Here is a 134816-nt window from a genome sequence, read left to right as displayed (position 1 = left end):
GTGCCTTGTCCTCCACCCCTCCTCGGGCTTCTTGTCCTCCTCATCCTCTTAGCAGAAACCTGCTCCGAGAAATCCCCGATGCCCTTGATTTCCAAGGCCCGGGCTTCCCTTGGACAAGCCACATTACCTCATTTGAGCCTCGGTTTTCTCATCTGCAAAGTGAGCATGACAGTACCTCCCTCAGGTTCTTGTAGTCCCATATTGCACCTCTCCCCCGTCCAGAAAGCCCTCTGAGGACTCGCCTCTATGTGTCTCGTGTATTCTTGTCTCTCAGGCGCCTGAAACAGGACACGTAGCGGTGGATGCAAAGTGGCAAGTGATGAGGAATAAATGAAATGTTTTTGAAAAGCTCCAAGCACAGTGACTGGCTTTGGCAGGCAATTAGAAAATCGGGGCTAGATTTGAATTTAAATCTGACTCTCCCCCACAGAGGCAGAACCCAAGACCCTGGCCCAGATTGCAAGATGGGGCCCCAGAGTTTCAACACTCTCCTCCCGGACCCGCTTTGGACTACCAGGACCAGCGGCAGAGGGCTTTTGTCTGTCTCCCTCGCAGGAGCCCCTCCCCCCACACGGACCTCCCGGCGTCTCTGCATCCAGGCAGCAGCTTCCATGGCCCCTCTGGGGAGGTGGGTGTCCCTGTGTCGGCACAGCCAGGCTGGGCCCCTCTCCAGGGAAGGGGGGCTGAGGAGTGTGAAGGACTGGTGTGTGTGACTTTGTTTATTTTCTCTGAAGGCTCCTGCCTGAGCCCTGCTATAAAAATAACCTGCCTGGAAACCTCATCTCTGAAGGGGAGAAAGAAGCTTTTGTACCCAGAGAAGTGGCTCTGATGGCCCCCGTGTACCTTCGTCTCAGCCCCACACATCAAGGAGGAGCTGGCTAAGGTGAGGAGGGTCCAGGGCCCAAGTGAGAGGGGTGCAGGGCAGCTGCCGATGGAGGGCATGGGTGGGGGGAGGGGGAGAGGAGGGGGAGGGGAAGGCAGCTCAGCAGCCTCTCTCCCCCAGCACTGCTGAAGCATCTACCTGCCTGCTTAACCCAGGAAGTTCTGAAAAAGGAGGGAGAGAAAAGGCAGAAAGAAGAAATCAACAAGAGATATGGGCTTCCCTGGTGGCGCAGTGGTTGAGAGTCCGCCTGCCGATGCAGGGGACACGGGTTCGTGCCCCGGTCCGGGAAGATCCCACATGCCGCAGAGGGGCTGGGCCCGTGAGCCATGGCCACTGAGCCTGCGCGTCCGGAGCCTGTGCTCCGCAACGGGAGAGGCCACAGCAATGAGAGGCCCGCATACCACAAAAAAAAAAAAAAAAAAAAAAGAGATAAAGGCACGCTGGATATCAAGAGAGAAACTAAGAGAAAAATCAAGTTCAATGGAGAGGAGGCCTGGGGAGGAGACTGAAGTTAAAGGAGAAAGAAAACAGTGAGCAATGTTCACCCACACAGCTCTGGAGCTCGAGGGATCGGAAGAGACTGCCGCCATGTTTACAGATGTAACTAAGGATTTGGTCCAATTCCTGGGATCCCCACTCTGTGTGCCCCCAACCCCAAGGGAAGGCCACACAGGGGCAGAGCTGGGCCTTAGGGCCCATTCCTGCTTAGCTGCACCAGCTCCTGCTCTGGCTCAGGCTGGGTGAGGCAGGAAGACAAGCCTGACTGAGGTTTCTCAGGGTATTCCTTCCCCAGAGACAGGTCCAAAGGCAAGAAACGAATCTGCAGGAGTAAAAAGAACACTGGCATTGGGTTCAAGAGGCCCTAGATTCAAGTCCCAGCTCTCCCACTTTTGAGCTAAGTGGTCTTGTACAAACCATTTAAAGTCTTCCAGCCTCGTTCTCTTCTCTGTAAACTAGAAAAATAACAACTAACCCCCGCCATCCCCAACTGCCACTGGGCACATCCCTAGAAGGGTGTCCAATGGACTCTCTAAGCTGTACGGTACCAGCAAGATGACAAGAGGGGATGACCCATTCGGACACATTTCTCCAGGCACTGGCAACGGGCTGATGCTGGCCTAGACGTCATTAGAGTCTTAGTAACCAGACCACTCGCGCCACCTGAAAGCTGCAGGGGAGGCTCTCTGTTCCGCAGCCGGAAGGTCAAAGAAAGGCCTCCAGCATCAGCCATTTGGAGAAGAGTAGGTTCTAATATTAACCACGTAAGTGAAGTCCTTTGCTGTAAGAAACCTCCCAAAGTTTTTTATCACCCAAACTTGGGATCGATCCACTTAAAATCAGAGGTTGGTAGGACACGTGCCATTGAAGACACCCTTGAAACTTTTGTCTAGGAGGGAAGGTTGATCTCTCCTGAGATAATTTATGGGGCCAGCAGAGGGGACATATTATCTCCCTGGGACTTGGAGCTGGTGTACTTTGAGTGACACAGATCAAAGGGGAGAATAAAGCTGGGGTCCTGGATGCCTTAAAGCAACTTTTGGAGGGAGAAGTTAAAATGTGGAAAGACTATAAAGGAAGCTCTACTTTGGGAACAAAGAGCCATGCAGCACAGCTGTCCAGCAAAGCTAGGAGAGGGCTAGGGAGCTACAGAAGCCCTAATCACAAGCAGGCTGTTGGCACTGCAGGGCCTAATGTGTTCCCAGTGGCCTGGGGCTGAACAGAGTCCTAAGAGAGAAAGAAACAAGGAGTAGGGCGGCAGCGACATGGTTGCTGTGAAATAGAAAGGAATAGGCTTGGTGATGCTGCTGGGACTGAACCCCAAACTGGCCATCAGAAATGCATTTGAAAACTGATTCACGGCATGAGCTCAGGATGCTAATAACAATGATAGTTCATAAAAAATGGTTAGCACTAGGGCTTCCCTGGTGGCGCAGTGGTTGAGAGTCCGCCTGCCAATGCAGGGGACATGGGTTCGTGCCCTGGTCCAGGAAGATCCCACATGCCGCGGAGCGACGGGGCCCGTGAGCCATGGCCGCTGAGCCTGCGTGTCCGGAGCCTGTGCTCTGCAATGGGAGAGGCCACAACGGTGAGGGGCCTGCGTACCAGAAAAAAAAAAAAAAAGGTTAGCACTGGGACTTCCCTGGTTGTCCAGTGGTTAAGACCCAGTGCTTCCACTGCAGGGGGCGCAGGTTCAATCCCTGGTTGGTGAACTAAGATCCCACACGCCGCATGGTGCTACTGACAAAGACAAACAAACACACAAACAAAAAAACCTGTGGGTCGGGTGCTACTCTGAACACTTTTCATACCTTATCTAATCCAGCCCCGACAAATGTCCTCTGCAGAGGACATGGTGGTTACTTCCTCAGCATCCGTCACACCCCACCCCCACTATGGAGCAAACTTGCAGTTTGGTAGGGTTGACACCATGCCCAAGTCCAAGGGTAGAACCTGGTAGATCTGAGCCAATCAGGGTAATCCTATCACTCATGCCCGAGCAACTCTTTCAGGTTGATCCAAACGAAGTGTAGAGCAGACGTTGATTTAATGATGAGGAAAGAAAATACTGCTCTTCTCTTTCCTTTTTATGTTAGACTGTGGTATGTGCAGGGGTGAGGCCTGGGACTGCTGGTGGCGATCTTAGGATCATAGGTGAGCCGTCATCATGGTTGAGGATGAACCAACACATCAGCAAAGCAAAGCCAAACCGAGAGGATCACAGAGTACAAGCTGCAGCCCTGATTAGACTATTCCTGAAACTCTTAGGACCTTAGGATTTTCTGTTATGTGAATTAATAAAGTCCATTATTATTTAAGATAGTTGAGTTGGAATTTTTTTTTTGTAACTTGCAAGTATCCAAACTGATGCAGAATATGAGGCCCAGGAAAGTTAAGTAACTTGTTCGAAGTCAAGTAGGATACATAAATGAAGGAGTGAAGGGGCTGGGATTTAAATGAAAGCGATATGAACCCAGAGCCTATGCTCTTCCAACAGCATCAACAAACCACATTGCTCGCCTTCTGACCATAGACCAGCTCTGTGCCTAATCACTTTTCATGTTATTTCGTCGCATCTTCACAACAGCCTTTAGAGGTGGAAACTACCATTATCCCTATTTTTGCAGATGAGGGAACTGAGGTTAAGTAACATGCTCAGCATCACATAGCTCTTAAGCGATCGAGTGTGATTTGAATCCAAGCATCTGTGATGAGGATGCTGGGCCTTCTCTCCAATCTGGTGGCAGAGGCTGCCCGGGAAAGACCCGGGCTGGTCTGCTCCACTCCCTTCGAGGATGAACTGGTTTCTAAATTGTTCGTTATAGGTCGGTCCTGTCTCTCCAAGGAGACTGCACAAAAAGATGAACAACAAAGGGAGTCAGGGGGTCAGTTTTAGCCCAATGTTAGGAAGAACGTTCCTAGAGTTCCAGCAATGGAGTGGGCTGCCTGGGAGGGTCCCAGCTCTCCCCTCCCTAGGCTTCAGTTTCCCCATCTGTACAGAGGTTGGGGCAAGACTAGGTGAGGGCTGAGGTGTCTTCCAGCTCTAACATTCTCAAATTCTGGAATTCCCGGAGGCAGAACTCCAGGCCCCAGGGTCTGGCGGAGAGAACAGAGCCATGGCTGTTTGGCCACCTCCATAGAACAGTGGCACTCATTGAGCTAGCAGTTCCTGAAACAGAAACAGCCGAATGGAGCACGCAGGGGAGATAAATTCATCTGTGGGTCTGGTGAGACTTGCTGGAAAAAAATGCAGTGCTTGAGGGCCATCCAAGGAGAGCCAATTTTCAACTAGTAGGCTGTGGCAGTGCGCTCACACGATAGAAACAGCACCCGGGGCTGCACTCAGCCCTGGCCAGAAGGAAGAGGGTGAACTCAGAGATCACAGTCCCCGCTGACACCACAGGGACCAAGAAGCCCTACTTGGACAGGGCTCCTTACGGTGGGGTCCACTGTCCCTGCAGGCCCGGTGGCGTTGTGTTTGTAATTAGCAAAGGGAGTCCTTTTGGAAATTCACCTTGAATTAAATTGTTGTTGTTTACTAACCCAAAGGTGTTTATTTCAGCAGTAGAGAGAGAGAGACCACCCTCACAGTGTGGTGAGGCCAGAATTAGACTGAGAAGGCCTGGGGTCTCCTTCCCTGTGTGTATTTGGGTTGGACTAGGAGCCGAGAGGTGGACAAGAGGCCATCATAAAGCGTCTGATGGTCTTTCTGGGACATTCCCTCCACCCTTTGCTCTAATGATGACTGATTTTGATGCCGTGACTATTTTCAACGTGCCCGGGCATCTGCAGTCCTACTGACCTTCTTTTCAATGCACTGAAGTAGAGTCAGATAATACTGCACCGTCTAGAGGGGAGAGAACACAGGGTGAGCTGAGGGTCTCTCAGGTAGCACATCATGGCTCTGGGGCCTGAACCTAAGCCCCTCGGCCCCAAAGCCTATACCCCTTATTTCTGGCACACTGCCCTCACTCCACCCCCATTTTGGGGGCCACATAGGACTGACTTTTCCAGGCTGATTTTCCTTTTGCTTAGGGACAATGCAGAGCCCTTGGAGCTGGATTAGAACTTTTACAAATGCCAGGTTTGAAAAGATTGATATTCAAATAAAAGCAATTCAAATGGTATAGTAAGTATAAAGAAGTCCAACAAAGTTTTGGCTTTTACCATGATGACCACCTGTATGCTTAAAAAAAAATTCAAATAGCAGAGATGACATGATGAAATTTTTATTTAGCGACCCTGCCCTACTGGTGTCCAGAGTAGTTTCTAGCCCACCTTTGGACCACCCAGCTCCGAGGACATCCCACCATCACAGGTCCCTGGGCCCCCAGGCTACACGCTGCTCTGAACTGAGAGGAAGTCTCTAGAATTGTCTGTGAACAGGGCAGGAAGATGCCTGTGCCGGAGCAGGATGCCTGACTGCTAAGTAGAGAACAGGGAGACCTGAAGGAGGCGCTCCCTGAGGGGGACCCAGGTAAACAGGAGGAACAAGCCCTGTCTGGGAACACCCTCACGTCCTCCCTGGCAAAGAAGGCAAGGAAACGAGGCCACAGACATGAAGGCTCCTGCAAAGCTGTCAGTCATATTCTTCCCGGCCTTGGGAAATGCAGCCATGACTACCATCGCTACCCTCAGGAAGGAGATGGAGCTCAAATCCGGAAGGGCCAAGGTAACAGTGTGAGAAGAATGGAGTATTAGGAGTGTCCAGCAAGGGGACCAGGAAAGGAGCTGGAGATTTCCCAACTCCCCGCTCCCTAGTGGAGTGGACCCCATCGTCCAGAACTTCCTAGAGCTAGGGCTCCTTCCTGTATTCTCTGGTTCCTTCTAGACGCCGGTCTGGGGAGGAGGAAGCTGAAATGAAGTTCTGGGCTCTCTATCAAGAATCCAGCTGGCACATTTTCCCATCTTCCCTTCTCTTTTTGTTACTTCAGCAGAGGCTGAAGGGGGCTGAAGGGTTATAGGGAGAAGAAGATAGGGGAGCTGTATTAACAAGCGTTTGGAGGAATCCTGAGCCCTTTAGTAGCAAATTAATAAGAATTTGTAAAACTCTTTTAAGTAATATAAAAATAAACAGCTAATAAGTCTTTGATTCTCTGCCTCAAAAGAAGTAAAGCCTGTTTGTTTGGGGAGCAGCGGGCATGCAGTCCCTCTGCTCTGATTCTCCCGGACAGAGTCCCTCCTGCCCACCCCATCTCCTGAGCAGCCCTGCCCCTGGCCACCCACCCTCTTAGGGACCCCTCGGCATGATGGGGGCTGGACGTTCTCTGGCGGAGGGTGGGAGGGACGGGAGACCCCCGGATGTTGGTGAAGCAGCCCAAGGTCCCTGAGGATGGAGATGGAGGAGCCTGTAGAAGTCAGAGCAGTGAACAAAGAGGGCTTTGAACCAGGCCTTGGCAAAAGCTCTGAAGAGCCAGTGCCTTTGGCCCAGCCTTCCTGCTGCCCTCACACTCCCAAGGTCTGACTCAGACAGACTTCTGGCTCTGGCCCTTCTCTCCAAAGGGGATTCCTTAGGTAGCTTTGCACCCCAAATGCTGAAGAGTGCTGTGCCCAATTCATCTGAAATGTCACCAGGGATGGGTTCATCCCCTTGATGTCCTTCTCTTTCAAGAGTAAAGACTTTGGAGTCAGACAGTCCTGATTTCAGTGTTAGTTTCTGCCACTTATTGGGCAAGTGACCCTGAGCAATATACAATGTCCCTGAGCCTCAGTTTCCTCGCCTGCAAAATGAGAATAATGATATCACTCACTTCGCTGTTTGGTTTCACAATGCCTGGCACATAGAAAGCACTCAATAGACATTAGTATCATGGTTGTTATTCCGAATACCCACCCCATCCTCCATTCTCTCTTGCTCCATGACCACTACCAGGCTTGACCCTCCAAACTGACGACCCCAGCCCAGCAAATGGGTCCGTCAGATGAGAGCACCTCAGTCTGAGCCTGAGCTAGACTCTCCACGGAGGTGATGGGTATGGGAATGGGGGTCGTGTGGGAGAACTTCAGACAGTAGATGTCGGGTGAGGCTGACACTGACCTTAGATGATTGAGGGGACTTACAATGGCCATCCTGCGTCGCTTGCAAAGCACATGACTCATACAAGTAGAGCCCTGAATGGTCAAGAAATTCACTGATTCTTTGGTTTTGAGGGAGTTCAACGGACCTATGAGAAGCTGGCTAAACTCATGAAACCTCTTTCCAGCAAAATATAGACTTCTACATGTTGTGCGTATGACTTTAGTAGGTTTCTCTATGGACTTCAGGGTGGCCTATATTCATCTCACAGTCAGAGACTGGAGCCCAGAGGGGCTGACTGACTTGCCCGAGGACGGCAGCTTGCAGGCGTCATAGCTGTGACTTGAACCCCGACGTTCAGAGTCCTCTCTCTCCCTTCGTGGGGAGGAATGCCTTCATCCAGTTCTTTGGCTGCGAGTGTGTTCACTTCCCCTGCCGGGTACTCGGGGGATTTGCAGGCCCGCGGTGGGCTCCCCGGGGATCCTGAGGAGGTCGTTCAAGGGTTAACTCAGGTGTGGCCAGGCTTGGGTAAAAGGGATTGAGAGAGGCAAGGCCAGAGCCCAGGCTGGGAGCCAAGAGCCCCCCGCACGTGGTGGTGAAGGGTTAACAGAGCCCAAACGTGGCTCTGTGTGTGTGTGCTCGAGGGCAAGGTGGCGTGTGCAAAGGCGCACGTCTCTCACTAGCGCATGTGGGAGCTACGGACCGCAGGCCAGCCTGGGAGAGAGGTGCCGCAGTGTCCTGGGATGAATGGGTCTCTGTCTTCAAGGCTGTGTGAGTCTCTGTGTGTGCAGGCCCATTAACTCGCCCTCGGCCACATGTGGAAAGGGGAGGAGAGACCTGGAGAAGCCCAAACCACTCAGAGTCCTTCTGATTTTAGAATGAAGTAGAAGCCACAGAAGAAAGACAATTATACTGACCCAAACTCATATATTAATAGAGCATACACGCGTGTACGCGTGCACACACACACACGCACACACATGCACACACACACACTCTCTGGTGCCCTGGCATAACCTCCTCTTCTCAACCCTACTGTCAACCTCCTTTCACACATTTGGGTACTTTGGGGGAAGGCTCTTTAGCTAATACCCTAAAACAGATTCTAGAGACCTGACCCTATTTGCTTTTGGGGTGGTTTCAGTTTCGTACTGTGTGTGTCTGTCTTCTCCTTGTCTGTGAGTCTAGGTGTGGCTTCTCTCTCCCCTGCCTCACCTGCAGCTCCCGCGATGTGCGCTCGGAACTCCAACTCGGCCAGCGGGCCTCACTTGCACCGTTGTGCCTGTGACGGATGGGCTTGGCCCAAGTCCTGTCCTGAGCCCCATGTTCCTCTTCCCTCTTCGAGTCCTCTCTGGGCCCCTGTGGCCCTTGGCTGTGGTTTGTTTAATGGAGTGACTCCTGTCGGGAGCAACCCAGAGCTCAGGACACAGGGAGACACTTGTCCAAACTTGCTATTTTTTTTCACCAAAACGAGCCAAGCCACAGTGATTGGGCTCAGTGGCCTGGCTGGGAGCCTTCCTCATCCCTCCCACCACTAGCCTGGCCTCCATTCCCCTCACTGGCCCTTGTTACCAGTGGCTTCTGGTTCAGGACTTCTAGTTATCCGTTGGGAGTCCTCCTCAGTAGGAGTCTGGCTTCTTATGTGAGGACAGAAGGGAGATCTGGGTTCTGTGGAAGTAGCTGAGGCTGAGAGAGATGCCCTGGGGACCAAAGAATAGGCCCACAGAGACCAATGACCATACCATATTTGTCCCTCTCTCCCCAGTGCCTGGCACAGAGTAGGTCCTAAAAGAGTGAGTGAGTGAATGTTGGATGGTTGGATGGATAAGTAGATGTGTAGATGGGTGAATGGGTAGAAAGATAGATAAATAAACGAAGATGCTTAGATCCAAGTAGACATTCTGATAAACCTAATCTGATTTCTTGGTTCAAACGTGAGACACAAGGAAGGAGAAACCTAGGTCTAGAAGGTGCAGCCAACTTATTCCTGAATCTAAAGGAAATCTCTTTTCCCAGACTCTTTACAGTGTGTCCTTGAGACCCCCCTGGAGGTCTGGGGTTGGGTGAAACTGGCCTTTTCTCCGTCCTCATGTTTTGCTTCAGGCCTCTTCTTGCAGAGGCTTCTCTGCCCACTAGAAAAGGTGCTCTGCCGCTGGGCAAAGCAGCACTGAGTTAGGGAGGAGATAGATGGGCAGAGATGAGGCTCAGGCTGATGGGGGTACCACGGAACAGGACCCTGGGCACAAAACGTTTCAGGCTGGGGCTAGAGCAGACTGTTATGTGCTTGGACCAGGAGGTGGAGAACATTTCCAGCACCTAACACAGGGGCCTGACATAGTAAGCACTTGTATTTTTTTGAATGAATGAATAAAACATTCCTATGTCTTTTTCTCTCTAGATAACACCCTCAAATCCTTTTCCAAAAGGTATAGAGAATTCTCAAGAGCGCTAGGCCACTAAGGACCTTCCTTTGAGGGTAGAACGAATCAGGGTCAGCAGCCCTGCTGAGGGAAAAAGGGACAGTGGCATCTCTGCCCCCGTCCAAACTCTTCTCACCCCCAGCCCTGCTGCCCACGGTCCCCCCTCCTTCATCCGCCTCCTCCAGCCCCATCACTAGCTATCACGGTGCTGATCCAGAAGCTGGGGGTGCCAGGAGGGAGCAACAAAAGCTGCCGTGTTTACATGAGTGCATGTGTGCTTGCATGAGTGGCCGTGATGAGGGGGCTTGACTGAGGAGACGGGCGGCTCCATACCACCAAGGCCAGCGCCGTGGGGCTTGGAGACCCCATTCAGGGGTCCTGTCCCCAGGCCAGATCCAGTAGCTCTTCTCTGGTGCTGAGATCTTCATGGAAGGAAGTTCTCAGAGCTCCTCAGGGGCCCTTGTTGCTGGGATGTGCTCCTGGAGTTTAATCACTCTTCCCTGCTGTGATTTGTTTTGGGAGAGTCCAAGTAGAGCCTTCCCTTAAAGTAGATGCATGGTCAAAGCCACCCTCTGAATCAGATCTAGAAAGCCTGGGTTTTAAGGCCGGAGGGGGCTTGCCTCTGCTCTGTGCTGAGCACATTTTCTGAGCAGACACAGAACTGTTGGCTCAGGGCAGGCAAGAAAAGGCCTCGTGCGCCAAGGGGAAACAATTAGGAGTAATTACCATCAAGAGAGGCCCCCAGTGAGGGGTGATGGTGGGAAAGGCCGTCTGTTTAAGAGGAAGCTGAAAGTGGCAGACTGATTTTGGGGAAAAAATCAGACAGAGGGTGGGAGGAAGGGTTGAGTATGTGCTGTCTTTCTTTTCCAGGAAGACAGCAGGACTCCTCCCCCTCGGCCTCTACAGGGGCTCTCTGTCCGGAGGTGGGAGGGGAGAGCAGGAGGGCACTGGGCTCTGCATTCCTGAGATTCTCAAACCAGTCGGAACGGAATGGCAGAGGAAACTTCATACTGAGGGGACAGAGCCCTAGACACAGACAAAAGTGAAAAGATAAAATGGAGCACTGTGGAGCACCCAAAATGTCTCCAAGTGTCCCCCCACGCAACGCCCTTGATCCCTGAGAATCGGTGGGGATGCGCTGGGTCTGCTTGGTGTCTCCCTACTCACCACCCTCCAATCCTCAGCCCTGCCCCTTTAGGGATCAGAACCAGAGGCCTCAAAGGAAAAGTGTTGCTAGTATGGGCTACCTGGAGTTGGGGACAAGAGTGGGGGGCAAAAAGAAGGGCAGTCGGAGAAAGAGCTGTCGAAGGAGGGGTGAGGGAATTCCTTGGTACCCCGCGCTAGAGAAGTCAAGAGGAAATGAACCCCAAAGGAGAGGTCCCCTGACATTCCACTTGACCTTCCAAATTAAGGTGAAGAGACAAGTAAGGGCCTCAATCCTGCTCATGAGGGAACAGAGGGAGGCTTGGCCTTTGCGGACCTCATCAGAGGCTCTCACTGGCTTCATGCTGGTGGAGCCCCATGACCCCTGCGGAGTGAGACGGAGCAGGGCTGGCTGTGTGAGGCCACAGGCTTCAGGGACACAGGCTCTTGGCTTGGAGTCTCTATCACTGACAATCTGTGGGAATTTGGGCCACTTATGCAATCCCTATGCTCCTCATTTTCTCATCTATTTCATACACTTGTAAGGATTAAATGAGGTAACGTATATAAAGATTTGGCACATAAGGCTGGGGCCAGGGCCTCAATAAATGCTTAGTCTTATTATTATTATTGGAAGAAGACAGCTGTAAGTGCTAAGTGGATGATGAATTTGAAGCCAGAGGCCCTGGGGGAGGCTGCCCTCTCAACCACAGACGAGGAAGTGAGTGAGGACTTGATAGGGTGGAGGCTCTCAGTACGGAAGGGAGGCACTGCTCAGAGATGCTGAATAACTGTAATTCGTTCACTCCTTCGACAATTCTCTCCTTCCGTTGTTCTAGGCACCTGGGATGCAGCAGAAACGGAACATTTTAGCGAGAGACTGACAAAGCAAATGAGTAAATAATATAGTCAGATACGAAATGCTACAGAGAAAACATGAAGGGAGCTAGGGAGTGTGAGAACTGGGGTGTGGGAATGACAGAGGAGGTGAGGTGAGTGAGTGGGGGGGAGAGTGTCTGGGGGAAAGCCCTCCAGCCACAGGAAGCTGCAAGTAGAATGACCCTGAGGCAGGAGCAAGGTGGGTTTGTTAGACAAACACCAAGCAGGCCTGTGCGGCCGAGACCAAGGAGCCGGGGCAGAGTGATGGCGGAAGCTGTTGGAAAGGTGGGGAGCCACCGTGCAGGGCCTCGTGGGCCCGTGTAGGCACAGGTAATTGGCCGGTGGTGGGCTGACCGGAAACGGAGCTCAGGTGTACAAGGAAGCAAACTTTCTTTCCTGGGTTTCAGAAGAGCATCTGATACAAACAATATATATAAAATAGATAAACAACAAGGTCCTACTATCTAGCACAGGGAACTATATATTCAGTATCTTGTAATAAACTATAATGGAAAAGAATCTGAAAAAGAATAAAAAGCGCATCTGGAACACGAATTCCTTAAGGAACGTGAATTCCACCCCCCTTCCCTTTGTAACTTTCTGCGGGGCCCAAGACCAACCCAGCCACCTGGGGGTAGAGGCTGTCTCTGACTCACGATTGGGTGCAGGTTCCCACTGTGATGGAGTCTTCTCCCCATCTGTAGACCCAGGCAATTGTCAGCTATCTTTAACCACATTGGGGAATCAGAAAACAAGAGTGGCTTGAAGGTTTCTCTCCTCACTCCAACCATTTTCAAACGGCTGAAAGACCTTAACTGTGTCAGAAAAATGTTAGAACTCAAGAAATGTCCTGGAGGGACTTCCCTGGTGGCGCAGTGGTTAAGAATCCGCCTGCCAATGCAGGGGACACGGGTTCGAGCCCTGGTCCGGGAAGATCCCACATGCCGCGGAGCCACTGAGCCCGTGCGCCACAACTACTGAGCCTGTGCTCTAGAGCCCACGAGCCACAACTACTGAGCCCGCGTGCCACAACTACTGAAGCCCACGCGCCTAGAGCCCGTGCTCCGCAACAACAGAAGCCACCGCAATGAGAAGCCCGCGCACCGCAACGAAGAGTAGCAGCCAAAAATAAATAAATAAATAAATTTATTGGGAAAAAAAAAAAGAATGTCCTGGAGATGACGAGCAGCTCTTCCACCTCAACACAGATAAAACTGTTTCACCAGGATAGTGGAAGATTTATCAGAAGTTGGTGCTTTCTTGTTTTATTCTTTGGAGTGCATGTTTTACAGGTAGACCAGCGGAAGCACTTCCTGGAGGTTAGGTGGTGAGGAGAAAGGGGTGTGGGAGGGGGCAAGGAGACAAGGGATGCTGTTAGGTATCCAGGGTGGGTTGGAAGTCCCGACTGGTGTGTTTGGCTCAGGAGGGCTCTCTGGCTGGCTCCACAGACAGGTCTGGTTTTAAAAAGTGCCAAGGAGCCACAGATTTGCATGTTATTTGCGTTTCAGACTTCAATTCCAGGTATGTGGAATGAAATGAATGAATGAACAGTATTCAGACTCCTGGTTAAGGCGTGGACTCCGGAATCCAGACCACACTGAGGATCCAATCACTGGTCCAGCTTGGATCAGGAGACACAGACACAGACAGAGACAGAACAAGCAGTCAGAGAGACAGAGAGACAGTCAGAGAGACAAACACCATCGAGTCCTTTTTCACCAGGGAGTTTCCAAGTCAAGGCAAGAAAGCAAAATCCACAGAATTTATTTTAAAATAAATCAACTTTTAAAAACTAGGGAGAGAGTCACACATAGATAGTCAGATAAAGGCAACATCATCCATGACTTATCTCCACCTCTGCCCCTCCATCATCTACACCCAGCTTCAAACTGGACCATATGCCTATGGGTCTGCCTTCTTGATAAGGTCCATTGCTTGGTATCTGCCTGGCCTCCTACATGAGTTAGACTCTAAGGTCTTTGAGGATGGGTGGCTTTTATTTCCACCAAATGGTCAAAACCATTTCCACCAGATGGTCAAACCATCTCTTCACTCCACCCTCCAGGGCCCCCAAGCCCAGTGCTTAAACACAGGCTTATTAAACACCTAGTATAAGAGGCTCCCCAGAAGTATTAGATGGGGAAAATGCCCTCTAGGAACTTAGCTCTGGCTAATAGACAAGACACAGCCAGCATGTAAAACAGTCCATTTAAAGGACAAGGCAGACAGAAGGGGACCCACGATCCATACTGGATGTACAACATCACTGGAAATAAAAAAAAATAAAGAAAACTGTACATAATAGAAAGGTGTGTGGTTAGGGAAAAAATACTTTGATTAGGCCCCTTGCATAGAGACTGAAACCCCTGAAGGACATGCCAAACTGCTGAGGAAGGGGCTTGTGTTAAGGGCAGAGTGAGGCATTAGGTTTAGGGTCACAAAGGAGGTGCAGCCCCACTGCAGGCTGATGTGAGTGGACCTTCTACCCCGGACTCCTGCAATGCTGGTTAAGTAAATGTTTAGTCAGTCACCCCTACTCCTCCCTAGCAGGCCAGAGAGAAGCAGCTTGCACTCCTGGCCTGGAAAAAAAGCACCAAATCATTCACCTGCCTTCACTGGCAACACAGGTCTCAGTCCATTCTTGATGTAAAGGACAGATTACAATACATATGCCATGTGGAGTTGTATTATTTTCTAAGCGCTGCAGATGTCCAGATAAGAGATTTTAATGTAATCAGGGAAGGCTTCAAGGAGGTGAGATTTGGGTGTGTGTGCGCTGTGTATTCTTGAAAGCAGTAAGAGTAAATTGGATGAGGGGTGCCCAGCAGGTTGAAGACTCTGGGCTCCTTGTGTGCCTCTCCGCGACAACTTTCCTTTCCCAGCACTAAAGTTCTGCGAAGGAAGGAAGGACAATCTCCAGAAGTCAAGCAGTTGATGGTTACTCCTCAGTTCAGAATGGAGAAATGTCAGCAGCTATGATCTGTTCCATTAGGAAAGACTGACCTGCGCCTTAACTCTAAGATCAAGCCAGTGTTAACACTGGCCTTAAACTTGACTTTGAATCTCTACCTTGCCCAATTTCTATTCCAAGCAGCATTATGACCCTCAATAACATTTCAGAATCTCAGACTTTGACCAGACCCTGGACATCTGGTTCAACCACTCCCAACTGGAATTCTCCCCACCCTCTCCCTGACAGGCCAGAGAGGCAGCCTGCACTAAGGTTTCCTCGAGGTTTATCTTGTAGCTAAAAGTCTCCTAGTTTCCCATTTCTCTCCCACAGGGGATGCATGTCTAAGTACTCTTCTCTTAGTGGTGACCAGCATAACCCCATTTACCCTTACGTTACGTCACTCCCCACCCCCAAAGCTGGGAATAGGAATTATGGGCTCTTAAAAGACAGATACTAGGATTCAGCACAGGTGAAATAAGGCCTGCGCTATTAGGAAAGCTGTTGGGTTGAGCCTTACTTGTCCCTTCCCAAATTTTAGGATGAATTTGAAGCTGTGGACAGATTGCTCCTGGGTAGGGAAATATGGCCACTTTGCCAGGAGCTCAGCATGTAGTCTGAGTCAACAACAGGGCCTGATAGCATTTCACGTCCTTTTCTGACTCTCTTGAGTATGTGAGCTCCCAGGATGAAAGCATCATATTCCACCCTACCTCAACCCCCCTGGCCCATCCAGGTGGAGCAAAGGAGAAGACAAGTGCCGAGTGTCAGTTGTCTCTCTTACTCTGGGTTAAGACATATTTGAGAGCTGGAGGGATGGCACAGGAGAAGGACCAGAAGCTGAAACGTTAAAAACATTGGGGCTCTGAAGTGAACCCTCTCTCTCTACCCACTAGAGCCTTTTATGGGCCACGTAGAACCAGGTGGCGATGGACAGACTATGGAATATGGCTGCTGGCAGTGCTTTCCCAGGCAACCTGTTTCTATCCCAGAACACTAAAACTTTGGGGCTAATCTTGCTAGGGGCAGTGGGTAGAAGAGGCTAGCACAATTACAAGGGCAAAATAAGAGAGAAGTTGATACCACAGAGAAATATGTAGCACCTCATATACAGAGGAGTCAGTTTACACAGTCTCCAGGCCAGATGAGGGAAAAGCGCTTACATTCAACCCTAAACAGGGCTGCCGGGAGCAACGGTGGGTCCCAGGTGACAAATGGGATGGAACTAGCCTCTGTGCCTCGCACCATGTATCCTCAAATGGGCAGGAATGGTCTGATTTTCTCTGTACAGGGTCCAGGAGTGATTGTTCAGACTGGTTTCTGCTGAAGGCTTCATATCTGGCATCTAGAGCTTATCACCCATCAAGTGTTCCTTTTTTTAGGGGAGGCAGGTAATTATGAGCACTGGACACAGAGGAGAGGGGAAGATCAGAGAAAAGGAAAGCAATAGGCTTTAGTTTAAAGCAGGTTAAACAAGACATTGGTAACATGCCCTTGGCCATGGAATACAGGAACGTCCTAGTTTTCCCCCGTCATCAAGGTCTGCCCTTAAATGAAGAAGAAAGTTTCCAGATGCTAGTCCTGCTCTTCTTGGGCAGCTCTCTGGAAAGAATGGCCCCCACTGTGTTAAGTCTACTTGGTTCCCACCCTGGACCACAACCTGTGTCTCAGCCTGGCCCACTCATGCAGGGCATCTCAGGATCACTAACTTCACCTGGTACAAAACTGCACTGGTCAGAAAGTGGGGCCAAATTCAGACAGGCTTAACAATTCCTTGTATATTTTTCAAAGTGCTTTTGTTGCATGTTTCATTTTCTGCTGTACATGGCAATAAATATTTGTTGCTTTGGTCTGTACAAAAAGTCTGTGAGGAAGGTAAGACAGATGTTATCTAAATGGACAAACAATAAATACACAGAAGTATCTTGTTTTGAGTCCCCCAGACAATAGCAAGAGTGCCTGAAAAACTCAGGTCTTTTTGATTCATGGTCCAAAATCTATACCATATTGTCACCTTTCAAGTTGTCACTTAAATACATTAAGTACCAAGAATCAATGTTCAGGAGTCCCACAATGAGCCTGCATGCCATAGCTCTCTAAACGAGAATGTGAAAGTCCCAGGAACTCATATATAGAAAGCTATTTATTTCCTATAGAAAACACCAAAAAAACCCAAAACAAAACAAAACAAAACAAAACAAAACAGGCAAGAAAGAAAGAAGAAAAAAAAAGAAAACAAACAAACAAAAGGTGGTCTTCCCCCTAAAGGCAGGCAGTATGAAAAACGTACGTAGGACATCTAGTTGCTGGAGTGGAAAACAGTAACATTCAGTTAACAATGGAATATTTAAAAAAAATAGTTTTCTTTTCAAATTGTAACCTGTGGTAACACATAGAAAAATGTACTAAACAAGCTTGATATAAAACAGAGTAAAATTTTCAAATAAGCCCAGGGAGAAAGCACAATGTTGGAAAGGATGAGGTACATGGGAAGAGAAGAAAAGATTTCGTACAAAACTACCTATTACAATACAGAAAAAAGTATAAAATGTTCCTATTTTGGAACTTAAGTACAAAATGACACTGGCATTGGATCATTTCACTATCTAGCCTGAGGAGCGCTCAGAGGGTGGGGAGATGCCACATAGAACAAAAGGAATAGCAGTTTTTCATTCTCAGGTTGATCAGTACAAATTCCACCCGTTTTCCAGTTGAAAATCTCGCCTCCCTCTGTAACCTCTACCCCTAAGCCAAATCCATCCAGGAATCAAAATATTCTGTTAGGAAGTCCACAAACACCCTACACATAGGGGCTGGGATCTGTGCGTGCTGGAGCTAAATTTGGAAAATGGTAATAAACCTACAGGCTAAAATGGTGAACACATTCAGCCTTCAAAAAAAAAAAACAAAAACATATCCCTGTGAAATATATATATATATTAAATTCTCTGTGGTTAGAAACATATTTAAACTAGCTAGCCACAGACCAAACTAGACCTGCATTCATCCAATGCTGGAATTTTATGCTAAAGACTGAGGTCCTTCTTCTTGGTCAGAAGTAGGTAGCAGTAAAAGTGGTGCCTTGTCGCTCCACTAAACCGCTCCCTGGGTGGGTCTTCCCCATATCATGTGTTGTGAGCACATGCAAGCCTCTGCTTTTAAGGAAAGGACTGCCTGGGACTTCGGGGTCCATCCAGGGCTCACGTGTTGTGCCTCAGGAGAGGAAGAAGCTACAGATGATAAAACAGCCTTGTACAGAAGCAGACGGATTTTACAAAGGGGCATATAAATAGGAAAAGTCCTGGAGGAGGGAATTACGCAGGTGCCCCAAAGTCCAGTTTACAGTCACTTTCCCAGTGACATATCTTGAAAATCCTGTGTTTATGTATGTGTGCGTGTATATGCTGGTGGTTTTCATCCCTACCTTTTTGCCCACGTCCTTTCCTACCTCTTAGTAAGGCCTAACAACAAGAGTTTACATGAAATCAAGAGTCTTTCCAAGCTTCTCTCAGGCCCCTAATTAGAGACTGAGTGAGGCTGGAGCCCTTTGAAAATAAGATGGCAGAACTGAAGAAGTGAAAAGCAGTCTCTCTCTTCAGCTTAGGGATGTCCCTCACCCCTTTCACAGCACCAAAGTTTCTTTGCAAAAATAGTATCTGAGATACAAAAGGAAAGGCAGATGTGCTTGTGAGTGCATCTCTCCAGGGCCTGGTCCAGGATCAAGGACTTTACAAGAACAGAGGGTTGGGAGCAGCTGTTTCCAAGGTCTCTGGCCGTAGACAACAAAGAGCTGGTCTCCCACAAGTCCACGTCTGCTAATTGAGACAGTCTTCACAAGAGCTTTCGATGGAGGATTTCCCAGACCATCCGCTTCCGGAAGTAGGGCATGTGTTGCTGTAGGGACACAGAGACACCCTTATTTTCATTTCTTGTATGCAGACCTAACACTCCTTTCCGTCTTGAGGTTTTCAACTAAAATAATCTCAGCTGAATTTCTGATCTTTCAAATGGCTCCTTCTTTATCACATGTGATTTTTTTCTTTCTATTGCTTTTTTCTATTACTATCTTTATTGCTATTTTCCATTGTTGTAACTTTAGAAGTTTTGTTGGGCATTGCCAGGAGTCCCCAGGGTACACCCAAATGTCTCCAAGAATTTTGAGAACGGTGTCTATCGAGTCCTCTATGTTAAACTTTTAAGAGGATATGAGATCCGAGCTTGAAAACCAAAAACTCACTTTTTACAGGAGATGTTATAGGAACTGCAAGAGTGAGCTCCACCCAAGGGCTATGGTGGAAAAATCTTGTAAAGTCATTGATTTAAACAGAAGTAAAGAGTTAAGTGAAGGACACAGAATAACCCCTAATCTCTAGTCTCAATCCACCTTGGTCTCCGAAGGACCACATGGACAGAAATAAACAATCACAAACTATAAGAAGACTGACCAGCTGCATCAAGTGAGGGGCAGCGGAAGAGGGCAGCATAACAAATTATACTAGATCAAGGTGTGGCCTGTTCCAAAACTTAACTGCTACCCAAATAAAGGGAAACTATAGGAAACTTGCTCTGGTCCCAGTTCTCTGCTTCTCACAGGATTTGAGGTAGGTGGGAGAGATGGGCGGAGAAGAAGGCTCTGCCCATACATCACAATATGTGATATATGGTAACCCAGGATGTGGCCTATCACTACCCTTTTTCTTGTGAGGCGGCACAGGCAGTAACCACCCATGTTATGAGCCACAAGCTGAAGCAGAGCCCCTAAGTGGAGCAAGTGGAGGGAAAAACATCTATCTGGCAGCCTGGAGATGGGGTGGTCATAGAGCTCCCTCCTGAAGGCTTGGCTCACCTGTGTGAAGTTGATTGGTCTGTCTTTGGTAATGCAGTCAGCATATTTGCAGGCAAACATGCCACAGTCGCTTCCATTCATCTGCTGTGGAATTTCCTGAAAGGCCAAAAACAATAAAAAAAGTGACATCTTTCCAAGCTTCCTTCTTTCTTAGATTATAAATAAGAGCCAAAGGATATAAATTTTACAGGTTTCCCTGAATTTTGAAGAGATGACCCTGGTCCCCCACTCAGAACAACAGAGGCTCAGAGAAAAAAATTCAGCATCTCAGTCCAGCCTGTGTATTTCATATTAATCACACAGGAGACTATCTTAGATTTCCATGACACCCAAGGGTGTAAAAGCTGGCCCCTCCCACAAGGGCCAAACAATCTGCAAACATTTCCCACAGATGAAAGTTTAGCAAAATAGCTGGGCATTTATAAAACCTAGTTCTTCATAAGAAACACAATACTAGTTTCCCACAGATAGCTTACTCTACCTTCCCCAAGGAACCAAACGACCAAGCTGAGGTGAGGCTAGACACTAACACAGAAGGTCTCTGGGGACCAAGCAGTAAAATCCTTTTCTTTCTAATACCCTAGTCTCAGGATTTCCATCTCATCAAGGAGAAATGTACCTGGCTTTTCTTGCTGAAGAGTTGCCAGCCATTGGTGTCAAACTCTTTCCTTTTCTTGTCAATGCTTTCTTGCTTCAGGTATTGCCTAAAGGTATTGGGAGAGAATGAGATGAGCTTGGGGAGCAGTGATGACAGCTGCCACTGCAAGAATGGGGTTGACAATCCTTAGGAAGTTTTCTTCTGCGCGTCTAAGGAAACAGTATGTACTACTGGGCAGGGAATCTTTGGACTGCTAAGCTTCCTTTGGAGGTCCCACAATTCAGGCCTGCCCTGTCAACCCAAGAGAAGCATGACATCTGCCTTTGATACCCAGGCTCTTTCTACCTACTGTCCGTCCTGAGGAACAAGTTCTGATTCTTCTCCTTGGTTTATATGGGCCTACAGAACTCAATCTAATGGAAGAAAAATGTTTCTCCAGCAATACTGAGGTACTTATTTATTTATAGTCTTGATTCTCCTGTGTGAAAATTCAATCCAAATCAACAATTTGTTGAGTGCATACCTCATATACAGCACTCTTCTTAAGTGTGAACTGCTCACCATTCTGGAACCCAGCCCCCTCCTGGCTGCCAAAATGGTACAGTGAGGAATAGACATTTTGGAAAGAGAAACAGATGGGATATAAAGAGATTTGCATTCTGGTTCCCAGTTGAGCCACTAACTAGTAGGACCTGAGCAAATGTAAGTCACCTCTGTGGGTCTTGGTTTCTTCATCTGAAAATTTAGGAGGTTGGAGTAGATGATTTCTAAGTAGTTTCTATATCTATATGTATATATCCACTCTATATTTAGAGCACTGGGACAGTAATTATCCCCATTAGGGTGTATTTTTGGTATTATATTATTATTAAACTTTACTTACTTAGATGGAAAATACCCATTCTTATTCAAGATAAAGATTTCCTTTATTAATCACTACATTGAAGGGATCAGAGAACTGAGTTCAATAGCTGGAAAAACATAACATATACCCAACATCAAACTCTTTGTCCTCAACTCCCTACTTACAAGAGGATCCTGCAGGCTTCATTGTTTATCCCACCCATGGAGTCGTAATAGGTAATATTCTTCTTTCTAAAGTCTACAACCTGGGAATTAAAAAAAAAAAAAATCTGTGTTTATGAAGTGAAGAAAACTGGTTTCTCAGCTTTTTCCTTCCCTGGAGTTTGGAACCTCCTGCCAGATTTCCTATGATATCATGACAAGTCTGATGGATGCTTAGCGTTATACCATGCTTAATCTGCAGAGGAGAGAAGAACAGGGGGATTATTTACTCAGAACTGCGATGGGGGCTAATTGACTGGCGGCTCCAGTAATTGCCCTGAAACCTTTTTCTAGTATTCAGGTTCTCCATCTGCACTGTGGGTAACAGTGAAGACAAAACATGCTCTTCAGAGAACGAAAGTTGAGTGAGATAATGTCCATACATTTTCTGAAAGATGGTAAAAGAGTCTAGGTTTTGTTTCTTTACTTGGAGAATTTCCTTTTGGCTTATGCTTTTCAAAGGTAACTCAAAACAGACTGTGAAATACTTTTTATACTTTTATTAATATATTAAGCTCATGTATCCATGTTCTCAGAGTCATAAAAAATATTAAATTACCAAGTATGCAAGACAAGTCATGATTAGGCAGAAAATAACAGTCATAGAATCTGAGTTGGCAGCATCAGTAAGAAGTCACTTTTACTCCCCATGCCTTGCCTTTAGCCTGCTTTGACTTATAACTCCCTTTTTAAATATTTCCAGAAAAGGAAAACTCCACAGCTTTCTTCCAAGACTAAGTATCTCCCACTCTTGACAGGGAGTTCACTGATCTATCCAATTTTTAGACAACTAAATGCTACTTTTTCTGTCAGTCATCTAGTGAAAATGTAGAACTAATATTCACTACTCTCTGTGTATTCTATAATTACATAGATTTCTTTTAAATTTTATCAGCAATAAAAGAGGCACTCACAGCAAGACACCAGTGCACTCCCAGGTGAATGGGCACCAAAAGAATGTCAACAGAAAAGACATCCACTTTCTTGGTCCAACGTTTCACTGCTTGATAACCAGCCGTTTTTAACTTAGTGAAAAAAAAGGTATTAAATGCATGCACGCTTGGCAATCCCTTCTCTTTACTTCGCTCCATTAGCATATTCATGTAGAAATTGATGATCTGTGGGAAGAAAGTATATGTATTAAACTAGATACTCCAGCCTTTCAAAATAGTTGTGTTGTAAGAAGGAAACACAGTTGCTATATTGCACAGCATAGGTTAGTTTCCTAATCAATTCAATTATGACTTCAACACCCAACAGCCTCATGTCCCTGTATCAAATTCTGACTAGAAGGGAGGAAGGTGTTGAGGTGGTTAGAAACAGTGAAAACAGAAAAAGCTGATGTGTGTGTGTGAGTGTATACACACACACACACACACACACACACACACGTGTATATATATGGGTCCGGATACATATGGGAAGATGTTGGTCGGACTTGTAGAAGACTGAAGATCAGGTTAAAAAAACTGGAAAATGAGGAGGAAGGGGTGGTACAAAGTGAGACTCAGAGAAAACGAAAGGAAGGAGTACAAGCAGTTAAATGAGGTACACACTAGCAGTTCCTTTAATCTATCGGGACTGTGCGAGTAATTTAAATAAATCCTGAGCTCAGAGTCTAGTGTTAATAAAGCTAAGATCAGTAGTTCAATCCTTCTATGTAGGTCTCCTGATTCTGCACAAAGATAGAAAATTCTGCTCCATGACTAAGGATTGCATTTTCAGCCTAACAAGCCACCTAGCAGAAGCAAACTGTTTTGGTCTCAAGTAGAATTGAGTGACAGAATAAACCATCAACTATACTGGAAAAACATCTCTAAACTGGTAGTAGCTCAGCAATGTCACCTTTATAGAGGCAGACATGGATACAGTATAACCTACATTACATGAGACCTGAAAGTAGAATGACAAACATGAAGAGTAAAGTTCTCCCCCAGAACCTACATGGTTAGCTGCCTCATTTTTGTTGATTTCATTTATGCCTTCAATATCAAGTACAAGTGAAAGAAATTAAAATGCTTGATAAAGGAGATATGTTAATGAAACTATGTGTTCTCTAACAATGACTATGTCGTCCATGGTTCCTTTAAGTCCAGGACTCCTTGGTACCAAAGCTTGAAAGTTACTGTGCCGGAAGTTACTGCACACTTACTTTATGTGGCCAGCTGAGGTCAGGCCAGTGTCTGTCAACTGCAAGGAATGAATGGGCTAACTGATCCAAAGCTTGGAAATATGACTAAGAAAACAGGCACATTTTTCAGAATGCTTTTTGGGGAAAGGGAAAACACCACCGTCCTTTGACAAATATTTACACACTAGAATGCCAGAGCAGTGAGCTACTGCCCAATAGTAGGCAACTACATGCTGGGGAGGCAGCAGGGAACACTGCCAGGAACACACCGGAGCATGGTCTAGACCAGAGAAAGGGCCTATAGATGAGGATGCCTAAGCAGTTGCAGGGAAACCACATTCACCATGAAGCAGAGCTCTGAGGGTGGTGGGAGGGAGAGCCAGGACTGAAGAAAGACACTGTTCTTCCTGCATCTCTGAAGACAGAACAACAGGCCCAGAGGACTCAGGTTGTGGTTAATTCTCTGCTGAGTGATGCCCAACAGGTAACTGGAGCTCAGTTATTTACAATAATGACAATGAATTACACAATTAGGATCACAGATTTCTCCAATCCACGTTTTTAATCTAACCCTGCCCCCGAAGATAATGGTGCTAAAGGATGCTTCTCGGCTTGTGAAGGCAGCCAGGAATGCAGGAGGATCTGCTCAGCAAGCACAGATTTCACAGCTATAATCTACGTCCTCTGGTGAGAGAAAATCAGCAGGAAGGGACTGATTCCTCTGGCATTCTATCCCACAATATTAGCCATGCTATGAGGCTAAATAAACCCTTCAATCCAGGGGGTGAAGTGAACAGGCAGACAACCTGTCAGTCACTGTAAGCCAAACCCTCCAAGGGGGCAGACAAGTTATGTATTACAACAGGCAACAAGGACTTAGGACGGAAGCAGAAGAAATCAGAGAGAGATAAGGATAGCCAAGCACATGAAAGCCACGGAGATATATCTCCCCCAGGTGCCCATCAGAGGGGTATACCACCTTTGGGATCGTTACCCTGAAGTGAAAAGGATGACATAAATGAGTGTCACGCTACACATGACTATCCTATTTTTCAGGAGGAAAGAGTGCCAGAAACCAATTAAGTTTAGCTGGACCTACACAGACTGAGCTCTTTGGCTTCTTATTTCATTTTGTTATTTTGAGAGAGTGGACTTATAAAGCTAAAGACCAAGCCAGCTGAACAGGAACAGAGACCTAGTGATCAGGACACCACACTAAGAATCCCTCTTCCACTGCTTCAGTTCTGCCTCCAACCAAGGTTTCTCCACTGAGAGGGAAATGGCTTCCTCCAAAGTCAGCTCATTAATTAGCTCTATGGAGTGGTCTGGGTTCTTTTTCATTTCTACTGTATCTCAGTAGGAGGGAGTTTAGTGGCTTCAATGTTCCCTCCCATTAACTGAGGACATGTAATCTGACATCTGAGGCAGAATTTAGATCCGAGTTTTTCTCCTCAGTTTTTCAGCTCTTACTCTATACAAATGAGGAAAATTGCCATAGTTCAGCCAAGACACAATCATACCAAAAAAACAAGCTAGGAGTTAGGAGAACAAAAAGAATCCTACACGTCATCTCACAGAGGGCTGAAGATAAAGGAAAAAGAAATGAGAGAAGGGATCACAGTGCTTCAGATGAAAGAGGAGCAGTGATGGTCAGAGCGTTTGCTTGTATTTTGTGAAGACAAGGGTCCCTCCCCTTCCATGGTGAGAGCCTTTCTGCACTCAGGACTCTCTTAGCTTCAGAAGATCTTCAATTCCCTTTGGAATAGGGGGCTAGGAGTAATAAGTCAGCCCTGTGCCTACTGTTTGTCTTGCACTTGTCCCTCTTTTGGGGGCCCACACTTGCCTCTGCTTGCTGCAGCTCCTGGTGCCTGAAGAGTTGCCCTTCCTGCTGCCTTCGCAGCTTTGGCCATGAGTGCCTACTTGTCTATGCAGCCCTGTCTGGGGGTGGAATGGTTGTTTATAGTGTCTTATTCCTTTGTGATTTTATTTGAAGAGCTGCCAGGTTGAAGCTGAAAAAAGCTTCTCTTTAAAAGAAAAGCCTACCATGTTTTCAAACTAGGGACTCAATCCTTTTCCTGTATGCTACCACAATGACATAAATGACTGTTATTTGTATCCTCCTTCTCATGCAGTAAACCAGCCAAACTATTGTTTTTTCATGCATATAGAAGTAAAACATTTCACAATACAATCCTGACTTTAACCCTTTCCAATTTCACTCTTTGAACCCTTATAATTGACTTAGGAAATAAGTGTTCTAAAAGTCCTGAGCATGACAGTGTTCCTAAGCAGAGACCCAGATAACTTTCAGGGGGGAAAAAAGCTGTTTTCCTATTTTACCCCTCCAGATTTTCCCCTCTACATACTCATTCTGAATTTTTTTTTTTTAAAGATTTAATTGTATTTATTTTTGGCTGTGTTGGGTTTTCGTTGCTGTGCACAGGCTTTCTCTAGTTGTGGCGAGTGGGGGCTACTCTTCCTTGTGGTGCGTGGGCTACTTGCGGTGGCTTCTCTTGTTGTGGAGCACAGGCTCTAGGCGCGCGGGCTTCAGTTGTTGCAGCACGCGGGCTCAGTAGTTGTGGCACGCAGGCCCTAGAGCTCAGGCTCAGTAGTTGTGGCACACGGGCTTAGTTGCTCTGGGGCATGTGGGATCTTCCTGGACCAGGGCTCGAACCCGTGTCCCCTGCATTGGCAGGCAGATTCTTAGCCACTGCGCCACTGGGGAAGTCTCCCTCATTCTGATTTTTAAATTAGGCTTATCCTTGTCAACCAGAAAACCCGAAAGACTAACCAAGCAACAACCCCTGAATATAATGAGTCAGAAGGTCACTCACTCCTAAAAAGATCTAATCTAATAATATTATAGAAACCAAGAAGGCAGACTTCAGGTAAGCTCTATGTTACTGCATCCCTCACTGTGTCCAGGATTTTTCTCACATGCAAATTCAAGTAATAAATTATTAGAATTACTGCCAAGGTTTTAGAGAAAGAGAGGCAGGCAACATCTATTTTTATGGAGTCATGACAACTGTAATTATTCTCCCTGTGACCTCACATAAATCCCTGGTTTATCAATAGGACTAGTTCTACTAAGAAACACTTTAAAGAGGTAAACTATAATGACGTGGAATCTTCCCATGAGTCATGTTAGAAACACTATAACTTCCATTCTGGTCATTTTATTCCACATGTTAGAGTGCATACCATATCGTAGACCCCATCATATTCACTTAACTAATTTATCTCATTTTGTCTGATTTTTTTCCCTTCTTATGCAGTTTTTATTTCCTAAGGAAAACCTACTCCCTGTGCTAGGTTTGTCTAGTTGGGCTTAATGTTTGGCAAGATGTTTCCTCTCTTACCAAGCATCACTTAGATTTAACTTCTCCTTGGAAACAGTTAATTATTGAGAGAGAGGTATTGAAATCTTCAACAGTAATTATAAATTTGTCTATTTCCCCTTCCAATTTTCTCAGTTTTTACTTCATCTATTTTGAAGTTCTGTTAGGTGTGTACGTATCTAGGTTGTTAATCCTCTTGATGAACTTACCCGTTTACCATTATGAAAAGTCTATCACTGGTAATATGACTTGCTCTGAAATCTACTTGGTGTGATATTAATATAGTTACTTCATCTTTCCTTTGTTTAGTGTTGGCACGGTATATTTTTTCCATCCTTTTACTTTTAACCTATATGTGTCTTCATATTTAAAACAGGTTTCCTGTAGACAGATTTTTTAACCTAATCTGACAATCTCTGCCTTTTAACAGGATGTTTATACTGTCCAATACGGTAGCTACTAGCCAAATGTGACTCTTGAGCACTTGAAATATGACTAATGCAAGTTGTGTTGTAAGTGTAAAATACACACATTTTAAATAGAAGGTAAAATACTCATTAACAATATTTTCAGATTTCTTACATGCCAAAATAACATATTTTGGATATATTGGGTTAAATAAAATGTATTATAAAATTAGTTTTACCTGTTTCTTTTTACTTTTTTTTTAATGTGACTACTAGAAAACTTAAAATTACATAGATGGCTCACATTATATTTCTACTGGGTGTGCTGGGTTAGGTCATTTACATTTAATGTGATTACTGAGATGGCTGGTTTTAAATCCACCATCATGTTCTTCTTTTACTATTTGTCCCATCTGTTCTTTGTATCCTTCCTCTTTCCCTGCCTTCCTTTGGATTGTATCTTTTAATTCCATTTTATCTCCATTACTGGCTTATAACGATATCTCTTTTTGTTTTTGTTTTTAACTGGTTGCTCTAGGATTTATATGTCTTTAACTTATTGTAGTCTACCTTCGTATAACATTATACCACTTCATGTATTGTATAGGAACCTTAAACAAGTATGTACTTCCATTTTTTCCCCTCCTTTGTGTTATGATTGTCATATACTTTACTTCAACATGTTATAAACCCCACAGTATGTTGTTCTACTTTTGACTTGTCAATTGTCTTTCAGAGATATTAAAAACTGAGAGCATTTCCACTGCTCTTCACTCCTTGTGTAGATTGAAACTTTTACCTCATATTTTTCTTCTGCCTGACAAATATCTTTTAACATTTCTTATGGTAGAAGTCTGCTGGTGATGAATTCTTTCAGCATTTGTCTGCCTAAAAAAGAATAGCCTTATTTTTTGAAAGATATATTTGCTGGTATAGAATTTAGGTTGCCAAGCTTTTTTTTTTTCCTCCTTCAGAACTTTAAAGATGTAGCTATATTGTCCTCTGGCCTACACGGTTTCTGACAGATCTTTGTTCCTCTGTACATGATATGTCTCTTTTCCTCTGGTTGCTTTCATTAGTTTTCTCTTTATCAGTGGTCTTTAGCAATTTGATTATTATACATTTCACTATGGTGTTTCTTCTACTTGAGGTATGCTGAATTTCTTGGATCTGTCAGTATATTTCCAGATTTGGAAAATCTTCCACCGTTATTCCTTTAAACATTTTTTTCTGATACCACTTATACCCCACCTTCCCTTCTGGGACTTCAATTACATGCTTAGGCTTGACACTGCCCCAGAGCTCACTAAGCTCTAGTCATCTTTTCTCAGCCTTTTTTCTATTTCATTTGAAATGGTTCCTATTGCTCTATTTTCAAGTTCACTAACTGTTCCTTCCACAGTGTCTAATATGTTAATCTCATCTCATGTATTTTTCATTTCAGATACTGTATTTTTCATCTCTAAAAGTTCAATTTGGGTCTTTTATATTTTCCATTTTTCTCCTCATAATGTCCATTTTCCTCTACTTTCCTGAACATGTGAATATGTTCATGGTATCTGTTTTAATATCTTTCTTGGCTAATCCTATCATTTTTGTCTTTTCTGGGTATTTCTATAGTGACTGTTTTTTCCCTTTGTTATATTTTTCTTCTATTTGCATGCCTGAGAAATTTTAATTGGATGCTAGACATTGTGAATTTCATGTTGTTGGGTTTTGTTGTTACCAGAATTTGCTGTGTTCCTTTAAATATTGTTGGGCTTTGTTCTGTGATATAGTTAAGTTAGTTGGATCAGTTTCAAGCTTTCAAGACTTGTATTTAAGCTTGTTACCTTGGGTTCAGGCGGCCTTTATTCTAGGGTCACTTTGGCCCCACTCTTGAAGCAATACCCTTTTGAGGACTCTATTCAATGCCCCACAACTTTTCTACTCTAGATGGTTGGGACATGAACTATTCTTGGCACCTGTGTTAGCTCTCAGGCTTGTTCTCATTCCTTCTTCCTGGTGGTTCTTTCTCCAGGCTCTGGTAGTTTCTCCCCATATATGTACAGATCAGTACTCAGCCAAAGATTTGAGAGGGGCCCACTGCACATCTCTGGAGCTTTTTTCTCTTTGTTCAGCAACTTCCCCTCCAGTATTTATCTCACAAACCTTAGCCACTTTGGCCTCCCTGAACTCTGTCTCCTCCACTCACAAGACTGCCAGGCACTGCCAGGCTTTACCAGCTCTCTCCCCTCAACACACCACCCCAGTAAGCTGTGGAAATCATAGGCTCATCCTTTCCATTTCCCTTCTCTCAGGAATCACTGTTATCCAATGTCTGAAAATTCTTGCTTGATGTTTTATCTAGTTTTCTAGTTAAGTTGAAAGAGTAAATCTGATCCATTTTATTCTATCAAGACCAGAAGAAGTCCGATTCATTTACTTGTATGCCTAAATAATTTCCATGTATTTCTAAATTTATCTGATGCTTTATAAAACAACTTTTAGGCCCTCTAAGAAGCAGAATTAGCAGGCCATAAAGAGAAACACAAAGCCTAAAGTAGTCCTCTCCTCAGGATCATTAACCTAAAATCTTAGACTTGGATTCCAGAAGTTATTCAACTCAATCTCCAGGAAATAATAATTTCTAGTACTGACATACACTTAAAAATATTTCCTTTTGTTTAACTGTGACTTTCAATCTACTTTTGCAATTAATTCCTCCTCTCTTTAACCCTGTCTTCCTTCCCTTAATTAGGAATTTCTTTTAATAACTAATCACAGACCTGGTAAAGAAATCCCCGTCTATATGTCATTAGCTTTCCAGCCTCATTTTCTATTCTTTACAAGGCAGCCACTTCCCACATTCCAATGTTGAGAAGTTTCATTTTCTTATAGGAAGGTAAAATGTTAATCCTGTCAATCATTAGTCCTTTGAAGCTGTATAGAATTTAAGTATTCAGCTATACAAAAATCCATTCTTGGGCTTCCCTGGTGGCGCAGTGGTTGAGAGTCCACCTGCCAATGCAGGGGACGCGGATTCGTGCCCGGTCCAGGAGGATCCCACGTGCTGCGGAGCAGCTGGGCCCGTGAGCCATGGCCGCTGAGCCTGCGCGTCCGGAGCCTGTGCTCCGCAGCGGGAGAGGACGCAACAGTGAGAGGCCCACGTACGGCAAAAAAAAAAAAAAAAAAAAAAAATCCATTCTTAAAAACATGTTGGGGGCGGCGGAGTCGAGATGGCATACTAGGGGGACGTGGAATTCATGCCTCCTCACAACTAGGGCACCTACCAGGCACCAGTGGGGGACCACGGACACCTAAGGGGGCGGGAGGAACCCCCAGCAACTGGGTAGGACGTGGGTCATTGGGGGAAGGAAGGGGGAGGAGAGGTGGAGGCGGGATGGGACTGGTGCCCCGAGGGGTGGCTGAGGGAGGAGAAGGGGTAAATCGGGGAACCACTGGGGGGGTAGAGGATCAAAATGGAGTGTGGCCAGGTTTCCGCTGCCCACTTGAACCCCCAGGAACCTGCTGAGATCCCGGGCCTGGTCCTCTGCCCACTGAGGCCCCCTCCAGCCACATGGGTCCTGAGGGAGTGGGAGGGAGGGAAGGGAGAGCAAAAGTTAAGGCCGGACCTCCAGGACCAGCACCCCTGAGGGGTGACTGGGGGAGGGGAAGAGTTCCTACAGCCAGCGGGACCCACCCACGGTTAGTGGTCCAGGAGCAACAGGAGACCCTGGGCGAGATAGTGGGGGAGGGGCACGAAGGAACGGAGCCATTGCTCACCCTGTCCACTTAGGCACCAGGAAGCCTGTTGGGCTCCTGGGCCTAATCCTCTGCCGTCGGAGCCTCCCTCCTGCAGTGCAGAGCCCAAGCCCCGCCCCTACACCCCCACCCAGGGCCTCGACTCTACACTCGGAGACCCCCTCCAACGAGCTGGGCCTAAACCCCACCCACACACCCTCACTCAGCGCCCTACCTCCAAACTACGGAACTCCACACTCCTGAGGCCCTACTTTGGACATGCTGCCTCTCCTCTTCCCCACAGGTCCTAAGCAGAGGCCACACCCCACACTTAAATGTCACCCACCTAGGCCCCACTCCATGCTCAAATGTCACCCCCCACCCGCCTAGGTCCTGCCCCACTCTAAACACCGTCCCTGCCTAAGTGCCACCCCAGCCTAAACTCCGCCCCATGGCCAAGGCTTTTTTTTTTTTTTCCTTTTTTTCTTTTAGATTGGGGTTCTGTTTTACCTTGTTGATTCATTGTTGTTGATTCTTTTATATTTTTATTTTTACTAATAAATCTTTTATTTTTCTAATTTTATTTTATTCTTTATACTTTGTTAGTGATCTCTCCTTTTGGCTTGTCCTCCACCCCTGCCTTTTCTTCCTTTTTTCTGTTGTGGTTTTATTTTGCCTTGTTGCAGTTGTTTCAATTATACTTTAACTTTTCCTAATATATTTTTTATCTTTCTACTTTTATTTTGTCTTTTATTCTTTGATATTGTACTGCTCCTTTTTTTCTTTCTTCTTTTTTTTTACCATGCCACAAACCTTGCGGGATCTTGGTTCCCAGGGTGGAGGTTGGGCCCAAGCTCCCGTAGTGGGAGCTCTGAGTCCAAACCACTGGACTAACAGGAACCTCAGACCCCAGGTAATATTAATCAGAGTGAGACCTCCTGGAGGTCCTCATCTCAACACAAAGACCCAGCTCTATCCAACTGCCTGCAAACTCCAGTGCTGGACGTCTCAGGCCAAACAACCAGTAAGACAGGAATACAGCACCAACCATCAAAAAAAAAACAAAAAATGAAACAACAAAACAATATGTTAAAAATGAAGGAGCAAGGTAAAACCTACAAGACCAAATAATGAAGACGAAATAGGCAAACTACCCGAAAAAGAATTCAGAGGAATGATAGTAAAGATAATCCAAAATCTTGGAAACAGAATAGAGAAAATGCAAGAAACATTTAACAAGGATCTAGAAAAACTAAAGAGAAAACAAACAGTGATGAACAACACAATTACTGAAATTAAAAATACTCTAGAAGGAATCAATAACAGAAGAACGGATAAGTGAGCTGGAAGTCAAAATGGTGGAAATAACTGCCAGGGAGCAGAATAAAGAAAAAAGAATGAAAAGAATTGAGGACAGTCTCAGAGACCTCTGGAACAACACTAAACACACCAACATTCGAATTATATGGGTCTCAGAAGAAGAAGAGAAAAAGAAAGGGTCTGAGAAAATATTTGAAGAGAGTACAGTCAAAAACTTCCCTAACATGGGAAAGGAAATAGTGAATCAAGTCCAGGAAACACAGAGAGAACCATATAGGATAAACTGAAAGAGAAACACTCTGAGACACATATTAATCAAACTATCAAAAATTAAATACAAAGAAAAAATATTAAAAGCAGCAAGGAAAAAGCAACAAATAACATACAAGGGAATCCCCATAAGGTTAACAGCTGATTTTTCAGCAGAAATTCTGCAAGCCAGAACGGAGTGGCAGGACATATTTAAAGTGATGAAAGGGAAAAACCTACAACCAAGATTACACTACTCAGCAAGGATCTCATTCAGATTCGAGGGAGAAATTAAAACCTTTACAGATAAACAAAAGTTACGAGAATGTTACGAGAATTCAGCACCACCACACCAGCTTTACAACAAATGTGAAAGGAACTTCTCGAGGCAGGAAACACAAGAGAAGGAAAAGACTTATAAAAACAAATGCAAAAAAAAAAAAACAAAAAAAAACAAATGCAAAACAACTAAGAAAACGGTAATAGGAACATACATATCCATAATTACCTTAAATGTAAATGGATTAAATGCTCCAACCAAAAGACATAGACTGGCTGAATGGATACAAAAACAAGACCTGCACATATGCTGTCTACAAGAGACCCACTTCAGACCTAGGGACACATACAGACTGAAAGTGAGGGGGTGGAAAAAGATATTCCATGCAAATGGAAATCAAAAGAAAGCTGGGGCTTCCCTGGTGGCACAGTGGTTGGGAGTCCGCCTGCCAATGAAGGGGACACAGGTTCGTGCCCCGGTCCAGGAAGATCCCACATGCCGCGGAGCGGCTGGGCCCGTGAGCCATGGCCACTGAGCCTGCGCGTCCGGAGCCTGTGCTCCGCAACGGGAGAGGCCACAACAGTGAGAGGCCTGCATACTGAACCAAAAAAACAAAAGAAAGCTGGAGTAGCAATTCTCACGTCAGACAAAATAGACTTTAAAATAAAGGCTATTACAAGAGACAAAGAAGGACACTACATAATGATCAAGGGATCAATCCAAGAAGATATAAAAATTGTAAATATTTCTGCACCAAATATAGGAGCACCTCAATACATAAGGCAAATGCTAACAGCCATAAAATGGGAAATCAACAGTAACACAATAATAGCAGGGGACTTTAACACCCCACTTTCACCAATGGACAGATCATCCAAAATGAAAATAAATAAGAAAACACATCTTTAAATGACACATTAAACAAGATGGACTTAATTGATATTTACAGGACATTCCATCCAAGAACAACAGAATACACTTTCTTCTCAAGTGCTCATGGAACATTCTCCAGGATAGACCATATCTTGGGACAACAAATGTGTTGGGACAACAAAAGCCTTGGTAAATTTAAGAAAATTGAATCGTATCAAGTATCTTTTCTGATCACAATGCTATGAGACTAGATATTAATTACATGAAAAAATTTGTAAAAAATAAAAACACATGGAGGCTAAACAATACACTACTTAATAACCAAGAGATCACTGAAGAAATCAAAGAGGAAATCAAAAAATACCTAGAAACAAATGACAATGAAAACACGATGACCCAAAACCTATGGGATGCAGCAAAAGCAGTTCTAAGAGGGAAGTTTAGAGCGATATAATCCAACCTCAAGAAACAAGAAACATCTCAAATAAACAACCTAACCTCATACCTAAAGCAATTAGAGAACGAAGAACAAAAAAACCCCCAAGGTTAGCAGAAGGAAAGAAATCATAAAGATCAGATCAGAAATAAATGAAAAAGAAATGAAGAAAACAATAGCAAAGATCAATAAAACTAAAAGCTGGATCTTTGAGGAGATAAACAAAATTGATAAACCATTAGCCAGACTCATCAAGAAAAAAGGGAGAAGACTCAACTCAACAGAATTAGAAATGAAAAAGGAGAAGTAACAACTGATACTGCAGAAATACAAAGGATCATAAGAGATTACTACAAGCAACTCTATTCCAGTAAAATGGACAACCTGGAAGAAATGGACAAATTCTTAGAAAAGCACAACCTTCCGAGACTGAACCAGAAAGAAACAGAAAACATAAACAGACCAATCACAAGCACTGAAATGGAAATTGTGATTAAAAATCTTCCAGCAAACAAAAGCCCAGGACCAGATGGCTTCACAAGCAAATTCTATCAAACATTTAGAGAAGAGGTAACACCTATCCTTCTAAAACTCTTCCAAAATATAGCAGAGGGAGGAACACTCCCAAACTCATTCTAAAAGGCCACCATCACCCTGATACGAAAACCAGACAAAGATGTCACAAAAAAAGAAAACTACAGGCCAGTATCTCTGATGAACATAGATGCAAAAATCCTCAACAAAATACTAGCAAACAGAATCCAACAGCACATTAAAAGGATCATACACCCTGATCCAGTAGGGTTTATCCCAGGAATGCAAGGATTCTTCAATATATGCAAATCAATCAATGTGATACACCATATTAACAAACTGAAGGAGAAAAACCATATGATCATCTCAGTAGATGCAGAAAAAGCTTTTGAGAAAATTCAACACCCATTTATGATAAAAAGCCTCCAGAAAGAAGCACAGAGGGAACCTACCTCACATAATAAAGGCTATCTATGACAAACCCACAGTCAGCATCATTCTCAATGGTGAAAAATTGAAACCATTTCAACTAAGATCAGGAACAAGACAAGGTTGCCCACTCTCACCACTATTATTCAACATAGTTTTGGAAGTTTTAGCCACAGCAATCAGAGAAGAAAAAGAAATAAAAGGAATCCAAATCAGAAAAGAAGAAATAAAACTGTCACTGTTTGCAGATGACATGATACTATACATAGAGAATCCTAAAGATGCTACCAGAAAACTACTAAAGCTAATCAATGAATTTGGTAAAGTAGCAGGATACAAAATTAATGTACAGAAATCTTTTGCATTCTAATACACTAATGATGAAAAACCTGAAAGAGAAATTAAGGAAACACTCCCATTTACCACTGCAACAAAAAGAATAAAATACCTAGGAATAAACCTACCTAAGGAGATAAAAGACCTGTTTGCAGAAAACTATAAGACACTGATGAAAGAAATTAAAGATGATACAAACAGATGGAGAGATATACTATGTTCTTGGATTGGAAGAATCAACATTGTGAAACTGACTATACCACCCAAAACAATCTACAGATTCAATGCAATACCTATCAAACTACCAATGGCATTTTTCACAGAATTGGAACAAAAAATTGCACCATTTGTATGGAAACGAAAGACCCTGAATAGTCAAAGCAATCTTGAGAAAGAAGAACTGAGCTGGAGGAATCAGTCTCCTGGACTTCAGACTATACTACAAAGCTACAGAAATCAAGGCAGTATGGCACTGGCACAAAAACATAAATATAGATCAATGGAACAGGATAGAAGCCCAGAGATAAACCCACACACATATGGTTACCTTATCTTTGATAAAGGAGGCAAGAGTATACAATGGAGAAAAGACAGCCTCTTCAATAAGTGGTGCTGGGAAAACTGGACAGATACATGTAAACGAATGAAATTAGAACACTTTCTAACACCATACACAAAAATAAACTCAAAATGAATTAAAGACCTAAATGTAAGGCCAGACACTATAAAACTCTTAGAGGAAAACATAGGCAGAACACTCTATGACATAAATCACAGCAAGATCCTTTTTGACCCACCTCCTAGAGAAATAGAAACAAAAACAAACAAATGGAACCTAATGAAACTTAAAAGCTTTTGCACAGCAAAGGAAACCATAAACAAGACGAAAAGATAACCCTCAGAATGGGAGAAAATATTTGCAAACGAAGCAACTGACAAAGAATTAATCTCCAAAATATACAAGCAGCTCATGCAGCTCAATATCAAAAAAACAAACAACCCAACCCAAAAATGGGCAGAAGAACTAAACAGACATTTCTCCAAAGAAGATATACAGATTGCCAACAAACACATGAAAGGATGCTCAACATCACTAATCATTAGAGAAATGCAAATCAAAACTACAATGAGGTATCACCTCACACTGGTCAGAATGGCCATCATCAGAAACCCTACAAACAATAAATGTTGGAGAGGGTGTGGAGAAAAGGGAACCCTCTTGCCCTGTTGGTGGGAATGTAAATTGATACAGCCACTATGGAGAACAGTATGGAGGTTCCCTAAAAAACTAAAAATAGAATTACCATATGACCCAGCAATCCCACTACTGTGCATATACCCTGAGAAAAGCATAATTCAAAAAGAGTCATGGGGGCTTCCCTAGTGGTGCAGTGGTTAAGAATCCGCCTGCCAATGCAGGGGACATGGGTTCGAGCCCTGGTCTGGGAAGATCCCACATGCCACGGAGCAACTAAGCCCATGCGCCACAACTACTGAGCCTGCGCTCTAGAGACCGCGAGCCACAACTACTGAAGCTCTTGTGCCTAGAGCCCATGCTCTGCAACAAGAGAAGCCATGACAATGAGAAGCCTGTGCACCGCAACAAACAGTAGCCTGCACTCACCACAACTAGAGAAAGCCCGAGCACAGCAACAAAGACCCAATACAGCCAAAAATAAAAACAAATAAATAAAAATATTTTAAAGTAAAAAATAAAAAACAGAGTCATGTACCACAATGTTCATTGCAGCTCTATCTACAATAGCCAGGACATGGAAGCAACCTAAGTGTCCAGGGACAGATGAATGGATAAAGAAGAAGTGGCGCATGTATACAATGGAATATTACTCAGCCATAAAAAGAAACGAAATTGAGTTATTTGTAGTGAAGTGGATGGACTGAGAGTCTGTCATACAGAGTGAAGTAAGTCAGAAAGGGAAAAACAAATACCGTATGCTAACACAGACACATGGAATCTAAAAAACAATGGTTGTGATGAACCTAGGGGCAGGACAGGAATAAAGACACAGACATAGAGAATGGACTGGAGGACATTCACTTTGTTATACAGCAGAAACTAACACAACACTGTAAAGCAATTATACTCCAATAAAGATGTTAAGAAAAAAAAAAACATGTTAGAAAGCCTATTGTATGAACAGGCACTGTGGCCTACTCTTCTTTTAGGAAAGAGAGCAGAGAAAGGGTAGCCTAATGGCTTTCTGTACATATCCCAAAGACAGGACTTCTGGATTTTACTTTCCTTATAAACTAAACCTGATCCCTTTCATTTCTAGGACCTTATACTCCTTGTCTATAAAACAGTAGAAATAACGTGTCAACCACCTTCTTTTGGAGAAAATTTTAATGCAGCCTATAAAACTGACATGAGAAATGAAAAGAAAAGAAATGGTTATTAATGAAAATATCTGTCTGCGGGAAGGAGAATAGCATTGAAGAGAGAGCAAATTACTTGCAAAAGATTGAGAGTTCACAATTGAGAAATGGAATTAAGTATTTTAAAATGATTATGAATAATTAAGGATATCTACTAATTCCCCTTCAGAATGGTATTAGCTTCTCAAGGGCAGTAATTCTAAAAGCCTGAGAAATGTGGTACTTTGAAAATGGTGCTTTTTAAAATAGTTAAAATAGTTATTAAAGTACTTATTATAACAGTTCTCATCATCATCATGGACATGTGAATTTGCACCTGCTTTCAAGGTTAACATTATTCTGAACTCAGAAGACAAGTACTCCTTACAAAAGTTATGGGTAGGTGTGGTAGAGATAAAGTAGGCAAGGAATCTTTCCTTTCCCTTGTCTCTTCTAAGTAATGTAATTTCCATGAACTTTGTTTGGTAAAAATCCAGCCTCTGGTGGGCCCAGGGAATGGAAAATATGTCCTGATGAATGCTGCCTCTGTAAGGGAGCTCACTGAGGTAATACCAGAATATATAGCAAGAACTCAGCTCATATCCTACTCATTGCTGCCCCCTAGAAGGTTCTGTATAATTTACAACAAACACGAGCTACAATCCCAATAGAATAACTGACTCTTTCCCATTTAGCAGTGGCAGTCAAGAAATGGTAAAAGACCACAGATTAGTATCTCCAAATCAAAAACACTTAATTGGTGGATACTTATGACTGTTCTTGATTTTCATTTTGCCCTTTGATTTCGTGAGCTCTTTTTTTCCCCTGTTATTTGACCCAATGTTCTAATATCACTATTCTGAGCCACAAGAAGCAAGGGATGTTTCCCCTAAAGCAAGACATCAAACCATAATTTCTTTACTATTCTTTGTCAAAGATATTATTCAGGGAGTGATGAACTTCTGAAATTTATATCTTATAAACTCACCAATGGCAAAGACAGTAGGGTTAGTTCAGCTGGCCCCATAGAAAATCAACCTACTGGACAAGACATGGTTCTCAAATCCTATACATCTAATCCTAAAACGGGATCCAATTTAAGATTCTGAGGCAGTATGACATAATAGATAAGACCCAATGCTTGAGTCTGAATCCTGGCTCTGCTACTTACTAGTCATGTAACTTTGCAAGTTTCTTAATCTTTCTATGCCTTGTTTCTTTATTAAATGGAGATGATAAAATTACAGTATCTACCTTCAAGGGTTGTGGTGACTATGACATGAGTAGAACACATAAAACACTTAGAATAAACCATAAACAAGACGAAAGACAACCCTCAGAATGGGAGAAAATATTTGCAAATGAAACAACTGACAAAAGATTAATCTCCAAAATATACAAGCAGCTCATGCAGCTCAATATCAAAAAAACAAACAACCCAATCCAAAAATGGGCAGAAGAACTAAATAGACATTTCTCCAAAGAAGATATACAGATTGCCAACAAACACATGAAAGGATGCTCAACATCATTAATCATTAGAGAAATGCAAATCAAAAGCATAATGAGGTTATCACCTCACACCGGTCAGAATGGCCATCGTCAAAAAAATCTACAAACAATACATGCTGGAGAGAGTGTGGAAAAAAGGGAACCCTCTTGCACTGTTGATGGGAATGTAAAATGATACAGTCACTATGGAGAACAGTATGGAGGTTTCTTAAAAAACTAAAAATAGAACTACCAGATGACCCAGCAATCCCACTACTGGGCATATACCCTGAGAAAACCATAATTCAAAAAGAGACGTACCACAACGTTCACTGCAGCACTATTTACAATAGCCAGGACATAGAAGCAACCTAAGTGTCCAATGCATAGAGAAGATGTGGCACATATACACAATGGAATATTACTCAGCCATAAAAAGAAACAAAATTGAGTTATTTGTAGTGATATGGGTGGACCTAGAGTCTGTCATACAGAGTGAAGTAAGTCAGAAAGAGAAAAACAAATACCGTATGCTAACATATATACATGGAATCTAAAAAAATGGTTCTGATGAACCTAGGGACAGGACAGGAATAAAGATGCAGACGTAGAGAATGAACTTGAGGACACGGGGAGGGGGAAGGGTAAGCTGGAACAAAGTGAGAAAGTAGCACTGACATATACACACTACCAAATGCAAAACAGATAGCTAGTGGGAAGTAGCCGCATAGCACAGGGAGATCAGCTCGATGCTTTGTGACCACCTAGAGGGGTGGGATAGGGAGGGTGGGAGGGAGACGCAAGAGGGAGGGGATATGGGGATATATGTTTACATATAGCTGATTCACTTTGTTATACAGCAGAAACTAACACAACACTGTAAAGCAATTATATTCCAATAAAGATGTTTTTTAAAAAAAAGGTATTTGGGGGCTTCCCTGGTGGCGCAGTGGTTGAGAGTCCGCCTGCCGATGCAGGGGACACAGGTTCATGCCCGGGTCCGGGAAGATCCCACATGCCGCGGAGCGGCTGGGCCCGTAAGCCACGGCCACTGAGCCTGTGCGTCCGGAGCCTGTGCTCCGCAACAGGGGGGGCTACAACAGTGAGAGGCCCACGTACCGGAAAAAAAAAAAAAAAGGTATTTGAGTTCAAAAAAAATACTGCATAACATGAGGTAAATGCCCAGCAGACGTTGGCCAATATTAGTATTTGGAAGGTTTTAAACATACAAGGCCAGGATACAGGTACCTAGAATATCTAGTGCTTACTATATTGAGCATCTAAAACGTATCCATAGCTATGAAGCTTGAGTACACCCAAGATATCAGGCAGGAATGCTCCTAGTGGGCCTAAGAAAGGAGGCAGGTACTTAGGGAAAAAATCCCAACCCAGCTCTCTTTTGCTGTGAAAGTATCCTTCCTAAGCCTGTAGGCTCCTACAGGTTTAGGAATAGGACAGATCAGTTTAAAGATTCTAATGTTACTAACCTACATAAAATAATTAGAACTCTCAGGAGCTGAGAGCCATACCCTTTTTTCTTTTTTAACTCAATACATCAAATATTTAATAATGTAACTTCTATTCAGTTTAAAAAATAACACGTATAAATGTAGACTATTTTAGAAAGCTTCCCACTCATAACGTAAATGACCTAAGTAGAGACAGAAAGGGTAGTAGAAATGGATTCCTATATGGAAATCCCAAAGTATTCCTTCATGCTGCAACATGGTCAGCTATTAAATATTTGCTCAAAAGATGTGAACTGCAGGGCAGGTGGTGCCTTAAACAGAGCGAGAATACCAATAAGCGAATGTCCTCTCCCTCAGCATCCAAATCTTCAACACATAAAAAGACACAGACCTACTGGAGAACGGACTTGAGGATATGGGGAGGGCGAAGGGTGAGCTGTGACAAAGCGAGAGAGAGGCATGGACATATATACACTAACAAACGTAAGGTAGATAGCTAGTGGGAAGCAGCCGCATAGCACAGGGATATCAGCTCGGTGCTTTGTGACGGCCTGGAGGGGCGGGATGGGGAGGGTGGGAGGGAGGGAGACGCAAGAGGGAAGAGATATGGGAACATATGTATATGTATAACTGATTCACTTTGTTATAAAGCAGAAACTAACACACCATTGTAAAGCAATTATACCCCAATAAAGATGTCAAAAAAAAAGAGATAAATCAGCAGTTCTCAGACATTAAGGTACATTAAAAAAACACCTGAGATGTTTGTTTAAAATACATCACTCTACCACACTGCCTCAAACTTATTCAGGAGAATGGAGAGGCCTGTGAGAGCTGATTCTGAAGCAGGTCATCCAAGGACCACACTTTGAGAAACAGTGAAATAATACCTTTCGTTTCCACTTGATGTTCACTTACTCTTTGAATATAAAAACGAGTGTGAGATTACCTCATCATTGAGCCAGTTCAGATGGTTTAGAGTTTGAATATCTTTGCGTGTAATGGTCAAGCGGAATGCTTCACTCAGAACTTCATCCTGGTTCCCATTACGAAATACATTCTTTATTTCTTTCTCCATTTCCTAGGGAACCAAGAAGTGTCAGAGATCAAGCATACATGGCCTTAGACATAGCAATCTCTCACCAAGCTCCATGAAATCCCTAGACTTAAATCAACTATTTACTTCTAACATTTTGGTTTCTATTCCTTCCAGTAATCTCCCTGATTACTTCCTTCCATCCTAGCTTGTCCTCCCTTCTCTGTTTCAGTACATTTCAGACCCTTGTTTCATATTATTCCTGAAGTCTGAAATAACCTTTTGCTGTCAAATTTCCTAAGTTCATGAGAAGACCTAATTATATTTTATACCTTCGGTCCAAACAATTTCCTGAGAAATAGAATCTTTCTTAAAGGCAATAAGGAAATAAAGGTAGTGAAGTCTTTTAGAAACATTTTCCTAGAAAAATTTGTTTTACTTTTTTAATGTAAAACTGTGGAATTCAGCACAACTATAATAAATGTGTTACATTCACCAGCTATATGATAGTTTTTCAAACAGAAGAATGAATTAAGGAACAGATTTTTAAATGTATGCAGACTTTTATGTATTTTCCAAATTTTTAGTCTGTGTTTTATTGCTTAAAAAAAAAGGTAAGGCTCAACTTACTATTTGATATCAAAGTACCAGACACATGCATTAAGTAAAAGTGCACATGAAATGAAACACAAATTTATTAAATGCTTTTTTACTGAAGTCACTATAAGTCACCCATAATTCTTTCCTGAATTTTCAATAATCCTTTAAAAATAAAGCCAAGATTGGTATGCAATACAAATGAAAGCAGGAGTATGCAATACAATTTAAATACCAGATTACTTTTATGTTTGAAAGTTGTCCAAAGAATTCTCTCTAAACACAACACTTGCTAGTGTAGGAATTTAGAGTATATAGTTTACCTCTGTGATTTCAGGAAATTCATCTTCGCTCTCCGTTAATTTATGACCTTTTTTTCCTGTTTCTTGGGCGATCGTGACAGGAATCTCCTTTTCAAGAGGCACACGAAGATGCAATTCTACTGAATCATGTACTGAATGTTCTTGTTCCTGCAGTCTCTGAAAAACAGAGCTTCAAAATAAGTGGAATAAAGAAATCTACTATTTGTCTATGTACACTAAGTAGTACTAGCTGAAGAGACCAAGAACATAGACCACTTATCATACAATGCTATGCTACCACACTATCTTGCAGTTACAACTTTGATCCCAAATCCAGGTAACCTTCTAAAATTAGTTTCAACCTGGATGTGCTATTCATTTATTATCTCAAAAATATTGTTTTACCTGGTTTTGAAGCTGTAATGCCAGTGCTTTCTGCTCTTCAATCTGGCGCAATCTTTCCCGTGCTCGAGAATCATAAACACTAGTCCTTGGAAATGAAAAGGAATGTGACACAAATGCAGACCACTCTCTCAGCATCAAGAACATTGCTGACGCACAATGAGCATTAAATATAAAACCCTCAGAGAGAAAGTCTAAAATCCTTATACTAACTTATCACTACATTTACTTTAAGACAAAGTGAAACCACATGGTGTTACTGAAATTATCCTATTATTTTTTGTTGAAATAATGAAAATTACTAGTTTGTTGCTAAACATGAACAAGTGACTGTTGTGTTCATAAATGTGGAGTCCTTTTTTAAAAACATGCTTCTAAGATTATGGAAAAAGTGAAGCTTCATTCTAGAAATCCAAAAATGAAACTGAATCCCAAAGAAGAGAATAATACAAGATATCATCGAGGTTTTAGTTCAAATATTGTATTTATGATCCAGAAGAAGAAATATGGGTTTCTTTTTTTCTTAAAAAAAAATCAGCTAGACCGGGGGTTTGGATAACTCAAAGTGAGTCCTTGAAACTAGAGACTAAACTTTCAGTGATTTCGCAAGCTCCAGAACTAAAGATTATTCAATAAATTAATTTTATCAATGTGAAAATAAAGGCACTTACTTTCCTTTCTATATAATAGCTAACTCTGAAATATTTTTCCAATTCAGTTGAGCTTCAACAATTGTTACAGATTTAATAAACCTGAGCATAGATATGTCCCAACTCCAACAGAACCTTTAAAACCCAATAATTTAAAAGTTATTTTCTATATAGACAAACACAGGAAATTTTTACTGACTAAAAATAGGTAGGGTGATTGGCTAATTGATTTCTTCTAACTGAAAAGAAAGTGACAGAGAGGGAAAAATGATACCAAAAATAATAACTTACAATTCTTTGATCCACAGCTCTGCCTGGAAAAAAGTAGGACTATGGGTGGGAAAAGAAAAATGTGACAAATAAGCAGGAGACGTAAAGGAAAATCAAATATTTTCATCAAGAAAACCAATTATTTAAACAGTTTATAAAAATGCTTTACAACTATGCAATAAATAAAAGGACCTAAATTACATAAAACAATTCTAACTGGGAAGTAAAGGAATACAAATATTGAGTCATCTGCACATGTACAGTTAAAAAGATGACCCAACATTCAGCTGAGAAACTAAGTTTAGCATGCTTCTTACTTGGAAGAGAGACCAACACGATGTGAAAGAGTACATCACTTGTCAAGGCAATATATTAAGCTAGAACGTTCCTCTTTCCAAATGGCTCAGATTGACAGATTTATTAATGGTTTAAAAAAATCTTATGGGTTCTTGGACTTCTCGTAGGTCTACTTGAGTAAAAATACATTCAACCACATCACGTTAGATACTGAAAATCCCCCCGCCACAGAACAGCCCATATCAAATGGATAATGAGCCAATGAACCGAAGCGGATAATCAGCAATACAACTCCATTCCAAAGATGAAAGGTTAGTTCTACTCCATGCAGCTCTTGCTGACAACCCAAGTCAATAGTGCTTAGCAGAGTCACAGGTATGCTCTCTGTTCTAGAGCCTTTTGCTCTTCTCAAACTTTGTCTCCTTTCTTATCTCCTTGCCCCTAACTGAAGGAGTTCTCATAGAACCAAATTAAAGAAGAGTGAACAGTTTTCCAAAGAAAACTTTCAGATATATAGAACAAGTAAACAGAGCATCAAATTGGCATTTAAGAGACCAGTATCTCCTGGAGCTGCTCTGTGACCTTGAGCAAGTCACTTCCTTTCCATGGGCCTCAATTTCTGGGTTTGTAAACATGGAGATTAGAGTCCCTTTCAGTTCTTAAATTTCTACAGTCTGCCCTGTAAAGGCAAGAATAAGGGCTCAGACATTATCCTCTTGCTCCTTAGCCTAACTTCTGAGAATTAGTATTCCCAATCATCCTTAGTTCTGGGTTTTGGTGATAAACTTGCTGTTCTATTACCTCCCCACTGTCGGTAGCCTACCTCCTTAACACAGTGAAAAACTGATGTAACAGCCAAGAAAGAAAGTCACAGAGATCAGTGGAAGCACTGTGAGGAACTACTTAGTGTGGGATACTAAAAACAAATGAACGTGAGAATACATTTATTGAACAATATAATGAAGTGACAAGAATCACACAGAATTTCATGGTACCAGATCATGCTATTCAAATTTGTCTGCTCCCCTTATTAGAATATAAACTTGATGAGGATAGGAATTTTTCTCTTTTGTATTTACTACTGTATCCTCTGCACCAAGAATAGTGCCTGACACATAGCAGGCAGTCAGTATTTACTGAATAAATAAATAATGTAAGGGCCGAGCACTTCTCTTTAACGGATCAAGGTATCTGCTGGCGCAGGAAAGCAAAATGCAGAGTAAAAAGCAAAATCTGTTTGCTTTTCAGAGATTATACATTACTTCTCATATAATTGAAGCAATAATAATTACAGCTACTTACTGAGCACCTACTTAGTGCTTTATGTATAAAACCCTCTTTGGGGGGTTTTACATATTAGTTAAGCCTCACAATAATCCTCAAATTAATTAAGACTCAATGAAAAATCTGAAAGTGAAATCAAGAAAACACTCCCATTTACCATTGCAACAAAAAGAATGAAATATCTAGGAATAAACCTACCTAAGGAGACAAAAGACCTGTATGCAGAAAATTATAAGACACTGATGAAAGAAATTAAAGATGATACAAATAGATGGAGAGATATACCATGTTCTTGGATTGGAAGAATCAACATTGTGAAAATGACTCTACTACCCAAAGCAATCTACAGATTCAATGCAATACCTATCAAACTACCAATGGCATTTTTCACAGAACTAGAACAAAAAATTTCACAATTTGTATGGAAACACAAAAGACCCCGAATAGCCAAAGCAATCTTGAGAACTAAAAACGGAGCTGGAGGAATCAGGCTCCCTGACTTCAGACTATACTACAAAGCTACAGTAATCAAGACAGTATGGTTCTGGCACAAAAACAGAAAGATAGATCAATGGAACAGGATAGAAAGTCCAGAGATAAACCCACGCACATATGGTCACCTTATCTTTGATAAAGGAGGCAGGAATGTACAGTGGAGAAAGGCCAGCCTCTTCAATAAGTGGTGCTGGGAAAACTGGACAGAGACATGTAAAAGTATGAGATTAGATCACTCCCTAACACCATATACAAAAATAAGCTCAAAATGGATTAAAGACCTAAATGCAAGGGCAGAAACTATCAAACTCTTAGAGGAAAACATAGGCAGAACACTCTATGACATAAATCACAGCAAGATCCTTTCTGACCCACCTCCCAGAGAAATGGAAATAAAAACAAAAATAAACAAATGGGACCTAATGAAACTTCAAAGCTTTTGCACAGCAAAGGAAACCATAAACAAAACCAAAAGACAAACCTCAGAATGGGAGAAAATATTTGCAAATGAAGCAACTGACAAAGGATTAATCTCCAAAATTTACAAGCAGCTCATGCAGCTCAATATCAAAAAAACAAACAACCCAATCCAAAAATGGGCAGAAGACCTAAATAGACATTTCTCCAAAGAAGATATACAGACTGCCAACAAACACATGAAAGAATGCTCAACATCACTAATCATTAGAGAAATGCAAATCAAAACTACAATGAGATATCATCTCACACCAGTCAGAATGGCCATCATCAAAAAATCTAGAAACAATAAATGCTGGAGAGGGTGTGGAGAAAAGGGAACACTCTTGCACTGCTGGTGGGAATGTGAATTGGTTCAGCCACTATGGAGAACAGTATGGAGGTTCCTTAAAAAACTACAAATAGAACTACCATATGACCCAGCAATCCCACTACTGGGCATATACCCTGAGAAAACCAAAATTCAAAAAGAGTCATGTACCAAAATGTTCATTGCAGCTCTATTTACAATAGCCCAGAGATGGAAACAACCTAAGTGCCCGTCATCGGATGAATGGATAAAGAAGATGTGGCACATATATACAATGGAATATTACTCAGCCTTAAAAAGAAACGAAATTGAGCTATTTGTAATGAGGTGGATAGACCTAGAGTCTGTCATACAGAGCGAAGTAAGTCAGAAAGAAAAAGACAAATACCGTATGCTAACACATATATATGGAATTTAAGAAAAAAATGTCATGAAGAACCTAGGGGTAAAGCAGGAATAAAGACGCAGACCTCTTAGAGAACGGACTTGAGGTTATGGGGAGGGGGAAGGGTGAGCTGTGACAGGGCGAGAGAGAGTCATGGGCATATACACACTAACAAACGCAGTAAGGTAGATAGCTAGTGGGAAGCAGCTGCATGGCACACGGATATTGGCTCGGTGCTTTGTGACAGCCTGGAGGGGTGGGATGGGGAGGGTGGGAGGGAGGGAGACGCAACAGGGAAGACATATGGGAACATATGTTTATGTATGACTGATTCACTTTGTTATAAAGCAGAAACTAACACACCATTGTAAAGCAATTATACCCCAATAAAGATGTTAAAAAAAAACAAAAAAACAAAAACACAAACAACCCAATCCAAAAATGGGCAGAAGACCTAAATAGACATTTCTCCAAAGAAGATATACAGACTGCCAACAAACACATGAAAGAATGCTCAACATCACTAATCATTAGAGAAATGCAAATCAAAACTACAATGAGATATCATCTCACACCAGTCAGAATGGCCATCATCAAAAAATCTAGAAACAATAAATGCTGGAGAGGGTGTGGAGAAAAGGGAACACTCTTGCACTGCTGGTGGGAATGTGAATTGGTACAGCCACTATGGAGAACAGTATGGAGGTTCCTTAAAAAACTACAAATAGAACTACCATATGACCCAGCAATCCCACTACTGGGCATATACCCTGAGAAAACCATAATTCAAAAAGAGTCATGTACCAAAATGTTCATTGCAGCTCTGTTTACAATAGCCAGGAGATGGAAACAACCTAATTGTCCATCATCGGATGAATGGATAAAGAAGATGTGGCACATATATTCAATGCAATATTACTCAGCCATAAAAAGAAACGAAATTGAGCTATTTGTAATGAGGTGGATGGACCTAGAGTCTGTCATACAGAGTGAAGTAAGTCAGAAAGAGAAAGACAAATACCATATGCTGACACATATATATGGAATTTAAGAAAAAAAAAATGTCATGAAGAACCTAGGGGTAAGACAGGAATAAAGACACAGACCTACCAGAGAATGGACTTGAGGATATGGGGAGGAGGAAGGGTAAGCTGTGACAAAGCGAGAGAGTGGCATGGACATATATACACTACCAAACATAAAACAGATAGCTAGTGGGAATCAGCCGCATAGCACAGGGAGATCAGCTCAGTGCTTTGTGACCACCTAGAGGGGTGGGACAGAGAGGGTGGGAGGGAGGGAGACGTAAGAGGGAAGAGATATGGGAACATATGTATATGTATAACTGATTCACTTTGTTATAAAGCAGAAACTAGCACACCATTGTAAAGCAATTATATTCCAAAAAAAGATGTAAAAAAAAATAATAAAGACAAAGGAACTTGAGGCAGTGGAAAAAAAATTAAGACTCAATATAATGTGTAATAAGGAAATATTACTTATACTGTACAGAAAAGGAAATTGAGTTCAAAAGAATAATTTGTTTTGGAAGAGCCAGGATCAGAAACTATGTATGTCCAATTCCAAAGACTATGTTCTTTCTATTATTATAAAGTATCTTCTAATAAATCAAAGTATTAAGCCAAAATGGAGATGATGAGTATTTGGGCTACTCAAGAGAGTATTTCAGGCTTTCTAGGAAATTCATTTATTTAATACAGATTTATTTACTAAGTACCCATGATGTGCCATGTACTATTATGGGCACCAGGTGGTAGTACAAAGGTACTAGTACCGAACAAAGTACAGAGATAGAAGTACTGGAAGGAAAGACTAATGCTATCAGGAGAAGCCAGAGAAATGTCCTGAGAAAAAATTAACACCTGAGTCAGATTCTGAAAAGCAAAATAAGAGTGTAACAAGTGGACAAGGAGAGAAAAGGAATTCCAGGCAGAAGGGGAAGGGTTGGAATGTACAATGGCACAAAGGCATAAAATACATGGCACATTCTGGGAAATAAGGGCAGATCTGCATTGCTGGAACTTAACCGAGCTGGAATGCTGGAAGATTAAGAATAAAGAGCCAATCAATCAACCAAGCCTTGGGAGAGCAGGCTCCAACTTTGATAAACAGCATCATCCAATAAGCCTTACCCAAGACTACTTCTTGTCCATCTCACTCTTCAGTCATCACTAGGAGAAATTCTCCATAAAGGAAAGGCAGACTCAGTAAAGAACTGAAGAACTGAGAGCACCCATTACATGAAATCAACTTTTTCCCAAGAAAGAACACCTATTTTTGCACATACATGTAAAGCACTTTTATAAGTGTTTTATCTGGAAGTTAATCTTCACAACAATTCAATAGTAAGGTATTAATACTCGCATTTTATTGATAAGGAAACTGAGGTTTAGAAGAGTAACTTGTCCACAGTTACATGAAGCCTGGAAAAGGCAAGATCAGAACCCAGGTCTAACTCAAAAAACTAAAAAAGTATAAAGAATAAAGCATCTAAACTATAAAGTCTCCTTGAGAAACTATAACAACGGGAGAATTTTTTAAAATATCTAAAGTTTAGAACATACAGGGGAGCTGCAAAGACATAGAGGAACTGAGATGAGAAAGAACATTTTATTATCCTTAATCCTCTCAATGGAAAACTGATACCATTATTATTCTAGCAATTGAACTGCTAAGGCCAGATATGGCAAAGACATAGCAATCTGAGTAGCAACTTATTGGATTACAGAGGAAGAAGTACTTGGTACCTCTCAGAGGGGTCAAGTTTCATATAGAAGATCACATTTGAATTGAGACTTAAAAGATAAGAAAAAGACTACTGCCAGATAGACAAGTGGAGGGGGGAGAAGGGGAGCATACCAGGCAGAAGGCACACAATGTGAAGGTAAGAAAATACCTATCATCTTATAAGTCAGCGTATAATAAACACATGAAAGAATCCAGTATTTACACATGGTTCCTTCTCTAACCTCCACTGTGTTTCTCCTCAAATGTCACCTTATCAGAAACTTGCCATGACTATCCTAGATAAATAGCACCCCCAGACCCTAGTCTATATATTACCCTGCTTTATTTTTCTTTGCAGCACTTATCACCAACAGGGATGTGTTTATCTGCCTATTTGTTCTCTATCTGTCCCCCATCCCTCCCCTTACACCCCTTACAATTAGAATGTAAACTCCTTGAGAGCAGAAACTTCATTTTGTCCACTGCTGTTATCTGCAATGTCTATACTAGTACCTGGCACCCAACAGACTATCAATAAATACTTGTTAAAGGAAAGAACGCATGATAGGAAGCAAGACTTGTGGAGGAAGGGTGGTGTATACCATACTAGGAGTTTGGGCTTGATTCTATGTCTGATAAGCCACCCTCAAGGGAGTTTAATGAATGATTAGATAAGCATTTTAGAAAGATCACTCTGCAGAATGGAAGACGGACTAAAGAACAAGGCAAAGAATGAATTAGAAAACATGGTGGAAAATGGAATGAAGAACAAAATGGAGGCTGGAGGAAAAGAGATTCATCAGGAAGTTACTGAAATAATTCAAACAACATATAAGAGAGGTCTGAGTTGAGGCCATTTTATATTACTTAGATCTTAGTGAAGAAACGGTGATTAAATAGAGGGAGAACAATATGTTAAAAATGTCCTTTAACCAAAGTTTACCTGGGAGTTGGAGTCTGGGAATCTTTCACTTTGAGTAAAATCACAGAGTCTGATCCTAAACAATAAAACACAAGAGCATATCATTATTAACAAAATTCCACATGGCTGTACCTTCTAGATGTCTGTAGTTTAAGTTCCTCTACTTTGTTATATTCTATTTCCATAAACATAACACAGCATAAGGATAAAGGTAAGATGGAAGAGAAAGAGAGGCAGGTCCATTTTCACTGAGCCATAAATAGGGCTTAGTGAAGAGCCTGCCTCACAAATAAAGCAATCACTCTAGAAGAAAGTATATATGCCCTTCATCATCTTGCTGCCTGTGCTTCTTCTTTCTATTCCTGGGAAACAAGAATGTGCCAAGATTTCTCAAAAGTCTTTAGTTCATGAGCTACCACAAGACTGAATAAGGTGAAAGAGGGAAGGGGAAGGAGGAAGGGAAGAGAGGGGAGGGGACAAGAAGAGGAGGGAAGGCAGAAAGAAAGAGAGCAACCGCTATGTGAGAAGTAGCAGACTCTAAAGAGTATAAATTCTATTATTCTACCATCTATTTTCTATTGATAGAGGAAGAAATCATGTCCTTCTAAAGCACTATGATTAGAATCGCATTTAGAATATTTAATAAATGGTACAAGTAATTAAACAGCTCAGTGTAGTATATTTGTTCCAGTTTAGCTGTATCTAAGCATCTGCCATACAATGCATGCTTCTGAAATTAACAGCTTTTAGTAATAGTTCTCAGTAAATCACCTCACAAAATTTAAGTTTTCATGAATATGTGTAGCTATATAATGATGTCACCAATAATTTTAATCCCCAAGTGAGAATTTTAAGAAAGTGAGGAATAGATTAAAAAAAAAAATTAAATGACCTGAAGAAGGAGGGGAGAGCCTTAGAGACTGATCTAGCAAAAGATCCCTAATGTCTAACAACTTAACATAAAACTTGTTTTAAGTTACATGCCTATATACATACCATAAATACACACATAACGCATACTTAAAGAAGGGGCAAACTAAGCAAACAAAAAAAAACTACCAGAGCAAAACTTTTAATTAACTGGAATGCTAAGAGACGGAGTATTTTGGTTAGCTGAAAGTAAGGTAGGAAACTTTGTTTTCCAAACTTGCCGATGACCATTCCAAAATGGTCAAAAGTAGCCAAAAGGCTACTATACAGGTTTTGTAAGTAGTACTTGTATAAGAACTTTTACTTTAGTTCTTAATTGATGTTCCAAAACTCCTAGAACTTCAGAGTGCTTAATTTTCATTGTAAAGTACTAGAAACAGAGACAGTACTGAAGTAATTGGGCTTAATATACTCTGACACAAGACTACTCAGGAAGTTAATCTTTTAAATAAAATATTATAGGAAATCATTTGCATCTCCATGTAAGAAAAAAGTAAGCTACTTATTATATGCTTCATTTACTCGTGGCACAGCTAACTGAATTAAATGTATGTAAGATATCTTGTATCTTATATCTTAATTAAGTTACATGTGTATTACCACCTTGCCTATAATTCACATGGATCCAATAAACTGTTAATTGGCTATTAAGGTTCAAAATACAGTTATACAACACACCATTTTTACCTTCAGATTGTGTATTTGAAGCTGGTAAGTTATCTGGCTGATGTGAAAGAGAGTGGTGATGTTGGGGTTGATGGAGAGGATCAGAATCTTTGGATCCAAATGCAACAACATCTGGGGTATAAGATGATATGGAAAACACATTGTGGGACAACTGTTCCTGGGCAGTTAAAATGCTGGCCAATCCGGATGATGAAGTATCAGAGCCAATGATCTGGGTTGCACAAGAGTTTCCATTTTTAAACAGTGAGTCTTTCAAAGTATTCTTACTGGAACTAAGACACCGAGACCTAGGAAAAGAAGAATAAAACTTCAATATCAAATAACAAAATGTAGAATTAAATTCATTTGAAGAATGTTTCTGTGACTCACAAGTGTAAAGGAAAGTGTGTGGTGGGTTTGGCTACAGAAAACTGTTTCCCTGTGACCATCTGTAGAAGCTGTCTGTAAATCTCTCGTTCTTCCTCTTGAACTGTCTATAAAAGAAAAAAAAAAAATCTTAAATACATGCAATGAGGCAAATGTTTCCCAAAGTAGTATCTAGACTCCCAGAAGCTCTGTCAAAGCTCTGGCAGCGTCCTCACGATAATTAAGAATTATGGTTCATTAATAATACTCTAGAAAATTATAAAGTATACATAAGAGGAGTTGAGTGAAGCAAATACCAGACAGTATATTTTGGAAAATTATGGGGCATATACGTAAATACAGCATAGAGAAACTACAGGATATGAAAACAGAAGGCCACTTTTGTGTCACTTATAGAGTGCCAGAAATAAAACATTTGAGGACCTCTAAATAGGACTCCAACAAATCCCTTGACTCCTAATACCTGTTAGAAAAACCACGAGGAGGTAACCAGAACAGTCAAGTGGGATATCTTGCTAAAGTTTCCTATTCTATCCAATTTTTAAGAGTGTAAATATTTTCCAGAGATGGTTTTCATTATTTACTTTTCTCCCCCCTCAAGTCCCAATACTGAATTTAGGGAAAAGCACATACTCTACATCTACAACATAATTCACTTATTGACTTAAACACCTACTACGCTCCAGTCACTAAGATACCGCACTGAATAAAATAAAGTCCCTGCCCTTGTGAAGCTTACATTACAGTTGAAAGACTGACAAATAAACTAGTCAAGTAGTATGAAGAAAATGAAAGATAAGAGAATAGAAAGCGATGGAGGAGGAACAGCAAGAACAGGTAAGACCTTTCTAAAAAGGTGATATTTCAATAAAAACCTAAATGAAAGGAAGAAATCAGTCATAGAAATTTATAAACAGTATTCCAGGTAGAGTCAGAGCAAATGCAAAGGCCCTGAGACAGAAATATGCTTGATGTGTTCAAGGAATAGTAAGGTCAGTGTGAATCAGGAGAAGAATAATAAGAAATGAGGTCACTTAGCAGAGAACCAGATTACATAAGGACTTGTAACTATAATCATATAATCATGGTAAAGTATCTACTCTGCACAGATCCCCTGAAGCAATGGGCTGCATTCATTAAATAACATGCCCCAGCATTTTCAAAATCTTATATAGAGTTTAATACAAGCACCAATCTTCACAAAATAATTTTAATACTTTGTGTCAGTGCTAGCAACATCCTACACTGTGACATTTCAATATGCACATAAGCATTTCATTCAGTTTCAAATGTTTGTTAAAAGCACAGTGAAGGGACTTCCCTGGTGGCGCAATGGTTAAGAATCTGCCTGCCAATGCTGGGGACACAGGTTCAAGCCCTGGTCCGGGAAGACCCCACATGCCGCAGAGCAACTAAGCCTGTTCGCCACAACTACTGAGCCTGCGCTCTAGAGCTCATGAGCCACAACTACTGAGCCCGCGTGCCGCAACTACTGAAGCCCACGTGCCTAGAGCCCGTGCTCCGCAACAAGAGAAGTCACCGCAGTGAGAAGCCTGTGCACTGCAACGAAGAGTAGCCCCCGCGTGCCGCAACTAGAGAAAGCCCGTGCACAGCAACGAAGACCCAACACAGCCAAAAATAAATAAATAATTAATTTTAAAAAGCACAATAAATAAAGCAATTATCTATGCAAAGGTAAAGAGACACTAAATTTTTTCTTCTTGAATCTTTTTTTTTGTACATAGTAAATTTCAATTACATTGTCAGTGTAATGTTACTGATCTAACAAGATACACCTTGTACTGTGCTGCATGACAACTCCTTATGAGAAAGAGCTATCCTTAAATCTGAATAGTTGAGTGATCAGAAAAGGTAGAACTAGTTGAGCATTTGGTGGCAAAATAGACCCAAGAGAAAAAACAAATTTGCAATATTCTATATGAAGAAAATACACACCATTATTTTATCCCTTAGACATTAATATTATATTCAAGATGATGGTGGTCGTCTTTTTTAGTGTTTGTGAAAAGACTGTCTACAGTATTAAAAACCATAATTAAAATAAATGCCTCTTTATTAAAACATAAATTGGCTATTATGAAAATTCTTCAAGTAGATAATATGAAGAATGAAGCATCATTACAGATTATTAGATTGTAAGAGAGATCTTTGCCAACCAACTCCACTGTGATCTATATACAGGAAAGCTGTGTTATCTGGCACTTTAATGACTGGAATTTTGAATACCCCTCCATGTAAATCTTGACTCCACCTTCCCACTACACCAAGTAACCTAATCCACAATACTATGGGGTTAACAGTATGTTGCTTTCAGGGGTGGTAAAATGGAAGGAGGGAAGGGAAACCGTAAGCGGAATACCACACCTGAGTCATGGATATTAACTCAATCATTTTAGTTCATTTTCACTGTCCCAACAAACTACATCTTAAAAAGCTCTGACTGTATTATCATAACATAGGGAGGAAAGTAAAGCAGACAAACTGGTGTAGGAGGTTACTCTGCATACCAAGGGAAAATAAAAAATATGCCCATCACTTAAAGACCTCCAGAGAACACCAAGAATAATGAGATAGAAAGGACCTTTATTTGTGGTACCCTAAACACTTCAACCAAAAGGGGAAACATGAGGTGGGGGGAAGAATAAATCAGGAGCTTGGGATTAACGTACATATACTACTATATATAAGATAGACAACCAACAAGGACCTACTCTATAGCACAGGGAAATCTACTGAATATTCTGTGGTAACCTATATGAGAAAAGAATCTGAAAAAGAATAAATATATGTATATATATAACTGAATCACTCTGCTGTAAACCTGAAACTAACACAACATTGTAAATCAACTATAATCCAATAAAAATTTTTAAAAAAAGACTTAAACCATAAAAAGTTAGAAACATTTCCCTCCTTCCTGATATCACATAGCGAAATGTTTTCTTGAAATAAATTTTTATACTTAGGACTTCCCTGGTGGCGCAGCAGTTAAGAATCTGCTTGCCACTGCAGGGGACATGGATTTGATCTCTGGTCCGGGAAGATCCCACATGCCGCGGAGCAACTAAGCACACATGTTGCAACTACTGAGCCTGCAGCTGCAACTACTGAAGCCCGTGCGCCTAGAGCCCATGCTCTGCAACAAGAGAAGCCACCCCAATGAGAAGCCCACACACTGCAACGAAGAGTAGCCCACGTGCAGCAACAAAGACCCAACGCAGCCAAAAAAAAAAAAAAAAAATTTTTTATACTTATAAATAAAACATGAATAAACCAAGGAGCCATTAAGCAACTCAGCTAATGCAAATTACAAGAAATCTAGATTAACTGAACGCAAAGAGTTGATTTTTTAAAATAATTTAACACACACAAAAGTCCCCCACAAATCTTTTTCCCCAATAAATATATCTTCAAAGAAAAGCTTCTGTCTGAGCCTGAACAACCTCAGTCATTAGACAACATAAAATGAACAGAAATAAATCCATATTCCAAATAATTATCTGAACTCCTTCAAATCCCATACTTTCAGTTTAAACTGATTTATGGTTTAAAAAAGAAATTACAGGGCTTCCCTGGTGGTGCAGTGGTTGAGAGTCCACCTGCCGATGCAGGGGACACGGGTTCGTGCCCCAGTCCGGGAAGATCCCACATGCTGTGGAGTGGCTGGGCCCATGAGCCATGGCCGCTGAGCCTGTATGTCCGGAGCCTGTGCTCCACAGTGGGAGAGGCCGCAACAGTGAGAGGCCCATGTACCGCAAAAAGAAAAAAAAAGAAATTACAGAAAAAAGGTTAAGAAGTTTTCACTGTTCTACATGTTTATTTGGAAGTTACAAGAATTTATGTTTTTTTTTAAATGATGCAAGGCACTTTTCTTCTTGGGGTTTCATTAAACAATAAAACACTGGGTATATTACATTTTATTTAGAATCATTTCGGACAAAGAAAGAACAGTCTAAGCAACTCTCAAAGTAACACATAACAGGGCTTCCCTGGTGGCGCAGTGGTTGAGAATCTGCCTGCTAATGCAGGGGACACGGGTTTGAGCCCTGGTCTGGGAAGATCCCACATGCCGCAGAGCAACTAGGCCCGTGAGCCACAACTACTGAGCCTGTGCGTCTGGAGCCTGTGCTCCGCAACAAGAGAGGCCGCGATAGTGAGAGGCCCGCACACCGCGATGAAGAGTGGCCCCCGCTTGCCACAACTAGAGAAAGCCCTTGCACGGAGAAACGAAGACCCAAGACAGCCAAAAAAATAAATAAACAAACAAATGTGGGGTTTAAAAAAAAAAAGAATTTTAAAAAAAGGAAAAACTGAAATTATAAAAAAAAAGAACACATAAGATTTGGCTTTACCAAAAGCAAATGCAAGATGCAAGGAGGTAAGTCACCTGAAACTTCAAACATAATCCTTTTTTGGAGCATCTGGTACTATAATGTAAAAAAAAAATTCTTTCTATGTACATAACATTAAACTATTTTCTACTGAGAAAGCAAATTAGGAAATTGAGAGGAAAGGAAGCTATAATTGGATAAAATGTTAAAGGAAGTTGGCTAACGTTATGTTTCAAACCTAATAGAGGACCAAAGAAAGTTTAGTAAGTATAAGGACAATTAGTAAAGTATGTTTTTCTTACCAAAAAAAGAAGAAAACCATCAGTGACATCTATAAGGCAGTCTAACATTTTAAAATGTTGCTCAATATGTAGCAGAGAAGCATGTCTGGAAGCAACATATAATTGAAAAGAAACTACTTGTGTTTTTACTATTTAACATTTCTATTGTCCCTAATATTTTTTTCTTTCCTAAACAGAAATATTTTTTTCTTTCCTAAACTCATCTTCTCTAACAGTGCTAAGAGAACCTTCTGTGATAATGGAAATGATCTCTGTTTGTACTGTCCAATATGGTAGCCACTAGCCATATATGGCTAATGAGTACTTGAAATGTGGCTAGTGTGACTGAGAAACTACACTTTTATTTAATTTGAATTAACTTAAATAGTGCACGTGGCTGGTAGTAACCCTACTGCAGTGGTCCGCAACCTTTTTGGCAACAGGGACCGGTTTCGTGGAAGACAATTTTTCCTTGGAATGGGGGGGGTGGGGGGTGGGGGTGGGGGATGGTTTCGGGATGATTCAAGTGCATTACATTTATTGTGCACTTTATTTCTATTGTTATTACACTGCAATATATAATGAAATAATTATACAAGTCACCATAATACAGAATCAGTGGGAGCCCTGAGCTTGTTTTCACTTGCCACTCACTGATAGGGTTTTGTGAGTCTGCAAGCAATTGATTTATTATGGTCTCTGTTCAGTCAAACCTCTCTGCTAACGATAATCTGTATTTGCAGCCGCTCCCCAGCGCTAGCATCACCGCCTCAGCTCCACCTCAGATCATCAGGCATTAGATTCTCATAAGGAGCGTGCAAACTAGATCCCTCACATGCGCAGCTCACGGTAGGGTTCGAGCTCCTCTGAGAATCTAATGCCAACGCTGATCCGGCAGGAGGCGGAGCTCAGGCGGTAATGTGAGCGATGGGGAGTGGCTGTAAATACAGATGAAGCTTCACTTGCTCACCGCCCACGGGCCACTCACCTCCTGCTGCGCAGCCCAGTTCCCAACAGGCCAGGGACCAGTACCAGTCTGTGGCCAGGGTGTTGGGGACCCCTGCCCTATTGGATAGTATCGTTCTTTAATGTTGCCCTTGAACCAGCCATCAGCCAAGTGGTGGTACAGCCACCATCTGCATATTTCCAAATTCTTCTTCCTCATGTATTATCTTCAAACCCTTTGTAAGACTGAACAGCACAGTGGTGACATGTTAATTCCGCAGATAGCTTTATATTCCTGAAGGTGTTAGACAACTCCAGAAGTAAGATTCATACACAATTCTCCTTCTTTAACGTAAGCAACAGATGTCTCTTGGAGATCCCAATATTTCCATGGAAAATAACTTTTCCTCCAGCTTATAAGCTCCCATCAATATTTTAGTCCAGGGGGAAAAGTAACATTTTAATCTGGATTATCTGTAATATCCAAGACTAAATATCTAAATAATCTGTTGAGAGTTTCATTTAATAAAGTTTGGTCCAATATTTCGTCTCGTGCATATAACACGGGTTACTCCTTATTTCTACACTACAGGTGACTTGCTTTTCACAGCAGATTATAGACCTAAAAACAACTGAGGCAAAATTCCCTGCATCTCTTGTTCCACAGGACAGGTTCAATCCTTGGCATCTTTTTGACACTGCAGAAGGAAAGATGAACCAGCTTCATGTCCTCCCTTGACCCAGCCTGTGGCCTGGAAGGTGGATTGGAAGGATTAAAGTATTGCGTCAGCCCAAGTCTTCAGGCTGGAAGTGGAGGTGAAAGGAGGAGGGGCTGAGTGGGCCCAAGGACTGGCTGGCTAGTGCGTGAATGGGGGGCTTACAATGAACACATTCTAAAGGGCACTGGTGATGCGAGCAGCAGCCACACGGGGCAGGGACAGGTTTGGGAGGCCTGTACCAGCTGCCATGCTGTTACCGTCTTGGTCCCCACAAGTCTCTCGGTACCCTGCTGGCTGCCTGCACTCTAGCACAAGCACAACCCCCACAGCTCCAGTAACTAAAAAAGAATTATTTATGTATGTAATAACTGATACACAGATCGTACTAAATTCAATGTTTCAAAAGGTACAGTGAAAAATAAATCGCCCTTTCATAACTGTTGCTCAGCTCTTATCACCAAATGCAACTGGTGCCAGTTTCTTGTCTATCCTTCCCCCTGATAATTATGATTTACTAGCTCTGTCATGCTCTGCTTGAATATTTTAGATTCAATACAAATTTAAAACCAAAAAATATACAGAATTTTAAACTATGTAACAAATAATCAAGTTTTGCCACCTAAGAGATCTTCACCGCCAAATTACATTATTATTTAGCACATAATGCTATATTCTTGACTCCACGGTCTGTAAGCGCCAATGGACAGGAACCACATAACCATGCTGTATAACAGAAGTCATACCTTCTAGACTCTTGTAGAAGAACTGGGCTGCAGGCTGGCCATTTATTAGTCGTGTGACCTCTGACCTTTACTTTTCAACTTTGTAAAATGTGGTTATTACCTCATCTCTACCTATTTCACAAGGTTAAAAGAATTCAAAACAATAATACATGTGGAAAGCACACTGGAAACTCTAATGCTATATAAGTATGAGGTCATTATTATTCATTTGTATCTCCAGAGCAACCAGTCCAAAGTTGACTAGATGCACAATAAATATTTAATTGAACAGGTGTAAGCACATCTCCTTATTGTATAAATTATATGTTATATATAAGGAATTGATTTTTTCTTAAGTTTACTGAATGAATATAACATAGTGTCAACACAACATCTTTCTTGTGGAGAAAGTTTATGATCTCAAAGATCTTACTCAAATGAAAGGATGTAAATTATTTAGCTGGCTTCTTGATTTTTCTTTTATATTGAGGAAAAATTATCCTAGTAAGAAGGGCAGGTATCAAATCCAGCAAGGTTAACAGCTTTGCCACATGAAACTAGAGCTTTAATAAGGGTCCAAAAGAGAACAGAGATAGTTTGATGTATGAGAAGCCACTTAGACAATACTGAAGATTAAGTGTGCTGTCCAACAGGAATAGAAGATGGTAAGAAAAATACTGAGGTCCTGCTAAAATATCTCCTTACTTTCTTTAGAAGAGATGCTGGCACTCAAAAAGAGCAATTAAGAAAGAAAAAAAACACAGAAAGGATTAATGGAATGGTTAATAAACATCTAAGTCAGAGGGAACACATGGCTGAATGTAGGGAGAGTCTAACTTTTAGTAGCTTTTGTTGCAGGTTTTCCTTACCTCTTCTGCTGTACTAATGTGTCGCCTCTGAGTTTTCTTGGGGCTCAAAAGATTTCGACGACATGAACCACTCCAAGATGGACTTGGAACAGGCTTAATAGGAAAAGATTTTTCATATGCAGACACATGACAGTGATGGTTTGACTTTCCTGTAAAAGTGTTTGATAATCCACTAAAAAAAAAAAAAAAGTTTGTAAAAGACAAGAACAGTAAGTAAAAGTCTAACCAGGTGATTATTTTCACTTTTAAGAAATAACAAAAACAAAAAATTAGCAGAATGACAGATGTACCCTGTGAGGGAAATACACAAGAAATGATACATGAGTTGCTGCATTAGGTTCTGCCACTTAGGAGGTCTTAAACTGCCAAACTATGTAATTATCAAACACCTAAAGTTGTATTTCTTAGCTTCGCCATCTATAAGTTCCTTTGGTCAGGAACCATAGACCTGTGTGGTATGACAAAAAGCCTATCAGATTAGACTTCTTCAGAAAACCTGGGTTCTAGGTATGCATCTGGGTTCTAGGTGTGCTAATACGCACACACTTTCTATTTACTCCCTCCAGTCCCCTCTCCCAGCCTTTTGGAGGGAATTACTTTAAGATTAAATATGCAAAGGTGGATAAAGCTGAAGCTTCTCAACTGTTTTTCAATTGAATTTAAGTTTCCTAAAAGACCAACAGAGGGCTCCCATCCTCCATTAAAAAAAAATAGAAGGCTTTTTTATGAGGCTGTATCGCTGTGACTGCTCCTCCTGCCCTCACTATCTACCTCTTCTGAAGGAGAATTTTGTTTTGTTTCTTTATACCATATATGCCTCAAATAATGGGAAAAATTGGCAAGAAAAATATTTTTGTGGACTCAAAATCCAATTTTATCTCTAAGGTTAGGTTAATAATTTAAAGGTTTTTTCTATGTGCTCTTTTTCAAATATCATTACCCAGCACAGGTACTTGTGCTCAATATAATTAATTTTCTTTCTTTCTGCTGAGGCTGAAGAGTAAAGTACATAGCTGACTAAGCTGAACTTATTGAAATGAATTCTTTAAATCAGTACATGTGGTCTGATCCAAATGAAATCAGACTAGGTCTAAAGAAAATTAAAAAGTACATCTACTCCCTCTGACTCTTCAATCTCTAATGTTTCCTATGTGTGTTAGAGTGGGGAAAGGAGCAAGAACTTGGAATTTCAGAAACACAGTTCTTTTCTTAGGATGGGTAGATGTGGTTAGGAAAAAATGGCAAGGGCAATATAATTTGCTTGGTAAAGATATAATGAATTCCCCACAATGTCTTTTGTATTTATTTTTCCTAGAGTGTGTGTGTGTGTTTAATGCAAAAGATTCTTCTTCCTAAAGAAACAGTAAGAGGGAATTTGCGATGCCAGAAAGCAAGGGTGCTACCAACAACTAACGAGGTTGAGTCAGACACAGACATAAGCCTGAAGGAACTTCCACTAGCCAAAGTTGTGAGAATGTAAGCATTCAAAGAATAATGATTGTAGTAGTGGATTAAAACACACTGAATCCATGACACTGAAAAAAGAACAGAAAAATTCATTTGAACCACATCAAGTGGCGATTAAAAACAAAAAACTTACTTTGAAAACCGGTAATGCAGAAGAAAGATCTAATCACATACCCTGCCTTCCCAGTAGGAGAACTATTTCAGGGTGACCAAACAGCCCTAACTAATGAGGTAAAAAGCTCTCCCTTATAGCAGAGTGCCAATTAATTAGTGTAAAAGAAATGATAAAATTAGAAAAATATTACTTCATTAACTAGTAAAATTATTATCAGGTCAAAGGAAGTCAAAAGGTACAAACTTCCAGTGATAAAACAAGTAAGTCATGGGGATGTAATGTACAGCATGGTGACTATAGTTAACAATACCGTATTTCATATTTGAAAGTTACTGAGAAAGTAGATCTTAAAAGTTCTCATCACAAGAAAAAAAATTTTTGTAACCATGTATGGTGATAGATGTTAACTAAACTTATTGTGGTGATCAATATACAAATATTTCATCATTATGCTGCATACCCAAAACTAATATAATGTTATATGTCAATTATACCTCAATTAAAAAATTACTATCAGCTAAGGATTATCAACTGATATTAATAACTCCTAGGCTGATGTGAAACTGGTTGTTCATAAAAGTAACATCATTTAGATTACATTCTAGTCACAAGGGGGAAGAAAACCTAACTGTACAATTAAGGACCAGAGCGCTATCACTCTAATCTAGAGGTCAATCCAGCATCACTAATGATAGGACTGTAGGTTTTCTAATATGATGTAACACAGCATCAGCTTTTATTAAAGTCAAAAATCTAGTTTATAAAATATACAGAGGATAGAGGACAAAATCATACTATGGGAAAGCAACTTGTCAAATCCAAAAGGTGGAACATTATGCAGAAAAAAGTCATGTCATTAAAAAAAGGGGCTGCTGTTCAAGATTGTAAGAGACTTAAGGGTGATAAATACCAGATGCGATTTTAAACTGCATACTGCCTTGGACAAACTAGCTGTAAAGGATACTTTGGGGTCAACTAGGAAAACTTAAATATAACTTATTCAGTGTATAAGATAAAATTTACTGAATGAAAAAGAGAAGATGACTGACTGAAGAAGATTACAAAAGAGTATGCACAATATGAACTCATTTTTGGAAAAAATTGTGTGCAAACAGAAAAATATCTGGAAGGATATGTACTAAGACATTACAAAGGTGACCTCTGACTGGTGGGAATATGATGTTTTTATTGTTTATTTGTGCTTATCTGTATTTTCTGATTTTGTACAAAGCATGCGCACTGTTTCTGTAATAACATTAGTTAAAAAAATAACAGCATGGCATTATTGAGGAAAAAAAGCAACTTGCCAAATGATGCATACAGAATATCTTTAATGAAGATAACATATTATACATTTTATAGTATTACACAGCATATATATCATTCTATATCTAAGCAAGAGAAAGTGAAAAGAAACAAGCATAAGAAAAGATCTGGAAGGAAACACATGAAGGGGAAGGGAGTAAGATTGTGAGTAGTGGTCAAGGGATCTTTGGCTTTATTGGCAATGTTTTAACTTTTACAATGTGACTGTGTTAATGAATTCTTATGTAATTTTTAAAAATATTAAGAAGTGGGGAAGACAATCCCTGGGAGTACTCACACATGTTTCCAGAGTCCATGTGCTGATAATCATAAAATAAAATAAAAACCATCTTGTTGGTTTTAATCAGCACCAGAAAGCTTAGCTTTGACTAAGCAGGAAATTGAATCATCCCACATGCCTAAAACCATCACCAGAGTAATATTTAAGAAGTCATAAATACCATATTAAAAAAGAAATATTTACTAATATAATAAAGTACTTGAGGGAAAAGTTTCTAAGCCAAACCTCATCTGCCTTTAATAATCAGTAGAAGTTTGGTGAGGGAATAAGCAAGGCTTATAAGTTAGGCTAAATATGATCAAGTTCTTTATGAGTCTAATTTTACAACAGAAGTAGTTGACTAAGGTGTAAGGTTGCTTTGGTTTAAGTCAGGTCTCCGCTCACACGAGAGCCTACAAAATGTGCTGGTTTCTTTGCTACCGAAGTTGCAGAAATTGATCAATTTTCACTTTAAGGTTCAAAATAGCCATATTGATTCTGAAGGGTCCCAATACACTCATATCCACCAAGATTTCCCTAAAAATTCTCTCCCTCTAATTATAAGATTTGGCTGTCACCAAAATCCAGCACAAGATAAATTAAAAGTTGAAAGTTCAAAATGAATTTGTCCGTATCTCTATGGTTTAAAGTTCAAAAGTGGTGTTTGTTACTTTTTAAAAATGCCAATGTAACAACTATCTTATAGCCATTTTCCCTTATATTGGAGGAAGAGCTTGTGAACTGAGCAGCCAGAATACTTACCTTGAGGTCTTTCGGGTTTCGAGGTAAAGACTTCGGCTGTTTCTTGATTTTTGTAAAGTTGAACCTGATGCTGGAGTGGAATTTCTCCACTGGCCATTTGCACTCTGGCCAAAGGTTCTTAGGTCTCCTGAGCCAAGAAAACTGTCTGAGGAAGGGTTGTCTAAAAGAATAAAAGTTTGAATAAATTAAACAAATACCTATACTTGTTCTCCATATGACTGCAACCATGTCCAACATTGTATTCCAAAGTAATGTGGCATATCACCATGTCTCTAATGGAAGAAAGATCCCGGTGTCAACTGCCAGTAAAGTCTGCAGTAAGGGAACTTCTACAAACTATAATTGATTCAGCCATACTAACCTGAAAATTGATGAAGGAGCTGAATCCTGCCACAGCCATGTGCCTTATCTGCATCAATGTGACTCCGTGGTGTCCACCAAAAGTCAACATTTTACCCCAACTATATCTTGCAAGCACTCCCAGGCCTGGGCCTGAAAGAAGGTAGGCCAGACCAGTAAGAAAGCAGGTGGAGGGCCAAGGAGAATTGTAATTCAAATGAACAACAGTTATTGCTTAATAAGCAGCTGGTGTCACTTTCTTGTTTTAATTACCGTGTTCACGACTCAGGGGCTCTGTCTAAGAGCAGAGATAACCTAATTGCTGCTTATTCTGGCCGGCTTATGGCAGGAATGACCCGTCATTATGCATTTGGTTCTGGTATGATAACCTTCAGTCACTTAATGTTATAATCATCAGACATATCAATACTCGGATGCTTGCTATTGCAATCAGACTAAGCGAGGTTTAATTATTATTTGAATTTTCTGACTTGTGGCTTACAAACTGGGTGTAAATTTGTAAGTTTCAGCTAGGAGTAGAATAATTTTTATAGCCTCCTCTCTCCATCAGCAGGATGGGACAATTTAAAACAACACCTTCAAAATAACTTCAGATGTTAGGCTATGTAACTGAGGAGCACCAGTAGAAAGACAAAAATTTAACTCTCTACTCCCTGAATTTTTGTCTAATGCCAACATCACTTTGAGGATCCTCTTTCAAAGCATATTACTATGGAACTTTGCACAATATTATGTATTTATGTTATTTAAACTATTTAACGTAGCTTTTGATACTCTATCCAAAAAGTTTGGCAGCTGACAAAAGTATCAGTTTTGTATTGTATTGGAATTTTTTTTTAAAGCTGATCAGGATTATCAGAATTTAGGCTAAATAAGATGGAAAAAAAGCAGCAGTCAGGGGTGGTATTAGTACCAGTTGATGCACCAGTGGATGACCTAATTTACTTTCAAAATGAATTACAACCTTTTCCCTTTGTAATCAACAACTATGCTTGACATCTATTACTATTACTGTAAAAATAAGAGACGTGAGGCTAATGAAAATGAGTTTCATTAAAGGACCAGAAAATCATTATCTTTAAGCAAAGTAATAACAGTAGAAATCTTCCTCTCTCATACTTTTTTTTTTGTTAAAATTTGATTAGGGAATGATCTAACTAGAGATGTCTACTTGAGGAATAAGTCTACCAAAAAATGCAAATTTGAGACCAAGGATAAACCAGAGTAGCCCCCTCAGTGGCATCTGACAGAGGTTTGGGCTCTAAAATTCAAGGGAAAAGCACAGGATCAGGCAATCTGTTTCACCAGAATAAGGTGGTTCCATCCCCACTCAATGAAATCACTGAACAGTGCTCTACTGCTGATGGGATCAAGCAAAGCTAGAAAGGGACCAACAGGAGGCTGCACTCATTCTTTTTTAGTTGACAGTTTATCCCAGTATTCTGTCATCATTAAGAAGTCAGATTGCAAATGTCACAAATAAGATTACTTACGTGTACATACACACACATAGAACTATAGGGAAATACACCAAAATTTTAACTTTGGTTGTGTTCCAATGATAGAATGATGGGGATTTTTTCTACTTTTCTCTACAAATTTTCTACAATGACAGGTAGTAATTTTATGGACATAACGAAATTTTATATTTAAAAAAAAGTGTGTCAGGCAATCACTTAGTATGAAAGTAACCATCAGTTGCTCCTGTTAACTTTCAGATTTATTTAGTTATTATGAATACAGGATGCTTTAATTCATCTTACCTACTAAATGCCTATTTGGCAACCTAATTTAACATGTTTTCCAAAGATAAGACATTGACAATGATTCTAAGCTTGAGCAAAATCATTTTTTTTTGCATCTTAAGCTACTTTTCTTTAAGGTTTAAAATGTTTTAATTTTCTTTTCAATTGTGCCCTTAATAAAATCAAGAGGTCTTCAAGTCTGACCAGCACTAAGTTATTAAAGTGATAATGTTGCATTTTCTCTGCTTTCTAAATTAAAAAAAAATGTTTTTAACAGTCTAATCTTGAGATTAAGAAGCAAATATTTAAAAAGCTTGATACAGAGAGGCAGATCTAGTAAAGTATAAATGGGAAGCTCCAGACTCTAGGTTCTGAAGTTTGAGTTTTTCCTGTGTTTGTTTTCATCTTAGTGGAGGAGAGGATACTAAGGTAGGAGGGGAGACAAAGACCAGTACAGTCAGAATGAGGAGGCTGAGGCAGGTAAACTGGGGACCCACATCTAGTCCAATCAAGAGGTAAGTCTCAAGGTGACTGACCACAGAAATCAATGTGGAAATTATTGGAAAAGAATAGGAGATAAGAGACAATATTCTGCAGGACTTGTAATGAACAAGAATGGGTGTGGCAAAGGAACAAAGTTAAAAAAGTACACAGTAAAAAGATCTGAATTAAAGTCTTTATTATAAGAAAAAAGTATACAGACCCTTGGCATTCACAGATTGAAAGTTCTGATTGTCCGTGAGCAACCTAAAAGGTCTGTGGCATGTCCTAAGCTTGCTTGGTCAGGGGCTAAACTTGGCAGAGGCATAAATCTGAATCCTCTGCTTCAGGCTGTATTTTAGAGAATGAATCTAATAGCTCAACAACCCCATTTCAATATGGTTTTATTATTTGCAGTTGGTATTCTCTAGTCATCACCATGTATAAAGTAACTGTTATGAATTTTTTTCTTTTCCTAAAAAAATGGACTTCAAGTGAGAGATAAAAACTCTGGCATAAGATTTTGATATAGGGATCAAATTGTGGCATGAGGACAAACAGAAAAAATATAACCCTCAAGAATCATGTAACTGAGTAGAAAGCCAGCACTCTGGTTAAATACCACCACAGTCAAAAATATAGGGACCTGAGACGATCTCAGAAATATCCTTTGTGAGTATCAAGGGTCCACTGAAATTTAAAAGAAAAAAGCTAAAACAAATTATTTTAAGTCATGTTATTTATAATAGCTGAAAATGGAGAGGGTGAATGGGACCTAAACCATAGACAAAATGAAGGAAATGAAGACACAGGCCCATTATCCTAAATCACAGGCCCCTGGATCCAGTTGTGTTTCTACATTAAAAATTTTGGTGATTTTACAAAGATAACCTGGTATATACTATGTAGCACTTCTAAGTATAACCTGAAGCAGCACCCTGTTATCAAACATACTGATATGTCTACAGTAAAATGTGTAAATATTCATATTTACAGAGATAAATAAAAGACAAAACATTTAAATGTCAGTTAAATGTCAGTTCGTGTAGCTTTTGCCAAGTAATGAATTGAGCTCAGGTCAGGTTTTGATGTCAAATAAATTATGAAAATATTCTTTGGTTTTCAGAGCTTTTTGGATTTTGGAATTGCACATAAAGGACTGTGAATGTGCATATAAATTCCATGGATTATGAGAAATCAACAGAAAAAGGTAAATAAGAAGAATAACAGGTAAGCAGATAGAAAATTTAAAAAATATATATTGGGCAAAAAAAAATCATATTTCGAATCATACAATGTGTACATAGATATATACTCAGATAAAAAAACAGAGAAGACCACAGGGTTAAGTAAGAGTTGAGTTAGCCAGGAGACCTTGATTATAATTTTCTATATATGATTGTTTACTATTAAGCAATTACTTTAAACAAAAACCAAATATTCTGTCCAATGGTAAATCAGCATACAAAATTACAAGCAAACACAGCCTGAGTTCAAATGAAAATATTTTCCACTCAACTGTCCTTCCCCTATGATCAATACTAATAAGCTATCAAGCCATATTTCAGGCTCTCTGCTCATCAGAAAGGCCTTTTCAACAATAATGATGGCAGAGTTAACTTTCTGAAAAAATTAACTGATTTTTCTATACAATTATGCACATACTATGTGGACACCATTTCCCACCCCAGAAGAGGAAATCCAGTGCCCAGGGTAAAGTACCACCCACCTAAATGATATTTAAATATAATATAAATCTAAAAGAGCATCATACTAACGTCTTTTTAGGGGAGGAGATCTCATCTTGCTGACAAAGAATCCTGAGGAAGCCAAATAACAACAATAATTATTATTTGCATTTCATATTTATTATCTCAACTTATCCTTATAAAAATCCCATTGAAACAGGTTCAATGGTATGGCTAATATTCCCATACTTGGGTCAGGTGAGGAGATTAAAGCATGAGGAGTGAAAAGACTTTGGAAGACCACTATAATCTTCCTGGGTCATACTGCCAGGAGACTAACCAATAAAAAACTCTCAAGTTTCCCCAAGACAGAGCCAGATCATTGGAAATCCAAACCTTAGAAAGGGGGCAGATGAAAAGTCAGGCAGGCCAGGGGCTAGGAAAAGCCTAGAGAATGCTGACTTCTGTCATGGATCACAAGTTGAAAAGGCAAGCCCTTGAATATGCAAGCATGGCTGTGGCAGGTGCTAGACAGAAACATGTAGTTAACATTTCCTGCCCTAATGGAGGGACAAGCTTGGGTAGAAATAAATTTTCAGTATTTATGATTTCAAGCAGAATACAAATAGGCTAGCTCTGTGCTTCAAATCAGTATAAGTAACCTTTACACCACATACACATATCTAAAAAAAAAAAACCAAAAGCCAAAAACAAAGCTGTATTGTTTTTAACAAGGGCATAATAGACAAGTAGGAGAATGGATTCTAAAAAAAAAATCTCCCTTTAAAAAATATCTGGTTGAGACTAGATCAGTGAAGTATTATAGCAACCATACACAGAGAGCTCATTAAAATGATGTTTTAGTGGAGAAAATACCATTTTGCTTTTGACAATGTTTTCACTTTTAGAGACAGTAAACACAAACAACTTGCTAGGAAGAAGTCTGAAAGGTAGAAATGCCTTGACTCCAAGTAATGTGTCATACCTGAATAATAATTTGGATAAGCTGCACTTCTTGTAGAACAAGTATATGATCGGTCCAAATTTCCTTGCCTGGAAGGTAAAATCTAAACAAAACAAAAGTTTTTTCTTAAACCATATTTTTTACAATAAAACAAAAACTTACACTAGGAAAAATATATAATTAAACAAGATTATGACATATTTCAGAATGCAATATAATTAATTATAATTATATATATTATAAATAAATTAAGCTACATACTAGTAAGAAAGGAAAACATGATGAAATGATTAAGGCTTCAAGGGGAAAAATGGGCAAAATATCTGTTATACAACTTAATTCAAAGAATGCTCATTAGAAGGTAATACGTATTTAATATATCCTGTTCTCAAAGCCAGGTGTATCACATATCAAAGCAGCTGAAAAATCAACCTGGTTTTGATTCTCTTGATAACTTTACAGGACAGTTCTTAATCAGAGGTGCTGCTGCACCCCAGTACAAATCTGGAAATGTGTAGATATATATTCAGTTATCAAAATGATTACTGGGGGCAGATGCTACAGGTATTTAGTGCCCAAGGATGCTAAACATTCTGCACACAGCAAAGAATGGTCTCATCCTAATTAGTAATGGCTTCCTACTGAGAAAGACTACTTTATTAACAGTCCTCAAACCTTGGAGATTTTTTAAACTGCAGATTCTGATTCAGCAGGTATGGGGTAAAGCCTGAGATTCTGCTTTTCTAATAAGGTCTCAGGTGATGCTGCTGCTGCTGGTCCCTTGAGAAACTAAGCTTTATAGAACAGAGAAATTTCAGAGCTACTGTATATTTTCATAGTTTCCCCCCATTTAATGCTCAGCAATTTTAAGACACCAGTTTAAAAGAACACTGATCTGTGTATTAGTTAATTGTAATATTCAGAGGAATAATAAAGAGTTTCTAAAAGGTATCATTCTCCAAGGATTTGTACATAGCCTGGCTCTTATTTAACTTCAACGTATCAAACAGAATTCCAAATACTAGCATTACTGATTGTAAAAAGTTTACATATATTCTTGTGCTTTTGAGTGTGGCATTTAAACTCTATCAGATGAAAACTTAAGCCAAAATAATTAATTAAGGAAAGAAAATTATTACTAACCTGATGGTCAGAAAGTGAAAGCTGGTCCTCTGGAAAACCTGTTTGTGACAGGAGATGGGTTTTGAATACGGAGTTGTGGTTCACTAAAGTTACTTCTCCAGCATCCATCCTCATCCTATCAGCAGTATCATCTGGGGAAAGAGTCCGGATTAGTTCAAGTCACATAATTCTTCAATACCTACTTTCCTATGAACCAATCTTTTCACCTAATAAAAATGATTTCCCCCAAACACCTCTACAGTCAAATAAAACCGCTCCTTCATAACTCTTGGCAAGAAATCTCAAAATGTCACTGTCAAAAAAACAGGCCCATGTGCAGAAATTGGTTAATTTGGAATCGAGATCATCTACTAAATAGTTCAAAACTTGTACAAGAATAAAAAGAGCTTAATTCAAAGTTTTAAAAGTAATGAAATTTTCCCAAAAGAAAAATTTTTTTATTTTAACTGTAGAAAAAAAAAAATTTCACCATTCAAAGCAAATACTCTTAACCCTGGTTTATTTCCTCTGTTTCAACTCAACAAGGTGCTTTAAAATTTAATCCACTTGAAAATTTTTTATGCAAAAAGCGTAATTTATTCATATAGCTCTTAATAGATATCAGCTCAGTTACTGTATACTGTGGCAGAACTGTACTTTATTACCATTTTTGAGACCTTTGTTACCATAAGAGTTAGAATAGGAACAAGTGAGAGTAAGGGAACTCAGGGATTTATACTGCTATCAGCAATGAGAGAAAAGGGAAACAAATGACCAGGAGAAAGAAGGTAGACTAAACAAAAGGAAAAAACAGTAGAGGGAAGACTAATGTGGACTTAAGAGGAGCCTATGGGATATTATAAGATCGAACTATATAGATTTTTCAACCTATTCCTAAATTGACTATTAGTCTTGACCTTATACTGTTCCCTGTTATAGACATAAAGTACTATGAATAGCAGAAAATGTTCCAATCACAATTAATTCTCAATGCCACTAGCTAAATGAAATTTAAATTTTACCTTAATCAAATTATTTATCACATAGAGGGCAGTATAACAGTACTAAAGAACAAGGACCCTGGAACCAGTCCCTGAGTTTAAATCCTGGCTCTGCCAGTTATAGCTGTGTGATCCTAGGCAAGTTTCTTAACCTCTGTGTCTCAGTTTCTCTGTCAACAAAATGGAGATAATAATAGTACCTACTAGGTACTAAAGTAAGTCCCCTACATACAAACGAGTACCGTTCCGAGGGCACGTCTGTTAAGTCCAATTTGTTTGTAAGTCCAACAAAGTTAGCCTAGGTACCCAACTAACACAATTGGCTATATAGTACTGTACTATAATAGGTTTATAATACTTTTCACACAAATAATACATAAAAAACAAACACAAAAAATAAAGAAAACATTTTTAATCTTACAGTACCTTGAAAAGTACAGTAGTACAGTGCAGTAAAACGGCTGGTGCTTCTTAGCAGTACCACCTACATTACTGCTGCTTTACGCTTGCTTCAAGACATCCTGGGCTTGAAATAAAGACACCGTACTACTGTACTCTACACAGTACTGTACAATAAAGTACACAAAAGCTCAAGGACTTGTAGAGGATGCACACACGTGACGATGTACACCAGACACGTGAACTAACTTACGTGACTGGACATGCAAACGCATGTTCGCATCTTTGAAAAGAAAGTTCACAACTTGAAGGTTTGTGTGTAGGGGACTTACTCTATTAGGTATTTTAAGTACTTAAAAAGCAAGTCCTTGCACACAGAAATGCTTGCTACTGTGTATTTAGCTTTTTCAACACAATGAATGAGAAAATGCTTTAAAATGTTGCTATAAACAATATCCCAACCAAAAGAAAATTGTTTGGTATACTGTATTACATAATTAGGATGAGATCGCCTTTAAAATTATTATTAAGCACAAAGACACAAATATTGAAAATATTATTAAGCACAAAGATGCAAATATTCTTTCACTCCAGCGTATCTAATCAGAGTAACTAAAAGGATTAAACACTACTTCATAGTCAGTCTTACCCATGTCAGGTATTTTCACATCACTGACTTCAGCAAAGATACAAAGTCCTATAAAAGAAGACAGAAAATAGAAATGTTACATTCTGAAACATCTCTTTCATGTCATTACACAACAGGAAGCCACTCAGAAGTGACACTTGTATTCTTAGTGGAGAAAAATAGAACATGGTAAGGCAAGTTGATGGGAAGAGAATGGGAACTAAAACTAGCCTGAGGTAGTTCCAAACATTTCTGCAACCTGTGTAATACTAAAGAGCAATTATGGACTACCCACAGAATCACAGATTACAGCACAAACCAGGTTAGGAAAGCCAACCCTTTGCAGATTAATTTGCATATGATCATAAAGTTAGTGACTGCACTGAAATTACAGCCTAAACATTCTTCCCAATCCATTAATCTTTCTATTACCTCATGCGAAACCATTTTATTTTATTTTATTTGGACCATTTTTAAAGTCTTTATTGAATTTGTTACAATATTGCTTCTGTTTTATGTTTTGGTTTTTTGGCCTCGAGGCACATGAGATCTTAGCTCCCTGACCAGGGTTCCCCCTGCATTGGAAGGCAAAGTCTTAACCACTGGACCACTAGGGAAGTCCCACTAAATCATTTTATAAACAAGTGACAGATCTTGTGGTAGTCCTGTTAGGACTTCTCTTCCATACGTCTTAGCAGCCAAACAAAAAGTTATCAAGGAACACTTTGCAGTTGTACTAAGTACTTTTTCCCCCATCATTACTCAAACAGTTGCAAACCAAAGTCCCTTTGCCTACATGAAATTATTTTTTTCCTCGATATATCTAATTTGTCCAGAAAAAGAAGTTAAAAGCCTAACTGATGGAACTAGGTTAATAAATGTACCCTTGGACACAGGCTTCTTGGCAGATTTACAATAGGAGGAGACTAGAGATGGTACATATATATAGTCATAATCTTATCACATATTTTTAAAAAGATTGAGCACTTCACCAAATACATAGCACTATCAGGGCTTCAATCTAAGGAAACTGCATGATGATAACAGGAATTCTTTACGGCCCCAATAACGAAGTGCACACATAAAGGAAGGCTGCTCGAGCTTTTCCTGGCATAGGTACAGACTAAGCAGAGTAATCATCTGATTACCTAGTCTTGCCAGGGAGGTTTCCCAAAGAATTTAAGCCCTAGATTTAGGCTTCAAATATATTTCCAAATGCTCAACTTACTAAAAGGTTTCTATCTGGTAGTTCTACACATTATTCTTTCCACTTCTTTCTTTTTTAATAAAGCCAAATTCCCTGGGTCCCCCATTAAGGGGAAAAAAAAATCCTATCAACCAATAAACTAGCAGTGGCTTTTTCACATTTCACTCTTTCAGGTCATCCCGTAACTGTCATCGCTAGTCTAGTCTTTTTTTTTTTTTTTTTTTTAACAAACCTACCCTTTTAATATTTATTTAAAGTTTCTTAACACACCTGTTTGGCTTGGGTGGGGAGGGGTGAGGGGACATTTTTTTCAGGTTTAGTTTTAAAATATTTGCTCATTTTCTACTGTCCAATCATTTCAGCACTTCCAAATGTTCCCTAGGACACTTTGCCTCTCTTCTCTCCCTGTCCCCCAGCCGCCCCCAGCTCTGGGGGCCCATGGGCCAGGAGTCATCACTAGTCTTTTTTGTTGTGTTAAGAAGAATGCCAATTTAAAAGCCTGGTGCCCATTAGAACAATCCCATGTTAACTTCCTTTGCATTGCTGAGATAGATGTGAAGAGGGAAGCAAGCAAATCAAAGAATGTTAGAGATTATGTCCAGAGTGGTTAAGTGACTTGCCTGAAATCACAAAGATGGGGCAAAGGGAAGACAAAAATCCAGGCATCCTCACTTCCAAGCAAATGTTCTTTCAATAAACAATACAAAATCACATCCTTTAGCATATCCTTATTCAAGGATTCATACACATTGGCAAGATAAAAGTAATCCCTAGCTAATTCTGGGGAATCCACACTTTTTTTATAATTTTAAGAATTAAAGCCCCACATTTACATTTTAATACAAATACATCCAGCTTCTTCAGTGTGCCACTTCCTTTTTGCCACTTTGCAAATACAATGGGAGAGGAATATTTTACCCCAAGATTCAACATGAAATGTTGGACCTGGAACCTCTGAAACCACCAAATTCTTTCAAGCATAAGAATTTTTTCCCTCTAAGAAGAGCATTCTAGTAACACATTTTCTACTTCACTTTGTTCATTTAATTTATTAAAAGAACATAAGTAGTTACAGGTATTCAGATGAAGTCAGGTAAGTAGCTGAACACAAGATAGTAGGAAATCTGAAAGAAAAAAAAAGATGGCAAAGTCCTGGCAATAACAGAATGTAATGAGTATGGTAAAACATTTATAAGTTTACATACATGCAAAGAGGTGATAATAAAAGTGAATGTTTAGAGCTATGATGAAGTTTTTTGAAAGTATATATTGAGGAGAGGCATTGTACAATTAGCTTTATGCAGGACCAAGATGTAGTAAGAACAATTTATGATATGAGAAGGGTGTGGAAGTGATCATATGAATTATCCTACTACGAACTCTGGGAAATTATGTTTATGAGACAGTTTGTACCATATCATTATGTACTTTTGTTGTTGTTTTTCATATTTTTACAAGGAATCTCTCCAATTAGACTCTAATACTTTAAACACCAAAGATTCACTTTCTTTCATACACAAACATTTACTGTGCACCAATAACATACAGGGGACTGGTGATACAAAGATGAATAAGAACTGGTCCCTGCTGCTGAGAATCTTACTGTCCACGGGAGGAAACCAGATTCATCAACAGATATTACAGCCATAAAATAAAGCTGGTGCAATTGGTAGGAGGTGTAGGAGTCAGCTAAAGAAAAGGAAAGACTTCCGAAGCAGCAGTCAAGAGTTACGTCATAGCTTGAGGCAGAAAAACCTGTCTTTTAATCCGTTTGCTCCCTCTAGATTTGCCATCCGATGGGTGATACGAAGACCATCTTTGCAGTTGGGATAATTAACTGGAATTAGGTTAAGAGTGAACGAGGCTTCTCAAGATAAAAACAAATGAGGCTTCCAAAATGGGACTAGAGGGAAAAAAGGGAAACTCTAAATTGGAAGGTTAAGGGATCATGCTTAAAGAGATGCTTAAGGCTTCACGGTAACTGTAATTTCAAATTCAGTGTGATCTATCTTTCAACACGAGTCCTTAGCACAAATTATCTTTATAGAGAGTAAAGATTTAGGAGATGATGCGATCTACTCCATCCAAAAACATCCAATTGGAAGAGGGACCCTAAATCAAATAGTTAGTGGCCTATAAAAGGCCTTATATGAATTTCATAAGAATCACCACCACCCCAAATATAAGTGAACCAAACGTGAGGTGAAATGACTTAACAAGGCTGACGTGAAAGTGATAAAGGAGCAAGTTATTGCCAACAAGATAGTGGAAATACTGCAGAGGCACCGATAAACAGAAATCACCAAGCTCAAGAGAAACTGGGCATATATCCAGAGAGATCACGTTAGGGGACCCCAAGAAAGAGACGGTTGAAGGGAATTACCAGAAGGCGATGAGCCAGGTAAGCAAACGGTGGCGGTTAAGGGGATTTTCATAACCTGGGCAGGAGGGTCCGGACGTTTCTCTCTGGTGGTGGCACTAGCGGTATGACATCTCGGGGAGACACCACAGAGTAAAAAGAGTTGGAGAAATGTTTACGTGACACGCAGAAGTAGTCGAGAAATATCTTTCAGGTCTCAAGGAAGGCGGGAGGTGAAGCAGGTATAACAGAAAAGCGGAGCTTCCCGGTGAAAACAGCTTTCCCCTGAGAGAAAACCTGCTCTGGCGGGAAAGCCCCGAAATCCCAACCGGCCTTTTCCTCACACGTAGGGCTGGGTGCTGAGATGGGGCCGGCCGTGACCTTAGGGAGACGGCCTCTCCTCGACCCCGGAGAAAGAGGCCTCAAGGAACGGCCTCGGGAAACCTAACGGCCACCGGCCAGATCGCGGCCGGCAGACAGCAGGGGTGAGGGGAGGTGGTCCCAGGGGGCGGGGCAGAGGAAAAAGCGCCGTCCCCACAGCCGTCCCCGCTTCCGTCCAGCCCAGCCCAGGCTGCCGGGCCCGGGCCCGCACTGCCTCCCGGCCCAAGCTCCCTCCATCCTCACCCCTCCCCCAGCTTCCCGCCGCCACTCACCGAACCGGAACCGGCTGCTATGCGAAGGGGTTTCCGGCCGGGCGCGGAAAGCAAAACCCGGGAACCGCCGCGAACCGGAACCGCCTCCACAACACCGGAAGAGCTGTTCGGTGGCAGCGGAGGAAGGGGGTGGGGTGAGAGGTCAAAGAGCAGAGTCGAGGACCCGCGCAACGCCTGCGCAGTGTGGCGAGGCCTGAGAAGCCAAGGGATCATCTAAGGCTGTGGTTATAAGTTCCTCTTTCAGTTTTGGCTTTTTCTCGTTCTCGTTGTTAAAATACTGTTAGTTTGCCCTTCGTCCTTCGCTTTTCTCTGTTCCCTCGGCCCCCTTACCTGCTGCCTTCTGGTTCCGCTCTGGCGATTTTTGCTTACGCTCTGGTTTCCATGGCAGCTTCTTGCTGTGGCCCTCGATCTGCGAGAACCTGTGGCCACCTTGACAGATGTTGACCTGAGAGGTAAATCTAACTCAGGCTAGGTTCATGTTTTATTGAGAATCACAAAACGTTAGTGCTTGTAGAGGTTATTTGCGATCATTCAGTCTGAGTTTCAGAGATGTGAAGTCTTTTCCCAAAGTTATAAAGTACATGGCAGATCTGGGCCTAGTAAACAGGTTTCTTAACTTGCAACCCTATACTCTTTGCACTACATCATGCTTGATTGGCCATTGGGGAAAAGGGGGTGGGGAGCAGCTTGGGATTGGCTTAGGTTGGACTCTAGAAACGTGTAGAAATTTCCAGAACTCTGGGGGAGTTTGAAACACTCCTCCAGGAGGTGTGAGGAAAGCTATCTGGGGTCAAACCCAGATTTCTGCCCTCTGAAGAACTAAATGGCCATGTTGTTGTTCCTGGGACCGAATTGATTAACCTTTAATCTTTATTTTTAAGAGAAAATAATGAGAAGAAATGTGTTTGTTCATTTAGACTTGTTACCAAGTCCCTCAGCTTGGCGGGCCTCAGGACCCAAGCCCTGTCTAGAAGTCTTGGAGAAATGCTTCTGAGTAAGCACTCTAGACCCAGATGACAGCCACAGTCTGAGGTCAAACTTGGCTGAGCTGGAGGCCCCCAGCCATTTAGCTACTCCCAGCTGCTGGAGAAGATGCGTGCTGAGTTCAGGATATCTTGCCCTGTCAAATGTATAAAAGTAGATTATATGTATCACTTCATATGCTGACATTTTATACTGTCAGGTCCTAAGGCCTGTTAGTATTGAACATACCTGGTCCATGTCACTTTTATCCATCTTATTCATTCCACAGATCAGTTGATTTGCATTAAACTCTGTCTCTATTTCTAGGAGACAACCGTGCATAAAGAGGAGTTGCATCTGAAATTTTTCACGTGTGTGATTCAGTCTCGCCAGTTAGTCAGGACTCCTCAGAGAACAGGTACCAGTGTCTCCTGATCATACTCAAGTGACAGAATGGGTTCTCTTGCAGGGAATCACAGTACAGGATATGAGACTTACTAGTGTAGAGGCAGGCTTTAGCAGTCAACTGACCTTGTTTTTCCATCCCCACTATGATAAAATGTTTATGACTGAGTCTTGTCTTTTTCTTGTACTAGTATCAGGTGAGATTTTGGCCTGATGTGTGGGGATAGGCCCCAGGCAGGTAAGGAGGAATTGGGAGTTGAGGGAGAACAAGATTTATAGCACATGAGCTGGTAGTTGATTTCTCTGTCCTTTGTGAATTATTTCAACCTTTCCAGGTTCATCTGTGGGAGTCCTTGTTGCCATTGGAATTGACACTCCAAAACCTATAAGATAAATAGAGTCCCAAAGAAAAATGGCTTTCTCTTCCACCCCAGTCTTAAAGTTTCTAGTTATGTGTTCTGCTTTTACCTCATTTATGTCAAAATAGTAGAACCTTTTGGAGGTAAGATAGTTGTTGATAAGAGTCATCACTTCTCTAATTTGTCACTGGATTTATGTGAAAAATGCCCTGGAAAGCTAACTGAGAGCCTTAGAGAAAGTGAAAGAGAATAAAGAGCACTCCCCTCCCTGAATCCCACCTTGAGGGTGACCTAGAAATGTTGCTTCTCAGCTGAGGAAGCTTCAACTTGCAGCATGCTCATACAAAAGCCACCATCCAAGACAGACGCCTTGAAGAGTCTAGATACTATGGATGATCCAGACTCCGTGGAAGGCATACCTATTTTTAAAAATGGTGAGGCACGTGGTTAAACAAGGGGGAGGAATGTGGAAAGGAGTATTGGAAAGTGAAAAATTTATGAGTAGCATTATAAATTAGGATAGACTTACTGAATTCAAAATATGAGTTAAGACACAGGGGAGAAAGTTGGGGTGTGTGTGTGTGTGTGTGTGTGTGTGTGTGTGTGTATGTGTGTGACAGAGAGAGAGAGAGAGAGAGAGAAATCTGTAAAATTACAGAAAGAGGGACAGTTCCCTCTATGAAGAATAGCTTGATTTCGTCAATAGTAAGTCATTTGGCTCCCTCATAACTGTAAGCTGCTAATCTGGTTTAACCTATTATTAGGAACCTTGATATATAAAAATGTGAAACTTAAAAAAATAAATTAAGGAGTTATTATATCACAAAGTGATTCCAAATATCATTAAAAAATATTCACCTTCAGAATCCACTTAATAACAGATTTCTCTTTAAGTAGTGTCCAACTCTTAGGCAATTTATATGAAACTTCAGAAACACATTTATGTGTTTCTTCTCAACTTAAATATATCTGTATTGGAGTCAGTTCAGTGCAAACATTTATTGAGTTCCCACTACGTACCCAATAATATGCTAGAAATGATAAGAGAGGTTGTAACATAACCTTGTCATTGTCCCAGTAGTTTACAATTTGGAAATGCCTTAGAGTTTCTTTAGCCCAACTCCTTATATTTCCAGAAGGAATTCAGGTCTAAAAAGGTTTTCCTCAAGAAGTTAACAAATTCATTGGAGTAATTACTCCCAGCACCTATGAAGTATATAGCAATATTTATTCAATAATATTTGAGCACTTAACTATTTGAAGTCATTGTACTAGACTCAGTAAGAGATGAGAAAGTGAACTAGATGCTTTCCCTCTCCCCCAGGAGCTAACGATCAAGAAGGGAGATAATAAGTTAAGAGCTTGATAACTTTGGTTCAAAAATGTTGAATTTAAAAAGAGGATGCCTTGGAGATGTAGGGAAGGGAGCTGACTGCTTAGGTAGAGTTTCACTGAGCTCCAGCATGTTAGCAGGGCACCATGATCCAGGATCCAGTCCTAAGCTTTGAAATGGCATACACTCTGACTTAATTCAGTCCCCTTAGTGTACCCAGGGTTAACCAGACTCACAAGAAAATGGTTTGTATACAAGAATTCCAATTTATTAAGCTGTTGGAAGAATACATATCTATATATGGCAACTGTGTGTGGTCTGTGTCCCTTTAATCAGACATTGCTTTGCCCATGCATAAAAAGCTGCTAGGTAAAGAAATAAGCCCAGCTGGTGGACTTGTCCTACAGTTTCCCGAATTTGTATAGATTATTTCTTATTTGCCCTCTTCTTCCCTGCTTTTCCCATTCTCATTTTGCTCTATACTTAATACTCACCTCAGACCCCCTTTGCTCTGATGACCCATTTGGAACTGCTTCTGTGGTTTGAACTCAGCATTATCCCATGGACAAAATTTTGATGTTCAACTTCTGCCTTTAAGCACTGAGGCCTCAGGTAAGAGCTACATTTAACCCTTCCAACTCTCCCATTAGAGACTGAGAATCAAATATCTTCCCAATTTGCCCCACTGGGGCCTCCATTCCTCCTCTTCCGCCTTTCTCCCTGCCTACTTCCCCTCCTTCATTCCCTCCTCTTCCCTTCCTTTTCTTCCTTCCTCTCTCCCTCCCTCCTTCTCTCCCTCCCTCCTTCTCTCCCTCCTTTTTGTTCCTTCCAAGAAAAGTTGTTTAGCACATATTATGTCAGGCACTGTACTTGGCACTGGGAAAAAAGTAAGGAAAATCAGTACATTGCCTGCCCTCATGAGGTTTATGGTCTTGTGGGAGGAAGACAGTAATCACATGATCACACATGTGGCTAGATAATTAGAATGATGCAAGTACAATGAAGGAAAATAATACCATGTAATCAGAGTGTAAAACAGAGCACCTAACCTGGCCTGAGAAGTCAGAAAGACCCTTTCTTGGGAAGACCTGAGAGATGAGTATGCATTAGCCAGGCAAAGGGGGAAGAGGAGCTTTCTGGAAAAAGGGACAGTAGGCTCTGAGATGAGAAGGAGTTTGGCTCATTGGAGGAGTAGAGAGGCCACTACAACTTGAGTGAGGGGAGGAATAGCTGGGGAGCCAACTATAAAGATAGTAGAAGAGCCAAATCATGCTATGCCTTCTGGGTCTTACCACTTCTAAGCTGTAAGAACCTGTATTCTTGCTAAAGGAAAATCAGTGGGAGCTCTGCCTCTAACAAGATTGCCTTCATCTCAACCTAGTCACCATTCAACATTGAGCTTCCGATCCCAACCTCCCAGGACCAGCTCCAAGGAACTTGTGTTTTCATGAAGCTAGAATTTTCAGGGCTTTTATAGTGTCAACTAAATTGGAAAGATCATTGAGTGGGAAAATAACCTTAAAGATGCTTTTCTTTCAGTCAAGTATGCAAGGATACCAGTAGACCTGTGGAACCCTTTTTTTCATCTTCCATTGGTTAATAGAAATGATCTTATTTATCCTCTTGGACCACCCTACTCTGAGCCCCCTGTTAAACTGCCTCTCAGTTAACCCAGGGAAATGTGTATAAGAGCCTGAAGACATATTCCTTGGACTTGCTAAACAGCTAGTCCTTTCACATTATGCTCGATGAGGTAAAGCAGAAGATCTGAAGTAGAAGACTCACTCCCAATATTGTCTTATATAATGATTATTTGTCTTCTCTTCTCTGATATCCCCCCAAACTTTCTTCTTTAAGAAAAGAAAAAGTGTATCTGGTCCAAGCTTGAGTCTTCACACCTCGGCTGAAGACTTTGTTTACCTCTGCCCTTATCAAGACTTGAATGTGGTGCTTCAGCCTGCGGTAGGGGTCATCTTGTTACCTGTAACCTCTTTCTTGAGCTAGCTTTCTCAAGAAGTTGATCCTCATTGGCAGAAATGACTCCATAGGAACCACCCAGGCCTTTGAGACATGCAGATTTATTCTTCAAGTGACTGGTGTTCCTAGACCGCCACAACTTAGAACAATGGTTCTCAAACTTCATTGTGCATCTGAATCACTTGGAGGGCTTGTTAAACCACATTGCTCTGCCTCAGCCCCAGAGTTTGTGATTCAGTAGGTTCCAGGTAGGGCCCAAGAATTTTCATTTCTGACAAGGATCCAGGTGATGCTGAATCTGCTGGACTGGAATCAAGAAGCTTTGTCTTAAGCCAGTGCACTGTGTCAGAAACCTTAATATTTGTTGCTAGTAGAGGCTGTAGGGTCTCCAGGGGTCATCCTATGCCAACTAGAGCTAAAGATGACTCTCCAGCGCAGACAGTGGTTTCATGCTTGTGCCCAGGGTCTGTCCTCAGGGAGCTTACATTCTAGTGGAGGCAAACACACAATAGCATATTAGTCAGGTTAAGGACTAGATGAGATCCAGGGGTTGTGTAGAAGTGAGAGAACCAGATAGATATTTGTTTCAACCCAGAGAGAGACCCATACCTAATTGCTACATATGTTTCACAATATGAACCCACCAAGTCATAGTAACCCATTTACAATTCTGATTCTGGTCCAAAGGAAATCTTGGTGATCCTCGGGTATGATACTCCTAACTTCTTCCTGCCTCAGAACCTTTGCATTTGCTATTCTCCCCATCTGAAAGCTCTCCCTCCAACTGGTAGCATGGTTTTCTCTACTGTTTGTTCAGACTTCTTCCTAGAATGTCATTTCAGCAAGGTTTTTCCAGAACACCCTACTGCAGATAGCACACTTGTTGCTCTGCTTCTTTGCCCTGCTTTATTTTTCTTCAAAGCATTTATCACTAATTGACTAACTTGTTCATTATCTGCTTTCCTCACTATTATTTAAGCTCCATAAGGATAGACAGGGTTTTTTTTCCCAATCCTGGATCCCCTTGTGTCTAGAACAGTGCCTAACATGTAATAGGTGCTCAATATTTGTTGACTGAACACAAGAAACCTATAGTATGCTATTTCCTCTTCTCCTGGGTTAGAGTTACACCTGGATGACTGACATACCTACTTCTCATTCCTAAATGATGGTCCTGGTACACCATCACTAGCATTATCAACATAATCTTTATCTTCTCATACCATCCTAGTGGTAGTGAATGGACTCATGAGTATAGCATACAACATCCTCTTTATTGCCCCTCATCTATACCAGCGTTTAGTAATCATTGTGAAAGAGATCTTCTGTCTTCATGAACTACTCAACTTCCTGGCAGTAATGTTTAATTTTATCCTAGTTTAGAGGGTCCTCTCCAAAGCTCTCTATATGTTTATTTAACTACCATTACTTAACAGGGTTAATGGGCAGAGCATATGAGCCAAGTACTTTAGGATATCTCAGCTGGTTTACTCAAGTGCTCTTCCTATCTAGCTGCTGCAGAATTCTCTTTAAACATCTTCTTGTACTTCTCTCCCCCAGAATGCCTTATTTCATGATAATTATAATTTTTGCCCCTATTATTAGCCTGGACTTCATGCCAATATCCCAAATAGCTGTCTAATACCTAGGAAGCTCTGGGGAGTCTAAGGGGACCTTCTAAATGTCTTCCTGTACTATGAGGATCTATGTAAACAATATGTCTTTCATTGCTTGGTACCAGTGTATGACGTATAAGCTGAACTGTCGTATAAGGTGGCTCTCCTTTGTGCACATTAGCTTTACCCAATGTGCTGAAAACAAGAAGACCACCAACAGATAGTACAAGGTAGAAGAAATAGTAGACTTTAACCACATGGCCTTCTGGGTCCAACTGACTTTCTTCTTATGGGTTCAAGTCTTTTTTCCCCTCACTCTCTGCCAAGTCCCCTAAAGCCTGAATTCTAGCTACCAACGTCAACAACTGAAGAAAGCTGATTATATTTTGGACAAAGTTCTAGATTTCCAGCAGAACCCTAGCTAATTCCTATCATTGAGTCATTAGAATGGGCATAAGCCCCTCTTGAGAAGCCTATTTGAGAACCCCAGGTTTTTTTCCAGTGCAAACCCAGGACATTTTAGCTTTCTCCTCTGGAAGAGGGGTCCAGGGTGTCTGTCCTTTTTCAGCCCCATTAAACCATACCAGTAATGAAAATAATCTTGTAATAGGGCAAATTCAGCTACTGGCTTAGTCTGGTCGCCTCAAGTTTTTTTTGGGTACCATCTCTTGTTTGCCTAACTTGCTGCTTTGTTTTTTTGACTCCTGGTCCTTAACTCTGCTAAGCTGTGTGCTTTACTCCTGACAATTTCCTTAGGCACCCTAGCTTGTATGACAATGTTTAGACCCCTTTCTCACTCTCTTCTTCCTTAGTCACCATACTATGTTTACCTGTAGGCGTCACATACCAGCACCATGCCCTGAGGGATGCTTCTCAGACTCCCCTATTAGAGGCCCGAGGATTGGATATATACCATAGTTTTTAGAACTTCCCAGATCTCAAACATTCCCTTCTGTCATCATTCCACCATCAAATTATACATCCAAATTTTGATTCATAAGTCAACCATAGCTGACTAAAATGCCCCTTCCAAGTTGTTAAGATTCCTGGGAAACTATATTTGAAATTTAAGTTTTTTGATAAACAGAAAATTATGAAAAAGTGAAATGTATGGTCTTGGAGTTTAAGATTAAAATTAAGGAAAATCCATATAAGGAGCTGTCATGGTTTTATCATGTCATCCATCTCTCTAATACTGGAATATGTATATCCATTGGTGTTCTTCTCTCAAACAGTACTAAATAAACACTGCCAAATTCTTACTATCCAGGTCCCATTTTTTTCTTACTCCATTTTCCCTCAACTAATATATTTATGGCATAAGAATTTGATATATTATAATTGTTAATTGGGTTATTGACTTCTTCAATTATATCCCAGGTCCAATGAAATATAAGCTTCCTATGAACCTTTGATAGCCCCTCTAGATAAGCTTCTTGAGAGCTTATTATACCTCAGTACCTGACACAGTGGCTGGCACATAATGAGTCCTCAATAAATATTTGTTGAATGTATGAATAAATTAATAATGAATAGGGGTTTCTCAAAATTCTTAACAGGAAAACATTTACAGCCATTTCTTAATATGATGTATTTCTTCCATTAGCTACTCTCTATTTTGGGTTGGTTTTTTACTAATTTAGCTCTCAGAGAGTAACGTCTTCAAATTTGGGTATTACACCAGGATGACCCCAGGCAAGGCCTAAGTACTTTCTGTGATTCCAACCTCCAACTGACCTGAAAGTTCCCTAGGTGCCTTTTAAGATGATATTTCTTTGAATTGTGCTCATATAGTTTTCTAGGAACTCCTAGGGATGATTGATCCCTGGACAGAAAAAAGGATCTAAAGGATCAAGTATATTGGGATAAGGCTATGAGTGAGTGACATTTCCTTGTCTTTACCTAATTAAGGTAGACCCATTAATGTAGTAATTCATTAAGAACACTTTCAATGAAGATATAGGAGTCGGTAGTGGGTAGAAAGGGGAAGGGGTGGATTGATTTTTAAATTTCAGCCTTTAGATTAATTTTTGGAGTTAAAAACCCCAGAATGTATGGGGAGCTTTTCCAGCCGCTCCTTTTTCAAATTTTAAATACATATTTATTGAGATGTAATTCACATATCATAAAATTCACCCATTTAATATGTATAATTTGGGCTTCTGTCTTCCAGTTTCCCCATGTAAGGCGCTTGGAAGTCATACTCCATGCTAACAGCAAGTAATAGTAAAAAGACTGAAAAACCAACAACTCTTCTTGAATCTGTAAGAGAGGGGAAGACAAAGGGCAAACTGTTGACCCCAAAATTGGAGAGACAAACAGGTGAATACAGTTTGTCACAGCTTACTGGAGCAGAGACCCAGGAGTGGAAACCTCGGGAACCAGTGAAGGGGTAGGAAAGCCTGAACTGTAATTGATAAATTGCTGGAGGCTCAGTGCACACAATTCTAGGAGTAAAAAACTATAGGGGGATCCAATCAAAGGGGGACCTCACAATATTGTGAGATTTACTTCCAGGAGTTTGACCAGATTCCCACAGTAAATATCAGAGAAAAATCTCCTTGGGCTTCCAGCAGGGGGAGGAGAAGAGGAACCATTTTGAACTAAACCAGAGTGCTACCAAGTCCAAGGTTGTACTGCCTTACTCATGACAAGCCAGTAAATTGAGAGATGAGTTGTTGGGGCAAGGAATAGCAGCTTTATTTGGAAAGCCAGCAGACTGAGAAGATGGTAGATTAGTGTCCCCAAAAACCATCTTCCCTGAGTTAGAATTCAGGCTTCTTTTATACTAAAAGGGGGGTAAAGTCCTGGTTCCTACATGTGTTCATTTCTTCCTCCCTGCAGCCATTCACAGGTGAACCTGGTCAGAAGGTTTCCTGTAAGGTAAACAAAGTATATTAGCTTAACGTTCATTATATGGGAGGCAGGGTTCTCAGAGATGGACCATTATGTATAATTTAAGCTTATAAGCAACATCCCGTTAGTGACTGACTTGTAGCAAAAGGAATAGACTACAAAGGTTAAAGTAAAAGAAATAGATCCAATATGGAGTCAGATTTGTTCCTGCCTGTTACAAGAGTACTTTATTCTTCTTAACAAGGCCTGCCTTCAGGAGAAGCTAGTTAACCAGAGCCTAACTTACTGGGGTAAGTTATCAGAGTCTAACTGACCTGAGGAAGGGAAATACCCAACTCCAGCCCACTCTAGCTGTCCTACCCCACCTAAGGGGGGTAGGGAGGAAAAAAATGCAAGAAACACTTGTGAAATTCATAGTCCAGAGGCATAGGCACTGTAAAAGACTGAAATCTAACTGTAGGACTGTAGTATGCTTTCCCTCCCTCCATATTTAAGACCACATCATTAAGGCCTATTTACAGCACTTTCTTTTTTTTTTTTTTAACATCTTTATTGGAGTATAATTGCTTTACAATGGTGTGTTAGTTTCTGCTTTATAACAAAGTGAATCAGTTATACATATACATATGTTCCCATATCTCTTCCCTCTTGTGTCTCCCTCCCTCCCACCCTCCCTATCCCACCCCTCCAGGCGGTCACAAAGCACTGAGCTGATATCCCTGTGCCATGCGGCTGCTTCCCACTAGCTATCTACCTTACGTTTGTTAGTGTGTACATGTCCATGACTCTCTCTCGCCCTGTCACAGCTCACCCTTCGCCCTCCCCATATCCTCAAGTCCATTTTCTTTTATCTAGTATGTCATGTCTGGCTGCCAAGAAAAAGTTATAAGGCATATAAAAAGGCAAAAAAACACAATTTGAAGAGACAGAGCAAACATCAGAACCAAACGTGGCAGTGATGTTGGAATTATCAGACCAGAAATTTTGAACACCTATGATTAATGTGCTAAGGGTTCTAATGGATAAAATAGATAGCATGCAAGGACAGACAAGCAATGTAAGCAGAGAGATGGAAATCTTCAGAAATAGTATTATTTAAAACTTGAATTAGTTGCAAATGTATATTGCAAACTCTAGGGCAACCACTAAAAGAAGTGATAAGGTATTACTGATATGCTAAGAAAGGAGAGAAAATAGTCACATAAAATACTGAGGTAAAACTACAAAAGGCAGAAAAAGAGTGGAAGACAAAAATAGGAACAAAGAACAGGACAACAAATAGAAAATGGTAATGAATATGGTAGATATTAATCCAATACTCATTTTAAATGTCAGTGGTCTAAATGTACCAATTAAAAGACAGATTGTCAGAGTTGATCTGAAAACATGAGCCATCTATGTGTTATCTACAAAAAAAACCCACTTTAAATATAAAGATATCTATAGATAAAAAGTAAATGGATGGAGAAAAATATCCCATGCTAACACTAATCAAAGAAAGCAGGATAATTTTAATTTTAGACAGAGCAGACTTCAAAGAGTTACCAGGGTTGAAAAAGGGCATTACATAATGATAAAGGGCTCAATTCTCCAAGAAGATATAATAATTCTTAATGTCTATGTGCCTAACACACAGCATCAAACTACATGAGGCAAAAACTGATAGAACTAAAAGGAGAAATAGATGAATTGACTATCAGAAATGGAGACTTCAGCATCTTTCAGGAGTGGACAGACGTAGCATACAGAAAATAAGTACAGACATAGTTAAACTCAATGCCATCAATGAACTGAATATTACTGACATCAACAATTCATCCAAAGATTGGTCCGAGATGGCGGAATAGAGGACATGCACTCACACCCTCTTACGAGACACCAGAATCACAACTAACTGCTGAACAGTTGATAGGAAGACACTGGGACTCACCAAAAAAGATACCCCACATCCAAAGACAAAGGAGAAGCCACAATGAGATGGTAGGAGGAGCACAGTCACAATAAAATCAAATCCCATAACCGCTGGGTGAATGACTCACAAACTGGACAACAATTATACCACAGAAGTCCACCACTGGAGTAAATGTTCTGAGCACAACATCAGGCTTCCCAACCTGGGGGTCTGGCAACAGGAAGAGGAATTCCCAGAGAATCAGACTTTGAAGTCTAGAGGTATTTGATTGCAGGACTTCAACAGGACTGGGGGAAACAGAGACTCCATTCTTGGAGGGCACACACAAAGTAGTGTGTGCACCAGGACCCAGGGGGAAGGAGCAGTGACCCCCGCAGGAGACTGAACTAGACCTACCTGGTAGGGTTGGGGGGGTCTCCTGCAGAGATGGGGGGTGGCTGTGGCTCACCTTGGGGACAGGGACACTGGCAGCAGAATTTCTTGGAAATATTCCTTGGCATGAGCCCTCCTGGATAGCCCCACCAAAAAAGCCTATAGCCTCCAGTGCTGGGTTGCCTCAGGCCAAACAACCAACAGGGAGGGAACTCAGCCCCACCCATTAGCAGACAAGCAGATTAAAGTTCTACTGAGCTTTGCCCACCAGAGCAACACACCACCAGTCCCTCCCATCAGGAAGCTTGCACAAGCCTCTGAGATAGCCTCATCCACCAGAGGACAAACAGCAGAAGCAAGAACTACAATCCTGCAGCCTATGGAACAAAAACCACATTCACAGAAAGACAGATAAAATGAAAAGGCAGAGGACTATGTACCAGATGAAGGAACAAGATAAAACCCCAGAAAAACAACTAAATGTAGTGGAGATAGGCAACCTTCCAGAAAAAGAATTCAGAATAATGACAGGGAAGATGATCCAGGACCTCGGAAAAAGAATGGAGGCAAAGATCGAGAAGATGCAATAAATGTGTAACAAGGACCTAGAGGAATTAAAGAACAAACACCTAGAAGAATTAAAGAACAAACAGAGATGAACAATACAATAACTGAAATGAAAAATACACTAGAAGGAATCAATAGCAGAATAACTGAGGCAGAAGAACGGATAAGTGACCTGGAAGGCAGAATGGTGGAATTCACTGCCGTGGAACAGAATAAAGAAAAAAAAAAAGAAAACAGCCAAAGAGACCTCTGGGACAACTTTAAACACACCAACATTTGCATCATAGGGGTCCCAGAAGGAGAAGAGAGAGAGAAAGGACCCGAGAAAATATTTGAAGAGCTTATAGTCGAAAACGTCCCTAACATGGGAAGGGAAATAGCCACCCAAGTCCAGGAAGCGCAGAGAGTCCCAGGCAGGATAAACCCAAGGAGAAACACTCTGAGACACATAGTAATCAAATTGACAAAAATTAAAGACAAAAATTATTAAAAGCAACAAGGGAAAAATACAAGGGAACTCCCATAAGGTTAACAGCTGATTTCTCAGCAGAAACTCTACAAGCCAGAAGGCAGTGGCACGATATATTTAAAGTGATGAAAGGGAAGAACCTACAACCAAGATTACTCTACCCGGCAAGGGTCTCATTCAGATTCGACGGAGAAATCAAAAACGTTACAGGCAACCAAAAGCTAACAGAATTCAGCACCACCAAACCATCTCTACGACAAACGCTAAAGGAACTTCTCTAAGTGGTAAACACAAGAGAAGAAAAGGACCTACAAAAACCAACCCAAAACAATTAAGAAAATGGTAATAGGAACATACATATCGATAATTACCTTAAATGTGAATGGATTAAATGCTCCAACCAAAAGACACAGGCTTACTGAATGGATACAAAAACAAGACCTTTATATATGCTGTCTACAAGAGACCCACTGAAGACCTAGGGACCCATACAGACTGAAAGGGGATAGAAAATGCAAATGGAAATCAAAAGAAATCTGGAGTAATAATTATATCAGATAAAATAGACTTTAAAATAAAGAATGTTACAAGAGACAAGGAAGGCCACTACATAATGATCAAGGGATCAATCCAAGAAGGAGATATAACAATTATAAATATATATGCACCAACATAGGAGCACATCAATACATAAGGCAAATGCTAACAGCTTTAAAAGAGGAAATTGACAGTAACACAATAATAGTGGGAGACTTTAACCAATGGACAGATCATCCAGACAGAAAATTAATAAGGAAACACAAGCTTTAAATGACAAAATAGACCAGATAGATTTAACTGATATTTATAGGACATTCCATCCAAGAACAGCAGATTACAGTTTCTTCTCAAGTGTACACGGAACATTCTCCAGGATAGATCACATCTTGGGTCACAAATCAAGCCTTGGTAAATTTAAGAAAATTGGAATCGTATCAAGCATCTTTTCCGACCACAATGCTATGAGATTAGAAATCAATTACCAGGAAAAAAGCGTAAAAAACAATTCATCCAACAACAGCCAAATATAAATTTTTCTCAGGGTCACATGATTCACCCATACATATTCATTCATACATTCATACATACATGATAACATATTTACCAAGCTAGACCACATTCTGGGCTATAAAAAACATCTTAACTAATTTAAAAGAACAGAAATTATACAATGGCTGGTTTCAGACCACAGTGGAACTAAACTAGAAATCAATAACAGAAAGATAACTGGAAAATCCCCCAATACTTGGAGATTAAACAACATCCTTCTAAATAACGCATGAGTCAAAGAAAAAATCTCAAGGGAATTTAAATATATTGTGAACTAAATGAAAAACACAACTTATTAAAATTTGTTGGATACAGAGAAAGCAGTGCTTAGAGGGAAATTTATAGCCTTGGATATATATATCAGAAAAGAAGATGATCTAAATCTCTTATAGTTCCCTATGTTTCCATCTTGGGAAACTATAGGTGAAGAGTAAATTAAATCCAAAGTAAGCAGGAAAAAAAACCCAAAAGAATTAGAGCAGAAGTCAATAAAATTGAAAACAAGAAATCAACAGAGAAAATTAATGAAACCAAAAGCTGGTTCTTTGAAAAGATCAATAACGTTAATAAATCCCTAGCTAGGGTAACTAAGAAGAAAAGAAAGAGGACACAGATTACTAATACCCAAAATGAAAGCGGGGACATCACTACAGATCCCATGGAAATTAAAAGTATAATACAGAAATACTATGAACAACTCTATGCCTACAAATTTGATAACCTAGATGGAAAAGACCAATCCCTTGAAAGACACAATCTGCCAAAATTCACACAAGGAGAAACAGATGATTTGAATATGCCTATATGTATTAAAGAAATTGAATTAATAATAATCTTCAAAAAAAGAAAGTGCCTTTTATGTACTTATTGGTTATTTGTATATTTTCTTTAGATAAATGTCTATTCAAACCATTGCCCATTTTTTTAATATCACAATTTTATTTGATATTTCATTGAACAGAATATATTTTTGAAATTAATAGACTTTATTTGTTAGAGAAGTTTTAGGCTTACAGAAAATTGAGCAGATTGCACAGAGAGTTTCCATATATCCTCTCTGTTTTCTCCTCGGTTTCCCCTATTATTAACATCTTGCAGTGGTGTGGCATATTTGTTACAATTGTTGAACCAATATTGATACATTATAATTGATTAAAGTCCATAGTTTACACTAGGGTTTACTCTTTGTGTTGTACAGTTCTGTAACTTTTGACAGATACATAATGTCATGTATCCTCCATTAGAGCATCACACAGAATCGTTTCACTGCCCTAAAAATGCCTTGTGTTCTGCCTATCTGTTGCTCCATCTCTACTCCAAGCCCTTGGCAACCATTGATCTTTTCACTGTCTTTATAGTTTCACTTTTTCCAGAATGTCATATAGTTGGAATCATACATACGTAGCCTTTTCAGACTGGCTTATTTCACTAAGTTTGTATTTAAGCTTCCTCCATGTCTTTTCTTGGCTTGACGGGTCATTTTTTTTTTTTAATTGCAATATTCCACAGTATGGATGTACCACAGTTTGATTATCCATTCACCTTTTGAGGGGCATTTTGGTCGCTTCCAGTTTCTGGCACTTATGAAAGCTGCTGTAAACACTCATGTGCAGGTTTTTGTATGGATATAGTTTTCAACTCATTTGTGTAAATATTTAGGAGTGTGATTGCTGGATCATATGGTAATACTATATTTAGCTTTGTAAGAAACTGCAAAACTATCTTTTAAAGTGACTGTACCATTTTGCATTTGCACCAACAAAGAATGAGAGTTCTTTGTTGCTCCACATTCTTGTCAGTATTTGGTATTGTCAGTTTTTTTTTTTCATTCTAATAGATTGTAGTGGTGTCTCTGTTTTAATTTGTGGTTCCTAATGATATATGATGTTGAGCATCATTTTATATGCTTATTTGCCATCTTCTGTCTTCTTTGGTGAGGTATCTGTTCAGATCTTTTGTCCAGTTTTAAATTCGGTTATCTTTTTATTGTTGGGTTGCCAGAGTTACATATTCTCGATACCTGGTCCTTTATCAGATATATGATTTGCAAATATTTTCTCCCATTCCATGGGTTGTCTTTTCACTTTCTTTTTTTTTAAAAATAAATTTATTTATTTGTTTGTTTTTATTTTTGGCTGTGTTGGGTTTTCTTTGCTGCGCGTGGGCTTTCTCTAGTTGCAGCGAGCGGGGGCTACTCTTCGTTGCGGTGTGCGGCCTTCTCATTGCGGTAGCTTCTCTTGTTGTGGAGCACGGGCTCTAGGTGCGCGGGCTTCAGTTGTTGTGGCGCACGGGCTTAGTTGCTCCGCGGCATGTGGGATCTTCCCGGACCAGGGCTCAAACCCGTGTCCCCTGCATTGGCAGGCAGATTCTTAACCACTGCGCCACCAGGGAAGCCCCGTCTTTTCACTTTCTTGATGGTATCATTTGCAGTACAAAAGTTAATTTTGTGTAGTCACATGGTTTTATCTCCTAGTCACTTGCATTCTTATTGTTTGTAGAATGTGCAGGTGCAGAGACGAAAGAAAGCAAGAGGAAGGGCAGTAGAAACAGCAAGGAGATGAGAGATGACTGTGGAGAGGCAATGAAACAAGGCATGGGTGGAGCAGTGGAAAGAGTAAAGAGGATCTGAGTAAAGGTTGCACCTCTTGCTGTGGTAGTATTGGACCTATGTTCCCAGAATGGATTCTGTTTGCTTTGTAGCCCAACAGATATGCTTGGTTCACTATCAGAATCCTGCACCCGCTTCTAGTGCAGTCTTCAGAATGAGGCTATCAGGGCAGGGGTCTTGCCTCTTAGTACTCTCATTCCTAGGTAGCTTCTCCGTATTTTCTCTGAGAAAGGTACGTAAATGTAAAAGGAGTTTTTGAGGTCCCTCCATAGAAAATACCAGTGATCAATGTTCCTCAAGGGCAGGGATTCTGTTTCACTTGTCTTTTCATCTCTCAGAACCTAATACAAAACCTGGCACACAGACTTGCAATAAATGTTTGTTCAAAGAGTGATAGAGGTGGGAGACAATGGATAGGGCCAGAGAGGGAGGCTTATTATTGGCTGCGGAGGATGTTTGAATGCAAGGAGTCTCAGGCAGCCCCCGCTCGGAAAAAAAGTGTCTCTGATGACAACAAGGGAAGCAACTAAATAAATTCTGATTCCCACTGTACACAGGAGCTGATGGCTCCCGAGATAGATGCGGGGACTCCAGAACCCTCTGCGGAGTGAAGAGACTAAGCCGGTGTCACATTTGAGCTGTGTTCTTAGCGGGAGGGGGAAGGGGAGGAGAAAAGCGACCAGGAGGAGGCGGAGCCTCCGGGCCAGCATCAGCTTAGTGGAGGCTGGAAAGGCTCTCCTCTTTCCCCTCCCCTGTTGCCTCCACCTGGCTCCTCCCCGTGTTCGCCAAGCTCCCCTCCCCCCTTCCCCAAGGACAATCTGCAAGGAAGACCGGGCGGAGGAGAGCTAAGACTGTAAGGCAAGAGGGGCCCTTGGGTAAAGAGCGAGGGGGAAAGCTGAGAGCGAGGTGGGAATGAACGTGCTGGGAGGAGGCGGTGGGGAGAACAGAAAGGAGCAGAAGGGAAAAAAAGAGGTGGCATAGCATCAGAAGAAGGAGCTGAGGCGGGGGATGGGTGAAGAATCCTGGCCCCTTCGCTCGGCTTGCACGCACTGCCCCTTTGCCTGGAAATCACGGATGGGTGGGTGGTATTCGGACCTAGTGGCCCTCGGCTGCCCGACTCCTACCCTGGCACTCGTCCAGCTCAAATCAGTGCACCTAGAATGCTGCCACTCCAGTATTTCTCTCTCCCGCGTGCTTATCTCCGCACCTGTGATTTTATATATAGGTTTTAACATATCTGTTTCTACGTGTGTCACTGTTGATCTGTTTATTCATGAATCCGCTTGCATATCTGTGACTGGTGCTTCTATAACATAGAGGTGCAGAAGAAGAATTTGAGCTGTATTTTGCCGGTCCGCACTCCTAACCTTCCCCGTTTATGATGAATTCTCTCCCTCACTGAAGCCTCTGTGGGTGGAAGATCCCTGTATGGGTTTCTGCCAGTGATGAGCTCCCAGAGTGGCTGAGAAGAAAAAAACTCAGGGAAAAAGGGATCAGCATAGTACTCACATGTTTTGTTCTCTTCTTTCCAAAATTTTGCCTTCCTATTTGCAACCACTTAGTCTTTCTTTTTTTTGAGAACTGCAGAAATTTGCACAGGAACACTCTGGTTAAATAGGAGAGTGTTTCTATCTATGTGTGTTTGTATTCCTCTCACTGTTTGTCACTATCTTCTTTCTTAGGTCCTATTTGTATCTGTATGTGTTAGAAGTAAGGGGATATAGAAGTACATCTGTATCCAAGCATATTTTAAAATTTTTCTATATTTGTGTGCATTTCCTGTTGTTTGTCAGTTCACTAGTGCTTTCGATAAGAGTTTATTGAACTCCTGTTCTTATGTGCATAGACTTCTTTAGGCTTTGGTAGGCCGTGGGAGAGTTTAAAAAATGAACATGATCCACCCGCCCCCCCCCCAAGGAGTTTTCAGTCTAGTTGGGGAAATGACTTTAGCAATCATTAGTCCAGGTGTCTGCAAACTTTTTCGGTTAAAGGCCAGATAGTAAATGTTTTAGGCTTTGCAGGCTATCAGGTCTCTGTCACAATAATCTCTTCTGCACAAAAGCAGCCATAGATAATATGCAAAACAATGTGAGTGGTATGAGCACTGAAATCTGGAGTTCATATAATTTTCACATGTCATGGAATTGTTTTTTCCACCACTTAAAATGTAAAGACTTTTCTTAGTTTGCTGCCATACAAAAACATTAGAAGGGCTTGATTTGGCCCATGGGCTGCAGTTTGCTGACTCCTTATCTAGTCCAACCTTTCCAGTAAGTAAGAAGCAATTAAACTATCACATAAAGTAGTAATTAAGTGCTAAGTGAATGATCTGGTTTCAGACAATATGTGATTAGAGGAGGTCCAGAAAGAAGCCCTCCTTGACCTGTGGTAATCAGTGAGGGCTTAATAGGTTTAACAGGGATGTGACTAGGACGGGCCTTAAATAATGGAGTAGGATATTGATCTGTGGAAAGAACCAGGGTGGCCTTCCGGACAAGTGATGCAGTGTGCACAGGCACAAAAGTGGGGAGGAACAAAGAAATGTTCAGGTGATAACGGAGCAGAGAATTCATGGGAGCAAAGGTTGAAACTCTAGGCAAGAGTTAGATCATGGAAGTTTGAATGCCGACCCAAAAAGTTTGGGTTTATCTGTCAGCACTGATTATATGTAGCATGTCTGTGAATCTGTGTTTGTTAACAGCACTATGTGTGTTTCTGTATGTTTTTCTTCATGAGTGTCTCATTGCATGTATTTTATTGGCATGTGTGTGGATCTGTATGTGGATGTGACCTATGTCTTTATCAGCAGCTACCCTGATTGCCCTGGGTTCACAGCAGAAACATGAGCTGTATTTAAAGGTCATCAGCTCCTGTTGGTGTGAATGAATCCTCCCTCCACCGAGGCCTCAGGGGCCTATGACCTTCCCATGGAGGTTTATTTTGTGTCTCAAATAGAGTGGAGAAGGGAAGCACAAGCAGAGGGAGACCAGCTATTGTAATAAGCAATTCAGGTGGAAAGAGGCAGTGAGGACAGAAAGGAAGAGAAGGATAAGGGAAGATAATAAGAAGGAAGAATAATAGGGTTTGGTAACCGTTTTGATTCTGAGAGTAAAGAGGAGATAAATTTTAAAAATAACAGATTTTAGCCCAGATAACTGGGAGAGTGATGATTCCATTGGCATTTTTATGGATACAAAAGTAGGTCTTTTGTTTTCCTTTGAGAGAGAGAAGACCTAAAGACAAAAATATGAAGGTGTTCACATGTCACGTGTACATATCTGTGTATATGTGGCAGTGATTTTGTGTTACTTTTCCCATTTGATAGTATTTAGTGTGAGGAACAAGGCCTGAAGATAAAGGATCAAGAGATGGTTAGGAGGCAGAGACCCTGAGAGGGATGGGAAAAGCCAGAGCAAGTCCCTAACCATTCCTGAGCCTGAACCATTATTTTGCCCGAGCTCCAATGTGCCTCTATACCTCAAACTCCTGTTCTAGCTTAGCCCAATTCCATCACACCCGACCCTAATCTGCACCATAACCCACCCTGCCCTTGCTTTTCTGCTTCCACTTTGCTAGTTTTCAGTGCCCCAAGCCTCATCTGATTCCTATCCGCTGCAACAGCCCTTCCCTTCATTAAAAGGGAGGAATCTTTGAGGCTAACTTAACTTTTTCCTTTCTCATTTCTGTTCAGTTGCCCACCCTTCTCCTTGACCTTAGCTCATTCTCCAAATAGGCTCCAATTGGGGTGGGAGGGATTAGCGAGTACTTTTGCAGTCTTGGGCTTGATTTCTGTGACATTTCAGCTTGTCACTCTGTGGGGTGTGGCTCTCTTCTGGAGGAAGTCCAAAGATCCCAGGCTGCAAAGCTCAGACTCAGTGCAGCGGGAGAGCCTGACTGAGGTGGCTGTAGCCAGTCTAACAGAGCCATCATCCCCTGAGCTCATAGCACCTTGATCCCGCTGTGTCTTAACTGGCCATTCTCTTGAATTCTAGAGTGGATCATGACCCATGAAGAGCACCATGCAGCCAAAACCCTTGGGGCTGGCAAAGCCATCGCCGTGTTAACCTCCGGTGGCGATGCCCAAGGTAAGGAGGAGGGCCCAGCTTGGGGGGAGACGAAAGCCGTGGCTTGGAGGCTGCCTTGAGTTTCCTCACTTCCCTAGCCTGTAGAACAGAACTATCCTCCTGAAGATCCTCCTGCTGTAGATTCACACTGGAACCTTGGGCTTCCCTAAAACTCTGTCAGGTCTAAGTCCACAAGTGCTTTTGGATTTCATTTGCTCCACTTTTATTTACTTAAGTCTCCATAAATCATCTTTCCAAGTTTCTCTGAAGATTTGGGACCATTTGGTCCTTTGGTACCTAGAAAACTGGTGTTTTCTCAAGAAACATTGGAAAGAAATAGACTAAAGAGATAAAATTGTTGAGGGGGCGGTAGGTGGATTCACTTCAAGTACGTTGGAAATGATGGGGAAAGGAGGAGATTTGGCATTGGTATTTGGTGGGCCCTAGTGAATCTTCAGGTACCAGTTCTGACGTCTGCAGAGCTCCTGCACTGTCCAGGGTTAGGTGCCTCACTCTTACAGCACAGTTCCTTCTACTAGGCACACTTCTGCGTCATTCTGTCATTCTCTGGCCTTTCTTCCCCTTCCATTCCTTTAACCCTTGAACAGATGGAACAGCAGCAGTTAATCAGTACATATCCAAGGGGGTGAGGCAGAAAGCAAAGCCAGAGAGAACCGTCTCTGGGTTGAGTCCAAGAAACCTAGGAGTCAGAAATATCAGGTATATGGAAAGATGAAGTGGCAGATAGGGGATGTGGTGTTTTTTTCCTCAATTTATTATTTATTTATTTTTACTGTTTTCCCGCTTTGATGTACGTTCTTGTATATCGTAATTTGTGATGTGTTGAAGAGAGGCAGAATTTCTTTGAAAGGGATACTAGGACATGGAGACTGTGATGAGAAAAAGAGAGAAAGAAGGGGATCTCAGCTAGCCTCCCCTTCCCTCTGCTCCACTCTCCCTAGGCTTTCCTAGACTTTGTGTCAAGCACCCACTTTGTATAGTGCCCTGTCCTGTGTGTTGTGGAGAAGTTGATTTCCTTCGGGAACTTTAATGAGGAAAGATATCATACATTACTAGAATTCTTACGTAAGGCACATAAATAAAAATAATCAAGTGTGTCTTAACCAAGTAGAATCCACTTACGTAATGAAATGATAGGCGTTGGTTGGATTAACCAGGGAAAAGTTCATGAAAAAGATAGATTTCAAGAAACTGAACTCTTCATTTAAGTAAAGTGCTTAGAATAGTACATGATGCAATAAATGCATTACTAATTAAATAAAAAGTGAATTGTTGAGCATCTGCTGTGTGCCAAACAGGATGGTAGGCACTAAGGCTACATCAGTGGAAAAGTCACACACCATCTTTGCTCTTATGATCCTTCTTATTAATATATTAGTTAAGCGAGACTTTAAGTATATTTTAAACTAATGTTTATAACTGTGATATGTATTATGAACAGGAGAACGCTCTAATGAGGAGACAGGAAGGAGGGCACAGAGGCCTGAGTTTAGGAATAGGAGCCAGGTTAGGAATGCAGAGCCCTCCTTGAGGCTGTAGACACTGCTGCCCTGGCTTCTGTTGCTTCTCTCTCCTCTCCTGCAAAGAATCCCATGCCAATAATGAGTTCTTCAACAGGAACTCTGAGTGTTGATCCTAAAGCCTTGGTAGGATGGCCTGTGGAATTGGATTGTCAGGTTAGGGGAAGTGAGAGCCTGCTAAAAACTCCAGATGGAGCACACAGAGTTCTGCATTTATGAAAAAGTAGAGCTTCCTGGAAAGGGAAAGAGGCTAAAAAAAAAAAAAAGGTCTAAGATTTAATGTGGGTCCAAGAGCAGCAGAGCCCTCTCAGCTTCTGATCCTAAGCAGAGAGACCCTCTTATTCTAGAGATGCCCATCACCCACTTTAAGGGAAGGATCGTCTTCTGTGGAGGCAGGGGCTATTGATAAGCTCATTTCTGGAGGGCCCAACTGGACTGATGCCTATGGGATTCTGTGACAGGCACAGTGTACCCAGGGAAACACCCCACTGTGAATCCCCATAACATCACAGGTGCATGTCAGTAGGGACTGAGAGCGGTAGAGGATGGAATTCTAGGGAGGAAGGAAGCAAAACAGAAAACTCAAAGTAGGGCTGAGAGGTCCCAACTGAGAGAGCAGCTCAAATGCATAAGTGACCTTCCTGGAGATGGGTTTGAGGGGCCCTAGTTCTCATAGGGAAAGGGCACAGAAAGGTTTTTCCCTAGAGGCTGTGGGACACATGGGAAAGTGAGTTTGGGCTCTGTAAGATCAAGAGGGGCCTCAGCTCTGTCATTCCCTGAACTTAGCAAGGCTAGTAACCTCTTAAAGTAGAAGAGTGGCCAGGAATCAGACATCCTGAACTCAGAAACTGGGCTGATTAGATACCAAATCCTAACTCCCTTTCCAGCCCAGAAGTGGTCCAGTCCTCTTAAAACCATGCTACATTTGGCCTTATGAAACCGGCATATTCTGCTGGAGAGGACCACAGTCATCTACTCTATCCCTCTGTCTCCAGACAGGCAGTCCATTCCAAATGCATGTTTATCCTATTTTTAAAGGTTCATAGGAGGAGGATTCTATTCCCTCTCTGGATTGCTGTTGTAGGATTTACAATTTTTAATTGCATGTCCATCAGAAAGTATAATTCACATCTAACAAACATTTGCTCCTCATGTCCTTTATTTCTTATTTAATGTTCAGTTAGGGTAGAAAGAAACTTTTCAGCAAAAAGGTAGTGACCAAGTCATACATTGTTTCTTCTTCTATCTCATGTCATAGGGGCCCATCACCCCTAGTTCTCCCTAAAGCCTCTTCCCAACAGGCTGTAATTGGAGACTCCAAAGTATGTGCGTCTGATGCTCTCCAGAGCCCCTCCTGGCTGTACCCAGAGTACCCACTGGATGGTGCCTGTAATCTTATCCTTCATCTTGCTTCTAATAAGTCAGACAGCTGCTCATAGAGGGTTATTTAGGGCAACATGGAGCAGCCAAAGACTGGCCTGGGACCAGAAGAGGCCAGTGATGTTAAGTAGGAGAGCCCAAAGAATTCCTGGGGGGGCTTCCCTGGTGGCGCAGTGGTTGGGGGTCCGCCTCCCGATGCAGGGGACACGGGTTCGTGCCCCGGTCCGGGAAGATCCCACATGCCGCGGAGTGGCTGGGCCCGTGAGCCATGGCCACTGAGCCTGCGCGTCCGGAGCCTGTGCTCCGCAGCAGGAGAGGCCACAACAGTGAGAGGCCCGCGAACTGCAAAAAAAAAAAAAAAAAAAAAAAAAAAAAGAATTGCTGGGACTTTCTAGTGTAAGCTATCTATACAGCCCAGTCTGTGATTTCTAGGGAACTAGGGGTTTGAGACACAGGCACAGAGGCACAAAAGGGGTCCTAAAACTTGATTTCTAGGGAAACACTCAGATATCCAATTCAGAGGCAGGAAGGATGACCTCTGGAGGTTGATACGGTTGAAGTGAGAAGGCAGAGGGAGGAGAAAAGAGAATCTTCTTATGGGATTTCTCTTCTGCCCAATGGATTTGGATATTTCCTGTCCACCATCTGTTGTTTGCTTTACACTTAAAACCTTTTAAGTGATTTGTTTTCCTTAAATGTTTTCTCCCCTACTCTTGCTCACATCCAGAGCAGGAAACAGCATTCCAGCCTATATGTTTCAGAAGGTTTTTTCCTTACTTCTTAAGATTACAGATATATACTCCGGGACTCCAGGTATCCGAAAGAGAATTCCATAGGCCTTGTGAAAGTCTAGAAAATAAATAAACAAACAATAGTTTCGTATCTGTTCTGATCTTTTTGAGTTTATTCATCTTCCCTAAAGCACTGATGGCTTTGTGTTGACTCTAACCTTTTCATACACACAGGCTTTTCCTAAAGCTTCTGAGAAGCCCCCTTCCTTTACAGATTTTTGTTTTGATTCGTTTAAGTCCTTCAATTAGACTTCTAGACTTCATGGGGCTTTGCCTTAGTGATGTCATAAGTAAGTTTTCTTTTTTTTTTTTTAACATCTTTATTGGAGTATAATTGCTTTACAATGGTGTGTTAGTTTCTGCTTTATAACAAAGTGAATCAGCTATACATATACATATATCCCCATATCCCCTCCCTCTTGCGTCTCCCTCCCATCCTCCCTATCCCACCCCGCTAGGTCATCACAAAGCACGGAGCTGATCTCCCTGTGCTATGTGGCTGCTTCCCACTAGCTATCTATTTTACGTTTAGTAGTGTATATATGTCCATGCCACTCTCTTCACTTCGTCCCAGCTTACCCTTCCCCCTCCCTGTGTCCTCAAGTCCATTCTCTATGTCTGCGTCTTTATTCCTGTCCTGACCCTAGGTTCTTCAGAACCTTCTTTTTTTCTTTTCTAAGATTCCATATATATGTGTTAGCATACAGTATCTGTTTTTCTCTTTCTGACTTACGTCACTCTGTATGAGGTAAGTTTTGACATCATTGCTCACCAATGACCTCTTGTTGGCAAGCCCAACCTTCTCGTCCTCACCTTAGATCAATTATCAGAAGCATTTGGCAATGTTCCCACTTCTTGAAACTGTCTCCTTTGGCTTCCAAGACATTGCTAAGTCCTGGTTCTCCTCTTGCCTTTCTTGCTAGTTAATTTTCATCATGGAACCCCTGTTAGTTTTCATCATGTTAGTTTTAGTTTTAGTTTAGTGTTAGTTAGTGTTAGTGTTAGTTTTCATCATGGAACTCCTCTTTCTCTGCCCATTCCTTCAATGTTGGTTTTCCTCAGGGTTCCATTCCTTGCCCTTTTCCCTTCTAATTTTACATATTTTCTTGAGACAGTCTCTTCCAAGTCCACATCGATGTTCCACAAGAACTTCAAACTCAACAGATCCAAATATAAATATCACCCCCACCCCTACCTTCCCGAACCAAAAGCCGCCTCTGCTCAGTTAACTGCACCACCGTTTTCCCCGTGGCCTAAGCCAGTCACGGGACATCTCCTCCTTCCTCTCCAACACCTTGAAATCTAATCACATGGCCGATTAGATGGAAGTCCTGTTGCTTCTGTTTCCTAGGCACCTCTTGTCCAGTATCTCTGTTTTGTCCTAAATGCCACTCTCCCAGTCTAGGCCCTCATTGTTTTTGTCTAGGCTGCCATCTAACCCTAGTGTCACCTCTTTCATTCTGTCTTTCACATTGCTGCCAGAGTGATCTTTCTGATACCTAAATCTCATCATGTCCCACCGCTCTCAAAGTTCTTCAAAGATTCTCTGTTGCTTGCAACTTTTTTTTAAGGTTACAGACCCCTTTAAGAATCAAGTGAGGGACTTCCCTGGTGGTCCAGTGGTTAAGACTCCATACTTCTACTGAAGGGGCTGCAGGTTTGATCCCAGGTCCGGCGGGGAACTAGGATCCCGCATGCCATGCGGTGCAGCCAAAAAAAAAAAAAAAAAGAATCAAATGAAAGTTGTGGACCTTCTCCCAAAAGAAATGCCTGTGCCCACAAAGATTTTCATATAGTTTCATGGGGTTCATGGATTCCCTGAAACTATCACCCATGGATCCCCAGTCAAGCCCTGGCCTTCAGAATAAAAGCCAGACTTCCTCGCTGGGCACACAGGTGCCTGCCCATCTGTGTAGCTTCATCTCGCCATCATTTTACATTTCATTCTTTAGAATACTGAATTTCCTAAGGTTATTTCTTGACCCTCAACCTTTATTTGTGCTATTCCTCCTGTCTATAACACGCTCCCCAAATTCATCCACCTAGCAAAAAGATTTGAAAGGAAATTATCCTTTAGGCCTCAGGACAAATGCTGTGTTTTCTGTATCACCTTCCCCGGCTTCCTCCTGGCAGCGTAGATGTTCCTTTTCCTTGTCCCCCCTGCACTTTGTACAAATCCCCTCCATATGGATCCAATTTGGAATAACACTATAATTCTTCCCAAGTCTTGAGGACCATTCCTGAGTCCTTTATCTTTGTATCCCCAGACTCTCTATCATTCCGTGATGCATACCCAGTGCCTACATAGTGTCAGGAGCATGAGAGGTATTTAATAAATATTTGTTCAGTAAGTGAATGAACCTTCAATTTAATTTGGAGCTTGTCGCCATGTAATACCAACCTTTGTCAGCCTGCAAGCACACCAACCCCCCAAACAGACATTCTGGTCTTTTTGATTCTATTCCATTCCAGATAGCTTTGGATAATGCAGTAGTTTGTCATGGATTTTAGTCTGCTGCTGCAGACTTTTCCAGTTACTGACTTCTCTAGTGCTCACTGGTATATGATATTTCCCCAGGCAGGGTTAAGGACCCTATGAATAGATTTTAGATTGAAACAAAAAATGTGTAATGTATACAGGGGTATCTGAGGGAGGGTGATTAAAGTGGTTCACAGGAAGCTGATCCATCGCAGCATCGCCTCCTCACATTACAAGGTAAGACAGGGTTGCCAGGATCAAGACCCAGGAACGTCTCACCAGTGAGGCTGTGCTGAGCACAGTAAGCAGTGGCATCGTTTCTACTGTGGAGGTCTTCACAACCATGTGTTGTGTGTTGAGACAGGTCAGCTCCTCCCCATACTCTTGGGAGAGAGTTCTTGTCATTGAGTAGCTACTAGGAGAAGGATGGTACTCACATGGGAAAAGGAGGAAAGGCTCTCCTCTCTGTTTCATCCCTAATTGTTTCTCCCAGTGGAAAATTGGCAGTGTGATTTGTAAGTTCCTCATACACATGTTACACACAGGGTCACAGGAGAAGATCAGTGCGGGAGAAGGAGAGCATAGAGTCTCCACAAATTCTGTCTGCACACTCGGTCACAACCTCTTCTGGTAGTTTGGGAGCCAGAGAATCTCAGTGTGTGGTGCACACTGGAACATACACCAACTCAATGACACTAAAAAGCTGTGTGTGTGTGTGGAGACTGGGGGAATCCGCCGGCCAGTAATTGTTGTGCTCAAGAACAGCTTGTGAATGGTCAGGTCACTGAGCCCAGAGAGCCATGTCTTTGTCCTGAAAAGCCTATACAAGCTGGATACCTAGATTCAATGCAGAAGGCAAGGAAAAGCCTTGTACAGACATTGGGATTAGCATGGAGGTCAGCAGTGTTGGTTGAGACATTTAGGATTTGGATTAAAAGCTGAGCTCGTCCCAGCTCTGTGACCTCGACCTCTTTGAACTTCAGTTTCCAAATCTGTAGAATGGAGGCAACTCCAGAGCTGTGGATAGGATTAAATGAGTTGGCGATCGACAAGCATCTAGCAGCATCTAGCCCCACAATAAGCATTCAGGATTATTATCCCCCAGATTGCCCTGGCAAGGAAAGGTCTTAGGAAAGATGGGGTTTGGGGGGGGAGGGGAGAGGAATGGAGGTAACTTGTGCTATATTAACATTGAATGAAGTAATTCAGCTTTAGTGGTGAGGCCAGAAGAATTGGATGAGAGGATTCTAGATTCAGAGAAAAGCCTTAGAAAAGGACTGTCTCAGATCCTAGAGTCCAGGGCTGCGTTTCTTAGGATAACCTCTCTCTGACACTTTCCTCCTTGCAGGTATGAATGCTGCTGTCAGGGCTGTGGTTCGAGTTGGCATCTATACTGGTGCCCGTGTCTTCTTTGTCCATGAGGTTGGTTCTCTGCTCTGCTCCCCATTATTCTTTCTCTGGTTTCTCCTCCCCCTCCCCACCCTCTTTCCTTACCTCCCAGTTACGTTGCTGTGTCTGGTTAGTCTTGGTTCCCTGTCTTCACAAGTCACCCCTCCCCACTCGGGGCTCCAGTAATGACGGTGGGTCCCAGGGATCTGCAGGCTGGGTCCTCGTGTTGCCTATTTGATTTAAAGTAAGAAGTAGCTCTGTCCTCCCTTTACTTCCCCCAAGAGAAGGTGAAATGCATTAGTATTTCACAGCAAATTCAATACATCCAGAGACAGAGCCCTAGGAGGGACAGAGCCCTAGAGTCCCACTGTGTTTCTGCAGTTTGCCTTACTTTCTGAGGTTCTAAGTCCTCTTTGGTTCCCTCCTCTCCTTTTCCTCTCATCCTTTATCCACTCTTCTTTCCATAAGGTCTGTCTGCCTTTCTTCTCTCAAACGTTATAGTCTCTTATCTTTTCAAGTCACATTTATCTCCCTTTCTCCTTCCAACGTACCCTTCTTTTCTTCCTCCATTTTTGGTTATCAAAACCATCTGTCATCTAGTTCCCCTGGGAGGAAATGGGATGAACCAAAAATAAGAGGAATCAAGATCAAATATTAGGAAGAGCATTCTGATGTTTAGAGAATGAGAGAAACTAGAAGAGGGTATTGAAAAAGCTGACGTCTCCTTCCTTGGACTGTGTTATTCTCAGGAGCACCCAGGCGTCAGTAATGGGAGGCGGAATGGGTGACTTGATTCTCAGAGAACCTCTTCCCAGGGACTTGGTCTTAATCCTGGGGGTTTGGGGGAAGCCTAACAGAGGCTGAATGGGTGTAATGTACCCCACAGGGTTATCAAGGCCTGGTGGATGGTGGAGATAACATCAGGGAAGCCACCTGGGAGAGTGTTTCGATGATGCTTCAGCTGGTATGTTCCAGAGGATTCCTGTCCCGTGTTTGTCCTGTTCTTGTCTCACCCCTACTTGGATTGGGGCTCGTGGTTTCCTGAATTCCCTGCCATGCGGTTTGATAAGAAGGGATTCTGTGACCAGAGAGGGGCTATGTTTGTCCTTTACTCTTTACATTTGAAAACATCACCCTGGTTTCCTGGGGCGGGATGAGGATTGGGGGTGTGATCACAGGACACTTTGCTCTTTATAGAAAGGTCAGAGGCAAGACTTGAGGAGCTGGCACGTAACAGGTCCTACTCACAGGGAAGGTCAGGCCCTGAAAATAACCTCACCAGAGGACTGGAGCCAGAGCCAGAGTAGAGCTGAAGTTTGCCAGTCCTCATGTGATGGCGATGAGGTGACCTGATACCAGACCTTTTAAGGAAGGAAGGAACCGAGAGAGCGTTTTAGAGTTTAAAGAAGAATCTAAGATGATTTCTTAGAAGAATCTAAGAAGAATCTAAGATGAATCTAAGATGTATCCACAGCCCTTTTTGCTACTTTCTCTACGTCATTCTATACTCATCTTCTGATTTACTGAAAAATCTGCACATTACATTTGTATCCTCATTCTTTACCTCAATCCCCTAAAAAAAAATCCATGGGAAGAAATTTAATGAGCAGCACTTTGTGAAGGTTTTATACAGGCAATGGTGCCTTCATAAAGCGGTCTGAGAATGAGCCAGGATTCTCCATCAATACCCCTGAAGTCATGGATGCCAGGAGTTCATATGATTTGTGAAAACCCTAAGTGTACTTTCCTCTCTTGGGGTGTCTACAAGCTCCTGGGGATTTAGGGCTTTCCATATTCAGAGCAGTTTTTCCTGTGAATGCCTGGGTCTTGTGGCTCCTCCCACTAGCACACAGATCCCCAGGCGCAAAGGGGAAAGGATTAGCGGTGCCTTGTCCCTGTTGAAGTCACTGCTGCTGCTTCTTACACGTCTAAGATGGGAAAGATGGAGATTATTTCAGAAGCCTACAGATACGTGTGTATTCCTAATTCTCTTTAGGACAGTCACAGTGACAAAGCCTTCAGTGGAATGGGCCCATCTTAGCAGTCTTCTAAGAAGTGTAGCAGAACATGGGAATGACCCTGTGATACTTCAGCCAGCACCATCTCGCCTTCCTTTAGAAGGGGCCAGAAACAGAACAAAGCAAAACAAAAACCAACTCAGTGAACTACAAGGAGGTTAAAAACAGGGAGAGCTCTGGGTAGGCCCATGCAAACCAAGCTGAAAATTAAGATAAAGTGAACAATCTTGAATGCAGTCAGAGGAGTTAGGCAGGTGAAGTAGAAACGTGTCTGAGGCAATCAGGACTCGCATGTCTTCTATTAATGGCTAAGCTTGTACAGTCACGTACCCTCAGACAACAGAGTTAAACGTCAGTATTCGTGACTCCGGAATTTGAAACTCATGTGAACTTCATTCATCCTTTTCATGAAGAATAAAACTTTAAAACCACACACACACGAAAGAAGGGGCCAGTGACTGTTCAGGATGTCGGGGGACTTCCTAGGGAGCCACGTGGTGATGCCAGCCCATCACAGCGTTGGGATAGGGCAATCTTAGCGTGTTGAGCCCAAATTTGGCCGCATCACCTGGGGAGCTGACTCCCACCTCTTCCCCAAAGGGAGGCACGGTGATTGGAAGCGCCCGGTGCAAGGACTTTCGGGAACGAGAGGGCCGGCTCCGAGCTGCCCACAACCTGGTGAAGCGCGGGATCACCAACCTGTGCGTCATTGGGGGTGACGGCAGCCTCACCGGGGCCGACACCTTCCGCTCTGAGTGGAGTGACTTGTTGAGCGACCTCCAGAAATCAGGTGAGACGTTGCTCTCGTGAGTGTGGTTTCTGCGTATGGGCACACACACCCGCCTTTCCCTCCCATGGAAGAAAATTGTTGCCCAGACACAGAGGGCCATCTTTGCCCTCTTTTATCTGCCATTGTCAACAGCTGCCATTGGCTGCAGCCCCTTTCCTCTCCAGTCACCTGCTCCCTAGCATGCCAGGGACCTCACCCAGTGCCTCCTGCTTTGCTTCCCCTTGTCAGGTAAGATCACAGCGGAGGAGGCTGCAAAGTCCAGGTACCTGAACATTGTGGGTCTGGTTGGCTCAATTGACAACGACTTTTGCGGCACTGACATGACCATTGGCACTGACTCTGCCCTGCACCGGATCATAGAGATTGTAGATGCCATCACCACTACCGCTCAGAGGTGAGGGCCCAGTGGAAGGAGGCGTGGGAGGGTGGTGCTGGGACAGACCAACCAGCTGGGGACTAGAGAAGATGAAAGTGCTTGAGCTATGGCGACTACAGTGACCAGTTTTCTGGGACCAGAACATTGTTTTTAACTAAAAATTATCCCTAGAGCACTGAATTGCACTGCCCTATAGATGCCATAAGACTTGCCTCTGGCCACTATCTACCCACTGTCCAAATGTGTCGCTCTGAGGTCTTTAATACCTGTGGGGTCTCCTAAATGATTAACAATGATTTGTCTAAATGATTTGTCTCCAGACTGAGACAAATCCAGGGAGCCCCAAACCTCTCCAACCGTGTCACAGAGATAGTAGTGGCCATTACGCCGCTGCTCAGAAGGGCAGGGACTCGGGAAGCAGTGCAGGAGAACGGGAGGGCGGGGCGGGTGACAGTCTCCTGCAGGTTGGTCCTGGAGGATTCAAGGTTAGTGGAGTCCTCCCTCCGATTCTTGTCCCTTCGCTCCTTCCCTTCCCAGGCCCCCTCCTTCCCAGGCACAGAGCCTCAGTACTGTCACCTTTTTCTGTGGTGTTTTCTCAGGCCTGGGACACCCTGTGGCTAAAGTGTTTACCCTGCGTCTTCCAAGTGTCTCAGGAGACCTGCTAGAAAGCCCACGGCGTAAATGCATCTTGCCGAGAGGTTCCTTGGCCTCAGTGTGGGTGGGGGCTTGGTCCTGGCCGTAGGGCCGCTTGGACTGTGCAAGCCCTATGTCTGTCTCTTACAGCCACCAGAGGACGTTTGTGTTAGAAGTGATGGGCCGGCACTGTGGGTAAGATCCCCCACCTTGACTCGTTTATGCCATGGACCAGGCAATAGCCCTTTCCTCTTCCCCGGGGAGTCCAGGGAGGCCTCCCAGTGGTGGCAGATTGGAGGTGTACACACTCCTCTTGGGGTGGCTGCCTTTCCCCGTCTCCACCCAGCCTCCCTTACATCCCACACATGCGCATGTGAAAAAGCAGACAGCGCTCTGAGATGGGGAGCCGCTGTGGCAGGTGAGCATGGATAGAGGGGCTCTTCAGGGACAGAATCCCGCTGATTAGCGGAACCAGTGGGGCTCTTCCCCTCGCCCCAAGAATGAAACGGGCTCCTCAGACCTTTCAGTGGCTATGGGACTAGGCCTTGTCAGGAACGGGAGAGGCTGTTGGTGGAGCGTAGCTCCTGGCGCGACGCTTCTGGCTCTTGTCTCAGATACCTGGCCCTTGTCACCTCTCTGTCCTGTGGGGCCGACTGGGTGTTTATTCCTGAGTGTCCGCCAGATGATGACTGGGAGGAGCACCTGTGTCGCCGGCTCAGCGAGGTACCGGCCTTATTTCGCCCTTTGAAACCCCTCGCCCTGCTCTGCTGCTGATCCCTTTCCTGTCCAGCAGTTTCATAACACTGACCATTTTTTCCTTTGTTCTTGACCAGACCAGGAACCGTGGTTCTCGTCTCAACATCATCATTGTGGCTGAGGGTGCGATTGACAGAAACGGGAAACCAATCAGCTCAGAAGACATCAAAAATGTTAGTATGAAAGGAGCCAGAGAGGCCTTGACGCCTTACCCATCCTGGCCCCACTGCCTGGTGGTTTCTGAGTCTCCCCTGAGTCCTGCATGTCTCTCCCCAGCTTTCCTGCCCCCTGGTTTCCTCCCACCTAGGAATCATTACAAGATAAGAGGCTAAGTCATCCTTGGTTTATCTAGGTCCCTGCTTGTTTAGGGACCTTGACTTTAGGTCTAGGTCCTTGACTCTGTATCTCTCTCTGCCCCTCCCTTGATCCCTTCAGCTGGTGGTCAAGCGTCTGGGATATGATACCCGGGTCACCGTCTTGGGGCATGTGCAGCGGGGCGGGACACCGTCGGCCTTTGACAGAATCCTGGTAAGTCATGGGGCTCTGGGGTCCTCACCATAGAACCCTCAACCTGCTGTCCTTTCCCGGCAGGACAGTGCTTCACCAGCACAGGGGCTTCAACCGTTGCTCATGCCACCCTGCTACCAGACTCTGGACTGCAGTGGCCCTTGACCCATTCCCATGTGCTCAAGAGTTCTCTTTTGTTGCAGAAAATGTTGGGAAACGATATGCTCCCCTAAGGTCTGATATCTTAGAGCTTTGAGCATGAGTGAAAGTATTAAGATCTAACCTCAGATACTCAGTTTGTACCCTCTTATCCTACTTTCATCAGGAAGGGAATATTATTCAGCCCCAGTAATCCCCTTGATTACTATAGTGGATATGTTTCTCTGGAACCAGGTAGAATCCTTGGGGTTCAGGTGGCAAAAGGATGAAGAGTCATCAAGCTTTAGACAAAATCTGGGTCAGGAGGTAAAGCCCAGTGAGTTCTTGGCCACAGTCCTTAAATGCGGAACTCAACTCGTGATTTGGAAAGGGCCTTGAATGCCCGGGTTCTCTAGGCCAAGACTAGATGGGGAGGCTTGAACCAGACTGTCTTTGCTCCCTGCAGGGCAGCAGGATGGGTGTGGAAGCAGTGATGGCACTCTTGGAGGGGACCCCGGACACCCCAGCCTGTGTGGTGAGCCTCTCTGGTAACCAGGCTGTGCGCCTGCCCCTCATGGAGTGTGTCCAGGTGGTGAGTCTGACCCCCGCCTGCCTTCCTGCCATCCCCAACCCGTCTCTGAGCTAATGGGGAAAGAGAGGAGCTGCCGAGGCTCCCAGGGCGGGGGCAGGTGGAGAGGTGGCGCAGCACAGGGAGAGGCGTGCGGGGAAGGCAGACGATGGGCTTTGTGCAGGAGCTGTCACCGCTCTACCTAAGCCTCAGTTTTCCCATCCTCCAGATGTCGCTAAAGAAGATGCGAAACTCTGCATCCTGCCTAGTAATGAGACCCATGCAGTCTCTCTCCAAACTTATTAAAAGCAGGGGAATACTACTGAGGTCTGGCTGGGTAGCTTATCCCTCTCTCTGATTTCTCCCTTGAACATGTTTCTCTGAACCAATATGAGGTTACTAAGAAACACTCACCTCGAGGGTGAGTATAAGGACTGGAGAGAAGACATGTAAATGGTCTGGAAGGTGCTGAGTGCTCAGGAAGTGGTGGCTCTAGTTACGGAGGAATTGTTCCTCTGATACCACAGGGCAGATGCTGCGGCTGGAAGCTCAGGTGTCCGGTTGATTCTCAGGGCTGGCTCTCCGTCTCCTGGCTGCTTCTCTCTGAGACTTAGGAGTCCTAATGACCTACAGCCCAGACAGGCTCCAGCCTTGCCTGGAACCGTATCTCTAAAAGCCCCAAGCTGAAGCTGTGGCTCGCAGAGCAGAAAGCAGTAGTTGGGAAGCACATGGCAGGGATCAGCCTTTCCTCCTAACTGGTTATCTGCAGGATCGTTTTATTTAGTCATTAGTTTAGAGGCTACTCTGAGGCTGGGGCCCTGGGTGTGGAATGGAGGAGGATGCTATCTTGTCTGTGTGTACTCCTCCACTCTGCCCATCTTCGAATAAATAGAGCATAGAACCAGCCCTTTTCTTTTGCTGCTCATTACTCAGAAAATTAAGGAAAAACAAAGATACTTCTTCTAAGAAAGTTTGGGGGGCATAGAAAAGGTGGGGTACAGGATGGGCAGGATCCAGTCACAAGCCCAGAGATGAGCAGGGTCTCAGTGTGGGATGGGAATCCAGCGCTGCTAGAGTCTGACTGTTGCTGTGCTTCTCCCTCAGACCAAAGACGTGACCAAGGCCATGGAAGAGAAGAGATTTGATGAAGCCTTGAAGCTGAGAGGCCGGTGAGGAAATGACCAGGAGCTCACTAGCTACAGAAATCAGATGCCAGAATGAAGCCCAAAATCGACGTAGCTCCAGACCCCAAATAGGAGCTTCTGCTTTCTCCTCCTCTTATTGTCTCTGCAGCAATTTCTTCTGAGAATTAGTTGTGAGATGACCAGGTGGCTCAGTTCAGCCCAGGGATTCTCTCCCTGGCCTTAGCCTTCCATAGTCTGTCATTTCTATATGTGGACCCAGCTAGATCATAAGTTTCTCTAGGCGAGGGGGGAAGAGTGCTAAGGGAGTGTTTGGTGGGTTAGTGGCCTCTTTGCAGCCCCGCCCAAGCCCTGCTCGGCCCCAGTTATGTCCTTAGAGGTTTGCCCTGTGGAACTTCACGCTGGGAGCAAAACTTCAGACCAGATCCCCTTGGCTGCTGGCCTTGGGGAATGGCCTGGAGACACCACCCCTCTCTCCCTCCCTCCCTCTCTCCTCTCCCTCTCTCTCCCTCTCTCTCTCTCTCTCTCTCTCTCTGTACTTTTTTAGGAGCTTCATGAACAACTGGGAGGTATACAAGCTTCTGGCTCATGTCAGACCCCCAGTATCTAAGGTACTGGCAAGTTGCTCTCTTCCCTTATTCTCTCATTATGAAGTGCTACCCTCAATCCACACAACCTACTTCTTTGCCCGCCTGTAATCTTCAGTGCTGAGTCCTAGACCCCACTAAGATAATTTTCTCTCAGTCACCCCAGATATAAGCCCATGTTCTTAGAGTGCCCTGAAGGTCTCTGAGCCAAGACCCACATCCAGTTTAAGGCTGACAAGATAGCATGCAAGGAATGGGAAAGAAGGCTCATGTATTATTTTCTCTGGGCAAATCTGGAATAATCACATCTAAGTGTATTTGAGCCACCTCTTCCATTGGTGTAGTGGTTCTTAATATTTACCATATACCAGAATTATCTGGGTTGCTTATTAAACATGCATATTCCCCCCCCACAAGAGGGGATTCAGATGGGGGTAGGGTCAGGAATATGCAGAGTTAACAAGCTCGCTGGGTGGATCTGATACAGCAGGTGGTCCAAGGATCCCACTTTGGGAAACACTGCTCTGGAGGGTCTCCTATTCATTTTGCAGTGATACCTGGGATCAGGGAGCACAGCTTTATTTATTGATCTGTGATGAAGACTTTTGCTTCCCTCGTATGGAGGAGGGGACAGGCTGTGCTGGCGTTCCCTGGGGGAGGGGTGTGCTGTCAGGACCATAAGGGGCTCAGAGTGTCGCTCCCCTCACTGACCTGTCCCCCCACCCCACTGCTGTCCCCTCTTTCCCCTTTCCCCCTCTGCTTCCTTCTCCAGAGTGGCTCTTACACAGTGGCCGTGATGAACGTGGGGGCCCCGGCCGCAGGCATGAATGCCGCCGTCCGCTCCACCGTGAGAATCGGTCTCATCCAGGGCAACCGAGTGCTGGTTGTACACGACGGCTTCGAGGGCCTGGCCAAGGGTCAGGTACAGGGATACAAGGAAGGAGGGCGCTTACTTTGGGGCCAAGGAGCAGTGGTGCAGAGGATAAGTGTAGTGGCTGACCTGCCTGTTCTCTTACCTTCCCCCATCCCTCACTGCCTTTTTCTCCTCTTGGGGTTCAAGCAGAAGTAGATACAGTAGTCCCCCCTTATCTGCTGGGGGCACATCCCCAGTGGATGCCTGAAACCACTATAGCACCGAACCCCAGGTACAGCTGATCCTGGAACAACTCGGGTTTGAACTGCATGGGCCCACTTACATGCAGAATTTTTTTTTTTTTTGGTGGGGGGGCGGCCATACTGCACGGCTTGTGCGATCTTAGTTCCCTGACCTGAACCTGGCCCCACGGCAGTGAGAGCACCGAGTCCTAACCACTGGACCGCCAGGGAAGTCCCCAGAACTTTTCAGTGGCAAATACTGCAGTACTATATGATCCGGGGTTGGTTGGATCCACGAGTGCAGAGCGGTGGATGTGAGAGCTGACTGTCAAGTTACACGTGTACTTTTGACTGCGCAGAGGGTTGGCACCCGACCCCCATGCTGTTTGGGGTCAGCTGTATACTATGTGTTTTTTCTGTACTAACGAGTGGGTGGCATATACATCGTGGACACACCGGGCAAAGGGATGACCCACGTCTTGGGTGGGATGGTGCAAGATTTCATCACACCACTCAGAACAGCATGCAATTTAAAACCTGTGAATTGTTTATTTCTGGAATTTTCCATTTAATATTTTTGGACTGAGATTGACCACAGGTAACTGAAAGCTTGGCAAGTGGAATCACAGATAAAGGGGGACTACTGTATTTAATTTTAGGGCAGTGGGAACAGGCCGCTGAAATGAACCCTTTGCAAACAACGCGTCTGATTTAATTCTCTGTCCCAGAGTTCAGCACAGGGCCTGGCGTAATCTAAGGCGCTTAAGATTTGTGAACGAGCAGAAAGGGGAGGAAGTTGAGTGAGGTGGGAAAAGCTGGTGCCTGGCGTTCCTCTGTCCGGGCGGGTGGGTGTAGGGGCGGGGTCAGAGCTGAAGGAGTTGTGTCAGGCCACCGTGTGGACCTGTGCAACCTTTCCCTGCAGATCGAGGAGGCTGGCTGGAGCTATGTTGGGGGCTGGACTGGCCAAGGTGGTTCTAAACTTGGAACTAAAAGGTCAGTGCATTACAGGAGCGCCTCCTCGTCTCGTCGCCCTGAAAGGCGGGCCTCGGCACGCGGGCGTCAGTTCATCCAGTCGGGCTCTGCCTGACCAGTGCTGTCTCTGGGTCCGCTCTCCACAAGCTCACAGTTGCCTCATGGGGGCAGACGAGCCAATCCAGACATCTCTTAGCATCTCTGGCAACTCAGAGCCCCAGCGTGTATCCTCGGACGGGGATGAGAAAGTGGGGTAGGGAAGGGGGCACAAGTTAAGAAACTATAAACAAAGTGCCTTCTAACTCTAGCGTTTCTCTCCTTCAATTTTGCTGTCTCTTCCCCAAATTCTATTCCCCTCCCCCTGCCCCAATCAACTAGAACTCTACCCAAGAAGAGCTTCGAACAGATCAGTGCCAACATCACCAAGTTCAACATTCAGGGCCTTGTCATCATCGGGGGCTTTGAGGTGAGTGCCCCCACCCCCGTTCCCCCCCGCCCCCACCTTCCCTCTCCCCTCATTCCCGCCCCCGCTGCTCTCGTCTTCTCAGGCTTACACGGGGGGCCTAGAGCTGATGGAGGGCAGGAAGCAGTATGACGAGCTCTGCATCCCGTTTGTGGTCATCCCTGCCACGGTCTCCAACAACGTGCCCGGCTCGGACTTCAGCGTGGGGACCGACACGGCTCTCAACACCATCTGCATGGTGAGGGCCACCACTGCTTCCCAGCCTCTGGCCAGGACTCTAATCCCTGGACCGAGTCTGGGCCTAGAAAGTGAGCCACTTGTTTTGTACCAACCAAGTCACAGTGTTAGAAGAATGCTTCTTCAAGCCCCGGCATTTACACACACTGCCTTTAACCGTGCATATGGTGTCCATCCTCCACGCCTTGTGAGTCCTGTCACCTAGAAAGGCGTCTGTACTCTGCATATCAAATGATTTTTCCTTTCTGAGGTCCTACAGCCTAGTTCTCCTACTCCGAGCAACAGGAGGGGTAGGGACAGCTTCCTTCCAGGGGAGGAGTTCCACACTGTGCTTAGCAGACGTGCCTGCCGTCCCGGAAGACAAGCACTCAATGAGGCGTAGGGGCCCCGCTGGCCTGGGGAGGATGTCGCTCCAGAGTTCGGTGATGGCAGGGGCCAGCAAAGTGACAAGAATCACACCCCTGACCGTGTCTTTCTATGACCTGTTGTCTTTGCAGACCTGTGACCGCATCAAGCAGTCAGCGGCAGGCACCAAGCGCCGGGTGTTTATCATTGAAACCATGGGTGGCTACTGCGGCTACCTGGCCACCATGGCGGGCCTGGCAGCCGGGGCCGATGCTGCCTATATTTTTGAGGAGCCCTTCACCATTCGAGACCTGCAGGTAGACGGCTACCCAGAGCCCCTCTCCCCGCCCCAGTCTCTCCCCACTGTCCCCATGGCGACCTAAGCTGTGCGAGCCCAAGGCGAGGACAGAGCTGATGTGTGGTCTGTGTGGAGTCCTAGAAGGAGCACCGGGCGGGCATTCTCTGGTGTAACCTCCTGTACGTGGCCGCTGCTCCTGGTGACGGAGCATTTGTTTGAAGGGTGGTATGCAGCTAAGCACTTTACGTGCGTTTTTGCATTTTATTTTCATAACAGACATGCAAGGGAGCTATTATCTCCATATTACAGATCAGAAAGGTTTAGTGAGGTTACAAAACCTTTCTAAACTTTGAGTAGGTGGTTTAACTGACTGAGAAAGTCACACGCCCACCCCCCCACCCCCACCAGATTTCCCCTGCTACCAAACCGGAGTCCTCATTCCATTTTTTGAGGGGATACCTTTATGATCCTCATTTTCCAAGATCCCCGTTCATTGGAAGGAAAAAGAGCCACAAAGTGGAGGGCCACCGGCTGAGGGAACTCCCTAATCCAAGGGCCCAGCCAACCCCTGCCTGCAGTGGAGGGTGACCTTTTCCCTCCTTCACCCCCAACTCAAAGCCCAATGAAGCGACTGCTTCTGGGTGAATCACTGCTGTACACGGACCCGGACGCAACGTGTTTAGAGACCTACACGGAGAGCAGGGTCAGCCCTCTGAGGGAGGGAGAACTGGAAACCCCTGAAGGAGCCGAAAACTGACAGTCGCCACGCTTTGTCCAACTTTCCCTCTGCCTGTTCTGCCTGTCGCATCTGGAGTCTTAATTTCAGTCTGCACTGACCTTCTTAAAGGGCTTAGGCACGGTTCAGGCCCTGGGCTGTAAATAGCCCTCTTCCTGTCCCTCTCCCTCCTGCAGATGCCTGGAGGGGAAGAAGGGATCTATGAGCCTGCCCAGCCGGATCCACTCTCAGCCGGGCTTTGGATTTTGTTTCATTTTCAGGTGAATGTGGAACATCTGGTACAAAAGATGAAAACAACTGTGAAGAGGGGACTGGTGTTAAGGTACCTCATCCCCGGTTTGCTCCTAAGTGAAGAGAAGCAATAGTCAGGCTTTGGCCCTAGTCAGACTGCATCCGTGGCTGGGACACCCTGAGGAGTCTGGATACAAATGGAGAGTGCCTGGCCGCAGGGGTAGATGGAACCGGGAGGGGCAAAGCTGACCAAGGCAGAAGGCGGGTGGAGGGAGGGGGACAATGCCCGGCACAGGCTTCGGTCTCTCCTGCAGGAATGAGAAGTGCAATGAGAACTATACCACTGACTTCATCTTCAACTTGTACTCTGAGGAGGGGAAGGGCATCTTCGACAGCAGGAAGAATGTGCTCGGCCACATGCAGCAGGTGCGGAAGACACGCCATGCCCGTCACCAGACAGCCATAAATAACCCCCAACAGTCACTGAATCTCCCAGTAGACTCCGACCCGCTGGAGGCTATCGGGGCTGCCACAGAGCGTGGGCCTGCAGGCTTTTACAGTCACAGAATCAGAAATCTTTACCTTGGAAATGGCCTTAGACATTCTGTGGTTCATCCTCTTTATTCAGGGCAGGGTTTCTCAACCTTGGCACTCTTGCCATTTTGAGCTGGAAAATTCTTTGTGGTTGTTCTGTGTGGTGTAGGATTGCTTACTTAGCAGCATCCTGTACTCTTACTCACTAGATGCCAGTAGCACACCCTCCTCACTTGTACGACTGAAAAAATGTCTCTAGACATTACCATATGTCCCCTGGGGGGCCGAATCGTCTCCAGTTGAGAACCACTGGTTCAGATGAAGAAAATGAGGCCACAGAGGAGAACTGCTTTTTTCAGGGCCACTAGTCAAGCTGGAATGAGGTCAAAATGAGCTGGTCCAGTGCTCTCGCCACCATAGCATGCTGCCTTTTGTGGGGAACCTGTGAGATGAGTACAGGCACCTTGCTAGGGTTGGGCTCCATCTCTGGAGTTTCAAGGGGAAAGGAATCCCTTTCTATCACCCACATTCAATCCCCACCCAAGGCAGGCCTCACTCACAGATGATACTAGTGGTCTGAGGCCTACCCCATCCCAAATGTCCCCACAGATGCCTCTTAAGCATTGACCTTTGACCTTTCTATACCCACAGATGAATTCACATTATCTCAGTTTGAATGGGCTTAGCAGCTCCTGCAGGAATGGGGTACTATTGGATAAAGTATGACGACCTATTTTCCGTTTTTCCTTCCTTCCCATTTTCCCACTTCTGCTTTGTTCAGAGAAACTCTGCACCATGTTTTATATTATTCGGAGGTGCTACCAAGAGCATCCAAATTGGGTCACAAGGAACACTTGTGTCATCGATGATGGTGACTGACAGAAGCTGCTAAGCTAATGAGGGGCAGGGAATTGACTGAATGGCCAGTAAGACTAGAAGGAAATGAACAGGGTCATGCAGCTACGGAGCTGGAAGAGGCGACTGTGAGACCAGTCATCCCCTTGTACTGATTAGTTACTCTGAAGTCTGGTGAACGGCCAAATACACCAGGCCAGCTTCCCTGGCTCCCGGCCCTGCTTCAGGATTTCCTTTCACAGTTAGACTTCCGGATTCCTCTTTCTGGTTATAAACTTTCCTCTGTGTATTCCCATCTCTCTGCCAGTTCATTAGAGTCCTTCCCCGTGTAATTTTTATGATTCTTTTTCCAGGGTGGGAGCCCAACTCCATTTGACAGGAATTTTGCCACTAAGATGGGTGCAAAGGCTATGAACTGGATGTCTGGGAAAATCAAAGAGAGTTACCGTAATGGTAGGTGGGGTAAGAGGGTGAGCCCCCTTCCTAGAAGCTGGTTCCCAGTATAGAAGCTGACTGACCATCCCTGTTGCAGGGCGGATCTTTGCCAATACCCCGGACTCGGGCTGTGTTCTGGGGATGCGTAAGAGGGCCCTGGTCTTTCAACCCGTGGCTGAGCTGAAGGAACAGACAGATTTTGAGTGAGTACCTCTACCTCCTGCGGTGGTTCCCTCCCCGGTAGTTTCGAGATCTACCCTTCCCAAGCTACTCACCTTCTTCAGTCCTTTTCTTTTAGGAGTAACACCTGTAGTCGTACTTACTTCAGATCTGCTGCCCAGGCCCCAAATCCAGCCTCTTCTGCTCAACTTCTTCCCATAGGCTTTGATAGAAGTTGACTGGGGTGCTAGAGATAAATCATCATCTACCTCGTTCCTTGTAGGCACCGCATCCCCAAGGAACAGTGGTGGCTGAAGCTGAGGCCCATCCTCAAAATCCTAGCCAAGTATGAGATTGACTTGGATACCTCAGAGCACGCCCACTTCGAGCACGTCAGTCGGAAGCGGTCCGGAGAAGCTGCCATCTAAACCTCTTTGCAGTGAGAGGAACGGACCGTCTGATCATGGTCAGCTCACCCTGATAGATCCAAGTCCATGCATTCTCAAGTGTTTCAGCTCAGCTCACTTTCAATTAGGTTTCCTTTTATTCTGTAACTGCAGCCATGGTCAGCTCTGGCCAGGGAGCTGGGGCAGGGGGCAAGTAAGCGTAAGCTCCTTGTAGTTAGAATTTATCCTGACTTCCACCCCAGCTTCATGTGTCACACGAGGCTGGGCTCCTCTAGTGCTACTGCTCGATTTCAGTTACTCGGTTAGAATTTTCCTAAAAATAAGCTTTATTTATTTCTTTGTGATAACAAAGTCTTGGTTCCTCTACTACATTTACGACAGTGACAAACCATAACTACACTAATAAATGCCAACTGGTCACTGTGCTTTTGGTTCTCCTGTTATCATCTTCACAAGTGCATTCCTGTCAGCCTCAAGCACCAGATTCTGCCCAGCGGACACCTAGGAAAATGCAGCCCATGCGCTAACCCCATGTACTTCTCTCTGTTGTTGGACATCTCTTGACTCTGTACACAGGGTCCTAAAGCACAGGACACTGTCCTTATCCTCATCCCGCAACTAGTCCCTCCTGCATCCTCTGCAGCCGACAGGATGCTCCCGTCTTCCTTAAGCATGAAGTTGTGTTTCACCTCTTGATCATCTACCCATTACCCAGCGTTGCTATTTTCCAGCCATCCCCCAATCTCTACTCTTCCTCTGACAATACAGGGTTCTTCCTTCTCAACTTTTCCCCTGTGCTCCTTCCTCGATGAAAGCCAGACACCATCGGTGGGGAGACATGTACATCCTGAATGCCTGGGAAATAGAGACACCCAGTCCTGGACCTAGTTTGGTGGGTTGGTTGAAATACTGATTAGGAAAATTGTCAGTTCTTATTCAGCTCAATTTGTTTTCTGTCCCATACTGCCTCATTAGCAAGTATCCACGTAATACAGTTGGTTCTTAGGATTGGGACTACAGACTGTTCCCCCAGTTGATAGAATGCTTCCCTGTCAATGCCAGGCTTGAGATTAGTCTCCAATAATCAGATCCTGGCTCTTGGCACAAGCGTACATATTCCTCCCAACCTACACAGTTTCCTCGCTTGCTTGCTGAAGCAGGACGGAAGTTTGAGGTTTTACAAGGGATGGAGGAAAGGATTATCTGTAGTACTTCACTTTTGCTGGCTGTCCAAAGTATAACTGCTATACCCTAAAAACAGTTCTAAAAAATGACCGAGGACTTCCCTGGTGGCGCAGTGGTTAAGAACCCGCCTGCCAATGCACGGGACATGGGTTCGAGCCCTGGTCCAGGAAGGTACCACATGCCACAGAGCAACTAAGCCCGTGGGCCACAACTACTGAGCCCGCGTGCCACAACTACTAAAGCCCACGCGCCTAGAGCCCGTGCTCCGCAACAAGAGAAGCCACCGCAATGAGAAGCCTGCACACCGCAATGAAGAGTAGCCCCCGCTCGCCACAACTAGAGAAAGCCCATGCGCAGCAACGAAGACCCAACGCAGCCAAAAATAAATAAAATAAAATAATTTATAAAGCAAACAAAAAATGACCGAGAAGTCTTGTCAGAGCCCAGCATTAAAGCAGCCGAATGCTCTTTGTACAGTTCTTTAAGGGGAAGAAAAATTAGTATCAAGCACTGTTATCACTGATTCTTCAAAACAGCCAATGCAGGTGGTGGTGACAGCCCCATTTCAGAGATGAGGACACTGAGGCTCACGGTAATTAAATAATGTACAGAAAAGTAGGAACAGTAGAAATTGCCAAACTTGCTTTTAGAACTGTTTATTTCTTTTTTTTTTTAAGTGAGCAAAAAACACCAACAGCAAAAGGACAAAAGCGGACGAACTTTTTCAAATTAGCTGTGTCAGCAGTTCATTTTTATTTATAGTTCCCAATCAGTTAAAAAAAAAAGTTTTCCACATTTGCATAAGGTCATCTAGGATCAATAACAACTTGATCTAGTTTAGGAACATGAAAAGGGAGAGTACTGTAGACTAAGTGTTGTTCACTAAAACAGATCTTTTTTGGGTAGGTGGGTCATCTCTGAGGAAGCTCTTATAATGCTCCTCCCCCACTCCTCAACTCTCCACCCCCTCCACCAATGTCTAGTATAGATCAGTAAAAAGTAAAGTTTCCAAAACACCTGAAAACAAAACAAAACAAAACAAATTCCAAACTCTTAGCAGAGTGAATGAAGACCAGAGAGAAAAGGCAGCCCAGCCCACGTCCTCCTGTGCTACAGCAAACACCTTTGCCTGCGGCGCAGGAAGTGCCTATCAAGCCCACTAGAGCAAACTGGCTGTCAGGAGGAGAAAGAACTGCATTAGAAGAAAAGTTCTGAGGACTTTTAGTTCTTAGGACTGCTTAGAACCTCCTATCCCTTCTACTATATGGAAAGCAGCAAGACCGTCTTTCTAAAATAATATTGCTGAACTACTGTAACCCTTGGGCACACCCATGGAAAAGAAGCAGAGGCTGCCCTTCCCTTCGATGGTGAGAAAGGGGGCCAGTCCCTTCTGAATGCCCCAGGATGATTCTAGGGATATCATCCAGCCCAATTCTGAACCTGCACACCATTTGAGGTTGTAGTATCTTCATTTGGGGGCTGCAATTGTTAGCTGGAATTTTCTTAAACTTCTTCACAGATCAATTAAAATGTTTCTAAGAGGGATTCTTCTGAAAACGTTAATCAGGTCCCCAAAGGAAAACCAAACACATGTTCTATAAATACGCTTCATCTTCCGAGACAAATTTAGTCTCACTGTTGACTTTTTCCCTAAAGGGAGGGTTAGGGAGACCTCTTCCTTTTCAGGGTGCAATATGAAAGGCCAGGTAAGTAAGAAACAGAAACAAAAGTGAGGGACGTTTTTGGTTGCTTGGTTTGGGGAGGGGAGGTGATGTGGAGGTTACTGTTGTGACATGTTGCCTCGAAATAGAAACCACAGAGCAGGAACAACTGCTTTCCCTGTTTTCCAAGACAGAGACAGTGCTGCAGGGCAAAACCTTACCCAGAGTTGCCTGCCTGACGGTGCACTCGTCTCCTCTGGGCTATTCTACGAGTAACAGGTATTCCTTCAGAGAAGCTGGCAGTGGAAGGCCCTTCACCGCATCCGGCAGATACTGGAGTCCCAGGCTCCGGCGCACAGCATAGCGAGAGAGGGTTTTGAGGGTCCCTGGGGCTGAGCACAGAACAGTCAGTTTTTCACATAGCTGCTGGTCTTTGGCCACTTCTCGTGGCATGGTGCCATTTTTCCTTAATTCAAAGTGTCCCACAGCTCTGTGGAGGAGCTCAAAGCAAGAGTCCTCTTTCTCTGTTCCAAGTCCCCTGACTAGCAGAGCCACCAGGCGGGAGATGGGCGTCTGGCCTTTTAGGTTGATGACTCTGACCTCCGCACCATAATCAAGAAGGATGCTGATGCTCTCAAGATTTCCCTTCATGGCAGCCCAGCTGAGCGGGGTGTCATTGTTGTAATCCAGGGCGTTGACAGAGGCCCCACTCTCCAGGAGGGCGCGCACACACTCGGCATTGTTCTTAAAGGCTGCCCAGTGAAGTGGGGTGTCTCGGTTGCCGTCCAGTGCATTGGGGTTTGCACCATATTCCAACAGGACTTCCACACAAGCCTCATCTTTCTCAGCTGCATAGTGGAGGGCTGTTCGGTTATAACCATCCAGGGCATTCACCTGTAAAGGGGGAGCAACTACATTACAGTGTATAGACGACTGAGAGGACGACAGGCTGGCAAAGACACTTGCATGTGTCTATCCATTACCTTTGCTATGTAACGTTCTGAACATGAGGGTCAACAAGCAATTCCCAGGGAGTCATGGTGATCAGGATGGAGCTATGACAGGAGCTGAGGAGCAAATAGGAAAACAACTGTCCCCAGACAACCGACACTATGATGTCCACCGATTAGCTGGCCTGCATTATCTAGGGTTTTGCTTCCACGTTCTTATTTACTATCCACTAGGACCTCTACCACAGGGTAAGGGGAAAGAAAGAGAAGATGAAGTCTAAGTCCTCGTAACTACTCTGAAAGATGTTTATTGGAAAGCGGCTTGCATATACTGGCCAGAGAAAAGGTTTTGGATTATTTTACTTATCCTGACTCACTCTGTATCCCGTGGCTAACGGCAACCAGACTGAAAAATAATGAGGTCAAGATTCTGCCCATGTAGCTCTGCTGTGTTCTTTAACCATCCAGAGAAGCTCAGATTGTTCATCCAAGTCAGCCTCCTGCAAACATATGCTGTGAGGTCACAAGAGAGCCTGGAGGAAAGCATGTGGAGGAAAGAACACAGATCTTCCAGTGCTGGAAGAGCAGCTGGCTTGCTAAAACTCAGCATCACCTATAATTTTTGAAGGCTACAAAGACTTCAGATCCCAGGTTTAAATAGCGAATTATCTTCTCCCATGAAAGGCACTAAAAAAAAAAAAAACCCTGCGATATTTAACTGAGTTCAACCTTCTACTTAGCTAAAAACTGCCCCCCCCCACCGCCCCCTGGGGTAGTTTCACTTTTATCATTGACATTAATCACTGGCTTTCACTTCAGGGTCACTCATAAAAGTTATGGGATAGTTAATGACAAGTAGAGAATAACATGGCAGTGTGGAGGTGAGGATGCTGGGGGCTGCAGCAGGCTTACCGACCAGTGTGTCTGGGGCCTGCACACCAGCTTCATGGCATGTCTGATTCAGATGAGTGCCACAGCGTGTGCACCTTGAGGATGCCTCAAAAGCTGTTGAAACTGCTGGTTTATCTATTTAATAGGCACTTACTTAGTAATTACTACATGCCAGTGCTCTAAACAGTTTACAACCTTATGAAGAAGACACCACTATCATCCTCATTTTACAGATGGGGAAACTGAGGCAAAGAAAGGTTAAGTAACTTGTTCAAGGTCACACAGCTGGAAGTGACAGAGCTGGAATTCAAATTTATGAAGTATGGTTCCAGACTCTGTTCTTTTAATCATTCATTATACTATGCTGCTTCTTGCTAATGCCAATAAAAAGTAATCTATGTTTTTTATGTTAAGTACATTCGAAAGAAAATAGGAACAAGATATGCTAAGACAGAAAAAAAAAATCAGTGGGCGGAAAGAACACAAGTAGCTCAGTCCTGGGGAAGGGACTGCCTAGTGATCTATTTTCCAGTGACGGAGGTATTAGAAGTGTACATCCAGTAGCAAGTCTCAAGTGGTTTACGTTGGATCAGGGTTGAGGGGCCTGGATAGTCAACAGGCAATGACAGGATTAAATGGAAATATAAACAACCCTAGAAGGAAGGCTGAGAGATTAAGGGGAGATAAAAATTCCCTCTTCCTGGAGTCATGGACAGTGTAAGAAAGAAAGGCAAAGGAATGAAATACTTCGGATGATTCACCATTACATTTTGTTTTAATATTGGCCATGCCGATGTTACCAGGAGCTAGAAGGTGGGAAGAAATGGGAGAAGAGACAAGAAATTGTGGGAAAGTGTGAAGCTCAAGTTTAGTGCATCACTGATGTGACAGCGTTAGAAACCTTACCTCAGCTCCCTTCTCCAGCAGTAATTCCACACAGTCAGCATCGGACACCATGCAGGCACAGTGCAGGGGCTTCAGCGTGCCGTGGGTACAGTTCACATCTGCTCCCTGTGGGCGGAAGGAAAGTTCGATCGGTGTCTTCAGCTCTCGCTCACCACGCAGGACAAGACTCAGAACAAGGTCCGGGGGGGAAAGGGTCCTGACTCTGTACTGTAAACATACTACCAGCCCCAGTTTCTATTCCTATTCATTAAATGATATTATAATGCCAATATCCAAACCAAGAGAATACACTGAAGATGAACGAAAGGAACTGTCGCTCCCTTAGATCAAGTCATTAAGATTCTCCACAAGCTAGACTGCCAGATGGTCATTTGGACATCACTGAGGACATAACCTTATATGTAAAAGCAGTGGAACCTTATCATCAGGCAGGAAGGTTGGCAAAGCAATCAACTTTCTATGGCTACCATGCTCTGAAAAAGTCAGGAAAGGGAGTCTTTCAGCCTGAAGCCAGGAGAACTGGCACGCTCTTTTGCCACCTGACAGATGACCATCACTAATACTAAGGTCATCTTAATGTTATCTCTTTGTTTATAAACATCTTCAAAGTAGCCTATTATTATCAGCATTCTCTGCCACCTAGCCCCCCACTGGTACTTCTATTTCAAATCTGGTAAAGAAGACGGAGATACCACAGCAGACCAAAGTCACAGAATGACTCAGCAGCAGAGCTAGAATTAGAACGTGACCAAGTTTCTACTGCTGAGTCTTCTGATACCACTTTTGCCGAGAACAAGCTAATGCTGTATGACTTTTTCTTCTCACAGCTGTGCCACACAACTCTGAAGCAGCTACAGGGCTCTAGGCTTTAAATAAGGACTCTAAAGTTGTTAAAAAAGAATGTACAGAAGTAACTATCTGGATGCATTCTCTAGTGACCAAAAAAATTACCCTGTAACTTCTCTTCAACAGGAATAATACACAGAAAAAGGCATCAAAGCCCTTCTAGGATACTAGTCATTCAACAGAATTACTGAATAGTAGTGGTTAGACATCAGATAGTTAAGTTTTCTTAAGTCAAAAATTACCATGCATGTTAGGGGTTGATCTTCTCTGTGGAACTTTAAGTGGTGGCTGTTGGTAAGACAGAAGGCCAGTGATATCTCTCCATGTAATTATTACAAAACACAAGGATTTGAAAGCCGCTTATGCTTTGCTTGCCTCCTTCCTCCCTTAGTACAGCATGTGTTGAAGACTTTGAGCTTGCTGGGTCCCATGTGCACCATATGCAGACGGAGATTTTATAGAGAACAAGGGACTAGGTTTATCTAGAACATAATTCCTGAAGAAAAATATCATAGGCGCAAAGTGAAAGGCAGAAGGGAAGAGAAGCAAAACATAGGCTAAATATATTTTAATGGTCAAGTTAATACATTTTAGAAGACTGTAAAAACTCCCTGTGATCTTGTGCTGAGTCAGAGCTGCAAACCTGTCATCCATTAGGATTCCCCGGGAGCTTTCCCACTTCACCTCCCCAAGGGCTCTCGCATCAACACAGCGCACTCACCCCTCTGATGAGGTCCTCTACATTGTCATGTGGGAAGGAGCGAATGGCAGCGATTGTTCGGATTAAGCGCTCTGAGAGAGAGTATTTGCTCTGAATGCTCTGCATAATATACCACATACTGGAACTCATCAAGGCTCAGAGTACGTTCACATGCTCCAAACTGCCTGAAACAAAGATGTTTTAGGCATACACAGTCTCGCTGAGCACACCTGTCCTTAGTTAGAGGTTCTCTGAGGCCTTCCCACTACTAAAACCAGATTTCAAATAGATCAATGATTCATTCATTAATATCATTTTTTCTTAATCATAAGAAATAGATTATAATAGTTGCTGAAGGAGCTGGGTAAACCTGGATGCAAATGTTCTGACCCTTGAAATCTCAGTTCTACTCTCTAACCTAGCCTAGCACAAGATTTCCCCAAGAGGCTCCAAGCTCCCCATGGAGCTCTGTGTGGTTTAAAAAAGACTAGGCAAGGAAGGGGATTCTTTTAAAGGCTAAAGATGCCACAAAGCATTCTTTTCCTCCTCTGAATTATGTGGTCTTTATTATCAGCATCCCCTTTAGGTTACTTGTTACATGTGGCCTTGCAGTATAGTTATGGTCATATTGTCTTTCCATCTAAACTGTAATCAATTGGAAGGCAAGGTCCTTGTCTTCTACTTTTTTGGCCCATATAAGGCCAGCCACAGAGTCTTACAAAAAGTAGGTACTTAATAAATACTGGTTGATTGACTGACTAAAGGGTATGGGAGTGATTGCTACTTGTGAGAAGAGATGGAACAAATACAAATGACAAGGCATCTGTGAAACAGTTTAAAATGTCTTCAGCAAAGAAAAAAATAGGAAGTTTTTGAGGTAATATTCTAAAATAAGGAAGGAATGCCAAAGTATAATTACTCTGGGGTCATCTATATAAAATTAGAAAAAAATTTCAAAGTTCATACCAATGACATATGCTTGCAGTTGTAGGAAAACAAGCACATTTAAGAGTGAAAAATGAATTTAAAAATTGGCCATTTGTGACAACTGTGAAGCAGACTTGAGTTTGGCGTTGGAAGAAGAAAATAATGCAATATACATAAATTCAACTATGATAAGTTTCGGCTGTATAAGAGCCATGTATCAGTTGGGGAACATTTAAGATTACAGCAAAGAAGGTGGAGTATTTCTATGAAAAAGCATATATCAAACTGTAGAGAAAGCACAGTATGCTGTACGGCTGTCTAGGTATAACTGTTTAGGAATCCATGTTCTTATCAAACTATAAGCTCCTTGGCGGTAAATACAGTGTTATTTTTAACAGTGCCTCGCACATGGCAGGTTCTCAATAAATATCTGTTGAACCAGTGTAAAGCTTATTACTTTGGATCCTAAAAAAATCCAAGACTTGCAGTAATTAAACATCTTATGCATATGATGACTACTAAGGGAAAAATCCAAAAATTATTTTGCTCATTTCATACTATGTAATTTTTGCCTTTTGTGAAGGACTATCCCCTTATACCTTATGCAATATACTATAAACTCTAATAGTTTCCATTTTGCTAATCAGTAGCCATTTATCTGTTTAAAATATATACAGTATTAATTAATGGAATGCAAGTTAAAAATATTCAATTCATAGGTATCAATGATTCAAATTGGGTATTCTCCCCTACTTTATTAAGAATAAGTAAACTTACACACTTGTTTATATGCCTCCCTGAAATTTTCTAGATAGTTTAGACTTGGCATACGTTTTAATCTCTCCAACAGCCACGAAACTCCTCAGAGACAAAGGGTCTGTATCTTACACTTCATTGTTGCAAGAAAAAAGGGGGAAAAGGCATAGCTGCATTTGAGTCAGCGATTTCAAGAACGGGGGCAGAAAACAGAGCGTCCAAAGTGGAAGGCTTACACCGAAGTGGTTCTGTTAACCATTTCCGGGTCATGATAATCTGAAAAAACTACACCCTGCAATCATTTTCGGAGCGCCCTTGGGCTCCAGGCTAAGAACTCCTAACTCAGAATATGACCACTGGTCCTCTGCTGCTGCCGCCTCGAAGCTCGTGCTGAAGAGTGAAACTTCGGGGCACATAGACAACATTCACCGTCAGGGAGGGTCAACGAAATCTAAACTCGACGTATCTCCGGGCAGCAGCCTATGCACGGTTTGACCCTTTTCTCTGCTGGTACTGGAAGTCCTCTCTCTCCCGTTTTCTTTCACTTCGGATCCAGAGACAACCCCAAGGTTTTTTTTTTTATTATTATTATTTTTTATTGCGAAGCTAGAAGCAAAGTAGGAGAGAGGTGACGTTCAAGAGCTCTGGTGCTAGTGAGACCAGGCTTCCGCCCACCCAGGCGGGCCCCCGCCCCACCGCGCCTGCTTGGGGGAGGAGTCGCGGCAGCTTGGTCTCGCCGAATCTAGGGGGGTGATGGACAACTGCACGAAATGCGAAGACATGTGGTGTCACTTTCCGCACGGGCTCCTCAGAGACCGCAGCAATTCCAGCGGGTCTCCCGGGGCCGGTATTGAAACGGGGTCGCGAAATCTGGCAGGGGAGCCCCTGAGGCGGACCAACCCCTGCCCCGATCTCCCCAAGGCCCGGAACGAGGTCCCAGCCTCGAGGGCTGGCGGACCCCGAGCTGGGAGTGGAGGAAGCATTACTGGGCGTGGTGCCCCGGATTAGGGAACCAGGCTGCAGACATTTTTGCAGCGGGGTAACACTCACCGAACTGCAGGGCTGACCTGGGTGGTGAAAGCCGCTGTCAAGACGTGACCCGGAAGCAGAAGTTGCCTCCCGGGGGCCCCTCTGTTTACAGGATAGGTGACTAGAACGGGCGCCTGCGCAGCGACCAGTGTCCGAAGGCGGAACGCGCCTGCGCAGGCTTGTGACGCCGCCTTGGTCCAACCAAGGCTTAGTTAACCACTTTGCTATCTAGCCCCGCCACAGGGTTTGCGCAGGCGCAATGTAGCGCTGTCGGCTGCTGGCCGGGCGCTGAGTCCGTGGCGGTCGTGGGCAAAGAGCTCACTCCCCGCTGGCTGTTCGACCAACTCCGTGGGGCTGTGCCTGCGTGGAGCAGGCCTGCAATGAGTTCATCCGAGCCCTCCGCTGCCTCCCACTGTCTCCATCTGATACCGGACCTGAACAGCCAATTCCCAGATTATTCCCAAACTCGCGACACCGATGCGGTTCGTTAGGAGAATAAACTGTTAGTAAGAAGTGTCTTTGGCAAATAAAAGAGACTTCCAGCATTTTTCATAACATTGGAACGCATCGATGCACCTCGGAACCCTTCTGGTTATTGTCCACCCTCCCTCAAAGGAAACTATTGATATATCAAAGATAAACAAGCACTCATGAGGAGCACTAGCCCAAATGTTGAGGGCTGAACAAATACGTACATGCTGACATTAACCTTTCCCAACCAGAGAGATGCTGACACCTCCGAGTGATGATTTTTTCCATACAAAGCATAAACATTTCGAAGCCAGCTGCACGTGGTGGTGCACGCGAAGAGTAAAGCAGCCCGCACAGGCAGACTGTTAAGAGACGTGATCTACCCCGCAGCCCGTTTAACCAAGAGTTCCCCAGCACCCCTTCCTCAAAGCTTGCTCTGAGCAACAGAATTTGACCAGTTTGTGAGTAAAGCAGGGCCCAGATAGTTCTTGTATGTCAGCGAGGGAATGGCGAACTGGAAAAGTTCAGTGAGTCTCCTCCCAGCATCGTATAAATTAAGGATGCTTAGTACATTTCCTTATTATTAAGGATTGGGAGACAGATTTGCAAACAGTCAATTGCAGTTAAAGATCACTATTTCAACAACATTTTACTGTACAAAGCTGATGTTGAAGAACAGTTCTACTTCATGGTGAGATCAAGAGAGTGTAGAGAGAGAGAGGGTCTGTGAAGAGGTTTCTTGTGGAGAAATGTGTTTTGTTGAGATCCCGCTCCCTTCCCACTCAGAGGAAGAGGCAGTGCTGGTGCTGCATCCTTCTCAAGCCTAAAGAGGGGACTCTGTGGGACCAGAGAGCTTGGAAATTGTTTCCCATAGTTGTAAAACACAGAGGACTGCACTGACTCTTGCATATAAATAAAAGAAGGCAGTGGCCATAAAACAGAGGTGGCTGCATTGGGATCCACCAGCACACCCAGATTCGGTAGGGATGACAAATGTGAAATGTTTTCCTGGACCCAATGTGGGCCACATAGAGGACAGTCAGCATGAGGTTGCCTTTGGTCTATTCAAAAGACTTGTCTAGAGGTGTAGAGGGACCCAGTGACCAGAAGTTAGAGATGAACGCAGGAATCCTAGAAACCAGAGAGGCTGTTGCAGACAACCACCTGTGTCTGTCTAGGCCAAAGGGACTCAAGTGAGAGGTCTCTGATGATGGGACTCTCCCAAGAACCTCTAAAAGCACCTTACAAGAGAAAGAGTAACCATGTACCAGACCCAGGTAGTACAGACCCATCCTATCAAAACAGAACTGCCCTATCCCCTTGGTTGTCCTGCCTCCTCCCACTTGTACACAGCAGATCAAACAGCAGTTAGCTAGTGGTAAGCTGAGGAGAAACCTGAAGGCAGCAGCCACCAGCCACAGGAGGCAGCCACCAGCCCTCCCTCATGGGGGAGGGGAGGAGAGGGCTTAGACTAGCACCTTAGAATGAAGCCTGAAGTATTTGGTTACCATCTTGGACTAGAAACATTCTAATTACTAAATCAAGACTCTTTTTTTGACTTAAAATGACTGTTACTTAAAATACTGTCCATTATCAAAGAATAAACCAAAAAGTCAGAGAATCTGCCCAATTTTCCATTCAGGGGCATGAATTATCCCCTCCTAATAAGTATTTTTAAAAGATGATAAAAGCCAAAAAGTAAAGTGGTATTTTGATCATATCCCATGAATCTTCCATTCAACATCCCAACACCATCTCTATATATTTCAGCTTATTTGCGATCTTCATGCTTTGATTACAAGTGATTCCCTGAGTTTGGTTTTTTTTTTTAATATGTTGTGTCTCTCATAAGACTTTTATTTTTTCTTCTCTCCCTTGCTAGTTCTAGTTCTGTTTTGAAGAACTGTTCATGAGATGGTGTTGATTGACAGTACAACTAGTGTTCCTATTTTCAGACCTTGGCATAAACTGGAACTAGAAATCTGATAATAATGTTTTGCTTGTAATGAATGTTGTTATCACTGTTCAACATATATTAGTATCCAGTCTCCGTGGATAGATGCCATAGAACTGTCCCAGGTTACAAATCTGGGTGTCTTTCTTCTTGAGTGCTGCAGCAACCTAACAGTGGTGGGCTTTTGTACAACTCCTTTTTGGAGTGAAAAAACTCCTTTTTTCACCAGTTGGCTCCAAACTGTTTCCTGATTTTGAGCACAGTCCTCTAGAATGACAACTCCTGGAGGAGAGGAATTCTGCCCTGCAACCTCTCTTAAGTGGTAACACGAAACACAAGTTTTCTGGCTTCTGTCTAGAACTCATCAATTACTCTTCTGACTAAAAAGCCTCGTCCTTCTTCAGGGGCTGCTTGACTAATGTTGATGAAAAAGTAAGAAGAAGTAAAGTAAGAAGAAGTGATTCCTTCCAAAGAAGCTCTTCCCCCATCACCAAAGAAAATGAAAAGAACCAAAAGGAAGTTTGAGATACCCTAAGAGTGAAGGAAAGCTGTCAAAATTAACAACGTGGAGTGAAAAGATAAGATCCAAGTGTCAGACTGGTTGGGAAAAATATCTTTCTTTCATTAGTATAATGGTGCATTTTCTCTTTCTATTTTGAGTTTCTTTAAGTTTTAGGATTATCACTTGTAGTGTATTCCTTAATTTAGAAACAATGAAATATCCATGAAAACACCATAGGGATCAAGGTTCCAGTTCTGATAGTAGCTCTAGTTACCTTACTTGTCTAAGCAAGTTACGGTTATCTCAGTTTACTGATGACTTTACAACAGGATGAGAGTAGCAACACCTACCCCCAACAGTTAATTTCACAAAACTTAGATCATATTTGTGAAAAGTGGTTTTCTAAACTATATAAATGTTGGTTCTTATCTATGTCATCTATGTATTTGTTCAAGGAGGTTACCAAATGTCTGGGCCTCTCAGTTACACTGCAAGCTAAGGCAGGCATTTAGATTTCCTGCGTTCACCTCTCCCCATAGCACAGTCCCAAACACACAGTAGGTATTGGATAAATGCGAACTGAATTGAACTATGGTGAACTGACTTCTCAAAGACAGGGATAGCAGAATGCCTCTATGTACTGGTTCCTGATATTGAGAAAAAAGTCAGTGGCACATTTACAAGGAAAGTTGAAAGAGGGCTTTGGAAATAGAGCAAAGGAAAAGAAAAAAAAAGTTCAGGGAAATATAATGTAAACCTCATGGAACTTTTTATACACTTAAACCTTGTCCTAGAGAAAGTAGTTCAGTGAAGAAAAGAACAGTATTAATGTGCAGCAGGGATAGTCTCCCAAGACATGTTATCAAGATTAAACAAGCACTTCTTTCAGAATTGCTCAGAGGCAGACATGCTCTCAGTATTCAAACTCTGCTCTCTTTCCCTTTAAATTTCCCCAAGGCTTGGTGAAATTTATGAATCATTGTTTTTTTTTGTTGTTAGCTTTTCATCAGTATTTTATTATTTTTTGGACCTACAGGTTACCAGTATTTTCTACTATCAGAATAATTTTGCTAATTTTGAGACTTTATAAAGAAAGACTGTCTGAGGGAGTTTGAAAAACAGCTACAGTAAAAATACAAATAACAATGTTAATGATAATATTTAAATTACATATACATGATACTATTTTTTTCAAGATTGTGAGCAGTTATTTCCTAGCAAACCAAGACTGGAGTAGACTAACTCTAGCAGGAGAGTTCTTAAGATTGTTCAGGGGAGGGAAGTTAACAGAGGAAATGCCCACTTGCCTGGTTTCAGTGAGTGGTTCAGACTGATCTGAAGAGTCCTACTAGCAAGGAAATGATTGGGTTCTTCGGATCAATTTTAGGGGCTTGAGAAGCAAGCTTTGGTTGATCTCATAATTTTGAGCTCTCCTAGGCCTGTGCTACTTCTAGTAGGAGTATGTCTCCCCCTGGAGGGGAAATAGAGCATTTGTTCCTTCAGGTTTCTTGCTCAGAGTTCAATAATTAGGTTTTTTTCCCTTCCTTCCTTCGTTCATCCATTCATTCAACAAATACTTATTTAATCCTATTATTTTGCTGTTTGTTATGATCCAGCTGAAAATAAGATCAGCACGGTCCCTGTATCCAGGGAAATTATAGGTTAGTGTGAGAAATGAACATTAAAGAGTCACCTGAATGCCTAAATAATCACAATAGTGATAAGTTACATAAAGGAAAACTGTGGAGGATAATATGACCTTTCAAAGAAGACCTCAATCGGACTGGGAGTTCAGGGAAAACTTCCCTGAGACCTGGAAGATACACGTATATAGCCAGATCAAAGGCGTGGAGGAAGTGAAGGGAGTGGGTCTTCAAGCAAATGGAAAAGAGTATTCAAAGACTTCAAGAAGGAAAGAGCTTAGGAAGTTGGAAGAAGAGAAAGAGGTTAGAATAAGGAGGCTGGGGCACAAGTTGAGGCCAGAAAGGTAAGGATGCTCCAGATCAGGCAGTGTCTCGGGGGCCACGTGAAGGATTCGAAACTTTATCCCAAAAGAATAGGAAGCTATCAATAGGTTTTATGCAAGTGACATGATCACAACTGTGTTTTTAAAGGATTACTTTGACTTTCTGTTGAAGAATGGATTATAGAAGGGGCAGAGTAAGGATACCATTAAAAGACTACTTCACTATAATGTAGCTATGCAAGAATGAACAATGGCCAGAAGAAGCCCAGAAAAGAGGCAGCTTAGCACAACCTGGGGGTTTCAGAGACTTTTCAGAGGAGATGATAACTGAACAAAGTCTTGAAAG

The 134816-nt window shown here is 42.7% G+C and overlaps 3 protein-coding genes across 14 annotated transcripts; 1 reads left to right on the top strand and 2 right to left on the bottom strand.

The window, feature by feature from the left end:
* Positions 1-15146: 15146 nt before the first annotated feature.
* SENP1 (SUMO specific peptidase 1) lies at positions 15147-78070 on the bottom strand. Of its 4 annotated transcripts, none has more exons than XM_079936777.1 (19): positions 76646-78070; positions 73077-73124; positions 71049-71179; positions 69927-70008; positions 69032-69073; positions 64669-64828; positions 60740-60911; positions 52855-52958; positions 52486-52772; positions 50890-50944; positions 43972-44010; positions 43034-43118; positions 42650-42805; positions 41643-41774; positions 22213-22416; positions 21263-21342; positions 20255-20339; positions 19636-19731; positions 15147-18683 (listed from the first exon to the last, which is right to left on the bottom strand). In XM_079936777.1, exons 1-19 carry the CDS (start codon positions 76695-76697, stop codon positions 18621-18623), a joined length of 2073 nt encoding a protein of 690 aa, XP_079792903.1. In that variant the 5' UTR covers positions 76698-78070; the 3' UTR covers positions 15147-18620. The 4 variants fall into 4 exon arrangements, with proteins under 4 accessions (XP_079792903.1, XP_079792906.1, XP_079792905.1 ...); XM_079936780.1 differs by having other exon boundaries at positions 76701-78069; XM_079936779.1 differs by having other exon boundaries at positions 77275-78069.
* On the top strand, positions 76339-120479 carry PFKM (phosphofructokinase, muscle). Of its 4 annotated transcripts, none has more exons than XM_079936774.1 (23): positions 76339-76663; positions 97793-97885; positions 105404-105477; positions 106331-106408; positions 108063-108252; positions 108481-108646; positions 109412-109456; positions 109876-109984; positions 110095-110190; positions 110453-110545; positions 111129-111254; positions 112335-112399; positions 112920-112983; positions 113732-113881; positions 114977-115047; positions 115405-115492; positions 115575-115727; positions 116224-116388; positions 117366-117427; positions 117651-117762; positions 119079-119178; positions 119258-119363; positions 119603-120479. In XM_079936774.1, the coding sequence occupies exons 2-23, from the start codon at positions 97801-97803 to the stop codon at positions 119745-119747; spliced, it is 2343 nt and encodes a 780-aa protein (XP_079792900.1). In that variant the 5' UTR covers positions 76339-76663; positions 97793-97800; the 3' UTR covers positions 119748-120479. The 4 variants fall into 4 exon arrangements, with proteins under 4 accessions (XP_079792900.1, XP_079792902.1, XP_079792901.1 ...); XM_079936776.1 differs by lacking the exon at positions 76339-76663 and adding an exon at positions 80856-80946; XM_079936775.1 differs by lacking the exon at positions 76339-76663 and adding an exon at positions 86199-86319.
* A 1166-nt stretch (positions 120480-121645) lies between these two features.
* Positions 121646-129685, bottom strand: ASB8 (ankyrin repeat and SOCS box containing 8). 6 transcript variants are annotated; one of them, XM_079937680.1, is made up of 4 exons: positions 129599-129685; positions 126887-127050; positions 125320-125424; positions 121646-123466 (listed from the first exon to the last, which is right to left on the bottom strand). In XM_079937680.1, the coding sequence occupies exons 2-4, from the start codon at positions 127013-127015 to the stop codon at positions 122834-122836; spliced, it is 867 nt and encodes a 288-aa protein (XP_079793806.1). In that variant the 5' UTR covers positions 127016-127050; positions 129599-129685; the 3' UTR covers positions 121646-122833. The 6 variants fall into 6 exon arrangements, with proteins under 6 accessions (XP_079793806.1, XP_079793807.1, XP_079793808.1 ...); XM_079937681.1 differs by having other exon boundaries at positions 126887-127046; positions 129599-129642; XM_079937682.1 differs by lacking the exon at positions 129599-129685 and adding an exon at positions 128570-129586.
* Positions 129686-134816: the final 5131 nt, after the last annotated feature.

The sequence above is a fragment of the Stenella coeruleoalba genome (assembly GCF_951394435.1).
Source record: "Stenella coeruleoalba genome assembly, chromosome: 11".
In the NCBI taxonomy this organism is placed as follows: Eukaryota; Metazoa; Chordata; class Mammalia; order Artiodactyla; family Delphinidae; genus Stenella; species Stenella coeruleoalba.
The sequence above is the reverse complement of the archived record's forward strand: the minus strand, read 5'-3'. Positions and strand labels throughout refer to the sequence as shown.

Coding starts and splice junctions, on each gene's coding strand:
- SENP1 (XM_079936777.1), bottom strand. CDS start 76,697: ATGAAAATCCCCTTAACCGCCACCGTTTGCTTACCTGGCTCATCGCCT. Junction 64,829..69,031: donor ATCTCCTCCCCTAAAAAGAC/GTTAGTATGATG, acceptor TTATTCTTTTAG/ACAACCCTTCCTCAGACAGT. Junction 22,417..41,642: donor TGAACTGGCTCAATGATGAG/GTAATCTCACAC, acceptor TTCTTCCCACAG/ATCATCAATTTCTACATGAA.
- PFKM (XM_079936774.1), top strand. CDS start 97,801: ATGACCCATGAAGAGCACCATGCAGCCAAAACCCTTGGGGCTGGCAAA. Junction 108,647..109,411: donor ATCACCACTACCGCTCAGAG/GTGAGGGCCCAG, acceptor TGTCTCTTACAG/CCACCAGAGGACGTTTGTGT. Junction 109,457..109,875: donor GTGATGGGCCGGCACTGTGG/GTAAGATCCCCC, acceptor CTCTTGTCTCAG/ATACCTGGCCCTTGTCACCT.
- ASB8 (XM_079937680.1), bottom strand. CDS start 127,015: ATGAGTTCCAGTATGTGGTATATTATGCAGAGCATTCAGAGCAAATAC. Junction 125,425..126,886: donor TAGAGGACCTCATCAGAGGG/GTGAGTGCGCTG, acceptor TTCCGCCCACAG/GGAGCAGATGTGAACTGTAC. Junction 123,467..125,319: donor TGCTGGAGAAGGGAGCTGAG/GTAAGGTTTCTA, acceptor CCCCCTTTACAG/GTGAATGCCCTGGATGGTTA.